General features: G+C 47.4%; 3 protein-coding genes across 5 annotated transcripts; all 3 read left to right on the top strand.

Moving 5' to 3' along the window:
- The first annotated feature begins 38284 nt into the window (after positions 1-38284).
- SLC3A2 (solute carrier family 3 member 2) lies at positions 38285-67359 on the top strand. 2 transcript variants are annotated; one of them, XM_068252180.1, is made up of 10 exons: positions 38285-38541; positions 43085-43523; positions 47734-47907; positions 49403-49506; positions 50751-50822; positions 50916-50980; positions 54094-54280; positions 56748-56885; positions 57646-57741; positions 64644-67359. In XM_068252180.1, exons 2-10 carry the CDS (start codon positions 43097-43099, stop codon positions 64989-64991), a joined length of 1611 nt encoding a protein of 536 aa, XP_068108281.1. In that variant the 5' UTR covers positions 38285-38541; positions 43085-43096; the 3' UTR covers positions 64992-67359. The 2 variants fall into 2 exon arrangements, with proteins under 2 accessions (XP_068108281.1, XP_068108280.1); XM_068252179.1 differs by lacking the exon at positions 38285-38541 and adding an exon at positions 42839-42947.
- A 12668-nt stretch (positions 67360-80027) lies between these two features.
- On the top strand, positions 80028-100170 carry PMF1 (polyamine modulated factor 1). The gene is made up of 5 exons (XM_068251432.1): positions 80028-80249; positions 83839-83944; positions 96770-96864; positions 97509-97704; positions 99922-100170. The coding sequence occupies exons 1-5, from the start codon at positions 80101-80103 to the stop codon at positions 99979-99981; spliced, it is 606 nt and encodes a 201-aa protein (XP_068107533.1). The 5' UTR covers positions 80028-80100; the 3' UTR covers positions 99982-100170.
- A 19808-nt stretch (positions 100171-119978) lies between these two features.
- Positions 119979-138814, top strand: BGLAP (bone gamma-carboxyglutamate protein). Of its 2 annotated transcripts, none has more exons than XM_068251431.1 (4): positions 119979-120062; positions 130442-130486; positions 134831-134897; positions 138418-138814. In XM_068251431.1, exons 1-4 carry the CDS (start codon positions 120038-120040, stop codon positions 138548-138550), a joined length of 270 nt encoding a protein of 89 aa, XP_068107532.1. In that variant the 5' UTR covers positions 119979-120037; the 3' UTR covers positions 138551-138814. The 2 variants fall into 2 exon arrangements, with proteins under 2 accessions (XP_068107532.1, XP_068107531.1); XM_068251430.1 differs by lacking the exon at positions 119979-120062 and adding an exon at positions 127420-127512.
- The last annotated feature ends 2584 nt before the right edge of the window (positions 138815-141398 follow it).

Genomic DNA, 141398 nt, shown 5'->3' with positions numbered 1-141398 from the left:
AGAGCGCGAGGAGCGTGGAGAGAGCGGTGGCACTGAGATGCTGCGCTTGCACGGCACTACTAGATCCAGTTCAAAGGTCACAGACTTGCTCTAGTTGTGGCCTGTACCTAACTAATTTTCAAGCAAATGGAGCCTTTTGGAAGAGATTAGAACTGACACCTTGATAAGTGTTTGCAAACACACTGAAACCTCTGTTTGGTCTGTTTCCCCATGTTTTTTTTATCTCGGTGTTCCTTTAAGGGGAGTGAATGGGGTGGGGAAGAGGAGGAAACAGAACGGTGATAGGAGGGAACATTGCTGTAACTCTGCCTCTTCCTGTCTGAGAATTTGACTTTAGTTTAGTCAAAAGTCAATGAAAGTACAGGGACAGGGAATGAACAGACAAGCAACAGAGGTGGATCCAGCATAAATATACCTCTGTGCTTACCTTAGGTAGCTTTGTCTCGGGTCAGGTGCCCTTTAACCACTTCCTGGAATGGGCTAAAGAATTCAGAAGCATGCATGCATGTGCTCTTTAGTGGAATAGCAGGACCTTTATAAACTTCCTGTTTGTCTGAAAGGTTCAAAAAGAGTCGTTTATTACAATAATAATAATTCCAGTAGTTGTATAGAGCTTTTCTCCAGTTGGACTCAAACCGCCAGAGCTGCAGCCACTAGAGCGCACTCAGTAGGCACTAGCAGTGTTAGGGAGACTTGCCCAAGGTCTCCTTACTGCATAGGTGCAGGCTTATTGAGCAGGAAGAGCTGAGATTTGAACCCAGGTCTCCTGTGTCAGAGGCAGAGCCCTTTATGCAGGAAATGGTTAAACTTAAAGCCGACCCGAACTCATAACGCCCTCTCTGCTCTAAAAGATAAGCAACAGCATAATAACCTTTACTCTCAAGCGTCCAGGAGCACCACCAAGGCTCAAAACAAAGAATGGCGTGCCAAGGTCCTCGCCCCAGTACCAAGGGGCCACAATCAGCAAACACACGAAAGGACCGGCACCACTCCGTAGAATTATAGCTCTTTTACAGCTTTATTGATGCCAACATGATAAGCAACAACAGACTGCTGTTTCGGCCTGCAATGGCCTTTGTCAAGTTGCTATATGATCATTTAGCAACTTGACAAAGGCCATTGCAGGCCGAAACAGCAGTCTGTTGTTGCTTATCATGTTGGCATCAATAAAGCTGTAAAAGAGCTATAATTCTACGGAGTGGTGCCGGTCCTTTCGTGTGTTTTCATAATAACCTTTAAACAAAAAAAATTTCTTTGTTACAGCTGATAGCAATTCTGCATAAATCCGCAGTGCGTCTACTTTCTGCTTTTATGGAAGCAGACAAAGGGTTAACATCCTGTGTTTACAAATCACCTCTCTGCCATGGCAGCCAGCTGACACAACTGAGAGATCAAATTACAATTGTTATTAGTCACAGAGGAGGGGGAATTACACAGGCTAAACTCTCTAAATACATACAGGGTTCATTTCTCTATGTTTTCTTTCTGCCCTGTGCAAGAGTTCAGGTCCACTTTAAGATGACACCAACATATTAGACTGGTTATTGTCAGTTCTAGCTTGTTTTACCCCTTTCCAATCCTATGTGGAATTATGTCCGACGTTGGCATTTTCCCCTATAGCGCTAATGTTGGACATACATAGGATAATGTGGCTGCCGCTAGATAACGTTGCCAATAAAATCCAGCGATCAGAAAAGCTCCAATCGGACCTGAACTCAGAACTTCCTCTCTGCTCTACAAGATTAGCAACAGCATAATAACCTTTACAGAAAAACATTTCTTTGTGACAGCTGATACAAATCCTGCAGTAAATCTGCAGTGTGTCTACTTCCTGCTTTCATGGAAGCAGACATAGTGTGAACATCCTGTGTTTACTAATTAGCTCTCTGCTATGGTAGTCAGCTGACACAGTTGACAGATCAAATTACAACTTGTGAGTAGTCACAGGTGAGGGGGAATTAGACATGCTATATTCTCTAAATACATACAGGGTGCATTTCTCTTGGTTTCCTTCTATCCTGTGCAAGAGTTCAGGTTTACTTTAAAAAGATTATTGATGTGAAACAGGCCTATTTCCATTTAGTCCCTTCTTTACAAAACTGAAAACTGAAAAATGAGTGGGGCTACAGGTGGACATACATTCATCGATTTTTCCCTATAATACCCGGCCAATTCGTTCGCTCTGCCTGAATCAACTAGAAATCGATGCAGGAATTGGGCAGCAACAAAAGACCCCTAATGCCGTGTTAGAGAAGGGAGGGCCTGTAAGGGGGGCCCCCGGATTAGCGTTGCCTGGGGGCCCCACTGTTCCTGCTCTGTAGAATACAAAGAGTGATGTTACAAAATCACAGAAAAGCAATTGCCCGCAGCTGCGTTTACACAAGCCTGACTCCGGTACAGACGTGCTCGCTAAACCCCTCCCCCGCCGAATGGGACATAAACACACTTGAGGACGCCGCCAGGGGCTACATATGAAGACACTTATGCAGCTGGAAGCATGACAGTAAATGCTTGTGTAGCGTTTTGCCATTTCCTGTTATTAAACTCAACAACAAATGTAAAACTTTAACTATCATGTACAAGTATTTATTCACTTGAGCAGCATTCAACTCGCCTTAAAGGGGCCCTAAAGGGAGCTGAAAAATGGAATACTGACCTTACCCGGGGCTTCTTCCAGCTCCCCCAACCCCCCACACACACCCCTGTACCCCAAGAAGTCCCTTGGCATCAGCTGTGTCCCCTCCGTTCTCCTGCTGGTGGCTTCTCTGCTGCGCATCCCAGCTGGGAGTCGTGCGTAACCACGCATGCGCAGCCAGCCTGCGTGCCCGTTGTGACCACCTGCCCGCCGCTGTGAGCGTTCTGCGCGCGCATGGTTCATTCTTTCCTTGCTGTGAACGTTCTGCGCATGCACGGTTCATTCTTTCCTTGCTGTGAGAGTTCTGCGCATTTGCATTCATACTTTGAAGAACCGAGCATGCGCAGAATGCTTACGGCGACAGGTGCGTGATTGCGACGGGCGTATGGACGGGCCATACATGCGCAGTTGCGAACGACTGCCGGCCGGGTAGCGCAGCTTACGGAGCCGCCAGCGGGAGAATGGAGGGAACACAGGGGACGCTGAGGGACCTCATGGACTACAGGGGGTTGGAGGAAGCCCCAGGTAAGCTCAATATTCCATTTTTGAGTCCTGTTCACGGTCCCTTTAACCACTTCAGCCTACAGTGTTGTTTCACCTTATGCATCCGAGCAACTTTCACCTCCCATTTATTCGCCAATAACTTTAACACTACTTATCACACGGAATTGATCTATATCTTGTTTTTTCCACCACCATTTAGGCTTTCTTTGGGTGGTACATCTTGCTAAGAATTATTTTATTCTAAATCCATTTTAACAAGAAGATTAAGAAAGAAATGGGAAAAATTTATTATTTCTCAGTTTTTGGCCATAATAGTTTGAGGCAGGGAACACACTTGACTGTTTTCGTGCGCGTTTTCTGCACAGAAAAATTGAGAACTCATTTTAATCAATATGCTAGTACACACTTACTGTGGTGTTCGTGTGCAGAAAAAAAAACTGACATTCTGCATGATGATTCTGCACATTTTGGCAGTTTTCTGTATCAATTACATCAGCTGCTGTGAAAAAACGTGCGCGTTTTCCTGCATGGAAACACACTTAGTGTGCAGAAAAAGTATGCAGAAAAACGTGCGCGGAAAACTGAAAGTCAAGTGTGTTCCCTGCCTGAAATGAATACATGCTATTGTAATTAAAACCCATGTATTGTATTTGCCCATTTGTCCCGGTTATGACACCATTTAAATTATGTCCCTATCACAATGTATGGCGCCGATAATTTATTTGGAAATAAAGGTGCATTTTTTTCAGTTTTGCATCCATCACTTATCACAAGCCCATAATTTAAAAAATAACAGTAATATACCTTACTACATACGTATTAGAAAAGTTTAGTCCCTAAGGTAGCTATTTATGTTTTTTGTTGTTGGTTTTTTTTGAGGTAAGGGACTATTTTTAACAGTAAAAAAATGTTATCTGGAAATTTTTATTTCCAGATGTAATTTTACTATTTGGTCACAAGATGCCCTGGGAGCTTACTCCTGCATGCATAGCAAGAGGAAGTAAAGCTTGGATGGGGCAGAAGGGGATCTATGAAAGACAGAGCCATCTTGCTGACGATGTCGGTCTTTAATACGGGGACTTAGATCAATGAATGTGAACTTTCGAGTTCAACTAGAAAATAAGGTACAACCCTGGCCTGCACTCCCACATATGCCTGCTGATCCAAGAACACATTTATCAGATGTTGTATCACGCACACGAAACACAAGCGCAATGTATTCAAAGACTTTAATTAAATATGTGGTGAATATGTTTTGCGCAAGCGCCCTGCCTAAGGCTAGGTTCACACCAGGCCTAATAGCGGTCGTGGACCATCTCTGCAATGGACGGCAACAGACAAACAGGCATGTCAACAAATCCTATGTTACCCATATAATCCACTCACAAGTGCGTTTTTTTAACTACTTAAAGACTCCGGGACCGCCTAATGCCAATTGGCGTCAAGTCCTGGGGCCAGCTATTGCAGGAGATCGCACATCTCTGCTTGGTAGGCGGAGCTCCGCCTTCAGTCTCCCAGCTGCGAACGCCGCTCAGAGACTGTTAGACAGCGAAACTGCCGTCTTTTGACTTAGTACAGAGCTGCGATCTGCAGCAGCGCTGTACTGGCGACAGCCGTGTGACACGGATGTCCCCCTGGGGCACAAGAGAGCGATCGGCTCTCATAGGCTGAAGCCTATGACAGCTGATCTCTATAATTGGCTGGCGGGGGGGGAGGGAGAGAGAGAGAGGAAAAAAATACATCATTTTATTAAAAAAAATACAATAAATATTTGTAAAGAAAAACAACTGGGGGGCGATCAGACCCCACCAACAGAAAGCTCTGTTGATGGGGAGAAAAGGAGGGGGTCACTTGTGTGCTGAGTTGTGCGGCCCTGCAGCTAGGCCTTAAAGCTGCAGTGGCCAATTAAGCAAAAAATGGCCTGGTCTTTAGGGGGGTTTAGCACTGTGGTCCTCAAGTGGTTAAACGTGTCCATTATGTCCATAGTGATAGAGGAATGCAAAGTCCTGCCTGGCACTACTTATCTGGATGCCACATGTAACACAACATCAGTGTTGCGTGCAAATTTTTGCCAAAGTTGTTTTTGCATTGATAATTATCTTCGCTTTCAAGAATATATTTACACAATATGGTCAAAGAAAATAAATGTACCTTCCAATGCAAAAATGTAGGGGAAACTTGAAAAACACAAAAATTTGCACACAAAAAAACCCCCCAAAACACTAATTTTTAACATGAAAAAAAAATGACACAAACATATTGCAAAATAATTTTTTGAAGGCATTTTTGCTAGATTGTCGAATTTTACATTATTTTCATGAAAATGAATGCGAAAAGAATATCGCCATTTTTGCTCATCACTGCAGGACAAGACAGTAGTTAGTATACAATCTATGATTGCTGCAATCAGGGGGGGGGGGGGGGGGGGGCGGACAAAGACCACCTAATGCTGCAATGAGGAAGGGGACAAAGACCACCTACTGCTGCAATCGGGGGAAGGGGACAAAGACCACCTACTGCTGCAATCGGGGGAAGGGGACAAAGACCACCTACTGCTGCAATCGGGGGAAGGGGACAAAGACCACCTACTGCTGCAATCGGGGGAAGGGGACTAAGACCACCTACTGCTGCAATCGGTGGGGGGGGCAAAGAGCATCTACTGCATTAATCAGGGGGGAGTGGAAACACCACCTAATGCTGCAATTTAGGGGGGGCAAAGACCACCTACTGATGCAATCTGGGGGGAGGGGGGCAAAGACCACCTGCTGCTGCAATCTGGGGGGGGGGGGGACAAAGACCACCTGCTGCTGCAATCGGGGGGGGCGGGGGGCAAAGACCACCTACTACTGCAATCTGGGGGGGAAAGACCACCCACTGCTGCAATCTGGGGAGGGACAAAGACCACCTAATGCTGCAATCTGGGGGGGGGGGGGGGACAAAGACCACCTACTACTGCAATCTGGGGGGGAAAGACCACCCACTGCTGCAATTGATAGGAGGACAAAGACCACCTAATGCTGCAATCTGGGGGGGGGGGGGGCAAGACCACCTACTGCTACAATCTGGGGAGGGTCAAAGACCACCTACTGCTGCAATCTGGGGGAGGGGGGACAAAGACCACCTAGTGCTGCTATCTGGGGAGGGGTTGTACCTAACCCCACATTATTGGGATGAGTCGGAGGGGCCCCATATTAACTTTTGCCTAGTGCCCCACTCTTTCTAGAACCAGCCTCAACCTCACCCAGTGGGAATTATGGGAAATCAGAGCTGACCCAGCTGTTACAGAGGCTACAGACGGCTGATATCTGAAAAACCCAATGGCAAATATTGCTAGACCTTCCTATGATAGAACAAAGGGAAGCGTTTATTGGAATGATTACGTTGTAAAGCTGTATGGAAGTTACCTCTCCAGCCCGAGCAAGAAGAAACTCGCTTGTGAGACGCCAACAGCTTTATTATAAGCCGGATGCTCTTTTCTCTTGACTTAATGTTTTTCGGTACCAAGAAGACATTCTTTATGGTTACACTGTGTTGCCGAATGCATTGGGACGCACATACGCACATTCACTTTAATGACATTCCATTCTTAATCCATAGGCTTTAATATGAAATTGGCTCACCCATGGCAGCTATGGAACTTCAGCTCTTCTGAGAAAGCTTTCTGGAAGATTTAGCAGAGTAACCAAGCAGCTCAGGGTGACCCAAACCTCTCGGAATGAATAGGGGGATAAAAGGAACCAAAAAGCCCTCCTACTAAAAAAAGCAAAGCTTGGTGTAATTGCCTTCTTAAAACAGAAGGAAATCTGCAATAATTCAGCTATAAGTGAACATTTGTGGTTACCCACAATGCACTGCTACTAAATATGCAAATAATTCCTTTTCACCCTTGGTAAGCCAGACAAGCATCCAGAACCGCTGGTGTATAGCAAGCCTATAGCTTTAAATTTTACACAGCCACATGTAGACAGCCTGTTTCGGACTTTTGGTCCTCATCAGTACATGGCAGGGATTTAGGAGTGTGTTTTAGGGAATTGCTGCTGACCATTCCTCCAGAAGAGCCTATGTGAGGTCAGATACTGATGTTGGATGAGAAGGCCTGGCTCGTGGTCTCTGCTCTAATTCATCTCTACGTAGGGTTGCAACGGTATGAATATCCACGGTATGACACCCGTCTAAAAAAATACCCCCGTATGACAGTATCACGGTATATGATATTATACAATTCTTTGGACCCGGGCCTCCCCCAGGGCCAGATTTACCATAAGGCACTGTAAGCACGCGCCTACAGGCGCCTGATGATGGAGGGGCGGCTCGCTCCCTTCCCCTAGCACCTCCCTCCTTCTCTATGCAGAGTCCTGAGCAGAGCGTAAATGAGAGTTTAGTTACCTGGCTCTCGACATTCCACTGACAAGATCTCCCTTCAGTCGGTGCACCACTAGCTGACTTTAGGGTGCACTAGGGTACACTATCCAGCTGTGGCTGGATAGTGTACTGGTTAAGGGCTCTGCCTCTGACACAGGAGACCTGGGTTCGAATCTCAGCTCTGCCTGTTCAGTAAGCCAGCACCTATTCAGTAGGAGACCTTGGGCAAGTCTCCCTAACACTGCTACTGCCTATAGAGCGCGTCCCAGTGGCTGCAGCTCTGGCACTTTGAGTCCGCCAGGAGAAAAGCGCAATATAAATGTTCTGTGTTTGTCTGTGTTTAGGGTGCCTGGATATCTGTGCCTATAGGCTCCTGTGATGTAAATCCTGGCCTGGCCTCCCCCTTACATTAAATAATGTGCCCCCACACCAGTATACTAGCCAGATGTGCCCCACTCACTGAGCATACATATGATTAGGCCGCCGGGAGATTTGGGCACAGGGTAAAGCTGTAAAACGGCTCTCCCTGCTCCTGCAAAAGTCCCTGAGGCCATGCATAGTGGTGATAGATGTAATTTGGTTTCCAGCTATTGCTGGTGGCCAAATTACAGTGTTTTTATAGTATTTAGTTCTCTGTCTTTTGCCGGCGCCCAAATTACACACTGAGCGCCACTAGAGCCGCAATTCCTATTATGCCCTATGGTGGCGCTGGCTGCGCCCAAAGCTCCAGCGCTGTTTTTACAGAGCTCTACTTCCCCCCCCCCCCCCCCCCCTCATCGTAGCCAGATATAGGTGCCTCCAGTATAGCTAGTTAGGTATAGGTGCCCCCAGTATAAGTAGCCAGGAATAGGTGCAGCCAGTAATAGGTGGCCGCAGTATAGGTAGCCAGGGATGAGTGCAGCCAGTAATAGGTGGCCGCAGTATAGGTAGCCAGGGATGGGTGTAGCCAGTAACTGGTGGCTGCAGTATAGGTAGCCAGGGATGGGTGTAGCCAGTAATAGGTGGCCGCAGTATAGGTAGCCAGGGATGGGTGTAGCCAGTAATAGGTGGCCGCAGTATAGGTAGCCAGTAATAGGTGCAGCCAGTAATAGGTGGCCGCAGCATAGGTAGCCAGGGATAGGTGTAGCCAGTAGTAGGTGGCCGCAGTATAGGTAGCCAGGGATGGGTGTAGCCAGTAATAGGTGGCCGCAGTATAGGTAGCCAGGGATAGGTGCAGCCAGTAATAGGTGGCCGCAGTATAGGTAGCCAGGGATGGGTGCAGCCAGTAATAGGTGGCCGCAGCATAGGTAACCAGGGATAGGTGTAGCCAGTAATAGGTGGCCGCAGTATAGGTAGCCAGGGATATGTGTAGCCAGTAATAGGTGGCCGCAGTATATGTAGCCAGTAATAGGTGGCCGCAGTATAGGTAGCCAGGGATGGGTGCAGCCAGTAATAGGTGGCCGCAGTATAGGTAGCCAGGGATGGGTGTAGCCAGTAATAGGTGGCCGCAGTATAGGTAGCCAGGGATGGGTGCAGCCAGTAATAGGTGGCCGCAGTATAGGTAGCCAGGGATGGGTGTAGCCAGTAATAGGTGGCCGCAGTATAGGTAGCCAGGAATAGGTGCAGCCAGTAATAGGTGGCCGCAGTATAGGTAGCCAGGGATAGGTGCAGCCAGTAATAGGTGGCCGCAGTATAGGTAGCCAGGGATGGGTGCAGCCAGTAATAGGTGGCCGCAGCATAGGTAGCCAGGGATAGGTGTAGCCAGTAATAGGTGTCCTCAGTATAGGTAGCCAGGGATAGGTGTAGCCAGTAATAGGCGGCCACAGTATAGGTAGCCAGGGATAGGTGCAGCCAGTAATAGGCGGCCACAGTATAGGTAGCCAGGGATAGGTGCAGCCAGTAATAGGTGGCCGCAGTATAGGTAGCCAGGGATAGGTGCAGCCAGTAATAGGTGGCCGCAGTATAGGTAGCCAGGAATAGGTGCAGCCAGTAATAGGTGGCCGCAGTATAGGTAGCCAGGGATGGGTGCAGCCAGTAATAGGTGGCCGCAGTATAGGTAGCCAGGGATGGGTGTAGCCAGTAATAGGTGGCCGCAGTATAGGTAGCCAGGAATAGGTGCAGCCAGTAATAGGTGGCCGCAGTATAGGTAGCCAGGGATGGGTGTAGCCAGTAATAGGTGGCCGCAGTATAGGTAGCCAGGGATGGGTGTAGCCAGTAATAGGTGGCCGCAGTATAGGTAGCCAGGGATGGGTGCAGCCAGTAATAGGTGGCCGCAGTATAGGTAGCCAGGGATGGGTGCAGCCAGTAATAGGTGGCTGCAGTATAGGTAGCCAGGGATGGGTGCAGCCAGTAATAGGTGGCCGCAGTATAGGTAGCCAGGGATGGGTGCAGCCAGTAATAGGTGGCCGCAGTATAGGTAGCCAGGGATGGGTGTAGCCAGTAATAGGTGGCCGCAGTATAGGTAGCCAGGAATAGGTGCAGCCAGTAATAGGTGGCCGCAGTATAGGTAGCCAGGGATGGGTGCAGCCAGTAATAGGTGGCCGCAGCATAGGTAGCCAGGGATAGGTGTAGCCAGTAATAGGTGTCCTCAGTATAGGTAGCCAGGGATAGGTGTAGCCAGTAATAGGCGGCCACAGTATAGGTAGCCAGGGATAGGTGCAGCCAGTAATAGGCGGCCACAGTATAGGTAGCCAGGGATAGGTGCAGCCAGTAATAGGTGGCCGCAGTATAGGTAGCCAGGGATAGGTGCAGCCAGTAATAGGTGGCCGCAGTATAGGTAGCCAGGAATAGGTGCAGCCAGTAATAGGTGGCCGCAGTATAGGTAGCCAGGGATGGGTGCAGCCAGTAATAGGTGGCCGCAGTATAGGTAGCCAGGGATGGGTGTAGCCAGTAATAGGTGGCCGCAGTATAGGTAGCCAGGAATAGGTGCAGCCAGTAATAGGTGGCCGCAGTATAGGTAGCCAGGGATGGGTGTAGCCAGTAATAGGTGGCCGCAGTATAGGTAGCCAGGGATGGGTGTAGCCAGTAATAGGTGGCCGCAGTATAGGTAGCCAGGGATGGGTGCAGCCAGTAATAGGTGGCCGCAGTATAGGTAGCCAGTAATAGGTGCAGCCAGTAATAGGTGGCCGCAGTATAGGTAGCCAGGGATGGGTGCAGCCAGTAATAGGTGGCCGCAGTATAGGTAGCCAGTAATAGGTGCAGCCAGTAATAGGTGGCCGCAGTATAGGTAGCCAGGGATGGGTGCAGCCAGTAATAGGTGGCCGCAGTATAGGTAGCCAGGGATGGGTGCAGCCAGTAATAGGTGGCCGCAGTATAGGTAGCCAGGGATGGGTGCAGCCAGTAATAGGTGGCCGCAGTATAGGTAGCCAGGGATAGGTGTAGCCAGTAATAGGTGGCCGCAGTATAGGTAGCCAGGGATAGGTGTAGCCAGTAATAGGTGGCCGCAGTATAGCTAGCCAGGAATAGGTGCAGCCAGTAATAGGTGGCCGCAGTATAGGTAGCCAGGGATGGGTGTAGCCAGTAATAGGTGGCCGCAGTATAGGTAGCCAGGAATAGGTGCAGCCAGTAATAGGCGGCCACAGTATAGGTAGCCAGGGATGGGTGCAGCCAGTAATAGGTGGCCGCAGTATAGGTAGCCAGGGATGGGTGTAGCCAGTAATAGGTGGCCGCAGTATAGGTAGCCAGGGATGGGTGCAGCCAGTAATAGGTGGCCGCAGTATAGGTAGCCAGGAATAGGTGCAGCCAGTAATAGGTGGCCGCAGTTTAGGTAGCCAGGGATGGGTGTAGCCAGTAATAGGTGGCCGCAGTATAGGTAGCCAGGGATGGGTGTAGCCAGTAATAGGTGGCCGCAGTATAGGTAGCCAGGGATGGGTGCAGCCAGTAATAGGTGGCTGCAGTATAAGTAGCCAGGGATGGGTGCAGCCAGTAATAGGTGGCCGCAGCATAGGTAGCCAGGGATGGGTGCAGCCAGTAATAGGTGGCCGCTGTATAGGTAGCCAGGAATAGGTGCAGCCAGTAATAGGTGGCCGCAGTATAGGTAGCCAGGGATGGGTGCAGCCAGTAATAGGTGGCCGCAGTATAGGTAGCCAGGGATGGGTGCAGCCAGTAATAGGTGGCCGCTGTATAGGTAGCCAGGGATGGGTGCAGCCAGTAATAGGTGGCCGCAGTATAGGTAGCCAGGGATGGGTGCAGCCAGTAATAGGTGGCCGCAGTATAGGTAGCCAGGGATAGGTGCAGCCAGTAATAGGTGGCCGCAGTATAGGTAGCCAGAGATGGGTGTAGCCAGTAATAGGTGGTCGCAGTATAGGTAGCCAGGGATGGGTGCAGCCAGTAATAGGTGGCCGCTGTATAGGTAGCCAGGGATGGGTGTAGCCAGTAATAGGTGGCCGCAGTATAGCTAGCCAGGGATAGGTGCAGCCAGTAATAGGTGGCCGCAGTATAGCTAGCCAGGAATAGGTGCAGCCAGTAATAGGTGGCCGCAGTATAGGTAGCCAGGAATAGGTGCAGCCAGTAATAGGTGGCCGCAGTATAGGTAGCCAGGGATGGGTGCAGCCAGTAATAGGTGGCTGCAGTATAAGTAGTAGTATGTATATTTTATTGCTAATTCCCCATCTCAGGTTCCCTTTGCCACCAAAGGAACAATATGGTAATACTCACAATTTTATTTTATGTTATTATATTATTTTGCCACCAAAGGAACAATTAGGTAATCAGTAGGGGAATATATTTGTTATATAGTCCAGAGACTATCTAGAGCAGGGAGCGCCATCTTTCATCTTCTCCCTGTGTCCAAATTTGCACGCGTCATTCACCCATGCATGCACTTTAATCCGATTGTCAAAGTGCGTTTTGCCGATCGCAAGGGCATTATGATTAACACAATAATCGCAGTGCCCTATACAGAGTGGTACAATCTATTTGTAACCCAATTGCAAACATAGTGCCTGCTGCCATGGGCGTAGCAATCACTCCTGCGGCCCCTGCCATTGGCTTTGGGCCCTCTCCACCTCCCTCTCCCCAACCGAAAGTGCAGCCAATTAGCAAAAACCGTGTTCAGGGGTGTGTGTAATTTTGTTCCTGCTTCCAGAGGCTGCTTTACAGTAGAACACTCTCTGCTGCCATGTGCCGCTCCCAATCACATGACCCTCATGGGGTTCGGGGACCAAGGGGCCCAGGGGCAAACCCAGGATTTTCAAGGGGGGGATTCCTGAAAGGTCTCCCTCAGTGATGCACAATACAGTATAATAATATGGTAGGACATCATGCTGGGTACACACAATGCAATTTCCCATCCGACTGACAGGATCTGACAATTATTTCCCAAATGTCCGATCTGCTCCCGATCGACAACAGGATCGATCAGGAGCAGTTTGGATACAGATAATAATGAGGACAGCCAAACATTGGTAAGGAAGTATCCACTGGTCCCTAGACACTGCACCAGCCCTGGTCTGAGGGAGGATTCTGGGCAGCTGTAATCCCCCCCTGCGTTTGCTTATGGGGCCCCATGCTATCATTTTTGCAGGGGGGCCCTATTAAGTCTAGATGTCTTTGCAATTAGGTTAAATGAATGGGCACACATAGCAAACACAGTGCTATTCAATTTGCTTTGGGATCGCCCATTTAAAAAAACTTCCTGCGTTTTTTTTTTTCCATGCTAATCCCACCCGTAATCATAGCAATGAAAAATATTTTCAGTGTGAAAGAACTCCCATTTACCTGACGTTACCCATAGTGGCCAGCAGAGGGAGTCCAAGTGGCCGAAGTGATATATGTATGGCACTGAGTATTGATATAAGTGTAATGTAAAAAAACATTTTTTTTTCTGTGTTCTGTTTTCATTGAAGAGCTTTTTCAAGGTCTACAATTTGATGCCAGTAAGGGTGAAATTAAGCAGCTGGAACTGTCACAGCTGGAATTCTGCCGTCTGTTGCTCGTCTCTCAACGTACTCAGGATTGGCTTAACGGCAGATTGTGTTCGTAATGCAAAAGGGAAATGCAAAAGGGGGGTTGTCAGTTTGCCTAATATCTGAAGGAAGGGGTGGGCAGCACGGTGGTGTGGTGGATAGCACACTCACCTTGCAGCGCTGGGTCCCCAGATCAAATCCCAGCCAGGACAAGGAGTTTGCATGTCTGCGTAGGTTTCCTCCGGGCACTCCGGTTTCCTCCATCATCCCAAAACCATACACATACGTTAATTGGCTTCCCCCTAAAATTGGCTCCAGACTACAATGGACTTATGAGCCCCTCTGAGGGAATAGTTAGTGACATGACTATATAAACTCCATACAGCACTGCTGAAGCTATATAAATAATAATGTGCTGTTACTGGCATGAATCAACTTTATACTCATGAAATAGTTAAAGGGAACCTGTGATAAGAATATGGTGGCTGCCATATTTATTTCCTTTTAAACAATACCAGTTGCCTGGCAGCCATGCTGGTCTATTTGGCTTTAGTAGTGTCTGCATAACACCAGAAACAAGCATGCAGCTAATCTTGTCAGATCTGACAATAATGTCAGAAATACTTGATTTGCTGCATGCTTGTTTAGGGTCAATGTCTAAAAGTATTAGAGGCAGAGGACCAGCAGGGCTGCCAGGCAACTGGTATTGCGTAAAAGTAAATTAATAGCACATTCGTGGTATGTACAGGTGCTAGCGAGACAAACGTTTGTGATTGTTTTGAGCACAAATCTAACATCTGTTCAGCTCTCTCATGATATAATTTAGCAATCCATTATGACAGGTCCCTAACTGATGAACCATGAACAATAGCTTTTGTTCCCTACTGCTCGTCATGCCCGGGTGCCAATCGCACATCCATCACTAGAGATGGACATCAAACAAATGACAGCGCTCATAGGCTGCAACTGAATTGTAGACCAACAGAGTCATGCAGAGCCCCACAGGGCTAAATACATGCCTTGAATGCAAATCAGATGCAAATCATGTACTAGTCCTAATCTATAATTTGAATGCAAATTGATGCACATGGATGCAGCTAGCCATAAGTATACTTACATAAGTTTTGTACAGCAGGAGACATTGGCAGCGCTTCCAAACAGAGGCTGCACCCAAATTGACTACCTGCAATAGATGTGCAGAGCTCCACAATGTGGACTAAAATACACAACTTGCATTCAAAACAGGTACAGCAAAGGAGGACGTTAGCTTCAGTATAAATAATATGTGCACAAATTATTCCCTACTAGACTTCCCCACGGCGATGAAGGGTCCTCTCGGGGGAAGACCTACCGCTAGTCTTATGATAAAAACACAATTTTTCCTAGTGCTGCTAGTCATAAAATGGTTGAATGCAAGTTGTGTATTTTTGTCCACATTGTGGAGCTCTGCACATCTATTGCAGGTAGTCAATTCGGGTGCAGCCTCTGTTTGGAAGCGCTGCCAATGTCTCCTGCGGTACATCACTAGAGATGGCCCGAACCTCCGATTTTCAGTTCGCGAACCCCCGCAAAAGTTCGGTTTGCGCAAATTTTCGCGAACCGCAATAGACTTCAATGGGGAGGCGAACTTTGAAAACTAGAAACATTTATGCTGGCCACAAAAGTGATGGAAAAGATGTTTCAAGGGGTCTAACACCTGGAGGGGGGCATGGCGGAGTAGGATAGACGCCAAAAGTCCCGGGGAAAAATCTGGATTGGATGCAAAGCAGCGTTTTAAGGGCAGAAATCACATTGAATGCTAAATTGCAGGCCTAAAGTGCTTTAAAACATCTTGCATGTGTATACATCTATCAGGGAGTGTAATTAGAGTACTGCTTCACACAGACACACCAAACTCACTGTGTAACGCACCACAAACAGCTGTTTGTGTAGTGATGGCCGACCGTGCTGGACTGGTGCGCACCATGGCTAGAGTGCAGGCTGTGGCGGTTTTCCAGCTCATATAGTCGCCGGGCTGTGGTAGCTCAATGATAGAACAACAGTGACTGTCCAGCTGATCAAATTTGGTCTGTCCACAATGAAGCAATGACCTTATTATTTTCGATGTGCCCCCCCCGAGACACTCATATAGCCGGCGGTCATTGCCTCATTGTGATACGCAAGCCCCTTCACCGCGGCAAGGTAATGATCATGAAGGGGAATTGACACATGTACAGTACATGCCTTTTGTTTTGTTGTTGCAGCTGCAGTGCAGCCAGAAAAATTAGGAAGGCATGTACACGCACCAGAAAAATTAGTATAGTGGCCGCTGCTAGCAGCTGCCTTAAAAATTCAGGAATCCACCGGGAGTCCTGGACCCTGTTGGTGGTGGCGAGACGGCAGTCAAGCGGCCTGCGGGCAGAGGTGCTGTGTGGGGAGCGACTTAGTCTTCGGGCAGGCAGCCAGTCACATGTCGTGCAGGCAGAGATGCTGTGTGCGGGGACTGTAGCGCTCCGGGATCCATGCCTCATTCATTTTGATAAAGGTCAGGTACTGAACACTTTTGTGACTTAGGCGACTTCTCTTCTCGGTGACAATGCCTCCAGCTGTGCTGAAGGTCCTTTCTGACAGGACGCTTGAGGTAGGGCAAGACAGAAGTTGGATGGCAAATTGTGACAGCTCTGGCCACAGGTCAAGCCTGCGCACCCAGTAGTCCATCGCTGCTCATACTGTCGATGGTTCTTTCTCTACCATTGTTAAAGAAAGCGTATAGCCGGGGAGTCAGGGTTCGATTCCGATCCAGAGTTGGAGCCTGAGAAATGGCTACCACCACACATCCAAGGAAGGCAGCAGGCATGGCATGCACGTCCCGAGGTAGTGACAAAGAATAACAATATAGGAGGACTTTCGAGGCCCTGCTGTATATGACACTAATCGACTTTACTACCTGTAACGAGAATCTGTTATGGAGGGCAAGTCTGCCATCCATTCAAGTTATCCGAGCTCAGCATGTAGTCTTGGCCGAGGGATAGCCCAGCACTCACTTCCTCCAATCAGCTGGGCTTCCTCCTACTCCAGTTACAGTAGCATGAGATGTTTTATTTAGTACACTCCAGTGAAAAAACACTTGGCACACAGCTGGTTAAATGGGGGGTACAGCTAGCTCCAATAAGTCTGCGTTAAACTTCACCCATTCAACAGCACCCAATGGTCAGCTCACAGTCCAAACAGTGGGAAGTGCAGCAAGCTTGGGCAGTGCAGAGCACAAATTCAAATGTAAAGAACACAAAGAGAGCGCTGTGCACCTTCCCTTTGTATGTTTATTCTTTCCGTAATTCAGCCAACAACCAGCGTAAATGACATTTGGGAAAACAGTGCTGTCAAACCTGGATCGATGGGGGTGCCGAGGTGAGCAGGGAAGAGGTGACCAGGGGATGTATGGACGGCACTACAGCCGTTTCACGCCGTCTGGCGCTTGTTCACGTGCGTGTGTCCGACACCTCTTCCCGGCTCACCTCGGCACCCCCATCGATCCAGGTTTGACAGCACTGTTTTCCCAAATGTCATTTACGCTGGTTGTTGGCTGAATTACGGAAAGAATAAACATACAAAGGGAAGGTGCACAGCGCTCTCTTTGTGTTCTTTACATGAGATGTTTTATGTCACTGCCATGGCCACACCCTCACACGTCACTGCCCCGCCCTCCCCCTCACGCGTCATGAAAAGAGAGGCCGCCCTTCCTCTGTTAAGGTGTCCCCACGGTTTATCTGGATGCAAGATCTATACAAGCCACAGAGGGTTCCTGAAAGGATTCTAATTGGTCTGCGGTGTATGGGCATGCAACAGATCTCTCTCCAATCAGAGAAAGATCTGTCTTTAGTCAATCTGCCCATACATCGCCTGATAAATGGGCAGTTGGGCACCATTACAGCGACAAATCTGCCAGATTTTGATGATGCAAATCGAGTAAAGTTAGGGTCACCTTGAAGGTCTCTCTGAATAGAAATGTATCATTCAGCGACTGAAACTGAGATCCGCCACTGAGGAGTACATCACTGGGGCCCACAAACTACCAACTGCACAGATATTGATGTTTGACGGCATGTGAACCAACCTGAGTGTGCAGTAGCTCACCGGTTGCTGGTAGGCGGTAACCACACTGTTCAACCTTCTGTCTAAACTAGTGGCAAACTGGCAGTTTACTTTAAAGTGGATCCGAGATGAACTTTTACTCATTGCATAATTGTGTTCCTTTCATATAGTTTATAGGGCATTCCTCAAGCCAAATACTTTTTGTTTTGTTTTGTTTTAATACTCTAATTCCCTATAAACTAAACAAGCCTCGCCCACAGCTCCTTTTGTTCCTTGGCAGTGTAGCAAGGGCTTATGGGGGCTCAGTCTGGGCAGGAGGAGGAGGTTACTAGCCATTGATTTCAGAGGCAGAGGAGAGGGGACTGAATTCACACACAGGCAAGCTGATAGCATCTCCAGCCCTCAGCCTGTGACAATGTGACAAACAGAACATGGCTGCCCTCATTGTATCACAGGAATTAATAATCATATACTGTTGAAGCTGTTTGCAGCTAGATTTGATGTGTAAACTATCTAAACTTTAGATAAGATATATAGAAACGTTACTTGTTATAGTTAGTGTTTCATCTCAGACGCTCACGCTTTAAAGGGAACCTGAACTCAGTAAAATTATTTAAAATAAACACATGATGTACTTACAAATTAATATTACATACTTACCTTGCTGTCAGTTTCTCTCAGAAGCTCAACATTTTCTTCTTACAACAATTCCTTGCAGTTACTTCCAGAAATATATCAGTTGCTGTCAGTTGCATATCAGTTGCTGTCAAAAAGACTGAAAAGACTACTGATATGCAAGGTAATGTCCATGTTTCCCTATGGCTCATGTGGGTGATATTACAGTTTAACAGTGTGCTGACCATAAAGCTGTTATGGGGTAATGGCCATTTTCGCAATGGAGGACGGAGAACTACATTGATCACAGTGGACAAACAGTACACAGGAAAGGAGAAAGATTGATGAGTATACTACACAGGAGGAGGTAAGTATGACCTGTGTATGTTTATTTTGACTTTTAATTTTCAGTTCAGGTTGGCTTTAAGCCAGAACTCTGTTTGACAGTAAAAATTGGAAGTTTTTGTTGTTGTTTGTGTCCCTGCTGTAACATTTGCACTGACTACCCCTCTCTATGGCAGTGGGATTGATAGTGGGACATGTATATAGCATTTAATATTGTACTGCAGACAGGTGGCACAGGTGGCCAGATAGCCCCATGAAATGATGATCTAATTAGAAGCTACCAGCAGGGGGCTGTTTCAAGATAATACTATTGTGTACAGGTACAATTAAACTTCTCATATAGAAGAGGTCACATAACCCAGAGGTCTCAGGAATACAAAGAGTCACAAGATTTGATTTAACTGAATACAGTACTGTATACACATCAACAAAATCCTTTCATTCAGCTAAATACCAAAGAGCAGGCAACCTGAGACAATGGCGCCAACTTGTTTGATCTTAGCTGATGGAAATGAAATGCAGAGCCGCTGGAGATATGCTAAAGCTCATTTGGAAAAGCCAGCTTCATTTTGGAATCAGGTGCTGGGGACTGATGAGTTATTTGGGCATAACAAGGGGTGTTATGCATGGAGGAAAAACAACACAGCATTCCAAGAAAAACACCTGCTACCTACAGTAAAATATAGTGTTGGTTCCATCATGCTGTGGGGCTGTGTGGCCAGTGCAGGGACTGGGAATCTTGTCAAAGTTGAGGGATGCGTGGATTCCACTCAGTATCAGCAGATTCTGGAGACCAATATCCAGGAATCAGTGACAAAGCTGAAGCTGCGCCGGGGCTGGATCTTTCAACAAGACAACGACCCTAAACACTGCTCAAAATCCACTAAGGCATTCATGCAGAGGAACAAGTACAATGTTCTGGAATGGCCATCTCAGTCCTCAGACCTGAATGTAATTGAAAATCTGTGGTGTGAGTTAGAGAGCTGTCCATGCTTGGAAGCCATCAAACCTGAATGTACTTCACTTTTTTATTACATTATTTTCACTGGAGTTCCTCTTTAAAGTCCATTAACCTCCCTGGCGGTAAGCCCGAGCTGAGCTCGGGCTATGCCGCGCAGGGGGAGATCTCAGCCCCTGGTGGGGCGATTTGTGTCCTGTAAATTGCTGTGCGCGCAGCCAGCACTTTGCTAGCCGCGCGCACAGCTTGATCGCCGCCGCTCTGCGGCGATCGGCCGCACGCAGCGGCTGAAGAGGGCCCCTCCCCCCGCCAGAGCCCTGCGCTGCCCGGATCAATGAGTTCCAGGCAGCGCTATGGGCTGGATCGGGTGTGCCTGACGTCAGCTGACGTCCATGACGTCATCCCGATCGTCGCCATGGCGACAGGAGAAGCCAAACAGGGGAACGCGTTATATACGCGTTCCCCTGTTTGCTATAGATGCCGGCGACGATCGGACTAGAGGGCCACATGCGCCCTCTAGTGGTGTTTCATGTAGCTACCACTCTGGTAGCTTTACATGAAACAAAAAAAAAAATTTAAAAAAAAAAGGATTTTTTTAATTAGGAAAAAAAAAATTAACCGCCAAGGAGGTTAAAAAAGGTGCATCTATCTTTTAGAAGTTGTTGGGGTCTGAGTTTTAGTTAATGGATTTTGCAATTTCTGTGCAAATGCCTCCCATTCCTGCTCCAGTTTCATAAAACTATCTCCCCGGACAACACCACCGGTCTGTAAACAACATGCACAGCAGGACCTTACTGTTCCGAGTACTACGTCTTATTATAGATTGTCTTGCAACCTGACCTGAGTTCATCCCGGTATCGTGTTTACAGCCTTCGCTGCTCTGACCAAAAACATGTTTATGTGTCTGTACACCATTATGCAATGATGTGTAATATCGGTCTGCCTAACGATCTCACATCACTGGAATGGGATTTCTTGGAAGTGCTGTGCAGATGCATACGCTGTGACACAACTAATCTGTATTGTTAAAATCGCTCAAAAGTAAACATACCAGTGCGTTAGGGGACATCTCCTATTACCCTCTGTCACAATTTCGCCGCTCCCCGCCGCATTAAAAGTGGTTAAAAAAAGTTTTAAAAATGGCCACCAAAACAGGAAGTAGGTTGATGTACAGCATGTCTACACATAGAAAATACATCCATACACAAGCAGGCTGAATACAGCATTCCTTTTGTATCTCAAGAGATCATTTGTGTGTTTCTTTCCCCATGCACTGAAGTTTCAGGCTGCTCTTTTCTTCCTGCAAACAGCTTTGCCCTTGTTTGTAATTCCTCAGTATGTGAAAGCCCAGCCAGCTCAGAGGAGGATTTATCCAGCTTGTAAAAGATAAGAGAGAAGAGAGAAGCTGCTCTAATCCTAAATAACACATAGGCAGTGTGCAGAGAGGGGCCTGGAAGGGTGAGTTCATAGCAGAACCACAACACTGAAGAACTTGGCAGCCTTCCAGACACAGGCCGACAAGTCTGACAGGGGAAAGATACATTGATTTATTACAGAGACTGTGATAGCAGAAAGTGCTGCAGTAAGCCAGAACTAGAGTTGGGCCGAACCTCCGATTTTAGGTTCGCGAACCTGGTTCGCGAACTTCCGCGGAAGGTTCGGTTCGCGTTAAAGTTCTCGAACCGCAATAGACTTCAATGGGGATGCGAACTTTGAAAAAAAAAATAATTATGCTGGCCACAAAAGTGATGGAAAAGATGTTTCAAGGGGTCTAACACCTGGAGGGGGGCATGGCGGAGTGGGATACATGCCAAAAGTCCCGGGGAAAAATCTGGATTTGACGCAAAGCAGCGTTTTAAGGGCAGAAATCACATTGAATGCTAAATGACAGGCCTAAAGTGCTTTCAAACATCTTGCATGTGTATACATCAATCAGGTAGTGTAATTAAGGTACTGCTTCACACTGACACACCAAACTCACCGTGTAACGCACCGCAAACAGCTGTTTGTGTAGTGATGGCCGTGCTGGACTGGTGCGCACCATGGCGAGAGTGCAGGTTTTGGTGGCTTTACAGCCCATATGGTCGCCTGGCTGATGTAGCTGAATGACAGAACAGTGACTGTCCAGCTGATCAAATTTGGTCTGACCACAATGAGGCAACGACCTTATTATCGTGGGTGTGCCCCCCGAGACACTCATCTAGGCGCCGGTCATTGCTTCATTGTGATACGCAAGCCCCTTCACCACGGCAAGGTAATGATCACGAAGGGGAATGGGCGCATGTACATGCCTTTTCTTTTGTTGTTGCAGCTGCCCGCAGTGCAGCCAGAAAAATTAGGCAGTCATGTACACGCACCAGAAAAATTATTACAGCGGCCGCTGCTAGCAGCGGCCTAAAAAATTCAGCAATCCGCCTGGAGTCCCGGACCCTGTTGGTGGTGGCGGAGAAGGTAGTCAAGCGGCCTGCAGGCAGACATGCTGTGTGGAGGGACTGGGAGCGACTTAGTCTTCTTGGGGCAGGCCAGGCAGCCAGTCACACGGCGTGCAGGCAGAGATGCTGTGTGTGCGGGGACTGACTTAGTCTTGGGGCGGGCAGCAGCCCTCCGGGATCCATGCCTCATTCATTTTGATAAAGGTGAGGTACTTAACACTTTTGTGACTTAGGCGACTTCTCTTCTCTGTGACAATGCCTCCAGCTGCGCTGAAGGTCCTTTCTGACAGGACGCTTGCGGCAGGGCAGGAGAGAAGTTGGATGGCAAATTGGGACAGCTCTGGCCACAGGTCAAGCCTGCGCACCCAGTAGTTCAAGGGTTCCTCATCGCTGTTCACAGCAGTGTCTACATCCACACTTAAGGCCAGGTAGTCGGCTACCTGCCGTTCCAGGCGTTGGTGGAGGGTGGATCCGGAAGGGCTACGGCGAGGCGTTGGACTAAAGAACGTCCGCATGTCCGACATCACCATGAGATCGCTGGAGCGTCCTGTCTTTGACTGCGTGGACACGGGAGGAGGATTAGTGGCAGTGGTACCTTGCTGGCGTTGTGCCGTCACATCACCCTTAAAGGCATTGTAAAGCATAGTTGACAGCTGGTTCTGCATGTGCTGCATCCTTTCCACCTTCCGGTGAGTTGGTAACAGGTCCGCCACTTTGTGCCTGTACCGAGGGTCTAGTAGTGTGGCCACCCAGTACAGCTCATTCCCCTTGAGGTTTTTTATACGGGGGTCCCTCAACAGGCAGGACAGCATAAAAGACGACATCTGCACAAAGTCGGATCCAGTACCCTCCATCTCCTCTTGCTCTTCCTCAGTGACGTCAGGTAAGTCAACCTCCTCCCCCCAGCCGCGAACAATACCACGGGAAGGTTGAGCAGCACAAGCCCCTTGCGATGCCTGCTGAGGTTGTTCTCCTGCCGCTGTCCCCTCCTCCTCCTCCTCCTCCCCCAAAGAAACACCTTGCTCATCATCCTCTGAGTCTGACTCGTCTTCTGCACACGACTTCTCTTCTTCCTCCTCCTCCCCCCTCTGTGCTGCCGCAGGTGTTGAGGAAACAGCTGGGTCTGATGAAAATTGGTCCCATGCCTGTTCCTGCCGTAACGGTTCCTGGTCACGCTCATTCACAGCTTCATCCGCCACTCTACGCACAGCACGCTCCAAGAAGTAAGCGTAGGGAATTAAGTCGCTGATGGTGCCCTCACTGCGGCTCACCAGGTTGGTCACCTCCTCAAACGGCCGCATGAGCCTGCATGCATTTTCCATCAGTGTCCAGTTGTCGGGCCAGAACATCCCCATCTTCCCAGACTGTTTCATTCTACTGTAGTTGTAGAGGTAGTGGGTCACGGCTTTCTTCTGTTCTAGCAGGCGGGAGAACATGAGCAGGGTCGAGTTCCAGCGAGTCGGGCTATCGCAAATGAGGCGTCTCACCGGCATGTTGTTTTTGCGCTGAATTTCCGCAAAGCGTGCCATGGCTGTGTAAGACCGCCTCAAATGCCCACAGAACTTCCTGGCCTGCTTCAGGACATTCGCTAAGCCAGAGTACTTTGCCACAAATCTTTGAACCACTAGATTCATGACATGTGCCATGCAGGGTATGTGTGTCAGCTTCCCCATATGCAAAGCGGCAAGCAGATTGCTGCCGTTGTCGCACACCACGTTGCCTATCTCCAGGTGGTGCGGGGTCAGCCACTCATCCACCTGTTTCTTAAGAGCAGCCAGGAGAGCTGCTCCAGTGTGACTCTCCGCTTTGAGACAAGACATGTCTAAGATGGCGTGACACCGTCTTACCTGGCATGCAGCATAGGCCCTGCGGAGCTGGGGCTGTGTAGCTGGAGAGGAGAACTGCCACTCAGCCAAGGAGGAGGAGGACAGCGAAGAGCATGTAGCAGGAGGAGAGGAGGTGGCAGGAGGCCTGCCTGCAAGCCGTGGAGGTGTCACAATTTGGTCCGCTGCGCCCTGCTTGCCATCGTTCACCACCAGGTTCACCCAATGGGCTGTGTAGGTAATGTAGCGGCCCTGCCCGTGCTTGGCAGACCAGGCATCCGTGGTCAGGTGTACCCTTGACCCAACGCTCTTCGCAAGAGATGACACCACTTGCCTCTCAACTTCACGGTGCAGTTGGGGTATGGCCTTTCTCGAAACATAAGTGCGGCCTGGCATCTTCCACTGCGGTGTTCCGATGGCCACAAATTTACGGAAGGCCTCAGAGTCCACCAGCCGGTATGGTAACAGCTGCCGAGCTAACAGTTCCGCCACGCCAGCTGTCAGACGCCGGGCAAGGGGGTGACTGGCCGAAATTGGCTTCTTCCGCTCAAACATTTCCTTCACGGACACCTGACTGCTGCTGTGGGCAGAGGAGCAGGAACCGCTCAAGGGCAGAGGCGGAGTGGAGGAGGGTGCCTGTGAAGGTGGAAGGGAGAAAGCGGCAGAAGCAGATAATGCACCTGATGGAGGAGGAAGAGGAGAAGGAGGGTGGCTTTGCTTTTGTGTGCTGCTGCTGCTTTTGCTCAGGTGGCCATCCCATTGCCGTTTGTGCCTTTTCTCCAGGTGCCTTCGTAAGGCACTTTTCCCTACGTGAGTGTTGGCCTTTCCACGGCTCAATTTTTGTTGGCAGAGCGAACAGATGGCTTTGGTCCGATCTGAGGCACACACATTAAACAATTTCTACACCGCTGAGCCACCCTGGGATGTGGGCACTATGGGGACCTCAGCAGCTGATGCTGAAGGGCAAGTTGGCTGGCTGTACATAGGTGGCGATACATGGTGCCGGACTCTGCCACCAGCTGTTTCTGACGAAGAGCTGCCCCAGCTTCTTTCAGCAACTTCTCTCCTCCTACTACTCTCTGACTCCCCCTCTGAACTGTCCCCCTCTTCATCTCCTCTATTGGGAACATACAGAGGATCCCTATCATCGTCATCATCGTAATCATCCTGCCCAGCTTCGCTTGCCTCAGACAAATCCAAACATGCACCATCAGTAGGTCCTTCATCCTCCTTACACGTTACATCCATAGTGTTGCCGGGTAACTCAAATATATGAGCTGGTGAAAATTCATCTGGCTGTAACAACAATGGCTGTGCATCAGTGATTTCAACACTAAATAATTCTTGCGAAGTGTCAAATGCAGCGGAAGTGGTGCTAGTAGTAGCGCTGGTGGCTGAGCAAGATGAGGTGTTCTGTGTCGCTAAATACTCAACCACGTCCTGACAATCTTGGGAGGTGATGGGACGTGCCTTCTTCCGAGCACTGTACTGTGGGCCAGGTCCACACGAAATTACATTTACACGACCTCGCGCAGATCTGCCGGGTGGCCTTCCTCTGGCTCTGGCACTACCTCTTCCTCTACCTGTTTTGTCCATATCGGGTATGCACGGAGTGGTATATCACACTGCGTGCACTCACGTAGGTAGGTGGGTTCACTTAACTGCACAGGTATGCGCACTGATGCGGTGGGTTCACTGAACAGAACAGGTATACAGTGGCGGGTTCACAGAACAGGTATGCAGTGGCAGGTTCACTGAACACAACAGGTATGCAGTGGCGGGTTCACTGAACAGGTATACAGTGGCGGGTTCACTGAACAGAACAGGTATGCAGTGGCGGGTTCACTAAACAGAACAGGTATACAGTGGCGGGTTCACTAAACAGAACAGGTATACAGTGGCGGGTTCACAGAACAGGTATCCAGTGGCAGGTTCACTGAACACAACGGGTATGCAGTGGCTGGTTCACTGAACAGGTATACAGTGGCAAAAACAGGGAACACCAAGAGCCCCAATAGTGTAATTCGTACTGGACAAGGTGGCAATAAGTTTGTATTGCTAAATACTCACAAGTCAGGGTCACCAGCAGGCAACCACTGTAAAGGCAGGTGGGGAGATTGTCCTGACCCCACTCAGGATTAAGAAGTCGCTCTCTGTAGACAGGAAGAAAGGGTAGCAACCCTCCACCAAGGGTGGACTCAAAATTGTATACAATGAACAGAGGCGCCAAAAGTATAAGATTAGATTAAATGAGCTTAAAAACCAACTTAAATGGCAAAATTGAAGGAGGAAGTGGTGGTCTTACCTCCCTCAAGCAGACACGACAACGACTGCGATTCAGACAGTCAAACACATTTATTAGGAACTCCAAAAAGAAATGCAACGCGTTTCGCAGGTTCAACCCCGCTTCATCAGGCAATATAGGGAGGAGTATCAAACAATCTGCACAAGGATTCAAAAGAGGCGCTTAATTTGAATCCTTGTGCAGATTGTTTGATACTCCTCCCCTCCCTATATTGCCTGATGAAGCGGGGTTGAACCTGCGAAACGCGTTGCATTTCTTTTTGGAGTTCCTAATAAATGTGTTTGACTGTCTGAATCGCAGTCGTTGTCGTGTCTGCTTGAGGGAGGTAAGACCACCACTTCCTCCTTCAATTTTGCCATTTAAGTTGGTTTTTAAGCTCATTTAATCTAATCTTATACTTTTGGCGCCTCTGTTCATTGTATACAGGTATACAGTGGCGGGTCCACTGAACAGAACAGGTATGCAGTGGCGGGTTCACTGAACAGGTATACAGTGGCGGGTCCACTGAACAGAACAGGTATGCAGTGGCGGGTTCACTAAACAGAACAGGTATACAGTGGCGGGTTCACTAAACAGAACAGGTATACAGTGGCGGGTTCACTAAACAGAACAGGTATACAGTGGCGGGTTCACAGAACAGGTATGCAGTGGTGGGTTCACAGCACAGGTATGCAGTGGTGGGTTCAATGAACAGGTATACAGTGGCGGGTCCACTGAACAGAACAGGTATGCAGTGGCAGGTTCACTGAACAGGTATACAGTGGCGGGTCCACTGAACAGAACAGGTATGCAGTGGCGGGTTCACTGAACAGGTATGCAGTGGTGGGTTCACAGAACAGGTATGCAGTGGTGGGTTCACAGCACAGGTATGCAGTGGTGGGTTCAATGAACAGGTATACAGTGGCGGGTCCACTGAACAGAACAGGTATGCAGTGGCAGGTTCACTGAACAGGTATGCAGTGGTGGGTTCACAGCACAGGTATGCAGTGGTGGGTTCACAGAACAGGTATGCAGTGGTGGGTTCACAGCACAGGTATGCAGTGGTGGGTTCAATGAACAGGTATACAGTGGCGGGTCCACTGAACAGAACAGGTATGCAGTGGCGGGTTCACTAAACAGAACAGGTATGCAGTGGCGGGTTCACTAAACAGAACAGGTATACAGTGGCGGGTTCACTAAACAGAACAGGTATACAGTGGCGGGTTCACTAAACAGAACAGGTATACAGTAGCGGGTTCACAGAACAGGTATGCAGTGGTGGGTTCACAGCACAGGTATGCAGTGGTGGGTTCAATGAACAGGTATATAGTGGCGGGTCCACTGAACAGAACAGGTATGCAGTGGCAGGTTCACTGAACAGGTATGCAGTGGTGGGTTCACAGCACAGGTATGCAGTGATGGGTTCACAGAACAGGTATGCAGTGGTGGGTTCACAGCACAGGTATGCAGTCGTGGGTTCAATGAACAGGTATACAGTGGCGGGTCCACTGAACAGAACAGGTATGCAGTGGCAGGTTCACTGAACAGGTATGCAGTGGTGGATTCACAGCACAGGTATGCAGTGGTGGGTTCACAGAACAGGTATGCAGTGGTGGGTTCACAGCACAGGTATGCAGTGGTGGGTTCAATGAACAGATATACAGTGGCGGGTCCACTGAACAGAACAGGTATGCAGTGGCGGGTTCACTGAACAGGTATGCAGTGGTGGGTTCACAGAACAGGTATGCAGTGGTGGGTTCACAGCACAGGTATGCAGTGGTGGGTTCAATGAACAGGTATACAGTGGCAGGTCCACTGAACAGAACAGGTATGCAGTGGCAGGTTCACTGAACAGGTATGCAGTGGTGGGTTCACAGCACAGGTATGCAGTGGTGGGTTCACAGCACAGGTATGCAGTGGTGGGTTCACAGAACAGGTATGCAGCCAGACAGGAACAAATTAAGCCTAACTAATCTTTCCCTGAGAGACAGTCTGCAGCAGCTCGCCCTACTCTCACTAACGCAGGCAGCACACGAGTGACCGTAATGGACGCCGCTGCCTGCCTTATATAAGGGGGGGTGGGGCTCCAGGGGCTAGTGTAGCCTAATTGGCTACACTGGGCCTGCTGACTGTGATGTAGAGGGTCAAAGTTGACCCTCCATGTGCATTATGGGGCGAACCGAACTTCCGCAAAGGTTCGCCTGCGGGACGCGAACGCGAACCACTGAAGTTCGCATGGAACCGTTCGCAGGCGAACCGTTCGGCCCAACTCTAGCCAGAACACATTAGAATAGCTTTTGGAACTTGTAGGATGATAAAAAACAGGATGCAATTTTTGCTACGGAGTATCTTTAAAGCAGAGGGGGAGAGGGGGGGTATTAAAAAATTGTACATACCTGGGGCTTTCTCCAGTCCCCTCCAGGCAGATCGCTTCCTCGTCATCCTCTTGCATCCTCCGCTATTCAGCCCATAAAGTCCTTCAGTCTGGGGCGCACTGCGCATGCGCAGCTCGGCTGCATGTGCTTCTGTCGCTGGGAGCGTTCTGCGCCGGCGTGTTAGCGGGGGACATTACGGGACAAATTGATTTGGTCTAGAACAGTAATGCTGGGTACACACGATACCTTTTTCCCGCTCGATTTTCCATCCAATTTTTTTTTCCACTCGATTCTGCGCTCAATTCTCTTATCTTCCGCTCGTTTTTCGTATCTTTTTCCATTCACTTCTATGAGAAATCGATCCAAAAAACGATCGGAAGAAATATCGGACATGTCGGAAATTATCTATCGATCCCATCTATCCAGCGGAAAAACGTATGGTGTATTCCCAGCATAAGCCAGAACGAATTTAATTAACATTACTTTTTATTGTTGCATTAAAACAAAAAAACAAAAACAAAACAAAAAAACAGGCCCCGAAGTTGATCCTTTTGCTGAGTAGCTACCATTTTTTGGGGGAAACTATAAGATGCTCCTGACCATAAGACGTACCTAGATTTAGAGGCCAAAAACCAGGGGGAAAAATATACTAAACCTGTGGCATCCATGGAGAAGGGGCCTCTTGTGGATTATGCCCCCTTTGTACCTCATGCCCCCTTGTTCCTCTTATGTCCCCCATGTGTCCTCCTTGTGTCCGCCTCTATGCCCTTTGTGTCCTCCTCTATGCCCCTTTATGCCCCCTGTGTCCTCCATTTGTCCCCCTGTGTCTTCCTCTGCATGGGCACAGTACAGGAAGTCTATGACATTGCGGCGGGTTGGAGGTTAGTATTGGCAGGCGTTCACAAGTCAGGAACTCCCTGCATTTGGACTATAAGATGCAGTGACTTTTTTCCCCACTTTTGGGGGAGAAAAAGTTAGTCTTATAGTCCAAAAAATACAGTAGTTCACACAGATGGAACTTATTCACGGATGCTGGAAAAAGGAACAGTCGTTCTTCCTAGATCAGGAGATAGGGAAGCAGGATAATGCTGAAACTGCTGCTTCTTCCGACACGATTCATAATTGTATCGACCAAAAACAAGTAGTCAGCATAGTCTGCTGCTTTTTCTACAACCGAAGAGGAACTGCCAAGAGAGATTTGGGCCAGAGGTTCACAACTAACCTGGCAATGACTCAAACAAGGTCAAGCGAAAGACGCTATGTGCTGAAATGTTAGAGACCCTGTAACAAAAAAAAGTTCCCCTGGGGGGTACTCACCTCAGGAGGGGGAAGCCTCAGGGTCCCAATGAGGCTTCCCCCCTCCCCTGTAGCTGCAGGCAATCCAGCGCTGGCTCCCCTGGGGTGTCTGTCAATCCTCCCTCAACAAGCCTGATAAGCGCTGATTTATTTACCTTTCCTGGCTCCAGAGGGGGCACTGTTGCGGCTCTCCGCACGGATAGGCGAAAATAGCCGATCTCAGTCGGTCCGCTCTACTGCGCATGCATAGGAGACTTGCGCCTGCACAGTAGAGCGGCCCGACAGCGATCGAGTATTTCCGCCCATCTCCGAGCGGAGAGCCGATACTGTGCTGGAGCCGGGAAGGTAAATATTTACATCCCCGCTGTTCGGAGAGCTTTATCGCTGCCGCCGTGGGACCAAGGAGGACGGGGGAAGCGTCAATAGGATCCGGAGGCTTCCCCCACCCCAGGTGAGTACCCCCCAGGGGAGGTGTTTCTCAATACAGGTTTTCTTTAACCCTCCTGGCGGTTCATCAAAATCCGCCAGGGGGCAGAAAAGCCATTTTTTAAAAAAAAATTCTTGCCTCGCTACATGATAGCCGCTGCTCAGCGGAATCCCGGAGGCGATCGGAGATCCCGTTCAAAGAACGGGATCTCCTGGAGGGCTCTCCCCGTCGCCATGGCGACGGGCGGGATGACGTCACTGACGTCAAAGGGGACTCCGATCCACCCCACAGCGCTGCCTGGCACTGAATGGCCAGGCAGCGCACTGGGTCTGGGGGGGGGGGGGGGGGCGGCCGCGGCGCGACGAATAGTGGTGGATCGGCGGGTAGCATCGGCGATCGCATTGCACTTTGCTAGCTGCGTGTAGCAAAAAAAAATTATGCAAATCGGCCCAGCGGGGCCTGAGCGGTGCCTTCCGGCGGCATAGCCTGAGCTCAGCTCGGGCTTACCGCCAGGAAGTTAAAGAGGAACTTCAACCAAAGATTGAACTTCATCCCAATCAGTAGCTATTACACTTTTCCCACAGGAAATCTTTACCTTTTCTCAAATAGATCATCAGGGGGCTCTGTATGGCTGATGTTGTAGTTGAAACCCCTCCCACAGTTTGATGTCTGGACCATGGTCCTGACAGTTCACTGTCTGTTGCATCACCTTTTTGCAGTGTGGGAAATAATAGCTTTTTCAAAAGAGCCAAGCAAGCAGCATCTCTCTCTGTGCATAGAACTCTCAGTAATGAACATTCCGTAGAGATCACCTGGCAGGACTAAAGATGTCACCACCAGTGACAAATGTCAGAATGTAAATCAGGGAGAGGAAAGATCTTACAATAGGCAAACTAACTAATCTATAAATGAATATTGTAAACAATACTCAATTAAATAGCTCGGAAAGTCTATTCGGATTTTGAAAAATATCGGAATTGCTATTCAAAGTTCGGATAGTGGATAAAGTTTGGATTATCTGGGTAGTTCGGATATCCGGAATCTGGATGAGCAACACTGCTCACGAAGCCTCCGATCTCCCACCGCCAGCTAGTTTCGTTTTCACTGACGTGCTCGACAGGCCTGGCCACGCGTATTTTTATTTGCGTTCCCATCCACAATAGCGCCCAGCTGGCGGCGGTGGACAGGAGGCTCTGTGAGTGACTGCAAGGGCACAGGATGTCTGGAGGGGGCTGGTAGAAGCCCCAGGCAAGTAAAACTGATTTTTTATTCCTGGCTTAAAGAGACTCTGAAGCGAGAATAATTCTCGCTTCAGAGCCATAGTTAGCAGGGGCATGTGTGCCCCTGCTAAAACGCCGCTTTCCAGCAGCTAAACAGGGGTCCCTTCATCCCCAAACCCACCCCTGCAAATTCAACGATTAAATTGGTCGTAGATTTTGCTGCTCCTAGAGGCAGGGCTAACGGCTGCAGCCCTGCCTCTAGTCGCGTCTATTAGCGGCGCATCGCCGCCTCTCCCCGCCCCTCTCAGTGAAGGAAGACTGAGAGGGGCGGGGGAGAGGCGGAGATACGCGCTGGCAGACGCGCGTGGGGCAGGGCTGCGGCGGTTAGCCCTGCCTCAATCCGGAAGAGATCCCCCGCTGCTCGGAGGGGATTTCGGGGGGTCAGGGACCCTCGTTTAGCCGCGGGATAGCGGCGGTTTAGCAGGGGCACACATGCCCCTGCTAACTATGAGCTCTGAAGCAGTCTCTTTAAGTGTCCCTTAAAGAGAACCCGAGGTGGGTTTGAAGAACATTATCTGCATACAGAGGCTGGATCTGCCTTTACAGCCCAGCCTCTGTTGCTATCCCAAACCCCCCTAAGGTCCCCCTGCACTCTGCAATCCCTTATAAATCACAGCCACGCTGCTGACAAACAGCTTGTCAGAGCTGGCTGTGTTTATCTCTATAGTGTCAGTCTGCTGCTCTCCCCGCCTCCTGCAGAACTCCAGTCCCCGCCTGCATCCCTTCCCTCCCTGCTGATTGGAGGGAAGGGACGGGGGCAGGGACCGGAGCTATGCAGGAGGCGGGGGAGCAGCTGAGACTGACACTACAGATGTAAACACAGCCTCACAGCACGGCTGTGATTTATGAGGTATTGCAGAGTGCAGGGGGACCTTAGGGGGGTTTGGGATAGCAACAGAGGCTGGGCTGTATAGGCAGATCCAGCCTCTGTATGCAGATAACATTCTTTAAACACACCTCGGGTTCTCTTTAAGCCCAACTCACAGCAATGAAAAATCAATGGGCTGCTCACAGTGCCCACGTTGCGTAACACTGTGTAACACTGCACGTTCTATGAAAGTGCAGCAAGCTGTGCGTTATACGCGGTTTTAGCCACGTTAGACTGTTTGCACATGCTCAGTAATGTTGTTTTATTGGCTAATTAATAGTCACTGCACTGTGGTTCTCTTCCTGCTAGCAATGATTCATATGAATCATTCTCTGCCTGCTAGCAATGATTCATATAAATCATTCTCTGCCTGCTAGCAATGATTCATATGAATCATTCTCTGCCTGCTAGCAATGATTCATATGAATCATTCTCTGCCTGCTAGCAATGATTCATATAAATCATTCTCGGTTATCAGCCTGCTAGCAATGATTCATATGAATCATTCTCGGTTCTCTGCCTGCTAGCAATGATCCATATGAATCATTCTTGGTTTCTGGCTGCTAGCAATGATTCATATGAATCATTCTCGGTTCTCTGCCTGCTAGCAATGATTCATATAAATCATTCTCGGTTCACTGCCTGCTAGCAATGATTCATATGAATCATTGCCGGTTCTATCGAACGAAAACGGCGCACCAAGAGCCACATAACGCGGCTCTATGTAGCGTCCACCTTTAGCACCACCATAGGGGAACGTTATGCGACCTTAGCATCCCCTGCAACGCAACGTCCCACTGTGTAAGAGCCCTTAAAGGAATCCTAAAGTCATTAAAAAAAAAACACAAAATAGTTTAAGGCCTCTTGCACACTACATGTGATTCCGATTGTTTATACGATCCGATTTTCGATTCTGATTAAACAAATCTGCAGCTGGCCTGTCACTAAGTGATCCTCTGGTCCCCAATTTCGTTTTCGGCTGATGGTCACTGTGTCTGCGCTCCCCTGATCATGCTTCATTCGCCAGAAGATTTTCTTGTACTGTGCATGCTGTGCTGCAACGGGAGCGCGATCGAGGACATGTGCGGCCAGGGCCAGGCAGTGGCCATCAAGTGGCTGAGCCACCAAAACGAAACTGGGATGCTATGGGGGACGGGAGGATAGTTTTTTCCCCAGCAGGCACAGGGCGACTGCAGCTAGTTGGTAGAAGCCCCAGGTAAATGTTTTTTTTTAATGACTTTAGGTTTCCTTTAAAGGTACATACTCACCTAAAGATGGATCGGCGAACCTGCGGCGACGTGACTCAACGCACAAGCATTTCCCGATCCATCTTCCTACCACAGGAACATGCGATGGCACACGGTGGGCGCAAATGAAAGTTCAGACGTTCACGGCACTTTGTTTGGGAGTCATCAGGGATCTTAAAGATCCGATCCGCCTTGATGCCCGTAATCACCGCATGTTGCCAATCGATTGGTTAATCGCCCACACGTATACGCGTAGGGGCCGCACATGTGTACAACAGCCGACTGTTGCAACTAAGCCAGAATACTGGAACCGATACAAGGAGAACGGAGGCCCTGGAGAGGATGGCGAGGGACGAATCGCTGCTCATGGGGCTGGAGGAAGCCTCGGGTAAGTATCAAATCTTTTTCTTTGCCCATCTCTCTGCCCAGCCCTTAAAGGGGAACTTCAGCCTACACAAACCTACTGTCATTAAGTTACATTAGTTATGTTAATTAAATATATATATATAATCTCTTACCCACCCTGTTTTAAAAGAACAGGCAAATGTTTGTGATTTCATGGGGGCAGCCATCTTTTTCATGGCGGCAGCCATCTTTTTGGTTGAAAGGAGGTGACAGGGAGCATGAGACACAGTTCCAACTGTCCTGATCAGTGATCACCCCTCCTAGCTGCACACGCTAGGCTTCAAATCTCAAATTCAAAATTTAAAAAAACCAAATTTGCGCCAAAAAAGTAGAATGAGAACAACAACATCAGAAATCCCATCATGCTTTGCACAGCATCAGGGGAAAAATGCCCGGGCAGTTTTCTTCTCTGCAGCTAAAAATGAGGCTTGGGTAAGAAAAACAAAGTTCTGATGCTGTGAAACTGTTAAAGAAACACCAGGCCTTTTCAGTGCTGCTGAGTAGATTTTTAGTCTGGAGGTTCACTTTAAGCTGTAAAACAAAGCAGAAATAATGCCCCTTTGAACTTTCCTACAGTAAAACCTTATCTCAAGCTGTGTCTGTTTTTTGGCTGTTCAAGTGCTTTAGAAAACAGGACTGTATTCCACCCAGTGGGTCAAAGAGCTCAGAGAAGCTCTTTTGCATAACTGAAGTAGTTTTTAATTCTTTCTGTGCCTGAAAACAATATGAGACTATTTTCTTTGCTACTAATGTTCAATTTCTTAGCTGTACTACACATACAATTCATTATCTCATCGGTTTATTTTCGCTTTAGGTTTGTCACATGTTGCCTCGGTACACGAAGACATGTGACATGATGAGATAAACGTGTATGTACAGTACAAAATATATTAATAACCAGGCTGTTTTACTTGTTTTATTTTGCTGCCTGAAAGAGATAATCTCTAGGCATGGAAGTGACAGCTTCTGTCTTGTCGGGAAGATAGTAAGCATCACTGATAAGCAAATTGCAGCCATAAAAGCTTTCCTGGCAGATTACAACTTCTGAGGTCAGGGAGAGATAAAATATATGAACTATTGACCTCTTTCCAACTCTGGGACACTTAATAGGCTGCCACTGATTAGAGACCGCAAAACATTCAACCTATTTTGTAAATGTTTAAAGCAAACCTGAACTGAAAATTTAAAGTGTATTTTGTTATACAGGTAGTCCCCGATTAACGAACCAGGTAGGGAACGTAGGTTCGTTCTTAACCTGAATATGTTTTTAAGTCGGAACATTGTGCCATCTCTGTCCACTCCCCTGTACCTCCTCTGTGCCCGCCTTTGCCTCTAGTGTCCCCTATATACAGCACAGGTAGAGCTGGGAGGAGCCAGCAATGTTCTCCCATACACTATATACAGCACAGGTAGAGCTGGGAGGAGCCAGCAATGTCCTACCATACACTATATACAGCACAGGGAGAGCCGGGAGGAGCCAGCAATGTCCTCCCATACACTATATACAGCACAGGAAGAGCTGGGAGGAGCCTGCAATGTCCTCCCATACACTATATACAGCACAGGGAGAGCTGGGAGGAGCCAGCAATGTCCTCCCATACACTATATACAGCACAGGAAGAGCTGGGAGGAGCCTGCAATGTCCTCCCATACACTATATACAGCACAGGGAGAGCTGGGAGGAGCCAGCAATGTCCTCCCATACACTATATACAGCACAGGGAGAGCTGGGAGGAGCCAGCAATGTCCACCCATACACTATATACAGCACAGGGAGAGCTGGGAGGAGCCAGCAACGTCCTCCCATACACTGTATACAGCACAGGTAGAGCTGGGAGGAGCCAACAATGTCCTCCCATACACTATATACAGCACAGGTAGAGCTGGGAGGAGCCTGCAATGTCCTCCCACACACTATATACAGCACAGGAAGAGCTGGGAGGAGCCTGCAATGTCCTCCCATACAGTATATACAGCACAGGGAGAGCTGGGAGGAGCCTGCAATGTCCTCCCATACACTATATACAGCACAGGAAGAGCTGGGAGGAGCCTGCAATGTCCTCCCATATACTATATACAGCACAGGTAGAGCTGGGAGGAGCCAGCAATGTCCTCCCATACACTATATACAGCACAGGAAGAGCTGGGAGGAGCCTGCAATGTCCTCCCATACACTATATACAGCACAGGAAGAGCTGGGAGGAGCCTGCAATGTCCTCCCATATACTATATACAGCACAGGTAGAGCTGGGAGGAGCCAGCAATGTCCTCCCATACTTTATATACAGCACAGGGAGAGCTAGGGTTGCCAGGTCGGCTGATGGAGAAAACCGGACAGGGGGTGGAGTTAGGGGTGGAGTTAGGGGCGGAGTCAGAAGCGCACTTTTATGTAGAGTGGGGCTAAGCAATGGGCTTTTTTTAAAAAATTTTTTATAGTATTTATATCGCACTGACATCTTCTACAGCACATTACAGAGTACATAGCCATGTCACTAACTGTCCTCACCAGTAGTACTGGTCCAGTGCACATAAGAGACAGTTTTTCACCAGTAACTGCACATAAGAGACAGCTTTTCACCAGTAAATGCACATTATAAGAGACACCTTTTCGCCAGTAAATGCACATAATAAGAGACAGCTTTTCCCCAGTAAATGCACAAGAGACAGCTTTTCACCAGTAAATGCACATAATAAGACACAGCTTTTCACCAGTAAATGCACATAATAAGAGACAGCTTTTCACCAGTAAATGCACAAAAGAGACAGCTTTTCACCACTAAATGCACATAATGACAAACAGCCAGTGTTCCCAGTATATGTAGCCAGGGATATATGTGCCCAGTATATGTAGCCAGGGGGTATATATGTCCCAGTATATGTAGGCAGGGGTGTAAATGTCCCAGTATACGTAGGCAGGGGTATATATGTCCCAGTATATGTAGCCAGGGGGTATATGTGCCCAGAATAGGTAGCCAGGGGGTATATGTGCCCAGAATAGGTAGCCAGGGGCTATATGTGCCCAGAATAGGTAGCCAGGGGCTATATGTGCCCGGAATAGGTAGCCAGGGGCTATATGTGCCCGGAATAGGTAGCCAGGGGGTATATGTGCCCGGAATAGGTAGCCAGGGGGTATATGTGCCCGGAATAGGTAGCCAGGGGGTATATGTGCCCGGAATAGGTAGCCAGGGGCTATATGTGCCCAGAATAGGTAGCCAGGGGCTATATGTGCCCAGAATAGGTAGCCAGGGGCTATATGTGCCCAGAATAGGTAGCCAGGGGGTATATGTGCCCGGAATAGGTAGCCAGGGGCTATATGTGCCCAGAATAGGTAGCCAGGGGCGGGGGGAAGGGGGGCAATCTCCCCCCCCCCCTTCTTCCCTCACCTTAGGGTGCTGTCTCTCTCCCCCGCTGTCTCCTCCAATATTGATGTGCAGGCTGGCGGGTGGCTGCGGGCGGAACTTACCTCTGTGTCGCAGGCGCCGGAAGTTCGGGTCCCGCAGCCGCTGAGTTTCGACTCAAAAAAGATCCGGATCAAAGATCCGAATCATTCATGAGCCGGACAACACTATTCAGACTGATAGTGTTGTCCGGCTCATGAATGAGATTCTCAGCGGCTGCGGGACCCGAACTTCCGGCGCTGGAGCGACACAGAGGTAAGTTCCGCCTGCAGCCACTCGCCAGCCCTGCACATCATATTGGAGGAGACAGCGGGGGAGAGAGAGCTCCCTAAGGTGAGGGAAGGGGGGGGAGATTGCCCCCCTTCTCCACCGCTGCTCCCAGCTCTCTCTCTGCTGCGCTGTTCTCCTCCTGCGCTGCGGGGGGGCTCTAAAACCGGACAACTTAATTGTCCGGTTTAGCATGTTTTTTTACACTGGACACAGCGCACAAAAACCGGACTGTCCGGTGTAAAACCGGACACCTAGCAACCCTAGGGAGAGCTGGGAGGAGCCTGCAATTTCTTTCCATACAGTATATACAGCACAGGAAGAGCTGGGAGGAGCCAGCAATGTCCTCCCACACACTATATACAGCACAGGTAGAGCTGGGAGGAGCCAGCAATGTCCTCCCACACACTATATACAGCACAGGTAGAGCTGGGAGGAGCCAGCAATGTCCTCCCATACACTATATACAGCACAGGTAGAGCTGGGAGGAGCCTGCAATGTCCTCCCATACACTATATACAACACAGGGAGAGCTGGGAGGAGCCAGCAACGTCCTTCTATACAGTATATACAGCACAAGGGGATGATGCTGAGCTCAATAAGCAGCGCCATGTGACATAAGGAATACGACAGCAGCCTGACAAAATGGCTTCCCTTCTCCTCACAACAACAGCGCCCCTCCCCCCGCTGTCAGTACAGAGCCCCCCTCGTACCCTCAGCAGACACTTCCGCATGTGACGTCACCGGCCGGCCGGCCGGCCGGCTGTAGGGAGATTCCATTCCACTTAGAGCGGGGGAGGGGGGATATTACTGCAATAGATGAGTTCACCCGTGTGAGCCCCGCACCCTCCTCCACTGTGTGTTCCTCAATTCTATGTAACTCCAGTATATACGGCAGCTGCAGGGAGGTAAGGGATAATAAGGTAAATATTTCACAAGTCTGTAGTCACCCCCAGTGGTGCCCATGGTACAGTCCTCCCACTGCAGTGCAGCGCTGAATGATAACAGGCTCCTAAAGGTGGACGTAGTCAATAAACTTGGCTAAAGTGATACCAATAACATAAGTAAGTATCCTATATGATAAGTCTTTAATGATGGAAAAATACATTGTCAACAGTCACACCAACTGCACATTATTATTTATTTATTCATATAGCAGTGACATCTTCTGCAGCACTTTACAGAGCACATAGTTATGTCACTCACTAGTGTCCTCACAGGAGCTCACACTCTAATCCTATCATAGTCTAATGTCCTACCGTATTATTATTATGTGTTCATATAGCACTGACATCTTCTGCAGCACATTCCAGAGTACATAGTCATGTCACTGACTGTCAACAGAGGAGCTCACAATCTAATCCTCCATAGTTATAGTGTAATGCCCTACCATATTATTATTATGTATCTATATAGCACTGACATCTTCTGCAGCACTTTACAGAGTACATAGTCATGTTACTGACTGTCCTCAGAGGAGCTCACAATCTAATCCTACTATAGTCATAGTCTAATCTCGTATAGGGTTGCCAGGTCGGCTGATGGAGAAAACCGGACAGGGGGTGGAGTTAGGGGCGGAGTCAGAAGCGCACTTTTATGTAGAGTGGGGCTAAGCAATGGGCTTTTTAAAAATGTTTTAATCCTCTAATCCTCCATAGTTATAGTGTAATGCCATACCATATTATTATTATGTATCTATATAGCACTGACATCTTCTGCAGCACATTACAGAGTACATAGCCATGTCACTAACTGTCCTCACCAGTACATGCACATAAGAGACCACTTTTCACCAGTAAATGCACATAATAAGAGACCGCTTTTCACCAGTAAATGCACAAGCATTACACGTAGCAACGTCGGGAAGCGCGGGCTCGGGGGCGGTACTTAAGCTGGCATAACTTACGCCGCGTAAGCTGGCTGGCTGTGCCTTTGACCGACAGCCAGGCAGCGAATCAGCGGTCGCGCAGCGCTGGCGGACGGGTGGCGGGCCTGTTACCCAAAACGGGCTACACTGACTTCATAATCAAACTGTATTTCAATTGCTGTAATCGTGTTGAGAGACAGCAGTAACATAAGGTTTGACAAGCATGATGTGTGACAGCGTGCTGCTTCTATACAACACCCCCCGAGCTTTGTGTCCCCATCTCTCACTATCTTCCTACCTGGGTTAGTTCTGGCCCCTGTAGCAGATCCGAAGTTGAACGCCATACTGCTGGTGACGAGTCCTGCACAGTTTTGCAGAATTACAAACTGCAGGAAAACCCCGCTCCCACCATCAGGAGACAGCCTCACTACAGACACTGCGCATGCGCACACAAGTTAGCGCGGCATGTCGTACATCACCATGTCGCAACTTCGGAGCCGTACAGGCCGCCATGTTGGAGGCGGATCTCAGTATTGTGATGTGATGACAAACAGGGGCGGTGCCATATCCACAGTAGTGCTTCCCGAATCCCTATTGCTAATCGGGCAGAATGATCTCTGTGACTCCGAAACGGCTGATGAACGGATGTTTCGGAGTTACTGGCGGCAAGTGGCAAAAGGCATAAAACCGGACATCTTAATTGTCCGGTTTAACATGCCTTTTTGGACAGGACACAGCGGCCAAAAACCGGACTGTCCGGTCTAAAACCGGACACCTGGCAACCCTAATCTCGTACCATATTATTATTATGTATTTATATAGCACTGACATCTTCTGCAGCACGTTACAGAGTACATAGTCATGTCACTGACTGTCCTCAGAGGAGCTCACAATCTAATCCCCCATAGTTATAGTCTAATGTCTTCCCATATTATTATTATGCATTTATATAGCACTGCCATCTTCTGCAGCACTTTACAGAGTACATAGTCATGTCACTGACTGTCCTCAGAGGAGCTCACAATCTAATCCCAATATAGTCATAGTCTAATGTCCTACCATATTATTATTATTATGTATTTATATAGCTCTGACATCTTCTGCAGCACATTACAGAGTACAAAGTCATGTCACTGACTGTCCTCAGAGGAGCTCACAATCTAATCCCTATCATAGTCATAGTCTAATGTCCTCCCATATAATTATTATGCATTTAAATAGCACTGACATCTTCTGCAGCACTTTACAAAGGACATAGTCCTGTCACTGACTGTCCAGTTTTTGGCCAATCACGATTCAGAATTCTGAAAAGTTTGCTGCAGCACGGGTTCGTCAGTCCATCTGCACAGCAGGCTCCCTGCCATTGTGCTGTTGTGTAATCTGACCATGCTCCGACATCATTGATTTATCGTAACCTGTTGAGGATCGCTCTCTCTCTTTTTTTTTTTTTTTTTTACAAAGTTGATGAAGTGTATGTACAGAGTATGGGACTATTTTAAAATGTTACGACCAGTTCGCAGGTGCATTAAACACAGCATTTGCGGCCGCTCAAATTCTGTCAATGGCACTGGCTTTTCTAGTTATTCGCGTAAACACTGGGTTCGATTCTGTTGTTTTCTCTCGTTCTGGACGTTTCAGGTAGCGTCTAGGATTGGCTATGTTCAGCACTCCTGTGTCCGCTTGGGGGCTTAAAACATAACACGACAACCAAATGACGGGAATCGATGGTGGGAAATGTTTAGCATGGTTAAACACGATGCTGCCAAAAGTCTGAAGCTGCCCGAGGTGGGCTAAAAAAAATGAAAAAAAAGTAGGCTACCTGATCCGAGGGAGCTGAGCGGATCAGGTAGCTGCAAAAATCGCCTCTCCTGTGGGTCGCACTGGCCCACTTTAAGATGAATTCTCTCATCCAGCATGCAGGGAGGTGGGGGAGCAGCAGGGGGCATGGCCAAGGAAAGAGAGCTGCCCAATGGCAGCTCTGGAGATCCTGTAAGAACACCCCTGGCGGGTGTTTTGAACAGGGAACCCCTCTCCCCTGTGTTTACCTCTGAGATGGCGACAAAATCTGGGGGGGCTATAGCGCGGCGATGGTGGGGGCACACAAACATGTCATGAGGCAGAGAACATGCCTCTGTGTCTCATCTGCCTGCCTCGGGTTCTCTTTAAAGGAGAACTGTAGTGAGAGGGATATGGAGGCTGCCATATTTATTTCATTTTAAGCAATACCAGTTGCCTGGCAGCCCTGATGGTCTATTTGCCTAAAGAAGTGTCTGAATCACACCAGAAACCAGCATGCAGCTAATCTTGTCATATCTGTCTACATTGGTCAGAAACACCTGATCTGCTGCATGCTTGTTCAGGGCCTATGGCTGAAAGTATTAGAGGCAGAGGATTAGCTGAATAGCCAGGCAACTGGTATTGCTTAAAAGGAAATAAATATGGCAGCCTCCATATATCTCTCACTACAGTTCTCCTTTAAGGTGGCCATAAATCTGTCGACTTGGCTGATCGACCATCAGATTCGATAATTATTATTGAATCGAATAAAACCAGGTATAAATTGGTTGCATGTCTCGATTGGACATGCTGAAAAATCTCGGGTCGACATGCTAACCAGGTGCGCGGCGGTAACTGCGTGCAATAATCCCCAACAACGAACGTGACTGAAACCCCCGTCTGCGTCCCCCTAAATAAAGTCGGGGGCGAATGAGGAAAAAGCGTGCGGAGACAGCGTTTGAAGCCAGGCAATTAACGTATTAATGCACGGGCACCAGCGGGTGAATCTACATTTGAGGGGAGACCCCTGGGAGCGGCAAGGCGGCGTCACTATGGTGATTCCTTAAAGATTTCATGCCGAAATCGATCGGGCATGGGCCTGCGGTTTATGGCGGCCAACAGATCCCTTTCTGATCAGATTCGATCAGAGAGAGATTTGGTCCATTGGCCACCAAAATCGCTCAATGTAATCGCTCAAACCTTTAAAGGGGTTCTTTCGCGAAAAAAGTAGGCAGTTAAAAAATGTGACAGATGACAGGTTGTGGGCCAGTCCATCTTTTTTTTCTCAGGGCTTTCTTTGTTTTCAACAGCATTTCCTGAACAGCAGTTTAACTGCCAAAATAGCAAGATACCAGCCGGCCTCCCTAATCACTTGATCACTATTATGTCAGTTAGATTTTGCAACTGTTGTTCAGGAAATGCTGTTGAAAACAAAGAAAGCCCTGAGAATCCCCCTTAAAAAGATGGACTGGCCCAAAACCTGTCATCTGTCACATTTTTTAACTGCCTACTCCCCCCCCCCCCCCCCCCCCCAAAGAACCCCTTTAAACTGTTGTTTTTTTCTACTGTATCTCTTTTGTCTTTTTTTTCCCCTTTTTTTTTCTCCATGTGTGCCCATGACAACACTCACATCTGTTCCCCCTTAAAAGAGAAGCAGGGGGCGGTTCCTGCAGTAAAAGGGGAGGGGCAGGGATCTGTGTAATAGGAGATTCTCAGGAATATACTGCAAGGCATTGTTGTACGGCTGCCCAGAACACAGCAGAGCTTCCACCAAGACAAACACTGACGCCTGGACTCAGCAACTGACAAAACACTCCAATACACTAAGTATGAACCGCCTCCGTTTTTTTCCATAAATGTTGTGATTTTTGGACTTATTTTTTCAAAAATAATTTTTGGTCTTTTGTTTATCATTTTGATTGATTGGTTGATTTCTGTTTATTACCTTTCTTGATCGTTTTTAGGCACCCTTCAGCATGACACAAGACACAGCCCTAGACATGAAGGATGTGGAGTTAAATGAGATCGACCCGGAGAAGCAGCCGATGGCGGCGGATATCGGGGACCCCCCTGTTGGAGGAGGCGAGAAGAACGGTGTTGTGAAGGTGAAGCTGGAGGACGAAGACAATGACACCCGGGCCCAGAAGTTCACTGGCCTGTCCAAAGAAGAGCTGCTGAAGGTGGCCGGCACCCCGGGGTGGGTGAGGGTCCGCTGGGCGCTGCTCGTCCTGTTCTGGCTCGGCTGGGCAGGCATGCTGGCCGGGGCCGTGGTCATCATCGTCCAAGCCCCCCGCTGCCGTCCTCTCCCTGCAACTGAATGGTGGAACAAGGGACCCCTTTACCAGCTGGGAGACCCCGAGACCTTCAAAGACTCCAACAACGACGGGGTCGGAGATATTCCTGGTAAGTGAAATAATGTGTTTTTAGGGTAATTGGCGGTCAATTCTAGACAGATAGGTGGTCAACAGGACAAAATGGGACAATTGGTGGACATTGAGCCTTTTTGTGGCATATTTATTACATTCAGCCCTTATCCTGCTATGTCTGTAGCCTCGTACAACTGTCCTATGCTGAAGCTACATACACACGGAAAGATAGAATCCTGAGAAACAACCGGTGAACGATCATTTTACGATCTGTCTTTTAAAATATAGATGATAAACTAAACGATCGAATCGTTAAACGATTGAAGTGCCATAGACTTCACGGACCCATTGTTTAATAATCGTTTATTGTTTTGTACACACTGATGACTATAAACGATTATCTGCCGTAGTGACCCATCGTGATGGTCGCTTGAAATGCTCATCGTCGTGGGTCGTTGGTTTATTTCTAAACGAAATCTGAATGAGGAATCGTCTATCGATCATTTCAGACAATTTCTGCTCCCTGTGTGTACAAGCCTTAAGGGGGGGCCATTAGGGGTTAAAGGTAGTACGATATTCCAGTATGGGGGCCCCAGTAGAGAAGGTCCGTAATTTTACCAAACAGGAGCCTTGAAGAGCTCCTAAAATGGACCTTTTATGGAGTCCTCTGAATAGTCACAGGATCTGCCTCGTGCTGATGTAAAAATGACACAGCGCCGCAAGATTGCATCAGAAAACCCGGCATATTTCAAGAAGCAGCTGAATGCCGGTTGCAACTGGTTAGGGAAACTGTCGCGTCAGCTTCCTTGCACTGTACTACTAATCCCTTGGATCAAGCATAATTCTATCTGAAATAGGGTACTATCACTATATATTTTTTAATATGTACTGTGTAGATACCAAATTTGTATAAAGCAACACACCAATGTGGTGGGTGTAATGCTGGGAACACATGATGCAATTTCCTGTCCAATCGATGGGTGATCGGATGGGAAGGACGTCCAAACTGCTCCCAATCGATAAAAGGATCAATTTTTTCAATGATAACTTCGCAAAATCAATCCCTTCCTGGATCAGAAACAGATCGGACATGAACTAATCGTCCCAATTCCCATTGATTGGACGGGTTGTTGCCTTGTGTATTCCCAGCATGATACTAAAGGTGGCCACAAACGGTCCAGTTTTCAGGGAAGAATTTCTCGATAAATGCGATCGGATCGAATAAACCTTGTGGTTATCCCAAATCGAGTATGAACGATTTTTATGGTGATCGTTTGGCAACAATTTAGCCGATTGGAAGAAACGCTTTTATATTCGGTTGTGTTGGATAGGAAGTACAGATTGGTTCACTGATGGTGAAATAATCGTTGTATTTCGACATTTTATTTCCAATTGCATTTATCTGATCAAGGTAAAGATTGCGTGAGGAAAAATTGTGACCTTTCACCCGAGTCACCTGACTGTTAATTTACTTTTCTGTAAGCCGTGTGAACTATTTCAGACATGCTGACCTCTAACCCCCAAACCCACCCCCCCAGATCGCCTGTACTGCTTGTGTGTGTAAATGTGACTTATGCTGGGGATACACGGTATGAGATTGTGGCGCGTCCCTGTGCGCGGCCGGTATCGAGCGCGGAATGGATCCGGCGGGGTATTGGACACGTCGGAAATGATCAATCGAGCAATCAGCGGCTCGATTGATTAAAAAAAAAAAAATGTATGCCCCGCATTAGGCTATTTAGGGATTGCAAACACAAGTGGAACATGCAGCCACAATGCTACAAACAAAGGATCTTATGCCTGGTACACTCCATGAGATTGTCTAACAGATTTACTGCCAGATCGATTATTTCCAACATGTCCGATCTAAATTCTTATAAATTTTTTTGATTGATTTTCTGTTCACTTCAATGGAAAATCGATCGGAAAATCGATCAGAAAATCAGATTGGACATGTAGTAAATAATCGATCTGGCAGTAAATCTGCCGGACAATCTCATCATGTGTACCAGGCATTAAAGAGACACTGAAGCGAGAATAAATCTCACTTCAGTGCTTATATTCAGCAGGGGCATGTGTGCTATCCCGCGGCTAAACGGGGGTCCCTTACCTCCCCAATCCCCCCCCCTGCAAAATCTACGACCAACTTAGTCGTAGATTTTGCTGCTCTTGAGGCATGGCTAAAGGCTGCAGCCCTGCCTATCAGCACCGTCTATCAGCAGCGCATCGCCGCCTCTCCCCCGCCCCTCTCAGTGAAGGAAGACTGAGAGGGGCGGGGGAGAGGCGGAGATACGCGCTGACAGACGCGCGTGGGGCAGGGCTGTGGCCATTAGCCCTGCCTGAATGCGGAAGCGCTGGCCGGGACTCCACGAGGGGATTGGGGAGGTAAGGGACCCCCGTTTAGCCGCGGGATAGCACACATGCCCCTGCTGAATATAAGCACTGAAGCGAGACTTATTCTCACTTCAGTGTCTCTTTAAGGCGCCCATATATCTACCGATTTGGCGGCTGATTGACCAGCCAAAGTAATAATTATTATCACATCGGATAATAGGCGCCGCCAAAAGCATGCCCAATCAACGATTCGACCAATTTCAGGCCGAAAATGGTTGAATATATCGATTAGACATACTGCAAGATGCCAGTCCTACATGCTCAATCGGGTGTGCAGCGGTAACAGTAAATGTACCCCTCGTGCTCCGTCATTTATACATTACCTCTCGGCCTCCCGCCGGACTCAACTTCCAGGTTCTCACCCCCTCGTGGTTGCCTCCGGAATGTAGTTGCTGCCGGCAACTACGTGGGGCACAAACCCAGAAGAGGAATCCGGCAAGCAGTGGAGAGTAATCCATGAATGCAGGAGGGGGTACATTTTACACTAGGGGCGACTTAGCAACTGGCGGTGACAAGGCAGCGTCACAAGGCCGATTGCCGAAAGAGTCAATGCTGAAATCAGATGTGACAGTAACTATCGATTGGTCCTGTGCCTAGCAGGATGTGTGTTTGTTAGAATGGCAGATTGATCTAGGCAAAACCCCACTGAATTTTCTGGGAACAATAGATTGTACGGTAGACCCCGTCGCACACCTGTTGTCATGAAATGGCGCTCCCATAAAGTTGTTTATTGGGAAATGGCAGTTGGCTGCCTGCAGATCCGCTCCTTTGTAGACAGCTTGAGGAAGAGGATGGGGGGATGTGTGTCTGGTGCCGAACTGTCTAATGGAAAACAATAGGAACTCTCTGAGATAACAGAACCAGGACTGCAGGTTTTCCCCAGGCAGGGGGCCTGGTAAAGGGATGTCGGCAAAGCAAAGATATAATTTGCCAGAGGACTGACGTCTTAAGCCCAATCTACACGATACGATTCTTTGAACGATTCGGTTACGATTCTATTTCCGATTCGATTAAATCCGACATGTCCGATCGGGATTCGATTCAGTTCGATTTGCCATTGCAAAACAATGGCAAATCTAATTGAATCGAATCCTGATCGGACATGTCGGATTTAATCGAATTGTAAATAGAATCTTAATCGAATCGTACAAAGAATCGTATCGTGTAGATTGGGCTTAAAGGTGCCCATACACTGAGCCGATTAGCGGCCGATCGATTGCGGAAATCAATTGATTTGCGGCTGATTTCAATCGATCTGGCAGGCTGGAAAATCTAGGTCGATCTGTTGAGATTGCTTATCATTTTGCATTGGACCTAAAGGAAATCTGATGGCAAAAAATGCCATCAGATCGATTTTCAATAGATTTCATACTGAAATCTATTGGAAATCTTTTCCTAGTAAAAAATGTTCCTAAACACATCAGATAGATCAGAAATCTGATGATCTATCTGCTGCTAATCTAACGAGTGTATGGCCACCTTAAAGCTGTGTACACACAATGCAATTTCCGGTCGGATTGATGGTCGAATCGATAATTTCTAACGGGTCCGATCTGATTTACAGTCCGTTTTTCTGATAGTTTTTGTAGAGAATTGTACCATCAATCTGATGGGAAATTGCATGGTGTGTACTAGACATAAAGCTGTGTACACACGCTAGTTGAAACTTGGGCCAAGGTGGCCAATAACAACGCCCTCTGCCGAGAATCTAGCGTGCATACAGCCTGTAAAAAATGCGCATAAACCAGCATGGAAAATGTAATATTATAAAACACCGCTTTAGAATTTTTGAAATATATTTCATGACAGGGTCCCTTTAAACACATTTTTCCTTCTTCCATTCGTTTTTCTAGGCGTTGCAGAGCGACTGGATTATCTCAGTGCCCTGAAAGTGAAAGGCCTGGTGATTGGGCCGCTGCACGTTAACGCTGCCGACAAGCTGTCTGAAACCAGCCTCATCGAAATCGATAAGAAATATGGAACTCTGGAAGACTTCAAAAACCTCCTGGAGGCGGCGCGCAAGAAGAGTGAGTATAGTGGGCCTGTCAGTGTTTAATTAGGCCGCAAAAAAACAAGTAGTGATAGCCTTATACGGCTATCGCACTGAACGCGGTGCTGCATGTTGCGGTGGGTCCCGTCGTGGCACTCTTGGGCTACTTTCCCACCAAGACGTTGCGTTTTAGGGGACGTTAAGGTCGCATAACGTGCCCCTAACGCAACGCGTGGTGGTGTTGAAGTTGGACGTCAGATTGAGCTGCGTTATGCAGCTCTCAAAGCAGCCGCTCCAGGTTAGTGATAGGAAGTCCGGATCTTTTTAAGGATTGGGATCATTTGAATCGGATCATTGAAAAGATCTGGATCTTTGAACCAAATTATTTGAATCATTTTACTAGGGAAGCAGACTGGGGGTGAAATGACTAGCAGGACAGGACTTTCCCTGCACTGTACATTCTGTATGTTCCTGTTTCTTCCAGACAGACATCCACTGTGAACCGAATCTTTCATTGTGATGATCCGGATTATTCAACTCACAAAAAAGATCCGGATCAAATGAACGATTCATTCATGATCCGGACAACACTACAGTCCCACCAGGAGTCACCACAGTGCAGTGAATATAAATGAGCCATGTGGCTGGCCGCGGAGGAGGAGACCTCCTCCTCCAACATTACTGAGCATGTGCAAACAGTCTAACGTGGCAGTATAACGTACAGCATGCAGCACTTTGTTTAAACGTGCTGCGTTACTATGTAACGCAACGTGGGCACTGTGAACAGCACATTGATTTTACAGTGCTGTGAGGCTGCATTACTGGCTGCTGTAACGTGGGACTTTAACGTCCCACTGTGAAACCAGCCTTAGAGTTACATTTGCATCATGCGCGGTAACCCCACAAGTTAGGCATACTTTCAATGGAAAAGACGCCCCACTGTTTTTTGACTATTTGATTGGATAGCAAAGCTACACCAGAGCAGCGTTACTGTCTCCGCCCACTGCTTATTGTCCTCAGGCCCCACTATGATTCCCCTCAATATTGTGGCTTGTCTCTGCACTTGCTCTAAAACTGCCATGTCCCTCCTGTAATGCGGTGCTCAGAACCGAATTCCACATTCCAGATGCGGCCTTACTGGAGAGCTAAACGAGCAGCATTATGCTAACATACAGGTATTTCCCTTTTAATGCATCCCAAAAATTAAATTGCTTTAGCTGCAGCTGCTTGGCATTGAATATTGACTTAGGATTCTTAGCATCTTACGTACTATCCCTTATACCGGGGATGGCTAACCTTGGCACTCCAGCTTTGGTGGAACTACAAGTCCCATGAGGCATTGCAATACTCTGACAGCTCTAAGCATAATTCTGGGAAGCAGAAGCATGATGGGATTTGTAGTTTTGTCACAGCTGGAGTGCCAAGGTTAGCCTTCACTGCCTTATACTGTATATGTCTATACAGTTTACCAATGTTTTGTATAGAAAGAAACCTTCCCCTTTAACAGGTCTAATCTAATTTCTTCCTTGCAGGCATTCAGATAATTTTGGATCTCACGCCGAATTACCGTGGCAGCGATGTTTGGTTTAACGAGAGCAGGGCGGAGTCAGAAAGCTTTTTGATGAACGAGATTAGGGTAAGGGGTTACTGTATGACAACTTTTTTAGTTCTGGACAGTCGTTTTTTTTTATAGCAATGTATTTATAGCCTTGTTCCAGACACAGATATATTCCTAGTCCTGTGTAGGTACCCTTTTTGAAGAGCTAGGTAGAAGCTCCCAAGTGCAATGGCCAATGAAATCTGATGCAGATTTATGCAGCATAAAATTTGTATCAACTTTTCACATTTTTGTTTCTAACTGACCATTCCAAATGATTAGTTGATAACCAATAAATTGCTTGTTTTAAATAGCGGGTCAGAAGTACGTACTTGCCACTTTACAGACTGTCTGTGCTACACACTGCAATCCTTTTCAGTCTGTGCTCAGAGTCTGAACAGCAAGATGATGCAATCCAGGCAGCAGCCCCTCCCACTCAGCATGAAACTGACTCTCTCAATTTAGTTGCTTCTGGTTATGTGATCAGAATTTTAAAACAGGATTTTTGTTTCACACAAAGAAAGTATCATTGAGGCCGGTTTCACACTGAAAATTGTCGGGAGCCGCACTGCCAAAAACAGCCTTTGGGGATTACCGCGTTAGTGTGCGGTAATCCCTTCCTGGCAGCCGGCCAAGCAAGAAGTTATGCTCACTTCCTGTTGGCGCATCAATGACGTGCGCTGAAGCGCATTGCTACAATACACTTCCGCGCACGAGTGACGCGAAAAAGTGCGACGGTTAGTTTAAAAATGCATGTCGCCATAGACTTACATGACTTCCGGTCCGGGAGCCGTACGGTGACATAGGCATGCGCTCATGTTAGATAGGGTACTTCCGGCGCACCACAGGCTATGTGAACTTTTTCGGTCAAGGGCCGGGTCAACATACTTCAGACTGCTGGGGGGCCCCAACATACATAAAATTATGTTGAAAAACATTACATTGAATCTTGGTACCTCTTCTGTAGCTTCCTGTGACCGATGATGTCACATCCTGCAGGGGAGTATCGCTGCGTTATGTAATTTAGAGTGTTCAGGTGAAATGTTGCAATAAATCTGTACAACTTTAAAACCACACACACACACTAAATTGCCATTGCCCTTAACAATCGTTTATCGATCCAAAGGGCAACAGTTTGGCAAACAAGCACTGTACAAACATGCTGTTCAGTCATAGCTGAGGGGGAGGAGCCTCTATAGCCGCTCCTCCTGCCCCCTCTATAGCTGCGCTCTGACTGTTACTAGGCTTCTAATCTAAACACATTGCTGTTTTGTGGTTTTCAGGCAGCCATGAGCTTCTGGCTTGAATTTGGCCTCGGAGGAATTTATTTGAATGGGATTGAGAACATGAGGAACGTGAGTGATATTTTAGGACTTTGGATTGGTGTTTAACCTACAAGCTTTCTCTTTCTATCAGCTTCATGCGTTTCTCCATCTCTCTTATTACAGCCAGGAGAAATTCTAGCAGAACTGAGGAACCTGACTGCCAACTTCACCTCAGATGGGAAAGCCAGGTAAGCACCCTACCCACTCTATTGTTTTATACTGTGCAGACTACGCTGTTCTGTTTGTATTTGTTTTATTATCACTGGCAATAAAAATACCCATACCCTTAAAGAGACACTGAAGTCTCTTTAAAATCCATTTTTTATAACAAATTCTGTTTAACATATTAGCCATAACTAAACCGCCCCATCCCCGCGGCTGTAATCTATCTAAATCCCCCCCTAACTCCCTCCCTCCCTCTCCCCTGCAAAATCCACGACTTTCTTGGTCGTGGATTTTGCTGCCCTAAGCGCTTCCGTGTGAGGCAGAGCTACGAGCTGCAGCTCTGCCTCTCAGGGCGTCTGTCAGTGGTGGATCTCCGCCTCTCCCCCGCCCCTCTCAGTGAAGGAAGACTGAAAGGGGCATTGAGAGGCGGCGATCCACCACTGACAGACGCCCTGAGAGGCAGAGCTGCAGCTCATAGCTCTGCCTCTCATGGAAGCTCTGCCCGGATTGCCCCCCATGGAGTTCGGGGGGATTTAGATAGATTGCAGTGGCGGGAATGCAGCGGTTTAGGTAGGGCTAATATGTTAAAGGGAATTTTGTAATAAAAAAATTGCATTTTTAGAGACTTAAGAGTCTCTTTAAAGCGAAGTTCTGTACTTACCTGGAGCTTCCTTAAAGGCACACTTAAAGAGAACCCGTAACCAAGAATTGAACTTCATCCCAATCAGTAGCTGATACCCCCTTTCCCATGAGAAATCTATTCCTGTTCACAAACGGATTATCAGGGGGTTCTGTATCAGAATTCTTTATTCGCCAAGTGCGACAGGCGCCGCACCCGGAATTATTTGTGGACACAGGCAGTTGGCATGGTGCAATAACACAGCAACATAAGAATTTGTGCAAGAAATTACGATACGAATAACACAACAACATAGTGCAAGTTACAGTTACAATACATAGTATTCATCTACATTCTATACAGTCACATTTTGAAACAGTCCTAGGGCTGCGATCGCGCACCGGTGTGCCAAGGAGCCGGGAGGGGGCTGGAGGATGGCTATTTAGAGATGGTCTGAATTGAGGAGGGCGATCGTCTGAGGGAAGAATGTGTTTCTGCGCCTGGTGGTTTTGGTGGGAATGGACCTATATCGACGACCTGAGCGGAGGAGATTGAAGAATTGATTGCCAGGGTGGGAGGGGTCATGTATGATCTTGTTTGCCCTTGACCTCATTCTGTTTGAATGGAGAAGGTCCAGTGGAGGCAGGGGAGACCCGATGATCTTCTCTGCGGTGTTGATAACTCTCTGGAGTTTGAGCCTGTCCCTTGCGCTAGCACCTGAATACCACACGATGATGGAGGAGCAAAGGACAGATTCAATGGTCGCTGTGTAAAAGCTGGTCAGAAGTTCCCTTGGCATTCCAAACTTCCTCAGCTGTCTCAGAAAGAACATTCTCTGCTGGGCTTTCTTTTGTGTCGTGGAGATATTTGTATGGCTGATATTGTGGTGGAATCCCTCCCACAGTGTGATGTCAGCACCTCACAGCACTGAGGCACTGACCTCACACTGTGGGAACCTTGTTGCATTGTGGGAAATAACTGTTTGCAACTGCCAAAAAAGCAAGCAGCATCTCCTTCCAGGGACATCACCTGCCAGTAGTAAAAATGTCACCATATGTCTGACTGTAAATGAAGGAGAGGAAAGATTTTACAATATGCAAACACTGACTAAATCATTTATACATAATTATTGTAAAAATTAAGCACTTTTTTTATTACATTATTTTCACTGGAGATTCTTTTTAAGTGTGCTAAAAAAAAAAAGAAAATTTTACTCACCTGGGGCTTCTACCAGCCCCCTGCAGCTGTCCTGTGCCCTCGCAGTCTCGATCGGCAGCTACTTTCACTTTCAGCGACAGGCCTGGCCACCCGTCTGCTTCTTTGCTTTCCTGTCTGCAGTAACGCCCTCTATCCTGCTATTGCAGTCACAATCGCAAAGGAGCAGACGCGTGGCCTGGCCTATCGGCCTGTTGCCGAAAACGGAAGTAGCTGCCGGCGGAGGACAGGAGGTGCCGATCAAGAATGCGAGGACACACTTAAGTGTCCCTTTAAAGGGAACCAGAGATGAACAATTCACACAAAATAAACATATCAGTTGATAGCTTGTAAAGAATAAATGCTCTACCTGATAATTTAGCCACTCTGGGGTGCCTTTTTGAGTGTTTTTTATCCATTATTGCTCCAGGAAATATCCAATATGGCCGCCGGCTCATACCTGTTCTGCTTCCGGGTTATGAGTTGTTCTGGATGTGCTGTCTAGCCTCTTTGAGACTATAGACAAGCAGGGCTGCTGCAGCCTTTCATCTGTCTGCTTTCAACTATTATTCTGGTATGCTGTGTGGCTGCCTGTAGGAAGTGTCTCTCGTAGGAATGAAACTGCATACAGTAGATAATGACTGGATGCACACTGCACACAGATACACTTGTCTGTTTCAGAGCTTCTTTCTCGGCAGCAGCAGCCCCTCCCATGTCAACAGCTCTGAGTAAGGAAATCTGAGCCAGGAGGGGGCAGGCTTGGGCTTGAAAAGACTCCACAGAAGAGTGACTCAGCTATAATGATTCCAGGTCAAACCTCGACTGAATCAGTCGGAGGATTCTTATCACAGTTGATAACAGATAGATTAGACTGAGAAGAATAAAACTAAAAGCAGGGTAGGTGTTTACTGTCATGTTCCCACTGATAAATGTAATAAAATACATGAGGGTGCTTCGTCTCTGGTTCTCTTTAAGCCCCCTGGAAGATGCGCAGTCCCTCACCGTCTCCCCAGGTGGCTCCTTTCCCCCACAATACGGCCTGAAAGCCTGGCCAAGTTGCGCTTCGTTGCGCATGCACGGGCCGGTTAGGTGCGTTTTCCCCATCACGCTCATGTCACCGGGAGTGTTTTGCACCTGCGCAGTAGTACTGTCTAAGCGCAGAATGCTCCCAAGGACGGGACCATGACGGGGGTAGCGAGTGCGGCCTCAAGGGGACTGGAGGAAGCCCCAGGTAAGTATAAAACTAAAACCTCATGTATTAAGTTAAATTCTGTAAAGTTCCTCTTTAGGCTGCATGGTAACGATGGTCTTTCCTCTCGGCAGGGTGCTGCTGGCGTCTGCCAGTGACCCGCACGGTGACAGTGTCCTGGCGCTCTTCAATGACACCGAAGCTGGCATGTTAACCACGCGCTACCTGATCAGCAAGGATAACTCAAGCGAGAGCTCGCTGGGAAGACGCATCCAGCAATACCGCGATCCCATCAGTGAGCAGGACAGGCTATTGTGGGCGGTAAGGATAATTTATACGTACTTATCTGTATTCTGCTGCATGCCTCCACAGTCAGATCACCATAGCATGCCGCTGCGTGCCTCCATAGACTACCAGATCACCATAGCATACCAATAGCTGGTTGCAGTACCCAAGGCGAACAAAAGGTTACAAAACAGATACTTACCTAATGTCCTCATGGCCCCCTGGTCGCACCTGCACTCCTCTCCATGCACATGCACGGCCATACTGCCCCTGCGCGAGTACAGCTGCAGCTCATGCGCAAGCGGCTCTGCGCTACTGCACAGGCAGGGCCGTACTCGAGCGGGTGCAGCACGACTGCACTCCTGCATGAAAGGGGGGGGGGGGGGGGTGTGGCTGCGATCTTCAGGAGGGACCCGAGCAGCAGTGGAGTATCCAGAGGATGCCTTCTTAGGTAAGTATCTGGTTTTTGACCATCGCATTGGGTTCACGTTAAGGCTCAGTTCCCATCTGTAGCCGGATCACGTGTGGCCAGTGGGAGCAGACTGTCTGGTGTATCCTCCGATGGACCGCTGTAGCCCGGGGCAGATGCTTTACCCCCATAAGCTATACGGGGGAACGCATTCGCCTGGCCAGGATTATCGTGGACTGCACAGGAGTGCGGCCTGCTTACCGCAATGGATCTCAAGTGTGAACGGCTCCAATGAGCGGGAAACAGACGTAAAAATGTCCATTTTCAGCTCAAGTGGGAACAGCTCCTAAGGGCTCTTACACACCCCTGACTAATTACGGCTGAGGAGGGCGATAACGACCGCCTCAGCAAATAATCAGGCGTGTTTGCACGGATCTTAAACGGGCGACATCCGTTAACGGTGTGTACGCATCTTCAGGTGGATCTGAGATAAACTTTTACTCATTGCATAATTGCGTTCCTTTCATATAGTTTATAGGGCATTCCTCAAGCCAAATACTTGTTTTGTTTTAATACTCTTATTCCCTATAAACTAAACAAGCCTCACCCACAGTTTTTTAGAGTGCCTTGGCACTGTAGCAAGGGCTTATGGGAGCTCAGTCTGGGCAGGAGGAGGAGGAGGTTACTAGCGAGAGATTTCAGAGGGAGAGGGGACTGAATTTGTCACATTACACACAGGCAAGCTGATAGCATCTCCAGCCCTCATCCTGTGACAATGTGACAAACAGAACATGGCTGCCCTCATTGTATCACAGAAATAAATAATCATAAACTATTGAAGCTGTTTGCAGCTACATATACTGTGTAAACTATCTAACATCTATAGATAAGATATATAGACAAGTTACTCTCGCATCTGCTTTAAAAAGAGTCTAAGCCTATATTAAAATAAAAATCAGATACCTAAGGAGAGGGAAGGCTCTGGGTCCTAATGAGGCTTCCCGTTCTCCTGCCAGTCTCCGCATTCCTCCATGGGCTCCCCCGTTAGCAGTCCACGGCCAGTTTAGTTGTGGCTGCTCTTTCGGGTTGGGGAGACTTCGGAAGCACTCGGGCTTCCAAGGATGGGCCGCTCCATGCTGTACACGCGTGAGCGCCCTCTCTGATACAGAGCCACCGGTCTTCAGAAGCCTGAGTGCTTCCAAAGACTGCTGAAGTCTCCCCCGGTGGGAGATTCAAACCGTGGAGCCTGCAGGAGACCGAAGACACCGGGAAAAGAACAGGAAGGCTCTATAGGACTCCGAGTCCTCCCTCTCCTTAGGTAAGTATCTGTTTTTTATTTTAATTGACGCTTCAGATTCACTTTAAAGCGGATCCGAGATGAAAAACTAACTATAACAAGTAACTCGTCTATATATCTTATCTAAAGTTTAGATAGTTTACACAGCAAATCTAGCTGCAAACAGTTTCAACAGTATATGATTATTTATTCCTGTGATACAATGAGGGCAGCCATGTTTCGTTTGTCACATTGTCACAGGCTGAGACCTGGAGATGCTATCAGCTTGCCTGTGTGTAAATTCAGTCCCCTCTCCTCCTCCCCTCTGCCTCTGAAATCAATGGCTAGTAACCTCCTCCTGCCCAGACTGAGCTCCCATAAGCCCTTGCTACAGTGCCAAGGCACTGTGAAAAGCTGTGGGCGAGGCTTGTTTAGTTTATAGGGAATTAGAGTATTAAAACAAAACAAAAAAAGTATTTGGCTTGAGGAATGCCCTATAAACAATAGGACAGGAACACAATTATGCAATGTGTAAAAGTTTATCTCGGATCCACTTTAAGGCAGTAAGCTATTATAATCAAAAATGAATGATTGCATAATGGATTAGGGGCTGTAGGAAAACTGGACCAATGTGTTTTGAACAGTAGCTTTGCTTGATAATGGGATCCTCCATTGGTTTGACTATTTCAAACAGGAATGATCAGTAGCCCCTTGTTCCCTGTAATGTGAATACAATGACTGCTGTTGTAAGCTTTCCCCAGCATATATTCATGTTTGCCATACTGAAGCCTGTATTTGTGTACTCTGCTTCTCTATAGGTGGGACCCCGGTTGGGCCACATGGCCTCTCTGGTGCATGAAAGGCTGCTGCGTGTTTATCAGCTGCTGCTCTTCACACTCCAAGGCACACCCCTCACTTTATATGGAGATGAGATCGGGCTGAAGGACATTCCTGGGGTAAGTATTGTGTTACCAAAATGGTTTCTGAGTTTTATTGGGGTCCCATTCAGAGTTGAGGGTGGGGAAGCTTCATGCAGAGTGGGGGTGGGGCTTAATGTAGAGTTGGGGGGGTCCTAATGCAGATTGTGGGGGATGGGCATCATACAGGATGGGTGAGTGGGGGAGCCTCATGCAGTGTGGCTGTTGGAGCCTCATGCTGAGTGGGAGGGCTTCATGCAGAGTAGTAGGTTGGTCCTCATGCAAAGTGGGCAGGGTTAGGTCTCATGCAGAGTAGGGGGGGCATACAGAGTGTGTGTGTGGGGGGCTCATGCAGCATGGAGAGGTGGGGCCTCATGCATAGTGGGGAGGGTTGTGCCTCGTGCACAGTGGGAGGTGGAGCCTCATGCAGAATGGGGGTGGGGCCTCATGCATAGTGGGGAGGGTTGAGCCTCATGCAGAATTTGGGGTGGGGCCTCATGCATAGTGGAGAGGGGGGGGGCTCATGCATAGTGGAGAGGGGGGGCCTCATGCAGACTGGAGAGGTGGAGCCTCATGCAGAGTGGAGAGGTGGAGCCTCATGCAGAATGGGGTGGGGCCTCATGCATAGTGGGAAGGGTTCGGCCTCATACAGATTGGGAGGTGGGGCCTCATGCAGAGTGGGAGGTGGGGCCTCATACGGAATTCTTTTTTGATAGATCAGCTTGCAGTGAAGTCAGACTATACACTGTGAATAGATCACACAGAGAGCACATTGTCACTGCCACCTTGTGCCCCTCAGGCTCCTTTCACTGCTCCTTACATGCCGTGGGATGACAGCAAGAACCATGAAGGTGCACCAGATAGAAATCACGACCTCAACAACACTACAGTGAAGGTAAGCTTGATAAAGAACATTATCACTTTCCAAAACTGACTGACTGAGCTCAAGTCACCTGTTTCTGATCAATAAAGGAATCGATCTCAAAAACTATAAAAGATAGGACAATGATTTTTGCAGCATGACTGTTCACTGACACAGCACTACCAAACCATAAGGGTTTCATGTACATACACCGCTTTAGGGGGGCTGGGTGACATTATCGTCTGGGAAATGAATAATTGCTATTATCTTCAAAACAAAAACAGTACAAATGCAGTACTAACCAAGCACATGGGAATTTGTATTTGTGCTGATTGAAGGGGGGGGATGAGGAGGTAGCTTCACTCAGACTGCAACAAGAAAAGTAATCTTGAGATCTGCGCTAACATTGCATGAAAGTGATAAAACCCCTGCAATACATCTGCAGTTTGTCTACTTCCTGCTTTCATGGAAGCAGACATAGGGTTAAAGCTATCCTGTGCCGAAGCTCGGGTTCAAAAGCAGTCCTTACCCTGAAGAGAGGGAAGCCTCAAGAACCTATTGAGACTTCCCTCGCTTGTTTTCACTCCCCCCCCCTCTACATTGGGGCCACGCAGCTCGTCTATCTGTATCATGGCCGCACAGTAGCCACGTCAGCCCACCCGCGCATGGGCAGTAGCACAGAGCTCGCAGCTCCGGCTTACTGTGCATGGACGGGCAGGCTAACAGGGCTACTGAGCAGCCATGATACAGGAAACCGTGTTGCGCGGCCCCGATATGATTAGCGAAAATGCGTTGTCACTGATCTTCAGGGGTGCCGCGCTCAGCGACGAGGTACATCAGACCAGCGAGGGAAGCCTTACTAGGATCCTGAGGCCTCCCTCTCTTTAGGAAGTATCTAATACACTTTTACATCCTGTGGTTATAAATTAGCTGCTCTGCCGAGGTGGCCAGCTGACACAGCTTAGACAGCCACAAAGATGGTGGCGGTACATCGATGACATTTTTTGTTTGTGGGCGGGGCCACGTTCGACCCTTACAGCGTTCGTTGAAAATCTACATAGCAAGTGCAGATACATTCGTTTGGTGGTCAACGCGGACCGGGAGAAGGTGTCCTTTTTGGACACGTGTGTCTTTAAGAAGGATGGGAAGCTTAGCACGGACCTGTTCGTCAAGAGTACGGACAGGAATTCGGTGCTTCATTTTGATAGCTTCCATCCACGTCATCAGGTGGTCAGCATTCCCAATAGCCAGTATGATCGGGTAACGAAAATTGTGGGTGACACCCAATTGAGGGAGAGAAGACTAGTTGAGATGGGCAGAAAATTTCAGTCCAGAGGCTATCCCCCTGATACATTAATGAGATACCAAAAGAGAAAGAACAAGTTGAGAAATAGGGCTAGGGATGAGGGACGAATAGCATTCGTCTCTACCTTTAATACTATTAGTGATGAGGTACAACGTATTGTTACGAAACATTGGCGCACCCTTAAAGATTCCCTCCCACATGTTCCTGAATTCCAGCAGCCTCCCTTATTTTCCTACAGAAGGGCCCCCTCTTTAAGATCCAGGCTGGTTCACTCTGACCCTAACCGTGGATCTAATATACAGGTGCCCCGCGTGTGTGGTACCTTCCCTTGTCTCAGCTGCCACATGTGCCATAGCATTATTAGAGGTGATGTTTTTTCTCACCCTTCCTCTGGTAAGAGATATGCGATTAGAGGTCGCTTTTCTTGTTGTTCACGCTTTGTTGTTTATATGCTTAAATGTCCATGTGGCAGCTGTTACGTGGGAAAAACCACACAGGAGCTCAAAGATCGTGTTTCCAAACACAAATCCAATATTAGAGGTAGAAGCTTAGATCATGCAGTCTCAGAGCATTTTGTCCAATTTAGACATGATGTTAGTCAGCTCAGAGTCCAAGTTATTGATGGGGTGCCCCGTGGGTTTAGGGGTGATAGGGGTAGAGAATTGTTAAAAAGAGAGGCGCGCTGGATTAGGGAATTGGGGACTATTGGTCGTGGGGGACTAAATAAGGAATACGACTTAAATTTTGTGTGGTAGATGTTCTATGGCTCTGGGTCTGTTGTTTGGGGGTGGGGGGTGTCCTTTGGGTCCCCTTCTTATTTGTCACTTATGTATCATAGGTTCTTTTGCACATTTTTACCATGCATTATTGAACTAGGGGTGTTATTTTATGGGTGGAGTCCAGGTCATCTATTGATAGCACTGGGCATGCGTATTTTTGTTTGTGTCTGTTTCGTATTTTTATACGCATACTATGCGTCTGTTTTTCCGCATCGCGGTGGCAATAGGACGCCAGTATAGGCGTCATTGCGTACGTCCTTCCGCATTGGTTGTCATGTGACGGTGGTTGCCATGGTGACGGCGGGCAGCGCTCGGTGTTTGTTCGTTTACAGTTTTATACTGTATTTGACACATCCAAACCCATGCCCTCTGCATCAGGATGCCCTGGATTCCTCCCAGGATCTTTTTAGATATTCAACAGGTGCCATAGATCAGAGTTAGAAATGTTTCTATTTATGTGTTTATGTTCCTGCTGTGACATCATACATTTCAAAATGTTTGACCAATGGAGTGGGAGGGCGGTACCCTTTGTGGACAAGCCCTGTAGTTCCCCATCAGGTCCAGTCATTTGCATAGGTTCCTCTGATTGGTTGCCCTGTTGGAGCTTTGACTATATAAAGAGCATGTCTGCAGTTGTTCATTTGGCTGTGTGGCTTGAACAAGGACTGTGATGGTCCGAAACGGTGGACCGTAGCCACTATGCATCTTTAATATTTGTATTTTTATGATCCAATAAAATAATCTTCTGATTAAAAGAGCTGTGCTGGATCGTTTTGGAGGAATTGGACACAGCTTAGAGACCAAATGACACTTGTGATTAATCACAGATGAGGAGGAATTAGACAATCTAAACTCTCTAAATACATACAGGGTGCATTTCTCTGTTTTCCTGTTCTGTGCAAGAGTTCAGCTCCACCTTGAAGATAATTTCTGATGATAAAGGAAGCAATAATCCAGTGTCTGGACTTTATCCCCTGCAGTTATATATAAATATTTAGCTCCAGCACAATCTGTGTCCTCTGTCCATATAACAAAGTCTGTTGGCGGAACACTTTTATCTATACTGCCTCTTGGTATTCCAGCAGCGTAGAGCTATTTCCTCCTCCTCCTCCTGACTCAGCTGATCTCATTGTTCTGGGATAATCTCAGCTCAGCCAGTTCCTGGGAACAACCTTTGCTCTGTTTAGCAACCGGCTTCTGCCAAATAACCATTCAGCTTTGAACTGAACGAGATCTGAAGCCTTCCTGACCGTAAAAACAACCTTCCTGATATACGAGAGGCAAAGCAAAGTTATTTTACATATATTGGGTATTAAAGGGAGTCTGAGGCGAAAATTAAAAAAAAAAAAGATACTTACCTAGAAGTAACCTTAGGAGGGAAGGTTCTGGGTCCTATAGAGCAGAGTTCCCCAACCCTGTCCTCAAGGCCCACCAACAGTGCAGGTTTTGTGGAAATCCACAGAGGTAGATAAAGGGAACCTTAACCCTGCGAAATAAAGAAAAGTTTCACTTACCCGGGGCTTTCCCAAGCCCCCTACAGCCCTCCTATGCCCTAGCAGCTCCTCCACTGTCCTCCAGTCCCTGCTGCACGTTAGTTGTGTTTTCGGCCGACTAGGAGTTGGCCCCCGGCCACGCGTATTCTTGTCCGCCTTGCCGCCATCAAGCATGTCCAGGGCAGGTGCAGCATGCCCAGTCGGCCGAAAACGAAACTAACCCGCAGACCGGAGGACACTGGAGGAGCTGTGAGGGCAGAGGAGGGGCTGTAGGGGGCTTGGGAAAGCGCCGGGTAAGTGAAACTTTTTTTTTTTTATTTCACAGGGTTAAGGTTTCCTTTAATGAGTTCTGCTGAGACACTAATTACCCCACCTGTGCACGTTTGTGGATTCCTGCAAAACATGTTCTGTTAGTGGGCCTTGAGGACAGGGTTGGGGAACTCTGCTTATAGAGCCTTCCAGTTCCTTTCTTCATCCGGTCGTTCCAGTGCTGGCTCCCCGCTAGCAGTCTCTGACCAATGGGTCGGAGACTACTCTCTTCTGCTTTGGGTGGGTTTCGGAAGTCTTTGCGAGCAGTTGGGCTCCCAAAGACGGGCCAACCCATACACTTTAACGGTGAATGTTACACCCTCTCTGGCTGTCCTCCAGCTCCTGCACAGTCAGAGTGTGTGTCACATTCCACACTTGTTACATTGTGTTTACTTAAATGTATCTATCTAAACTTCGGATGCACTGCATTTCTCTCCACGGAACTTTAAAGCTCTGTGTGTAACCCTTCCAATGCTGGTCTAGTAAAAAAAAATGCTGGTTGGATATAATTTGCTGTAAATAATGTTTTAGAGCAAAGTTGAAATGCTGGGTTATATTCCGCTTTAAGCTTAATATGGCATAATTGGCTTCTTTGGCTGGACTTTATCCCCTGCAGTTAACTTGTGCGATTAAATGTGGTATGTATTGCTGCAGCACAATCAGTGCCCTCTGCCCTCATACCAAAGTCCCCAGGCCCCGGCCAACAAGCTTACATTAATCCAGCATGAGGGGCCTCTCGCCCTCCTCCTGACTCAGCTGTTCTCTTTGTTCCAAGATAATCTGAGCTCAGCCAGTTCCTGGAAACAACCTCCGCTTAGCAACCGACTTCTGCCAAATAAAAAACACTCTGCTCAGAACTGAGCGAGAGCATCTGAAGCTCTCCTGACCTGAAAAACAACCTGCTTGACATGCTAAACGTTTCTCATTTCAAGAGTGACTTCAAAGTAAAACTTCTGGAATGAAAGCGAGATCTATCCTCTGTGGTGACATAAACAATCCCTTCAGCATAGCTCCCAACTGTCCCTCTTTGGGAACCAAGACCCTCTGTCCCTCTTCCTTCCTCATGTATCCTTCCTTCAGGACTGATGTACAGATTAATGTAAATATGTGTATTTTTCTACTGAAAAATGATTATAGTGACTCTAAACTTTATTCCTAAAGCAGGGGTCAGAAACCTTTTTGGCTGAGAGAGCCATAAACCACACATATTTTAAAATGTATTTCCATGAGAGCCATACAATATGTTTCAAACTGGGACAGCGCGCATGCACAGCAGAGAGCTCACATCCCTGTTGCTTCTCTTGGGTTTCTTCAGCTTCTCTTGGGTTTCATCAACATGAGCAATTTCCCTGAGAGTCAGACAGGAGAAATACCAACTAACAGCTTGTACAATTAGCTAACTTGGGGGTTGATTCTCCTTTTAGGATGAGATCCCCGCACTTTGGCCCAATAGGCTGCCTTTTAAGTGACAGACCGCCTATTGGGCCAATCAAAGTGTGGGGATCTCGTCCTACAAAGTCACTGGACCTGACAGGGTCCAGAGTGGGACAATTGGAGCAGCCATTAGTTTTGGGGGTAGCGTGAGTAAGTTAGTAGCACATGCTACAGCAATAGCGTGCACTACTTTGAAAATGTTACTTGCACTGCCACACTAAGCTGTGCTGCTTGAGCAGTGTAGCTTAGTGAATCATCCCTACTGATTTCTCTGTGAGCCAGCTGTAGCCATCAAAAGAGCCACATCTGGCTCCCAAGCCATGGGTTCCCTACCCCCGTCTTAAAGCAGAACTGTAAAGCGTTTTTAAGCACACTGTTTCACTTATCTGGGGCTTCCCCAAGCCCCCAGCAGCCATCCTGTCCCGCGCCGGTCCTGTCCAAGCCGCCGTTCTCCCGCCACCAGCTACTTTCGGTTTCGCTGCTGGGCCACTGCACCTGCGCGGCTCTGGCCATGCGTATTCTTTCTTCACGTCCCCTGCTATTGCAGAAGGGAACGAGATGAAAAGATACACTTGGCAGGGCTGCCCTGGCATGGTAGAAGTCTACGGCACGGCGGCGGGAGAACGGAGGCTCGGGCAGGACCGGCGCGGGACAGGGCGGCTGCTGGGGGCTTGCAGAAGCCCAGGTAAGTGAAACTATGTGTGTAAAAACTCTTTACAGTTCCGCTTTAAAGTCTACCTAAGATGGGGATAAAACAACAAAATATACATACCTTGGGCTTCCTCCAGCCTCCTCCTTTTCTTATTATGCCTGTTAAAGTGGACCTGAACCCTTGCACAAGACAGAAGAAAAACATAGAGAAATGCACCCTGTATGTATTTAGAGAGTTTAGCCTGTCTGATACCCCCTCATCTGTGACTAGTCACAATTTGGAATTTGATCTCTCCCGTGTATCACATGACTGCCATGGCAGAGATGACCTATAAGCCCATTTGAAAGCACAGGCTTGTTTGCAATATGTCTGCTTCCATGAATCAGGAAGTAGAAGCAGCGCAGATTTTATTTTAGGATTGCCGTTGCCGTGTCCTCGATCCCGCTGATGTCATCAAGAGCGCACAGCGCAGGCCCAGTATGGTCTGTGTCTGCGCAGTACACTCCTGGTGACATCAGCGGGAGCGAGGATGCGGGCGAGCAGGCGCAGTGGTTTTCTGACTTTAAAGTCAGAAATTCCAGAAGTGAACCGGAGGCGGGGCCGGAGCATCGGTGAGTGGCTGCACGGGCACAGGATGTCTGCGGGGGACCATTAGAAGCCCCGGGTGAGTTCAGCTTATTTTCCCCTGACCCCCCCTACAGTATCCCTTTAAGGTTCACTTTAAGCAAAGAATTCTTGCTCTGTGCACCTCATTGGTCACAGAAAGGGGAACATGGACACTGGCGGCAGTAATGCTTGGAATTAGGCCAATCAAAACCATCACGAAGTGTATTTGATAGGCCGTTTCCAAACCGCATACAATTTGCATTCAGGCCGGAAATTATTTGTAACTCATTGACCGCCTCTCGTCCTCACCTTGAACCTGGAAGCTCACATATCTCTGCATCTTGATTTTCTTTTAGGCTCAAGAAGAAGACAAGAACTCCCTTCTCAACCTCTACAAGCGATTGAGCGAGCTGCGGGGCAAAGAGCGATCGCTTCTCCACGGAGACTTCTCACTGCTTCATTATTCCGACAGGTCGCTCGCCTACGGGCGCAGTTGGGACCAGAACGAGCGATTTGTGTCTGTGTTGAACTTTGATCCTGATAACGCGGTAGAGGTGTCTATAAGACACGATCACGTGCCGGAGCATTGTACGGTGGTGCTAAGCTCAAATCCCGACAGAAAGGAGGGGAGCAGCTTATCCCTTATAAACCTCAAACTAGTGCCAGGGGAGGCGCTGCTGCTCAAATACCCTTACAGCCCTTAGGCGGCCCTCCTGTGAGCAAAACTTTCACATTCCATATTCTGGCCCCATCGTCTACATCAAGAGGCACAAGGGCGTGGCTATAGGTGCAATGTCTGAGTTATGCTTCTTCTGTGTGACTTAACCTCCTGAGCGGTATGGACGAGCTCAGCTCGTCCATCACCGCCGGAGGCTGCCGCTCAGGCCCTGCTGGGCCGATTTTCCTCAAATAAAAAGCAGCACACGCAGCCGGCACTTTGCCAGCCGCGTGTGCTGCCTGATCGCCGCCGCTCTGCGGCGATCCGCCGCGAGCAGCGGCGAAAGAGGGTCCCCCCAGCTGCCCGAGCCCTGCGCAGCCGGACCAATCAGTTCCGGCCAGCGCTAAGGGCTGGATCGGAGGCGGCTGACGTCAGGACGTCGGCTGACGTCCATGACGTCACTCCGCTCGTCGCCATGGCGACGAGGAAAGCCAAACAAGGAAGGCTGCTCATTGCGGCCTTCCTTGTTTATTCTGGGCGCTGGAGGCGATCGGAAGGAGGCCTCCGGAGCGCCCTCTAGTGGGCTTTCATGCAGCCAACTTTCAGTTGGCTGCATGAAAGTTTTTTTTTAATTAAAAAAAAACCCTCCCGCAGCCTCCCTGGCGATCTCAATAGAACGCCGGGGAGGTTAATATTCTCAGTAGTGGTGATCTTGTCTTGGAGAACTCATGGAGAAGCATGTGATCAGTTTGGTCAGGTGATAGATATGCAAGTCTCTCATTAGCTAGCAGGGGCATTGCTAGGATCCTAAGGCCAGGGTCCCATTTATTAGAATCGCATGCGTTTTCCACTATGTGCTATAGAGAAAACGCATGCGATTCTGCTTGACCCTGGCCTAAAAGATTAAGGGCACTAGGCAGAAATGGGCTAGGCCATAATGTGGGTTGAGGGAAAATGGGTGTCGCCATAGCCAACTGTAATGTAACAATTTTACCCAAAAGGGCCCTGAGTTTTTTTTCCCAAAACACAGTTAAGGCAAAGTTACACCAAAGGTGATTAGACGTTTACCCCAAAAAACATATAATAAGGCAGCATTTCTCCTACAAAAAAAAAAAACACACAACAATGCAGTATTTCCCCCATGATGTGGTGGTCTCACATCACGGATGTGCAGACGATAAATCTGCAGAAACTGCGTGATGCTATCATGCGTGATGCTATCTGAGGAATACCATGAAGAAAGTTCTGAAAAAAAGGGGTCCAATTCATTACTAGGAAGACATGACTAATAAAACAAACGCTACACCACATATAAACTGCAGAAACCATTACCTCAGATGTCAAATGTAGAAACCGTTACTCATTTCAAATGCAGAAACGATTACCCCAAATGTCAAATGCAAAAAATCATTAGCACACATGTGAAATGCAGAAATGTTTACCCCAAAATGTAAAATGCAGAAACCGTTACTACACATCTGAAATGTAGAAACTGTCGCGCCACATACTGCAAATGCAGAAACCGTTACCACGGATATGAAATGCAGAACACATAATGCTACGTATATGAAATGCAGACACCGTTACCACAGATGTGAAGTGCAGAAAAGGTTACCACCAACACATGTGAAATGCATATATAGGACATTCAGCAAATGTTACCTGCTGTTCGGGTGGTAGAAACGCTGGTGGGGGTGGGTGGGAAACGCTGGTGCCTCAGCCAAGTTTTTACCTGTGTGTGTGTACACAGATTTACTGTTAACCATCCTTATTAGCACTCTAGTAACAATACTTCCACCAAACTGACATGTTGCACCATATGTCTCCATGCGCTCGCACCAAAAGGACCTGATTTGTAAGAGTAAACGGTAAAAGCATTGTACCAGAAATTGTAGCCATTTACTAATCATTTTCATTCACACAAAAAGCGCATTAAAAATTCAAATGGATCACCAAAACAAGCATATCCCAGAATGAATCCATGAGACAGAATTGTGTGGTAGCACCGTCGGACGTCACACATATAGCCACGCCCTTCAGTACTCGTCAGATCTTTTTCACTCCTCCCCCTTTTGTATTCTCCATAGCAGCAATGGGTTTTATCTGCTATAGCAGCATGTTATCGATATTTCAGTAGGTTTAAACGGCGAGAGATTTATTAAACGCGTTAACAGCAATAAGTAAAGATGTGTGGTTTTCATTTTTAATTTGTTTTATTAGTATTTTGAACGGTAAATGTGCACAGTGTTGTGCATGTGTGATTGTTATCCTACCAATAGCTGAAAAAGGAAAAATTGCTGCAGAAGTGTTTGCTTTCTCTGCTGGTCTGTGGGTGTGAGGGGAGGGAATGGAAAAAAAAGGGAGCAAAGAAAAGGGTCAGAATATTTGTTCTTGAATAAAACGAGCATATCTAACCTTGTTTCTTTGTGTCGTTATTATGCATTTTATCTACAGTGAGGAGAGCTCATACCTTGATTGTAGACTGTAGTTATGTCCCTGCATGGATGTTACACATGGAAAAGGGGGCTGCACACAGAATGGTAAGGGGGCTGCGCTGCTGTACATGGATGTGACACATGGAAGAGGGGGCTGCATATGGAATGGGGGCAGCTGCTGTACATGGATACTGCACATGGAAGAGGGGGCTGCACATGGAATGGGCAGGTGCTGCTGCACAGGGATGTTACAAATGGAAGAGGGGGCTACACACAGAATGGGAGGGGGCTGGGCTGCTGTACATGGATGTTACAAATGGAAGAGGGGGCTGCACACAGAATGGGAGAGGGCTGGGCTGCTGTACATGGATGTGACACATGGAAGAGGGGGCTGCATATGGAATGGGTGGCAGCTGCTGTACATGGATACTGCACATGGAAGAGGGGGCTGCACATGGAATGGGAGGGGGCTGGGCTGCTGTACATGGATGTGACACATGGAAGAGGGGGCTGCATATGGAATGGGTGGCAGCTGCTGTACATGGATGATACACATGGAAGAGGGGGCTGCACATGGAATGGGAGGGGGTGCTGCTGCACAGGGATGTTACAAATGGAAGAGGGAGCTACACACAGAATGGGAGGGGGCTGGGCTGCTGTACATGGATGTGACACATGGAAGAGGGGGCTGCACACAGAATGGGAGGGGGCTGGGCTGCTGTACATGGATGTGACACATGGAAGAGAGGGCTGCATATGGAATGGGTGGCGGCTGCTGTACATGGATGTTACACATGGAAGAGGGGGCTGCACACAGAATGGGAGGGGGCTGGGCTGCTGTACATGGATGTGACACATGGAAGAGCGGGCTGCATATGGAATGGGTGGCGGCTGCTGTACATGGATGTTACAAATGGAAAATGGGGCTGCTTGTACATGGATGTTGCATATGGAAGAGGGGGGTGGTACGTGGAATGGGAAGGGGGCTGCTGTACACGGATCCACACTTACCACGAGAAAACCTTCATTGAATATGCAATCCAAAAACGTAGCTACTACTACCTGCTGACGGTTTGGACCTCCTCCTTAACCCTATCAGGCAGGGCCGGATTTACCATAAGGCACTGTAGACACGTGCCTACAGGCGCCTGATGATGGAAAGGTGTCTCACTCGCCTCCCTCCCTATGCAGAGTTCTGATGAGAGGGTAACTCCGATTACTCATCCTGCTCTCTGCATTCCACTGATGAGCTCTCCCTTCAGTCAGGGGCACCTCTAGCTACTTAATACTGAGGGTACCTCTGGCTACCTAATACTTGAGGGCACCTCCAGCTACTTATTATTGAGAGTACTTCTGGCTGAGCTCTGTAATAACAGCGCAGGAGATTTGGGCGCAGACGGCCGCCACCATAGACCGTAATAGGAATTACAGCTATAGCGGCGCTTACTGAGTAACGTCGGCGCCGTCAGAAGACAGAGATGAAGTTACTTTGAAAACACTGTAATTCGGCCGCCAGCAATAGCTGGAAGCCGAATTACATAATTCCCCACCATCCACATAGACCTGGAGGGGAAATAGTAATTAACGGGACCGGGACTTGTGCAGCAGCAGGATAAGCCATATACCAGCTGTATCCTGCGCCCAAATCTCCCTGCGGCCAATTCATATGTATGCACTTCTGGCTACCTAATACTGAGGGGCACCTGTAGCTACCTATGACGGGCAAGGGAAGTAAGGGAGATGTAACAACTGGGACAGGCAGCACACTTGTGGGGCAGTTCAGGGGGGGTTTGCAGGTTCATGGAGGGCAAAGTCTAGGGTGCCAGGACATCTGTGCCTATAGGCTGCTGTGATGTAAATCCGGGCCTGCTTCCAGGACTGGCATGTTATCCCTCATTAAGGACCAAAGAATCCCATTTCCCTTGATAACCTAATCAACCGGGGCCCAACACTAGGGGCAGTGTGATGCTGGATGCCGTTCAAGCGGAGGGGGAGCAACGATCGCCAAGGGAACTTAGGAGAGGTGAGATCACTTCTCCCACAGCTACCTTGGTGATCGTAGTGATCAGAAGCCAATCGCCATGGCTCCTGATCAGTGAGGGGAGATGTCAGCTGTCAAATGACAGCTGAATTTACCTGTTCGGTTCGGTCGTGTCGGGACTAAGGTCAGTTACATCCTGTCAGCAGCAGGCAGCCACACACAGGATGCAACTGTAATGTCCTTGGTCCCAAAGGGGACATTTGACATTTTGAGTTTCCCGGAGATCAGAATATTTCGAAGTCTGCATGTTTAGGACCACGACACACTAGCCATCGATTTTTCCCAGCATTCCTTTAGTCGCTCCAAAAATGCTACTTGCAGCCCATTTGCAATTTCCTACATATCGCAACCACTATAGTGGAATCACCCTCATAGGTTTTCACTCTGCTAGCGCTTTGCCAATCGCTGGTGATAGCAAAAGCAAGGGAAACGCAGCTACTAAGGATGTTAGCAGGCCAAAGGTACAAAAGGTCAGATTTCAGCAATACAGAATTACCTCCTCCAGGCCAAACAATTTCCCTTTTATCACCTATCTGGAAATGGGTAGAAAAGATACTCGGATTAGAGGCAGATGACTATACTGATATATTTGCTTCCTATATCTTGGTATGCCCTTCATTATAGCACAGACTAGTAGTCGCTCAATCGGGCTGATAACACGAGGAGCTCAAGAGGCTGAGCAGAAACACAGAGCATAATTTTAAAGAACTCAGATCTTCCTCTCTGCTCTAAAAAATAAGCAACAGCATAATAACCTTTAAAGGAAAAAAAACATTTGTTACAGCTGATACAAATCCTGCAATAAATCTGCAATGCCTCTACTTCCTGCTTTCATGGAAGCAGACATAGGGTTAACATCCTGTGTATTTACCAATTAGCTGCTCTGCCAAGGCAGGCAGCTGTCATAGCTGACATATCAAATTACACTTGTCATTAGTCACAGAGGAGGGGGGATTAGACAGGCTGAACTCTCTAAATACATGCAGGGTGCATTTTTCTATGTTTTCCTTCTGTCCAGTGCAAGAGTTCAGGTCCACTTTAAAGAGACCTCAGCTCAAACTCGCAGATAGTCAGCAGATAGCACAAACAATCCCAAATATTGAGGTTGTTGGTTCCACATAGCGCACAGGCATGTGGGTTAAGCCCCTCTGCCGGCATCAGGGCCAATCTCATAGAGGGGTCCCTACACAAACATTTTGAGCAGCCATTGGTCATGTCTGATCCAGGATAAAAAGCAAGAACAGACTTACCTGAGGTTGCCCACAGGGCCAAGGGCCCAAAGCTTGTGGGGTGCAAAATCTGAGCAGAATCCACTTCTGATTCTGAACACAACTAATAATAAACAGCAAACTTAAAGAGGAACTGTAACGACAAAACGTCCCCTGGGGGGTACTCACCTCGGGTGGGGGAAGCCTCCGGATCCTAATGAGGCTTCCCACGCCGTCCTCCGTCCCTCAGGGGTCTCGCTGCAGCCCTCCGTACAGCGGTGACGCAATATTTACCTTCCTGGCTCCTGCGCAGGCGCTCTGACGGCTGTCGGCTCCGAAGTAGGCGGAAATACCCGATCGCCGTCGGGTCTGCTCTACTGCGCAGGCGCAAGTTTCCGGCGCCTGCGCAGTAGAGCGGACCCGACGGAGATCGGGTATTTCCGTCTATTTCCGTGCAGAAAGTCGCCACAGCGCCCCCGCTGGAGCCAGCAAAGGTAAATATTGAACTGACAGTCGGCACAGTCGCCGGCTGTTCGGAGGGCTGCAGCGAGACCCCCGTGGGACAGAGGTCGGCGTGGGAAGCCTCATTAGGATCCGGAGGCTTCCCCCACCCGAGGTGAGTACCCCCCAGGGGATCTTTTTAATGTTACAGAGTCTCTTTAAAGGACAACTGAATTCAGAGGAATATGGAGGCTGCCATATTTATTTCCTTATAAGCAATACCAGTTGCCTGGCAGCCCTGCTGATCCTCTGCCTCTAATACTTTCAGCCATAGACCCCGAACAAGCATGCAGCAGATCAGGTGTTTCTGACATTATTGTCAGATCTGAGAAGATCAGTTACATACTTGCTTCTGGTGTTATTTTGATGCTACTGCAGCCACAAAGATCAGCAGGAATGACAGGCAACTGGAGTTTAAAAAGAAACAAAAATGGCAGCCTCCATCTTCTTCTCACTTCAGTTGTCCTTCATAGGACCCCTACAGCGAAAAAGTAAGCAGTTAAAATCTGACAGAACTGACAGGTTTTGGACTAGTCCGTCTGCTCACGGGGGATTCTCTGGGTTTTCCCCTTGTGCCTCTGCATACAAACAATAATAAACCGTACATTTAAAATGATGCTCTGTATCTCCTTCACCACGAGTAAATAATGACATGAAGCAGCTATTTTTTATCCACCACATCTAGGCCAGAGCATGAGAAGAGCAGGCAAACATCACCGTGTCCCAGATGCCCAACAGACCATGCTGGCACTTGCGGTGGGAATGGCCTCTTCTGCATAGTTTCTGATTATTTTCATGTAGGGCCGGTTATCACTGGGATGTGACACCCATGCTTCCGCGAAGCTGACTCGCTAATGGAATTCAGATGTTTACTTCGGAAAACTGCATCACACATGGCTCGGATTTCTGGGAAGGCCACAAAGGCCTGTGCCTAGGGCGAACACATGCCAGGGGCGGTAGCCAATGTGGGGAGCCGTCTTCACTATCTATCATCCCCAAATTGCTGCAGCAGTCCAGGCCGGTGGCCGACTGATCCACTCCATCCACAGTTACCTGCTTTGCTCTGCACACTGCAGCATGTCCTTGTGTGCAGCCAGCTGCTAATCAGTGGCTATTACTGCTGCTGGCACAGTGGCAACTGCTAATCAGTGGCTGTTACTGCTGCTGGCACAGTGGCGGCTGCTAATCAGTGGCTATCACTGCTGCTGGCACAGTGGTGGCTGCTAATCAGTGGCTGTTACTGCTGTTGGCACAGTGGCAGCTGCTAATCCATGGATGTTACTGCTGCTGGCACAGTGGCAGCTGCTAATCAGTGGCTGTTACTGCTGCTGGCACAGTGGCGGCTGCTAATCAGTGGCTATTACTGCTGCTGGCACAGTGGCGGCTGCTAATCAGTGGCTATCACTGCTGCTGGCACAGTGGCGGCTGCTAATCAGTGGCTATTACTGCTGCTGGCACAGTGGTGGCTGCTAATCCATGGATGTTACTGCTGTTGGCACAGTGGCAGCTGCTAATCCATGGATGTTACTGCTGCTGGCACAGTGGCAGCTGCTAATCAGTGGCTGTTACTGCTGCTGGCACAGTGGCGGCTGCTAATCAGTGGCTGTTACTGCTGCTGGCACAGTGGCTGTTACTGCTCCTGACACAGCGGCAGCTGCTAATAAGTGGCTGACTGTTACTGCTGCTGGCACAGTGGCAGCTGCTAATCCGTGGCTGTTACAGCTGCTTGCACAGTGGCAGATACTAATCAGGGACTTTTACTGCTGCTGGCATAGTGGTGGCTGCTAATCAGTGGCTGCTACTGCTGCAGTGGTGGCTGATAACCTATAGGAGAGAAAAGGGAGAGGTGGAGCAGCAACACAAGGTGGCCCCTGCATGCAGCACCCCAGCTACGGCCTGCATGCCGCATGGAATGAACAACTGTAGAGAGCTTTGGGGTCACCAGAAGAGACTTGGTGGATTGCATTTGGCCCCCAGGCCAGACTTTGGACATGCCAGACCTAGGAGAACACTTAGTAGAAAAAGTTCTTTGCATATGGGTCAGGGTTTCTGGAAAAAGCATGCAGAATTTTTGTTTTCCAGGATGCGATAAATACATTTAAAACCATTTTTTCTATGGGCTTGCTCACTTTCACTCGAGTTTAAACTGGTTGAAAGTAGATTACAGTGGAAACTATAGCAGCAGATTTAGAAGCCTATAAGGGATTAGAATTCCTTTGTCCGGCTGTCTGCCAAAATGAGTTCTTATTTCAATAGATTTTTATTGAATTTGTTATTGCATAGTACATGTGGAACTAAATGTTTACACAAAAGGACATCTTGTAGAAGGCCTAGATTGGCCAGTTGGATACATTTTCCACAAATAAGAGATACAACCTGTTGACAAATACAACACAAATCATAAACATAACCAATTCTGTGAACCTGATGAACAATAAACTAGAAATGTCAATCCGCTGGGTCATGGAGGTAGATATACTGTACGCTCAGCTCAGTATGACTTGCAGCAGAACACTGGAGAATACCAAGCAGATTAACGGGGAGGGGGGTTGGGAAAAAAATAAGGAGGGGGGATTGGAGGTGCTCAGTATTGAGGGTAGATTTAGGCTAATTTCACACCAGGACGTTGCGTTAGAGGGGGCGTTAAGGTCGCATAACGTCCCCCTAACGGAACGCCTGGTGGTGCTGGATCTGGACGTCAGAGTGAGCCGCGTTGTGCAGCTCACTCTGGCGTCAGTGATGCCGTGATGCGTACTCTTGTGCGCATGCGGCATCACGTGGTCCCGCCGGCCAATCGCCGCACGGAGCGGCTGCTCCAGGAAGTAAACACTGCACGTCATAACGTGCAGTGCATATTAATTAGCCATGTGCCTGGCCGCTCTCCGCTCCTCCCCAACATTTCTGAGCATGTGCAAGCAGTCTAACGCGGCTCAGCCGCGTCCAAAGTACTGCATGCAGTACGTTGTCTTGTGACGCAGCGTTACAATGTAACGCAACGTCCGCACTGTGAACAGCCCCATTGATTTTTCATTACTGTGCGGTGGGCTGCGTTACAGGCTGCTGTAACGTGCGCCTGTAACGTCCCACTGTGAAACCAGCCTTAAAGCCAATTTTGGACTTTTTCTTTTAGCAAAGGTAACTGTGTTTTGCCAGCTCTGAAGGCTTATAATTTTTTAGCATGCAGATGCAGAATGAGTTGTTAACTTTCAAATCCAAAGTAGTGAAAGTCCTCCACAACCCAAAATTGAATAAGAAAAACTACATCTTGTACAGATGGTAGATAGAGCATCTTCAGATGAGGCTGTTTCGGCTGAGGAACTTGCTTGAGTAAATCTGTCCAACTAAGTCGTTTGGTGGCCTGAATGCATTATCTTCCTGAACTGCTTGTTCGTGCGCCTCCCCTCCTTTGAACAGTAGCCAAACAGAGCATCTTTACAGCGATCATTCCCCAAAACGTCATCCTTATAATCATTACAGTGTACCTGAGATGAATAGAGAAAAGGTTTTTCACTTACATGGGGCTTCTTCCAGCCCGATGCAGTCCATCTGCTCCCTTGATGTCCTGCCGGTGCCCTGTGTTGTGCCGCTGTCAGCCCCTCGGCTAAGTCGTGGACTACTGCACAAGCACCACCCAATAGTGCTTCCCTCTGTCCACCTGTGACTCCTTAGGTCCCCTTGTGCAACTATCTGTCCCTGTTCCCCTTGTGCACTCCCTCAGCCCAGTGTGTAAATGCAGAGTATAGTGCAGCAGAAGATGTGCTCTCACCTCCATGCCACAGTACAGCGCTGTGCTTGTACGACCATCGTGCTCCCTCTAGTGCTTGCACCTCACTCTCCTGATGTCATGAGTAATCACGCCACATGCAGTAGGAGATGCTGGGCACTAGGGTGAGTGGTGAGCGGACAGGCAGAAGCACAGCCCTGGATTCCAGTGGAGAAGTGAGAGCACAGCTTCTGCTGCGCTATACTCTGCATTTACATACTAAGCTGGGGTAGTGCAGGAAGTGGGTGTGCAACAAAATGCAACAGAATCGTCAGGTTGTTTGTATCACATGGGACTCCCTGGATCAAGCATCCACCTTATATTTCACATGGTTCGTGTGTGTTTGATTGCCAGTCAGTGCAGGGGTCTTGCCCCTGTAGGGATAGGTGTACAGCTGTAAGCAAGCCTGGCAGCAAAAGAGATTACTAAATTTGAAAATGCAGTGCCAAACAATACTAATAAATTACACAAAAACAACAGGTGTGCTGCCAGACAGTGGTGCTCAGCAAGATTTCGGATATCCAAACTACCCAGATAATCCGAACTTTTTCCACTATCCGAGCTTTGAATAGCAAGTCGGATATTTTTTAAAATCCGAATAGACTATCCGAGAAAACTCGGATTTCCCATCTGAAATCCAAAATCCGGGCGGATAGTTTCTTCAAATATCCGAGCAGAAGCCAAAATCACTTTGAATGAAAAAAATCCCTTAGAAAGAGAGAGGGGGAGAGAGAGAGAGAGAGAGACCTCCGAAAGGGTTTTTTGCCATTTGAAGAGACTTTTGAAAGCATTTTAAGCAATTTTCAGGTCACTTCCGTTTTTTTATCCGGATATTCGAATCCGGCCGGATATTGGGTTCGGATATCCGAGTTTACTCGGATACCAAAAAGTTCAGATTCGGATATCTGGGTATCCCCATCCGAATCAATTCGGATTTTAAAAAGGGGTATCCGAGCACCCCTGCTGCCAGAATATCAGGTTTAGTTTGCCATTCCGTGCCCACATTATCATAAAACTGCAATTTCAAAAACCGCCACTAAGTGTTGCTCTTACCCTTTAATCCATACCTTCTAGGGGCAAAGAACACTTCATTTCAGTTATTCATATGTCATTGTCATAACAATCACCAGTTAATTTTACAGAGTACCCAGCAAGCTCACGGACCGGTGAACCAGATATTGATGCAAGACTTCTGCGCCCACTAATTTGTTAAGATCAGCAGCTCAAGTGTTTGAGAGTAACCACTCCCTCAACTAGGGATACTAAAGCTAAAACAGTACCTGAACTGCGCTAGTGGGAGTGTTGGCCACTGTAAAATAACTGACACAATTGATAAACAATACGTAATGTGTGAGTAGTGAAATAATCACTGCTTATACCTGCCAAATAGCGCAGCTCAGGTATTGTTTTATCTGCATAGTGAACCAGAACTCCTAGGAAGTGTATAAGGGGCTAAAAAGGACCAAAAAACTCTTAGGCCTAGTGCACACCAGAGCGGTTCGGCTGCGTTTTGCGATCCGCTTGCGGCTGCGGATACGCTTGGGTAATGTATTTCAATGGGCTGGTGCACACCAGAGCGGGAGGCGTTTTGCAGAATCGCATACTCCCGGGGTGAGGCCTTTTTTGGATTGTGGATGCGTTTCTGCCTCAATGTTAAGTATAGGAAAAACGCAAACCGCTCTGAAAACCGCCTGTTCAGAGCGGTTTTGCCGGCGTTTTTGTTACAGAAGCTGTTCAGTAACAGCTTTACTGTAACAATATATTAAATCTACTACACCAAAACCGCTACACAAAACCGTAAAACGCTAGCTGAAACGCTACAGAAAAAGAAGAAAAAGCGTTTCAAAATCTGCTAGCATTTTGCGGATCTGCTAGCGGTTTTTGGTGTGCAGCAGGCCTAAAAGGACTTACGATGCGAGAATGGTAAAAAAAAGTTAAATACCTGGCTGCAAGTTTTATCCACAGAGGACGCCATCCACGCCCTCTGTTTCTTTCCGCCGTTGTGTCTTTCTTATTTTCACCCTGGGACCAGACTCGATCCCTCGGGTCATCTGCATTAGCTCCGCCCCTAAAGATGGCCGCTATGACAACTGCGCAGGACATGGCAGGACCTGGCGGCCATATTTAATGGGGCACATGCAGAAGACCCGAGGGATCGAGTCGGGTCCCAGGGTGAAAATAAGCAAGCGACCACGGCGGAATGAAACAGTGGGCGTGGATGGCGTCCTCTGTGAATAAAACTTGCAGCCAGGTATTTAACTTTTTCGTAAGTCCTTTAAGAATGAACATTAAATACTATTTAAAACCACCCTGGCGTTCTATTAAGATCGCCAGGGTGGCTGCGCAGCAACATATTTTGATTTTTTTAAAATCATGTAGCTAGTCTAGCGCTAGCTACATGATTCCCCCCTCCCTGCCGAATCCCTCCCACCCTTCTGATCGCCGCCAGCGATCAAACTCATCAGGAAATCCCGTTCTGAACGGGATTTCCTTTAGGGCTTCCCCCGTCGCCATGGCAACAAACGGAATGACGTCATGACGTCAGAGGGAGTCCCGATCCACCCTATAGCGCAGCCTGGCGGTGATTGGCCAGGCTGCGCAAGGGGTCTGCGGGGGGGGGGACCCTCTTTCGCGGCGGGTAGCGGCGTATCGACGGCGATCGCGTAAGACACGCAGCTAGCAAAGTGCTAGCTGCGTGTATAAAAAAAATTGTGAAAATCGGCCCACCAGGGCCTGAGCAGTCCACCGCGGCGGTCATGGACGAGCTGAGCTCGTCATTACCGCCAAGGTGGTTAAATACTGTTATGTTAAAGGATACCAGAGCTGAACTATTTATTAAAAACGGGGGGAGCAGGCATGCATAAGATGCCGTCCTCATGCCCACCGCTCCCCCTGTTCTGTCCTCCTCCTTTGTACCCTAAATCCTCCATCGCAGCTCAGTTCAGGCCGCCGGAGTTGGGCGGTAGTGCAGAGGCCCCCGCGGCCAGAAGCACACGACTGCACAATGATGTCATGATGCCGTCATGCTCCTGGCCTCGCACTACCACCCGACTCCGGCGACCTGAACTGAGCTGTGGCTGAAGATTTAGGGTACAAAGAGGGAGGCGAATAGGGAATGGTGGGCATGGGGACGGCATCTAATACATGTCTGCTCCCATTTTTATATAATAGTTCAGCTCTAGTAATGTTTAACCACTTAAGGACCGGGCTGTTTCTGCAGTATCTGTGCTGCGTGGGCTCTCCAGCCCGCAGCACAGATCGTGATTACAGCAGGGCGATCAGACTTCCCTTTTTTCCCCACTAGGGGGATGACCTGCTGGAGGGGGTCTGTTCGCCGCCGCTCCGTGTGGCCGAGCGGGCTCCTCAAAGCTCCCCTCCGCAGCGTTTTCCGCCCTCTCTGCCGATCCTTCCCTCTCCCTCTTACCCAGGGCTGCGCAGGACGGATATCCGTCCTGCGCCGGATAGGATAGGCTTCAGCCTATCAAATGCCGGCTTTCCCCAGCCAATCAGATCTCCTTAATGGCGCTGTTGCGCAGCAGTGCCGTATTGATGTAAACAGCGGGGATTTCTTCCCTGCATGTTTACATTACGGCTCGCACACTGTTCACGGAGACACCCTCCGTGAAGTGGCATGGAAAGTTCATGCAAAACCACAAACGACCAGCTGCCGCCTATCGGCATTAGCTGGTCGTTAAGTGGTTAAAGGATACAATAGAGAAAAAAAATGCTGATCTACTTACCTGGGGTGTCCTCCAGCCCCTTGAACTCTGTTTCCCTCGTCGCAGCTCTGCAGGCTGCCACTCTTTTTGTGCACACGCTGAGCTAACGTGGCCGAGAGCACTCTGCATAGGCATCGGCGCGGCCCCGAGCGGCGTGTGCGCTCAGGAGCCACTGAACTACCCGGGCGGCCACCACGAAGGGGACCGTAAAAGAGTGGCTGACAGTGGCTCCAACGTGCGTGTCACTGGTGCGTGCTGACGTCATTGGACGTCCTCCGGGCTGTACTGGGCAGGCACAGTAGTTCTGCGCCTGCGCAGTACAGCCCAGAGGACGTCCGATGACGTCAGCACGCCCCCATGAGGCGCATTTTGGAGCGCAGAAGAGCCCGACCTGGCTAGGTCGGGTGCGCCACCGGAGAAGACCGGGAGCCTGTGGAGCCGCAGCGAGGGCACGTCCTGCCTGCCACGGGCTGGAGGAAGCCCCAGGTAAGTGGATTTTTTTTGTTTGTTTTTTTGCTCCTGCGTAAACCTTCCCTTTAAACAGTGATTTTATCACCAAGAAAGCAGCGGGAGCAGCGAAAATGTCACAGAGGGGGCTAGGAGAAGAGAACAGGCTGGTAAGTATATTTATGTAAGATTTTCACAGTACAGATTCTCTTTAATGGTGTAATAACCAAGACGAACGGGCAAATAAACACACATAGGTTTTAATTATGGTAGCATGTATTATTTTAAAGCTATAATGGCCGAAAACTGAGAAATAATGAACTTTTTCCTTAATATTCCTGTTAGAATGCATTTATAAAAAAATAATTCTTAGCAAAATGTACCACCCAAAGAAAGCCTAATTAGTGGCAGAAAAAACAAGATTTAGATCAATAAATTGTGTTGAAGTAGTGATGATGTTATTAGCGAATGAATGGGAGGTGAAAATTGCTGATACGTAAGGTGAAAAATCCCCGCAGGCTGAAATGGTTAATATTGTACGCATGCTTACGGGAAGCTTACGAGCCTGCAACTTGCAAGTGGTCCGCAAAAATGCGTACAGTATAAAGAAAAGCTGAAAAAAAAGATACCACTTTTGGTACAAAAATTTCCCAGAAACTAAATGCCGCGGAGGTTAAAGGGAACCTAAATGGAAGCAGACATAAAGATATGAGCCTGTGTTTACCAATTAGATGCTCTGCCAAAGCAGTCATCTGAGGGATAAAATAACACTAGTGATTAGTTACAGATGAGGGGGAATTACACAGGCTAAACTCTCTAAATACATACAGGGTGCATTCTCAGTGTTTTCCTTCTGTCCTCTGCACGAGTTCAGGTCTGTTTTAATTCCCATAGAATAGCTCTATAGCCTGACAAGCGCTGCAACCAAACCACGTGACTGGGCGGGAAGACGCCCCTCCCACAGCCCGCCCAGCCAATCAGCGGTCAGCTTCCTCAGGCGGGAAATGCCTGACGGTCCCCTCCGAAGCGACCCGAAGGAAGATGGAAGCTGAAGCGGCCCCGGCGGGCCCCTCGCAGCCGCCCGGCTCAGAGCAGCCCGCAGACCTCGCCGCTGCCAAAGCCGAGGGGCGGATGTTCATCTTCAGCACGCTGCTGGACACGGTTCTGCAGGGCTTGGTGGAGGCGGGGAGGTGAGCCAGCCCGCCCGCTCATTGGACGCCTGTTCTCGCTGCGAGCGCCGTGATAGGCTGAGAGGTTTCCTCTAGTCATGTGATTGGTTAGACCTCGCCTCAGGCGTACCTGTGACTCACGTGATAGGCTTCGTGGCGTGTGATTGGCTGGTGGGAGAAACACGTCAGCTCTGATTGGCTAGGGGGGATTTTTGCAGTATACAGTTAAACCTCTCTTACTGAAAGAGCTAACACTCTAACTGCAGATAGAATGCTCTACACTGGAGCTTTGTTGAGATACAGAGTGTAGTGGGTTGTTCGAAGAACATACAACTGTCCCCACTTCAGCTGCACCAGTTACATCATCTTGCTTACTTTTGCATATTTAAAGGAACCCTGAACAGATGCAAAATGGAATACTGAACTTACCTTGGTCTTCCTCCAGTTACCCTCCTCCCCTGTAGCCCATGAGGTTCCTCAGCATCTTCTGGGTTCTGTCCGGTGTCCTGCTGGTAGCACTGTGTAAGCAGCGCGGCCAGGAGTTGTGTGTAATTGTGTAGGCACGGCCCATCCACGCCTGTTGCCATGAGCGTTTTACGCATGCATGGTTCTTAAAAGAATGAGCTGTGTATGTGCAGAACGCTCGACGGGCGCGAGATTGCAACGGACTGCATGTGCAGTTGCGCACTACTCCCGGCCGGGTCACACTGCTTACAAAGCCGAAAGGACAACAGAGGGGGTCCAGAAGTAGTGGTGGGCTCATGAGTCCCGAAGGACTCGAATTTGTGACTTAAATGAGGCTTAATTGCCTCAGCTGTGCGGCTGGGAGAGAGGAGGTTACTTACTCATAAGTCCGTCAGACTTCCTGCGTTTCAAATATCTTGCGCGCTTCCTATTGGACCCGTTGCAAGACTCACTACCGCGCACTTCCTCCTTCAAGCCGGAAGAAAAAAGTGCACGCGGTAGTGAGTCTTGCAAGGCGTCAGACAGATTTATGGGTAACTAACCCCCTCTCTCCCAGCCGCACAGCTCATTTAAATCACAAATTCGAGTCCTTAGGGACTCATGAGCCGATGCCTGCCCAGAAGACGTTGAGGGGCCTCCCAGGCTATGGGGGCTGGAGGAAGCCCCAGGAAAGTTCACTATTCCATTTTTCAGCTCTGCAGCCGTCCTGTACCTTCACAGTCAACTCGTGGCTCCTCCGATTTCCCCCTGCCGCTAGCTAGTTTTATTTTTGCCGACTCTGAGCCGGCGGGCTGCCACGCATACCTTTGCACGCATTCCCGCTAGTGCAGGAAGCTATCGCGGACATTAGCACATACATTTTTATGCATTGTAGTTGCAGGTCTGCGATAGCTTCCTACACCAGTGGGAATGCGTGCAAAGGTATGCATGGCGGTCCGCCGACTCAGAGTCGGCAAAAACAAAACTAGCGGGGAACCGGAAAAGCGATGAGTGACTGCGAGGGCACAGGATGGCTGCAGGGGGCTGGTAGACACCCCAGGTAAGTGAAACTCATTTTTTTTAAGAGTTAAAGCGGAACTGTAGATTCAAATTAAACACATTGTTTCACTTACCTGGGGCTTCCCCCAAGCCCCCAGCAGCCATCCTGTCCCACGCTGCTCCTCGACGAGCCTCCGTTCTCCCGCCGCCAGCTACTTTAGGTTTCGCCGCCGGGCCACTACGCCCGCCCAGCTCTGGCCACGCGTATCCTTTCTTCGCGTTCCCCGCTATTGCAGAGTTTGGCTGATGTCGCCTGTGTGCGCCCCCTCCACGCACGCTACTCATCATCACTCCAGAAGACCTAAGAGTCTTGCGCATGTGTGACTCAGTCTCAGCTTCGATGAAAGCAGGAAGTAGACAACTGCATATTTATTGCAGGATTTGTATCAGCTGTAACAAAGAAATGTTTTTCTTTGAGTCTGGGTGCACACTTGTCAGTGCGTGAAAGGTTGCGTTTTCTATCATGTGCGTTTTATGTACTTCTGCGGTTTGCGTTTTTTCTTGCACATGCGTTTTTTGTGCATTTTTATGCATTTCCAGTTTATATTGCGTTTTATGCAAATCACTAAGAAATCAACAGGAAGCGGAAATACATTGTTTTTAAACAAAAAAAAAGCATGGAAAACGCATACCATTGCATTACCATTGACTTTCATTATGTGTGTTTTTGAAAAATATGCAACAAAACCAGCGCTTTTAAACGCATATTATGAAATGCATACAAAAAGCATTGGCCTTTTTATATGCGGCCCTTCGACTAACATTATACGCATAAATGCTGCATTTCTGCTAAGTGTGTTCCCAGCCTCAGGCCTGGAACCCACTACAAAACTCTATCACTAATCGCAATCGCTAGCGTTTTGTATGAGCAGTTTGTAAGCGATTTCATGAGCGTTTTAGGCAGGGCTGTGGAGTCGGTACAAAAATCTTCGGACTCCTCAGTTTATGAAACCACGACTCCAACTCCGACTCCAGGTACCCGAAATGGCTCCGACTCCTTAGTCCTAATACTTAACAGGGCTGTGGATTTTGTACAAAAATCATCCGACTCCTCAGTTTATGAAACCACGACTCCGAGTCCGGGTGCCCAAAATTTCCCGACTCCAACTCCGACTCCACAGCCCTGTTTTTAGGGAGCGCTTTTAAAAAGTGTATCAATTTGCCAGCGGTTGTGTAGCGATTAGAGTTTTAAAGTCTGATTGGTCCTTTCAATTAATTTTGTTACAGTGTGCAGTAACTTCAAAACGCTAGCAAAATCGCTCTGTGCAGGTTTTGATGAGCGATTACGCCAGCGATTACATGCTTAACATTGAAGCGATAACGCTCCCAAAATGCTGCATGTCCTGCGTTTGTTAATTACAACAGAGAGAAAATGTGTGCATCAACCAAGTAACACCTGACAAATCTGGCTTTGCAAATTTGGCCTATTGGCTAATCACGAGACATTGCTCATGCAAATATGCATTTGCTTTCGCATGCCTAAATATGCAGGGTCAAAAACCGCAAAACAATCACCCTGCGGGAATTAGTTCATGCTACATAGCACTATCCAGGGGCGCCACGAGGAGGCTTCCCATTGCCCCCATACAACCGGGAGGGCCGCGGGGTCCCAGGCTCTCTCACCGCGTCTGTGCGTTTGTGATTTTTCTAATTGCAATCGCTCCGGTGGACGTTGCCCCATCCATTTACATTAGCTGAGCGTTTTTACAAAACGCTAGCGTTTTCAAACGCTCCCTAAACGCTCAAAAATCGCCCTTGTGGGTTCCAGCCCTCTTATCTTTTAGAGCAGAGAGGAAGTTCTGAGTTCAGGTCCGCTATAATAGCCCCAATTAAAAAAAAAAAGCAGTCTCCTGTTGACCAGAGCACAGGCTATGAGCAGGTCCCACACTACACAACACATTCAGTTATGCAAGCCACTGGCTTCTATAACAAGCTTCTATGCAAGCTACTGACTTCTATAACAATAACAAGTTGACAACAATGGCGATATCTGCATTGAGAATGTGAATAATATGCTGGCTAGGTGGTACATTTTTGTGCTGATAATTTATCCACTGCCCTGTTTAGGAACCATCTGATATATTTTTCTGTCTTTTGGTTTCCTCAGCTACCAGCGCTTTGCTCGCTGCTACAAGAAGTTCTACAAGCTGCAGCCAGAAGTCACCCGAGGCATCTATAATCAGTTTGTGGACCAGCTGCAGGCCTCCATTAAGGTAATTGAGAAAAAAGGAGGATCCGCAAACCACAGAGGGATAGATAAAAGCCGGTATTCTTTATTTAGGACAATCCACACATGAAGACATAGACAACCACAGGATCAAACGGATGCATGTCGGGCATACGGGCAGCACGGTGGCGTAGTGGTTAGCTCTCTCGCCTTGCAGCGCTGGGTCCCTGGTTTGAATCCCAGCCAGGGCACTATCTGCAAAGAGTTTGTATGTTCTCTCCGTGTCTGCGTGGGTTTCCTCCGGGCACTCCGGTTTCCTCCCACATTCCAAAAAAACATACGGATAAGTTAATTGGCTCCCCCTAAAAAAAATTGTCCCTAGACTACAGTACTTACACTACATAATACAGACATATGGCAATGGTAGGGATTAGATTGTGAGCTCCTTTGAGGGACAGTTAGTGACAAGATATATATATACACTGTACAGCACTGCGTAATATGTCGGCGCTATATAAATACTAAATAATAATACAAATAATAATAATAATGTCGGGCTCAAAATACGCCCTTAGGCCTTGTTCATATCATAAATTGCCATCGCTGATGCCAGCGTTTTGCGATTTTTGTGCGCGATTATTTTTTTCTAAATTATTTTTTCAGCGCCTCCTGGCGATTACCTGCCCGTTGCGATTTTGTTTTGTAAAGCGCTTTTCATTTTTTCACTTCCTGAAGTTTCCTGAATTTATTCATGAAAGCGCTGGGGAAATCGCTATACAAAGTGTTTTTCAAGCGCTTTGCGATTTCCCTATACCTTCCACTGAGGCAAATCGCACTGAAAATGGCACAGGCAGCACTTTGGTGAGCGGGTCGGAATCGAACCGCTCAGATGTGAACACTCTCATAAAGAAACATTGCACAATTGCTTTTAGGGTGATTTTAAAAATCGCTGGTGCTTAAAAAAACCTGAAAGCGCCCTCAAATTGAACAAGTCCTTAGTCATAGTTATAATAATCCTGTAGAAAGATGGGATCTTTATAGATCGGCGGAGGGAAAACTCCACTCCGCTAAAGAAAAAAAGAAGCCACCTCTCTTTAACCTGCCTGGCGTTCTGATTCAACGTTTTTTTTACACATTTTTTTTTCTTTTCATGTAGCTAGCCTAGCGCTAGCTACATGATTCCCCCCTCCCTGCGGCGTCCCTCCCTACCCTCCGATCGCCGCCGGCGTAATGGCCCGTCCGGAAATCCCGTTCTGAATGGGATTTCCTTGAGGGCTTCCCCTGTCGCCATGGCGACACACGTCGTGCCGTCATCGGCAACGTCGTGACGTCCCAGGGAGACCCGATCCACCCCTCAGCGCTGCCTGGCACTAATTGGCCAGGCAGCGCACGGGGTCTCGGCTAGGGGGACCCTGTATCACGGTGGATCGGCGGTGAGCGGCGGCAATCGGGTAAGGCACGCAGCAAGCAAAGTGCTTGCTGCATGTTTAAAAAAAAAATTGTTCAAATCGGCCCAGCGGGGCCTGAGCGGTGACCTCCGGTGTCTCTGGACGAGCCTAGCTCATCCACAACGCCAGGGAGGTTAAGAGACAGATTCATATTGCACATATAGCTTGGAGTACATACAGTGGGATGCAAAAGTTTGGGCAACCTTGTTAATGTCATGATTTTCCAGTATAAATCGCTGGTTGTTACAATAAAAAATGTCAGTTTAAATAGATCATATAGGAGACACACACAGTGATATTTGAGACATGAAATGAAGTTTATTGGATTTGCAGAAAGTGCGCAATAATTGTTTTAACCACTTGCCGACCGCCCACAGCCCATGGGCGGCGGCAAAGTGGACGCCTAAAGGACCGCAATACGCCTTCAGGCGGCACGTCCTTTAGGCATGCCGGGGGAGCGATCGCGTCATTGATGACGCGCGCTTCCCCCGGCAACTGGCTCCGCCCACCCGCCGTAACATCCCGCCGGCCATACGGAAGCGCCGGCGGGATGTTAACCCCGCGATCGCCGCTACAAAGTGTATAATACACTTTGTAATGTATACAAAGTGTATTATACAGGCTGCCTCCTGCCCTGGTGATCCCAGTGTCCGAGGGACCACCAGGGCAGGCTGCAGCCACCCTAGTCTGCACCCAAACACACTGATCTGCCCCCCCCGCCCACTGATCGCCCACAGCACCCCTCAGACCCCCCCCTGCCCACCCCCCAGACCCCTGTTTGCACCCAATCACCCCCCTAATAACCCATCAATCACTCCCTGTCACTATCTGTCAACGCTATTTTTTTTTTATCCCCCCCCCTGCCCCCTGCCCCCTCCTGATCACCCCCCCACCCCTCAGATTCTCCCCAGACCCCCCCCCCCTGTGTACTGTATGCATCTATCTTCCCTGATAACCCGTCAATCACCTGTCAATCACCCATCAATCACCCATCAATCACCCATCAATCACCCCCTGTCACTGCCACCCAACAATCAGCCCCTAACCTGCCCCTTGCGGGCAATCTGATCACCCACCCACACCAATAGATCGCCCGCAGATCCGACATCAGATCACCTCCCAAATCCATTGTTTACATCTATTCTCTCCTCTAAACACCCACTAATTACCCATCAATCACCCATCAATCACCCCCTATCACCACCTGTCACTTTTACCTATCAGATCAGACCCTAATCTGCCCCTTGCGGGCACCCAATCACCCGCCAACACGCTCAGATTGCCCTCTGACCCCCCCTTATCAATTCGCCAGTGCATTAATTACATCTGTTCTTCCCTGTAATAACCCACTGATCACCTGTCAATCACCTGCCAATCACCTATCACCCATCAATCACCCCCTGTCACCCCCTGTCACTGCCACCCATCAATCAGCCCCTAACCTGCCCCTTGCGGGCAATCTGATCACCCACCCACACCATTAGATCGCCCGCAAACCCGCCGTCAGATTACCTCCCAAATGTATTGTTTACATCTGTTATCTTCTCTAAACACCCACTAATTACCCATCAATCACCCATCAATCACCCCCTATCACCACCTGTCACTGTTACCTATCAGATCAGACCCTAAGCTGCCCCTTGCGGGCACCCAATCACCCGCCCACACGCTCAGATTGCCCTCAGACCCCCCCCCCTTATCAATTTACCAGTGCATTAATTACATCTGTCCTTCCCTGTAATAACCCACTGATCACCTGTCAATCACCTGCCAATCACCTATCACCCATCAATCACCCCCTGTCACTGCCACCCAACAATCAGCCCCTAACCCGCCCTTGCGGGCAAACTGATCACCCACCCACACTAATAGATCGCCCGCAGATCCGACATCAGATCACCACCCAAGCGCAGTGTTTCCATCTATTCTCTCCTCTAAACACCCACTAATTACCCATCAATCACCCCCTATCACCACCTGTCACTGTTACCCATCAGATCAGACCCTAATCTGCCCCTTGCGGGCACCCAATCACCCGCCTACACGCTCAGATTGCCCTCAGACCCCCCCTTATCAATTCGCCAGGGCATTATTTACATCTGTCCTTCCCTGTAATAACCCACTGATCACCTGTCAATCACCTGTCAATCACCCATCAATCACCCCCTGTCACTGCCACCCATCAATCACCCCTGTCACTGCCACCCATCAATCAGCCCCTAACCTGCCCCTTACGGGCAAACTGATCACCCACCCACACCAATAGATCGCCCGCAGATCCGACATCAGATCACCACCCAAGCGCAGTGTTTCCATCTATTCTCTCCTCTAAACACCCACTAATTACCCATCAATCACCCCCTATCACCACCTGTCACTGTTACCCATCAGATCAGACCCTAATCTGCCCCTTGCGGGCACCCAATCACCCGCCTACACGCTCAGATTGCCCTCAGACCCCCCTTATCAATTCGCCAGGGCATTATTTACATCTGTCCTTCCCTGTAATAACCCACTGATCACCTGTCAATCACCTATCAATCACCCATCAATCACCCCCTGTCACTGCCACCCATCAATCACCCGCTGTCACTGCCACCCATCAATCAGCCCCTAACCTGCCCCTTGCGGGCAATCTGATCACCCACCCACACCAATAGATCGCCCGCAGATCCGACGTCCGATCACCTCCCAAGTGCAGTGTTCACATCTGTTCTCTACCCTAAACACCCACTAATTACCCATCAATCACCCCCTGTCACTGCTACCTATCAGATTAGACCCCTATCTGCCCCTAGGGCACTCAATCACCCGCCCACACCCTCAGAATGCCCTCAGACCCCAGCCCTGATCACCTCGCCAGTGCATTGCTTGCATCTATTCCCCCCTCTAATCACACCTTGAGACACCCATCAATCACCTCCTGTCACCCCCTAGCACACCTACCCATCAGATCAGGCCCTAATTTGCCCCGTGTGGGCTCCTGATCACTCGGCCAAACCCTCAGATCCCCCTCAGACCCCCTTCCGATCACCTCCCCAGTGCATTGATTGCATCTATTTTCCCCTCTAACCACCCCCTGAGACACCCATCAATCACCTCCTGTCACCCCCCTAGCACTTCTATCCATCAGATCAGGCCCAATACAACCTGTCATCTAAAAGGCCACCCTGCTTATGACCGGTTCCACAAAATTCGCCCCCTCATAGACCACCTGTCATCAAAATTTGCAGATGCTTATACCCCTGAACAGTCATTTTGAGACATTTGGTTTCCAGACTACTCACGGTTTTGGGCCCGTAAAATGCCAGGGCGGTATAGGAACCCCACAAGTGACCCCATTTTAGAAAAAAAGACACCCCAAGGTATTCTGTTAGGTGTATGACGAGTTCATAGAAGATTTTATTTTTTGTCAAGTTAGCGGAAATTGATTTTTATTGGTTTTTTTTCACAAAGTGTCATTTTTCACTAACTTGTGACAAAAAATAAAATCTTCTATGAACTCGCCATACACCTAACGGAATACCTTGGGGTGTCTTCTTTCTAAAATGGGGTCACTTGTGGGGTTCCTATACTGCCCTGGCATTTTAGGGGCCCTAAACCGCGAGGAGTAGTCTAGAAAACAAATGCCTCAAAATGACCCGTGAATAGGACGTTGGGCCCCTTAGCGCACCTAGGCTGCAAAAAAGTGTCACACATGTGGTACCGCCGTACTCAGGAAAAGTAGTATAATGTGTTTTGGGGTGTATTTTTACACATACCCATGCTGGGTGGGAGAAATTTCTATGTAAATGGTCAATTGTGTGTAAAACAAATCAAACAATTGTCATTTACAGAGATATTTCTCCCACTTAGCATGGGTATGTGTAAAAATACACCCCAAAACACATTATACTACTTCTCCTGAGTACGGCGGTACCACATGTGTGGCACTTTTTTACACCCTAAGTACGCTAAGGGGCCCAAAGTCCAATGAGTACCTTTAGGATTTCACAGGTCATTTTGCGACATTTGGTTTCAAGACTACTCCTCACGGTTTAGGGCCCCTAAAATGCCAGGGCAGTATAGTAACCCCACAAATGACCCCATTCTAGAAAGAAGACACCCAAAGGTATTCCGTTAGGAGTATGGTGAGTTCATAGAAGATTTTATTTTTTGTCAAAAGTTAGCGGAAAATTGATTTTTATTGTTTTTTTCACAAAGTGTCATTTTCCACTAACTTTTGACAAAAAATTAAATCTTCTATGAACTCACCATACTCCTAACGGAATACCTTGGGGTGTCTTCTTTCTAAAATGGGGTCATTTGTGGGGTTCCTATACTGAACTGGCATTTTAGGGGCCCTAAACCGTGAGGAGTAGTCTGGAAATCAAATTTCGCAAAATGACCTGTGAAATCCTAAAGGTACTCATTGGACTTTGGGCCCTTTAGCGCAGTTAGGGTGCAAAAAAGTGCCACACATGTGGTATTGCCATACTCGGGAGAAGTAGTACAATGTGTTTTGGGGTGTATTTTTACACATACCCATGCTGGGTGGGAGAAATACCTCTGTAAATGACAATCTTTTGATTTTTTTACACACAATTGTCCATTTACAGAGTTATTTCTCCCACCCAGCATGGGTATGTGTAAAAATACACCACAAAACACATTGTACTACTTCTCCCGAGTACGGCGATACCACATGTGTGACACTTTTTTACACCCTAAGTACGCTAAGGGGCCCAAAGTCCAATGAGTACCTTTAGGATTTCACAGGTCATTTTGCGACATTTGGTTTCAAGACTACTCCTCACGGTTTAGGGCCCCTAAAATGCCAGGGCAGTATAGGAACCCCACAAGTGACCCCATTTTAGAAAGAAGACACCCCAAGGTATTCCGTACGGAGTATGGTGAGTTCATAGAAGATTTTATTTTTTGTCACAAGTTAGTGGAAAATGACACTTTGTGAAAAAAACAATAAAAATCAATTTTCCGCTAACTTTTGACAAAAAATAAAATCTTCTATGAACTCACCATACTCCTAACGGAATACCTTGGGGTGTCTTCTTTCTAAAATGGGGTCATTTGTGGGGTTCCTATACTGCCCTGGCATTTTAGGGGCCCTAAACCGTGAGGAGTAGTCTGGAAATCAAATTCCGCAAAATGACTTGTGAAATCCTAAAGGTACTCATTGGACTTTGGGCCCTTTAGCGCAGTTAGGGTGCAAAAAAGTGCCACACATGTGGTATTGCCGTACTCAAGAGAAGTAGTAGAATGTGTTTTGGGGTGTATTTTTACACATACCCATGCTGGGTGGGAGAAATAACTCTGTAAATGGACAATTGTGTGTAAAAAAAAATGAAAAAATTGTCATTTACAGAGATATTTCTCCCACCCAGCATGGGTATGTGTAAAAATACACCCCAAAACACATTCTACTACTTCTCTTGAGTACGGCAATACCACATGTGTGGCACTTTTTTGCAGCCTAACTGCGCTAAGGGGCCCAAAGTCCAATGAGCACCTTTAGGCTCTACAGGGGTGCTTACAAATTAGCACCCCCCAAAATGCGAGGACAGTAAACACACCCCACAAATGACCCCATTTTGGAAAGTAGACACTTCAAGGTATTCAGAGAGGGGCATGGTGAGTCCGTGGCAGATTTCATTTTTTTTTGTCGCAAGTTAGAAGAAATGGATTCTTTTTTTTTTTCTTTTTTTTTGTCACAAAGTGTCATTTTCCCCTTACTTGTGACAAAAAATAATATCTTCTATGAACTCACTATGCCTCTCAGTGAATACTTTGGGATGTCTTCTTTCCAAAATGGGGTCATTTGGGGGGTATTTATACTATCCTGGAATTCTAGCCCCTCATGAAACATGACAGGGGGTCAGAAAAGTCATAGATGCTTGAAAATGGCAAAATTCACTTTTTGCACCATAGTTTGTAAACGCTATAACTTTTACCCAAACCAATAAATATACACTGAATGGTTTTTTTTTTATTAAAAACATGTTTGTCCACATTTTTCGCGCTGCATGTATACAGAAATTTTACTTTATTTGAAAATTGTCAGCACAGAAAGTTAAAAAAATCATTTTTTTTGCCAAAATTCATGTCTTTTTTGATGAATATAATAAAAAGTAAAAATCGCAGGAGCAATCAAATAGCACCAAAAGAAAGCTTTATTAGTGACAAGAAAAGGAGCCAAAATTCATTTAGGTGGTAGGTTGTATGAGCGAGCAATAAACCGTGAAAGCTGCAGTGGTCTGAATGGAAAAAAAGTGGCCGGTCCTTAAGGGGTAGAAAGACTGTGGTCCTCAAGTGGTTAAATTAGGCAGGTGCATAATTTGTGATTTTATTTATTCCAAAACCTTTAGAACTAATTACTGGAACTCAAATTGCCTTGGTAAGCTCAGTGACCCCTGACCTACATACACAGGTGAATCCAATAATAAGAGTATTTAAGGGGGTCAGTTGTAAGTTTCCCTCCTCTTTTAATTTTTCTCTGAAAAGTAGCAACATGGGGGTCTCAAAACAACTCTCAAATGAACTGAAGACAAATATTGTTCACCATCATGGTTTAGGGGAAGGATACAGAAAGCTGTCTCAGAGATTTCAGCTGTCTGTTTCCACAGTTAGGAACATATTGAGGAAATGGAAGACCACAGGCTTAGTTCAACTTAAGGCTCGAAGTGGCAGACCAAGAAAAATCACGGATAAACAGAAGCGACAAATGGTGAGAACAGTCAGTCAACCCACAGACCAGAACCAAACACCTACAACATCATCGTGCTGCAGATGTAAGTCACTGTGCATCGTTCAACCATTCGGTGCCCACAGCACAAACAGAGCCGCTTGAGATATGCTAAAGCACATTTGGACAAGCCAGCTTCATTTTGGAATAAGGTGCTGTGGACTGATGAAACCAAAATTGAGTTATTTGGGCATAACAAGGGGCGTTATGCAGGCAGATAAAAACGCAGCATTCTAAGAAAAACACCTGCTGCCTACAGTAAAATGTGGTGGTTTCATCATGCTGTGTGGCTGTGTGGCCAGTGCAGGGACTGGGAATCTTGTCAAAGTTGAGGGACGCATGGATTCCACTCTGTATCAGCAGATTCTAGAGACCAATGTCCAGGAATCAGTGACAAAGCCGAAGCTGCGCCGGGGCTGGATCTTCCATCAAGAGAACTACCCTAAACACTGCTCAAAATCCACTAAGGCATTCATGCAGAGGAACAAGTACAATGTTCTGGAATGGCTATCTCAGTCCCCAGACCTAAATATAATTAAAAATCTGTGGTGTGAGTTAAAGAGAGCTGTCCATGCTCAGAAGCCATCAAACCTGAATGAACCAGAGATGTTTTGTAAAGAGGAATGGTCCAAAATACCTTTAACCAGAATCCAGACTCTCATTGGAACCTGCAGGAAGCGTTTAGAGGCTGTAATTTCTGCAAAAGGAGGATCTACTAAATATTGATTTCATTTTTTTTGTGTTGCCCAAATTTATGCACCTGCCTAATTTTGTTTAAAGAGAAACTCCAATCTAGAATTGAACTTTATCCCAATCAGTAGCTGATACCCCCTTTTACATGAGAAATATAATGGATTTTCACAAACAGACCATCAGGGGGCGCTGTATGACTGATTTTGTGCTGAAACCCCTCCCACAAGAAGCTCTGAGTACCGAGGTACTCTGGGCAAACTGCCACAATGTAACAATGTTCACAGACAGGAATTCGCTGTTTACAGCTGTCTCTAACAGCCAAAACAGCTAGGAGCAGCTACATAACCTGCCCACAGTAAAAATGTCACCATGTAATAAATGTCAGAATGTAAATCGGGGAGAGGAAAGATTTTACAATGAGCAAACACTGACTAAATCATTTATACATAATTATGTTAAATGAAGCACTTTTTTACTACATTATTTTCACTGGAGTTCCTCTTTAAACAATTATTGTGCACTTTCTGTGAATCCAATAAATCCAATAAACTTCATTTCACTTCTCAAATATCACTGTGTGTGTCTCCTATCCTCTATAACAAAACCCCTTTGTCTCTGCGTCCCATCCCTGCAGTTCCTGTGTGTGTGTGTCCCGTGTTTTGCGCTACTGCACATGTGCAGGGAGGGACGCAGAGACTAAGGAGAGCTGAGGGAGGACGGGGCCAGAAGGGGCGTGCGATGGGCGGGTGCGCAGCAGGCGCACGTATGCGCGGTGACTGATGGGAGGAGAGGGAGGCGGGGTTTCAGTCGTACATGAGACTCCCATCCCATCTGGTATTAAGGCCTCCTTAATGCCTGATCGATGTGGAGTTTCGATGGGGGCCATATTTTCACCTCCCAGGCCAACCTTTATATGGAGTGGTGGGTGGAGCTCCTCATCTTTACCTCCACACTCCAAAAAAACCCAAATAAAATTTTTAATTAAAAAAAATTACAATAAAAAATAACCTAAATAGTTACCTAAGGGTCTGAACTTTTTTTTAATATGCATGTCAAGAGAGTATATTACTATAATTGTTTTTAAATTATAAGCTTGTAAATAGTGATGGACGCAAATTGAAAAAATACACTTCTTTCCAAATAAAATATTGATGCTATACATTGTTATAGGAACATAATTTAAATGGTGTAATAACCGGGACAAATGGGCAAATAAGATACGTGGGTTTTAATTATGGTAGCATGTATTTAAAGCTATAATGGCTGAAAACTGAGGAAAAACTAAACTTGTAAACTTTATATGGGGATCTTCTAAACCTAGGGTAGCCAAATCCACTCTATACATACATAAAAGCCAAGGGGGATTAGGTTATCACAAAATATTACCAGGCAGCTCAAATAGCACCCTTGGTAGGCCTTTATAGAGGAACTGAGATGCCATTATGGTCCCTCTTTAAAATTGTGGCAGCCGCCCCCCAATCGGTCCAATGTCCTATCTGGCTGCTTCCTAAACTGAGGCCCCCCCTATTGGGGAAAATTTATAAACATTGTCTTGCCGTGTGGGATTCTTTCAAATACTCTCAGGGTCTACTATCTACCACTCTACCCTTACTGCCTATCTTAGAGAATCCACTGTTTGCCCCGGCATATGAAAACCCCACTGCATTTCGCTGGTGGCCCTCTAAAAAGATATACCTGGTCCAAGACCTGGTCAGGAACTCCAAAGTGATCCCCTGGTCTGATCTCCAAGAAAAATATCAGATCCCGAACTCAGAACTTTTTAGGTATCACCAATTGAAACATTGGATAGGATCCCTTTTAGCGCCCCACCAGGATAAAAGCATTTTCTTATCCTGCTTTGAACGGGCCTGTGTTCAAAACCCGGGGGGTCGTGGCCTCATCAGCTCCTTGTATTCTGTTCTAAATAGCCCACCGGCCATCTTTTCTCACACTTATGTGAGCAGATGGGAACATGACCTAAGGGGGTCTAAGGAAATAGAAGAGTGGAGATCAGTCTGGGACACTATAAACCATATCTCTATTAATGTAAACCTTACAGAATCCTGCATAAAGATCCTGATGAGATGGTATTGGGTGCCAGCAAGGCTAGTACATTTAGGTGGGCCTGGCTCCTGTTTTAGAGGCTGTTCGGCAAAAGGTGACCTATTACATACCTTTTGGAAATGTCCCATGCTGTCCCGCTTCTGGACTAAAGTTTACAAACGGATACAAGCAGTCTTCCATACCCCTCTTCAGAAAGACCCATGGTCAGCTTTATTGCACTTCAAAGTAGATTCCCTTTCAAAGCACCAGAGGGCACTGTGTCACTTCATTTTTGTTGCGGCCAAACAAACAATAGCCAGAGCCTGGAGACAGCAATTAGTCCTCTTTGAAGAAGTAAAAAATAGGATTAATAACTTTATGATACAGGAAAAGCTAGCAGGGATTCTTCTGGATAGGTCGTCTAAGACCGATAAGATCTGGCAGCCATGGAAGGATTATTTGACCATGACGGGTAGAAGATAAGTCCAGTGATGCTAGGGAGTCCATAGGTGCCTGAGAATGCATGGTTGCGGTTCTAGTGCCTGAGTCTTTCCTTCCCTTTCCCTTTTCTTTCCCACCTCTTTTCTTCTCCTTTCATCCCTCTCTCTTCTTTTTCTCTTCTCCCCTTTGTCCTTACTCTTCTTCTTGGGGTTGGGGGGTGGGTAAAGGGTGGGTGGGCTTTTGGGGAGGGGTATGGGCCAGATTTGGGACTAAGTTCACAGGTTCTAGGGGAACTCGGCCGCTCTGGGCCGGAATCCTCGGTTGGTTGAATAAAGGGCCGGCAATTAGCCCCCCTATCTCGTTATCTGACACTGTGCGGCATGCCACCTTCCGCTTTTGTGAAAATGTTATGCTAACATGGTTACTGTTATGCTGCCCAGTTCTGGGTGAATATTGATCCCATACTGGTGTTGTATCCTTATCTTGAAAACTTTCAATAAAAATTTTGAATATAAAAAAAAATAATGAATTTTTTCAATTTTCTTTCCAAATATTCCCATTAAAATGAATTTAGAAAAAAATAATTCTTAGCAAAATGTACCACCCAAAGAAAGCCTAATTTGTGGCAGAAAAAAACAAGATGTAGATCAATTCAATGGGCTTGATCCACAAAACGGTGGTAACTGTTAGCACGCTGTGAAAAGTGCTTTGCGCAAAATTTCGTGTGATAACGGTTATCGTGCGAAAAAATTTGTGTTTTAGTGAATTTTTCATGCATTAATGCACAAACGTTAAAGCGTGAAAAATTCGCATTAACACGCGAACATGAATTTTTTCGCACAATAACTGTTTTTTCGGGCGAAAACATGCGAAAAGCCGTGCCAACGGCCGTACTAACAGCACCGTTTTGTGAATCAAGCCCATTGTGATAAGTAGTGATAAAGTTATTAGCGAATGAATGGAAGGTGAATGTTGCTCGGATGTAAAAGTGAAACACTGGGGCTTCCTTCTTTTTTTCTTTCCCTTATGCTGGGCATACACGGCTCGATTTTGCCACTCTATTCTCCTGCCCGATCGATTCCCCGATTGTTTCCCCAGGCAATTCTCTTATCTTCCCCTTGTTTTTATTATCTTTTTTCCATTGTCCTCAATGCGGAATTGAGCGTGGAAACGATCGGGTGGGACATCGGACATGTCGGAAATTATCTATCGAGCCATCTAAATGGCTCAGAATCGAGCCGTGCATTCCCAGCATTAGTCTCAGGTTTCCTTTAAGTCTGTTTTTTTTTGTTTTTTTGTCAAAAGCACTCCCCCCAACCCCCCCTCCCCCTCCTCTTCCCACTGATGCAAAACAGTCACCAGAACATTGTTACGAGGAAGCGTCTCCGTTCCTTAGCAATGATCCGTACAGGATCCTGTGTACCGACTGACACACTTTCCTGAGAAATTCCAGAGTATCCCAACACTGCCAGCCTTCACTTTCATCATGCTTTTGTTTTTCTTTTAGGCCGAGATCCAGGAAATAAAGGAAGAGGGTAACCTGGAAGCTCTGCTGGACTCTTTGGACAAGATGGAGGCTGAGGCGTCACCTGACATCCGCTGGTGAGTTCTGGGTGTGATCAAAGTCAAAGCTCTATTGCCTTGCAGCACTAGAATGCCAGATTCAACTCTGGGCCAGGCCACTACCTGCATCAAATCTTTCTTTGCTCTTTGTTTGCATGGGTTACCTCTGGGCAGTCACGTTTCCCCCCAGATAAACATAATAAAAATTCAACTTCATCCTTTCAGAATTATACTGCAGTAGGCACATTGGACTATGGTAGCAATTAGACTGTGAGCTCCTCTGAGGACAGTCAGTGACATGACTATGTACTCTGTAAAGTGCTGCAGAAGATGTGAGTGCTATATAAATACATAATAATAATATGGTAGGACATTAGACTATGACTATGGTAGGATTAGACTGTGAGCTCCTCTGAGGACAGTCAGAGACATGACTTTGCCAGGGCTGGTGCTTCTGTAGGGGTAGCTGGGCAATTGCCTAGAGTACTGAGCTCCTCATAGTCCCCAAGTCAGAGACTGGCGGTCACAATAACTTTACTGTCAGTGTAGTACTAACATGTACAGGATCTCATGTTTATTTTAGCCCCGTTTTTCCTACAATTGTACCAGTTCCGAGCCGCTGGCCGGGCTCCCCAGTCATTGTGTAACATCCATTGCATCACTCATGTGCTTTACTTCTACAGGCGTCCCAGCGGCGTTCCCGAAGAGGATCTGCGAGCCCACCTGGTGCCGTACCTCCTGCAGCAACGGGAATACCTGCGCAAGCTGGTGAAGGAGAAGAAAGAGGAGAACGAGAAGCTGGCGCAGGCGGTGCTGGCCGGCAGGAGGAGGATAGAGGAGATGCAGCAGGAGATTCAGAGACAGCAGCAGGCTTGGCAGGTGAGTTATCTGCAACACAATTATAGCATGGGGCCTCTTGGTCCCCAAATCCCATGAGGGTCACATGATCGGGAGCCGACAAATAACAGAGAGCTGTGTGTTTTGCTGTGAAGAAGCTTCTGGATGCAGGAAAAAAAATTGCAGACGCTCCCGCTACTCACTACTCTGCAAGGCTGGAGGAGGTGGCGGGGATGGTTTTTGTGAGCGAACTGAGAGTTTTTTTTTTGCTAATTGGTTGACCTTGCCACTAGGGAGAGGGAGGAGGAGGGGCCCCCAAAGCCTCTGGGCCCCCCTACGATGGCGGGGGTCGCAGGGGTGATTGTTACGCCCATGACTGCAACTCCCAAAGATGTACATCAGTAATAGGAATCTTCTTCCTTCCATTCCTCCTCTCCCATGTGGACACTGCGCTCCAGGCAGGGTCGGATTTACCATAAGGCACTGTAGGCACGTGCCTACAGGCGCCTGAAGATAGAAAGGCAGCTCAGTACCCTCCCCTAGCTCCTCCCTCCTTACTTTCTTCCTTCCCTATGCATAATCCTGATGAGAGTGTAAGTGAGAGGTTACTCACTCAGATCTCGTCATTCTACTGACCAGATCTCCCTTCAGGCAGGGGCACCTCTAGCTACTTAATATTGAGGGTACTTCTGGCTACCTAATACTAAGTGGCACCTGTAGCTACCTATGACGGGCAAGGGAAATAAGGGAGAAGTGACAGCTGGGACAGCCAGCACACTTGCGGTGAAGTTAGGCGGGGGTTTGTAGGTTTATGGTGGGCGGAGTCTAAGTTGCCAGGACATCTGTGCCTATAGGCTCCTGTGCGGTAGATCTGGGCCTGGCTCCAGGTGCTTTGGCCACGTTATCCTTCCACATTGATGATGTTCACCAACATAATGACATCATGTGGGGAACAGGACTGCGGGAGGAGGTGGCCTGGACACTCCAAACCAGGGCTGTGGAGTCGGAGCAATCTTCGGTACCTGGAGTGGGAGTTGGAGGTTTCATAAACTGAGGAGTCGGCGTTGGAACTCTCATGATTTTTGTACTAAGTCCACAGTCCTGGTAATTATTAGACTAAGGAGTCGGAGCCATTTTGAGTATCTGGAGTTGGAGTCGGTGGTTTCATAAATGAAGGAGTCAGAGGATTTTTGTACCGACTCTGCAGCCCTGCTCCATCCAATGACTGCAGTGCTCAGATGGGGGAAACCGGGACGAGGGATGGGTGATGTATACTCCTCCAGCACCCATTGCATGCTGATCACTGCAAGGGAGAAATCATGTTTTATTTTGTTTTTTGTGTTTTTTTGCTATCGTAGATTGTGTTGTACTAGATTTTTGCTCTTGAAAGTATTTAACGTGTACCTGAAAACAGGCTATCATGAGGATTTATACTTGCCTGATGCTTCCTCCAGCCCCCTGTCTCCCTTTACCTCCCTCCGTGTTTGTCCGGTCCCCTCTGTTGCGCTTCAATGGAGTGCCCCATTACATTTCAATTCATCTCAGTATTGTGGTAATTGGCAAGCCTCTGGACCCTCCAGAGGCCCCACCTCCTTCACCTTACTAGTCCAGTGATGCGACCCTCGAAGCTCATGGCCACGCTCCCATACAAGCTCGAGCATGGTTGCCTAGTGCACGATTGCTCCGTCTGCACCCATGCACTGGAACGGCAAGGAGGAGAAAGACTAGGGATGCCTCTGGATTCTCCATAGGCTTCCCTCTACCTAAGTACCCACCCGTTTAGGCAGGGCCGGTTCTAGAGTTTTTGTCGCCTGAAGTAGGGCCAGTTCTAAACTTTTTGTCGCCTGAAGCAATAACCCCCCCCCCCCCCCCCCCCCCGACTGATTTCTCCTGCACGCGTTTCTGGGAGCTTACTGCACAGGATCGTACTCTCCCGGAGACAGGAGCAGGACGTGCGCAGCAGCAGCCGCAGTTTTATTTGTCTAGTTAGACGAATAATTGACCGGTGACGACGGGGAACGGCGGACTGTAGATGGCGGTGCGGGCACATGACAGTTGCAGGGGGCCGGTAGAAGCCCCAGGTACTGTAAGTGTTTGTTTTTTCTTTTCAAAACCCCCCACAGAACCCCTTTAAGGCTAAATTATTAATAGGCAGGGATGTGACGTAGACATGTGTTTATAGTTTTCTATGACTAAGATTCTGCTTTTGAATAAAATAAGATTTATTACACTGGCTCCACTGATACTTTTATTTTGCAGAAATTGAGTAAATCTCAGAGGGAGCTGATCCTATCCATTCAGAAGGCTGACGATGTGTGACGATCCGGTGTGTGACGTCTCGCCGAGTGCTGTCATCTAGCGGTGTTTGACAGACCAAACCGATAGACTAACCCTTGTTATGAGCGGGATCTACTTGTCTGAACCCCTCCATGAGAAAGTCTAGTGTGTCTGATGTTACTTTTTTCTTTTATGAATATTCTGGTGTAAATAAATTGTTTTTTATACATATTTGCTGTAGATTTTGTTCTATGTGTTGAAGGGGAACTTCAGCCTAAACAAACATGCTGTCATTAAGTTACATTAGTTATGTTAATTAAAATAGATAGGTAATATAATCTCTTATGCACGTTTGTGATGTCATGGGGGCAGCCATCTTTTTGGTTGAAAGGAGGTGACAGGGAGCATGAGGCCTGTGTCCTGATCAGCCCCTCCCAGCTGTGCGCACTAGGCTTCAAATCTCAAATTCAAGATAAAAAAATAAAAAATTTGCACCAAAACAGTAGAAGGAGAACATCAGAAATCCCATCATCCTTTGCACAGCATCAGGGTAAAAATGCCCGGGCAGTTTTCTTCTGTGCAGCTAAAAATGAGGCTTGGGTAAGAAAAACAAAGTTCTGATGCTGTGAAACTGTTAAAGAAACACCAAGCCTTTTTAGTGCTGCTGAGTAGATTTTTAGTCTGGAGGTTCACTTTAATGTTGGCCTGTGTGCAGGGCTGTTTTTAGGCATACAAAAAAACAGGCAGATGTCTGGGGTGACACCTGGCTTGAGGGGGCACCACAGAGCTATTCAGACTGTGCATTATGGTATTCTTATACACAGCTGCTAGTTCCACGAAGACAAGTATCAATGGAAATTTTAGCACCTAAATGGGCACTATTGATTAACATAGCAATGAATGGCAGATACTTCTCAAGAGAAGGGATGTAGCGAACATCAAATTTTCTGTTCCTGAATGTGAATTTTTGATAACTGTTTGCGTCGGGCTAGTGGTTCATAGCAAAGCCCTCTTACGTGCTACAAACACCAAATTTGAGAAAATCGATGTTAGAGGGAAAAAAAGTCCTTATTTAAATGCAGTAAAATGACAGATAATGTATATACGTATGTATATATGTATATGTGTGTATATATGTACACACACACACACACAGACACACTACACACAGACACAGACACACACTCCCCCCCCCCCCCACACACACACACAGACACACACAGACACAGACACACACACTACACAGACACACACACTACACACACACAGACACATACACACACACACACACACACACTCTTGTCCCCCATGCAGGCTGGGATAGCCAGAATGTGGAGCCCGGCTGCGTGAGGCTTTGCATTCGGAGTTCTACCAGCCAGCATGGTCCATGGTATAGGGGGGCTCTGGAGGAGAGGGGTGGCTAAGCCTTCCCCCTCTCCCCCAGAGCCCTTGTCCAATCCATGGACAAGGGGCTTTTCCCCACCTCCAATGCCCCAGGAGGAGGCGGGGGTCAATCACACCCTGGGGGAGGGTTCATGTTGGTATCTGGGAGTCCCCTTTTAAGAAGACCCCCAGATACCCGCCCGATGAACCTCTTACCCATTTCTATACAGGGTTAAAAGAAATAAAAACACAACAACACAACAAAGAATACATTTCTTTAAAGAGAACCCGAGGTGGGATTTTATTATGTTAGTGTGGCACAGAGGCTGGTTGTGCACAGTAACACCAGCCTCTGTTGCCCCATGGTGTGCCTCAAAGACCCCCCTGCGCGCCGCTATACCCCCGCAGTGCTGGCGACAATGTTTATCTAAGCGCTGTCTGTCAGCGCCGCTCCCCCGCCTCCTCCGAATCGGCGCCACCCACCGGGTCACTTCCCTCCAATCAGCGGGAGGTAAGGGACACAGGCGGGTAGCGCCGATAAGGAGGAGGCGGGGTAGCGGCGCTGACAGACAGTGCTTAGGTAAACATTGTCGCCAGCACTGCGGGGGGTATAGCGGTGCGCAGGGGGGTCTTTGAGGCACACCATGGGGCAACAGAGGCTGGTGATAGTGTGCACAACCAGCCTCTGTGCCCCACTAGCATAGTAAAATCCCACCTCGGGTTCTCTTTAATAGTCCTAATTAACTATGAATACTTACCTTTAAAAATGTTTAGACGTCAATATCCTCGGAAATGATCCCACGCTGATATCCTATCTTGCGACCTTGATTAAAGATCTCCACCAGCCGCCGCCACACACGACGCCCCCTGATGCAGCTCTCTGCTATACGAAGTATAGCTGAGATCGCTGTCTTTCACCACCAGCTCCCGCTGTCCTCTCCATGCCCCACAGCTGTCACCCCCACCCATGCTGGCATCTAGTGCACTCATGGGTGCACTAGGTGCCAGTATGGGTGGGTGCGATAGGTTTGGGGAGGACAGCGGGAGCTGGCGGAGAAGCTTCAGCATAGGACGGCTCTCTCCGCTATAGTATAGTTGAGAGCAAAGCATCTTTAAATTTCCCTCCAGGGCTCCCATTGGTTCCTAAACAAACCAATGGGGATCAGGAGGATCAAAAAGAAAAAATTGCATTAAACGTAAACGGTGAACAGCCTATGGTCGCTGGGAACTGTCCACCAGCGGACTGTTAATTCGCTAATTATTATCGGATGAAAATCTGTGGTGCCAAGTGCATGTCCAATCAACGATGCAACCAATTTCGAGACGAGCATGTTGATCGGACATGCTGCAAGATGTCGGGCCGTCGTGGGCAATCGGGTGTGCATCGGCAATGGCGAGTAATATCAGGATGAGCAAGAAACGCAACGAAACTCCCAGCGATGTTCCCCCAGTGTATAAATGTGCCTGTATGTGTGTATTTATACATTACCTGTCCTGTGTCATGGTGCCCGTCTGTCTTCCGAATCTGTCGCTCTTCCATTAGCAGTATACATGCCGCTACTGACCCGTGGCACGTGTGTGATGTCACGGACAGGGATCGCGACACAGGACAGGTCATGTATAAATGCACAGATACAGGCACATTTATACACTGGGGAACAGCGGTGAGGTGACGGACTTGGCCGATTCCCAAGAGATTTCATACTAAAACTGATTGGAGAATCGGTCTGTGGTGTATAGACAGCCGACAGATCTCTCTCCAATCATATCGGATCAGAGAGATTTGTCTCTTGGTCAAGTCTGCCCATCATTGCTAGATGTATGCCCACCTTTAGAGGCAGAGGATCAGCAGGACAGCCAGGAAACTGGTATTGTTTAAAAGGAAGTAACTATGGCAGCCTCCATATCCCTCTCACTACAGATGTCCTTTAAGACCTACTAAGACAAGTTTGGGTGTTTTTTCAAGTGATCAGGACCCCAACAAGAGATAATTACAGGTAGTCCCCAACTTACGAACGCCCAACTTAACTTAACCTCCCTGGCGTTCTGATTCCTGCGGCGCTACGGCCGCAGGAAGGGTTTTTTGCATTTTTTTTTTATTATCATGTAGCTAGCCTAGCGCTAGCTACATGATGCCCCCCTCCCTGCGGCGTCCCTCCCACCCCACCGATCGCCGCCTACGCCCGTCAGGAAATCCCGTTCTGAACAGGATTTCCTTCAGGGCTTCCCCCGTCACCACGGCGACTAACGGAGTGTGACGTCACAGGGAGTCCCGATTTGCCCCTCAGCGCTGCCTGGCACTGGCCCACCAGGGCCTGAGCGGTGACCTCCGGCATCTCCGGACGAGCTGAGCTCGTCCAGAACGCTAGGGAGGTTAAGAACGACCCGCTGATACGAACAGCATGGATTGTGTGTTTCCATGGGAACAAGTAAAAAAAAATTCAAATTGGACTTGTAGTTTTTGAGAAAATTCATTAAAAAATAAAACAAAACAAAAAATGGCTTTTAAACTTGTATAAGCAGGTACAAAGGGCAGAGGTGACACAGAGGGGGATACTGGAGGCACAGAGGAAGTACAGGGGACAGAGATGGAACATTGTTCCGACTTAAGAACAGATTCAGGTTAAGAACGAACCTACAGTCCCTATCTCGTTCCTTATCTGGGGACTTACCTGTATAGGACTGTTCTGTATTCCCGTATTAGAAATGCATATTTTTACCTTAGAACACGGAGTTGCTGCTCGCGCTGGTCCTCTTTGTTTGCCTGTTGTTTTGGCAGCAGGTAGGCGGTTGGGTTTTGGGAGGACGGAGTTCATAGCGGTGTGCAACAATCCTGAAATATAAACATGACTTTCCGAGGATTACACAAACAGCCGGCCTGCTGGTCGGCTTCTGGGTTTTGTGGTCTTGTATGAACTCCATCCCCTTAAAATGACACGTTGGACGACTTCTGGCTTCCGTGGTTTATTGAGCCTCGTGGCCAGAAAGCAAATCCAGGCCGCAGTCTCCAAGAAGATGTTTTGATTTCAGTAAACATGGTTAACCCTTCACTGCTGGGGTAAACATTCTGCTTTCTCCATTAAAGAGAGTCTGAAGTGAGAATAAATCTCGCTTCAGACCTCATAGATAGCAGGGGCATGTGTGCCCCTGCTAAACCGCCACTATCGCGCCGCTAAACGGGGGTCCCTTCACCCCCAAATCCCCTCGGTGCAGCGGGGGAGCGCTTCCTGGTTGGGGCAGGGCTAACCGCCGCAGCCCTGCCTCCCGCGCGTCTGTCAGCGCGTATCTCCGCCTCTCCCCCGCCCCTCTCAGTCTTCCTTCACTGAGAGGGGCGGGGGAGAGGCGGCGATGCGCCGCTGATAGACGCGACTGGAGGCAGGGCTGCAGCCGTTAGCCCTGCCTCCAGGAGCGACCAAATATACGACCAACGCTTGCAGGGTGGGTTTGGGGGTGAAGGGACCCCTTATTTGGAATAATCACACAGCACCCGACTATTTACTCTGCTTCATTTATTGTTCTTACATGACATGCTGCAGCTCAACACAATAACACACTGGCTGGCTGGGAGTCTGTGGCAAACAACCTGCTCGCCCTCAGCCACTCCATTCCTCCTCAGTCAGGACAGCAGTGCCACCTCCTCCCTTCTGCTGAGCAAGTCAAATGAAACACTGCTGCTCTCCTGCCTCCCCTTCCTCACTCACTGTCAGACTCCTCACACAGCACAACAAGCTGCTTTTCCCCAATGATGACCTCTTCAGCTCGCTCTCCTCTCACTTCTCCTCCTACACAGGGGCGTAGCAATAGGGGTTGCAGGGGTAGCGACCGCATCGGGGCCCTTGGGCCAGAGGGGCTGTTTATTGGTCCTATGGTAGTAATAATCACTTCTATAGATGCTTTGAATGGTAGTAATCGTTAACACACTGTTCCCCATCGCCTTCTTGCACCTCTAATACTGTAGATGACCTTGGCAGGTATTTTTGCAATGTATCAAGTGTTACGTACAGAGTGCTTGGGGGGGGGGGGCCCAATGTAAAACTCGCACCGGGGCCCCGAGCTCCATAGCTACGCCACTGCTCCTACACTGACTGCATGCTGTTAGTGTAAACACAGTACAAACATGCTGCCACTGTAATCTCTGTGCCTGATGCAAATGTTTCACCTTGCTTCATGAGAGTACCGGCCCTGTGCGCACATTATAATGGAATGTGGTGATTTGTAAATCATAGAACCCTATATTTCATTGAAAGCATTACATAGCCAATGCAGCAAATGTTGAGACTGAGAAACTGTATTTTGGAGAAATAAAAACAATTATTTTGAATTTGATGTCAGCAACAGCTATTACAAAGGATGGACCTAATAGAAACATTGAATTGTTGTGCTCACGTTATATGAATGCAGGAGCTAGTCTGATCCAGCAGGAAAAGTTCTCCAATCAATACACCCTCTACAGCACGAAGCGTTGTGATTGGCTGAATAGTGTGGGTGTTGATATTATCACAGCCTATTAGACACCTAAAAGTTCTAGAGTGAGTTGTCGCAGGGCCGAGGCATAGGCTGGAGAGGCTCCAGCCTCAGAGCGCAGTGTAGGAGGGGGCGCACAACTAACCTAGCTATCATTCACCTATTGTGTTTGAAGCAGAGAGAAATAAAAAAAATGGGATACATGGCAGTGACTCCAAGCCAGATAACTGGAGAGTAAGGTGTTTGGGGGGTTGGGGGCCCTGAGGATGGCTGGGGTGGGAGGGATGGAGGGGCGCACTTTGGTGTCTCAGCCTTGGGTGCTGGAGGACCTTCTCCCGGCTCTGAGTTGTCGATGGAACTGATGAAACAGCAACCAATCACATTGCCGGAATTTCCTTATGAGTTTTCCCACTGCGTCACCTCAAGTAGACTAGCGCCTAAATGTATAATTGTACCAACAAAGAAAAACCAATAAGAATTCTGATACCAACAAAGTAATAAACATGTCCAATTTTTACATTATGTTTTATGACTCTGTAAATATTTAATTGAGGAGTCTGATTGCTGTAGTACTGCAAGTAATACAATCCCACAGTTCCAAGGAACCTGAAGTGTGAGACTTCTGGAAGATGCCATATTTATTTCCTTTTAAAGAGAGTCTGAAGTAAAAAATAATTGCTAAATTTACCTTAGCATTCGCTACAGAACTCTCATCAGACGCAAACCACCGCATTCCCGGCCAAAAACGTGGGCTGCAGACCCCCAAATCCCCGGAGGGGTCTAAGGCCGGCGCTTCCTGGAAAGGACAGAGCTCTCTGCTGTAGCTCTGCCTTTCCTGCCATCAAATCGCCGCGCATCGTCGCCTCTCCCCGCTCTCACTCTTTCTTCACAGAGAGGGGCGGGGAGAGGCAGAGATCCACGCGGCGATCGACAGCAGGAGAGGCGGAGCTACAGTGAATAGCTCAGCCTCTCAGGGCAGCACAATCCACGACCAAGTTGGTCGTGGATGTTTGCCCGGGGGTTTGGGGGGTCTGCAGCCCTCGTTTTTCGGGGGGAATGCGGTTTAGCTAGAGTGACCAGACGTCCCGGATTGCCCGGGACACGTCCCGGATTCGGGGTCCGCTGTCCCAGGCTTAATGAGGTCCCGGGAAACGTCCCGCTTTCAGCAGCGGGACGTCCCGGCCTCGGGACTCTGGCCACTCTCTCCTCAATGAACTGGCAGCGGCGTCTATAGACGCCGTGCCAGTTCATTGCCTGCAGCCCCGCTCCAGCCTCCTCTTCCGGTGTCTGTTTCGGACACCGGCAGGCGAGCAGGGCTACGGCAAGATGGCTGCCGGAGCCCTGTACTGGAGACCTATTTGTGTCTCCAGTACAGGGCTTCGGGCGCCATTTTGCCGTAGCCCTGCTCTGCCAGGCTGTCAGCGCGGGAGACTTCAGGAGGAAGGTGGTCCCGGGAGCAGCGCGCCAGAGGCCGGAGACTTCTGCCAGGTGAGTAAATGCTTTCTTTTCCAGGTGAAATGTTTGCCCGCATTGTTTCTTTTCTAGCGAAATGTTTGCCCGCATTGTTTCTTTTCTGGTGAAATATTTGCCCGCATTGTTTCTTTTCTAGCGAAATGTTTGCCCGCATTGTTACTTTTCTAGCGAAATGTTTGCCCGCATTGTTTCTTTTCTAGCGAAATATTTGCCCGCATTGTTTCTTTTCTGGTGAAATGTTTGCCCGCATTGTTTCTTTTCTAGCGAAATGTTTGCCCGCAGTGCGTTTCTTTTCTGGTGAAATGTTTGCCCGCAGTGCGTTTCTTTTCTGGTGAAATGTTTGCCCGCATTGTTTCTTTTCTAGCGAAATGTTTGCCCGCATTGTTTCTTTTCTGGTGAAATGTTTGCCCGCATTGTTTCTTTTCTAGCGAAATGTTTGCCCGCAGTGCGTTTCTTTTCTGGTGAAATGTTTGCCCGCATTGTTTCTTTTCTAGCGAAATGTTTGCCCGCAGTGCGTTTCTTTTCTGGTGAAATGTTTGCCCGCATTGCGTTTATTTTGTACCGACATGTTGCCCGCATTGCGTTTATTTTGTACTGACATGTTTGCCCGCATTGCATTTATTTTATACTGACATGTTGCCCGCATTGCGGTTATTTTGTGCTGACATGTTACCTATTGCGTTTATTTTCTGGTGTCCGGGGTAACTGTTACTGCATTTATTATTTAATGGTCATAGATGGCTATGTTTGCTGCTTTGTGGTTACGGTATACTATTAGCATCACACAGTTTCTGCACACCCATGATGCAAAGTCTCGTTTGTCCACATCATGGCGTAAACACTGCTTTCTTATGCCTCGCTGTTACATCATTACGTTAGCTCCGCCCATACAATGTCATGACCACGCCCATTTTTCCGGCGCGGCGCCCCCCCCCCCTCCCCGTCCCAGGTTGGATCCACAAAAATCTGGTCACTCTAGTTTAGCGCAGATGAGACTTTTGAAGCGAATGCTAAGGTAAATATAGCAAAACAAATTCGCTTCAGAGTCTCTTTAAACAATACCAGTTTCCTGGCAGTCTTGCTGATCTTTCTAATCAGTAGGGTCTAAATCACACACCTGAAACAAGCATGCAGCTAATCTTGTCAGACTTCAGTCAGAAACATCTGATCTGCATGCTTGTTCAGGGTCTATGGCTTACAGTATTAGAGGACAGCCAGGCAATGTGCATTGTTTAAAAAGAAATAAACATGTCAGTCTCCATATTCCTCTCACCTCAGTGTCCCCTTTAAGTTCTACTTTGATCGTTCTAGTTTCAAAACGAGACTTGGGGTTGATATAATGAGGTTAATATCATTTAGATTTGAGTCTTTTTTTTACCTCAACCAAACGGCACTTTTTTGTGGGTTATATTGACCTGAGGGGACCTCGGCCCACGTAAAGCGTATCGTCTGACCCTATTTTCTGTGCAAAAAACCTCAAGTCACTTTGAGCTGTACTGGCTACTTTGTCTACAGGAGAGGTTATTTTGGGGCTTTTCCACCCATCCGTATTACAATTTAAATTCAGTTTTAATTTACATTTTATGCATTGTCCCCTGTTTTTTAGATTTGGGATTGTATAATAATGGTGAAAAGAACATCCCCTAGTTCCTATCTTTCTGAAGGAATTACTGTATTTTTTGCACTATAAGACTAGAGTTGGGCCGAACCTCCGATTTTAGGTTCGCGAACCGGGTTCGCGAACTTTCGCGGAAGGTTCGGTTCGCGTTAAAGTTCGCGAACCGCAATAGACTTCAATGGGGATGCGAACTTTGAAAAAAAAAAAAAATTATGCTGGCCACAAAAGTGATGGAAAAGATGTTTCAAGGGGTCTAACACCTGGAGGGGGGCATGGCGGAGTGGGATACACGCCAAAAGTCACCGGGAAAAATCTGGATTTGACGCAAAGCAGCGTTTTAAGGGCAGAAATCACATTGAATGCTAAATGACAGGCCTAAAGTGCTTTAAAACATCTTGCATGTGTATACATCAATCAGGGAGTGTAATTAAGGTACTGCTTCACACTGACACACCAAACTCCACTGAACAGAACAGGTATGCAGTGGCGGGTTCACTGAACAGAACAGGTATGCAGTGGCGGGTCCACTGAACAGGTATACAGTGGCGGGTCCACTGAACAGAACAGGTATGCAGTGGCGGGTTCACTAAACAGGTATACAGTGGCGGGTCCACTGAACAGAACAGGTATGCAGTGGTGGGTTCACAGAACAGGTATGCAGTGGCAGGATCAATGAACAGGTATGCAGTGGCAGGATCACTGAACAGGTATGCAGTGGCAGGATCAATGAACAGGTATGCAGTGGCAGGATCAATGAACAGGTATGCAGTGGCAGGATCAATGAACAGGTATGCAGTGGCAGGATCAATGAACAGGTATGCAGTGGCAGGATCAATGAACAGGTATGCAGTGGCAGGATCAATGAACAGGTATGCAGTGGCAGGATCACTGAACAGGTATGCAGTGGCAGGATCAATGAACAGGTATGCAGTGGCAGGATCAATGAACAGGTATGCAGTGGCAGGATCAATGAACAGGTATGCAGTGGCAGGATCAATGAACAGGTATGCAGCCAGGGACAAGCTAAGGCTAACTAATCTTTCCCTATGAGAGACTGCAGTAGCTCGCCCTACTCTAACTAATGCAGGCACACGAGTGGCCACGGCCGCCGCTGCCTGCCTATATAAGGGGGGGTGGGGCTCCAGGGGCTAGTGTAGCCTAATTGGCTACACTGGGCCTGCTGACTGTGATGTAGAGGGTCAAAGTTGACCCTCAGTGCATTATGGGGCGAACCGCAATGGGGCGAACTTTTCCGCAATAAAGTTCGCGTGCGGTACCCGCACGCGAACCACCTAGGTTCGCGCGAACCAGGTTCGCCGGCGAACCGTTCGGCCCAACTCTATATAAGACTCACTTTTTCTCCCCCAAAAGTGGTGAAAAAAGGTCACTGCCTCTTACAGTCCAAATGCAGGGAGTTCCTGACTTGTGAATGCCTGCCAATACCAACCTCCAACCCACCGCAATGTCGGGGACTCCCTGTACTGTGTCCATGCAGAAGAAGACACAGGGGGACACAAGGGGGCAAAGAGGAGAACACAGAGGGACACAAGGGGGACAGAGGACACGGGGAGACACAAGACATACAGGGGGGCATGAGGTACAAAGGGAGCATAATTCACAAGATGCCCCTTCACCATGGATGCACCAGGTTTAGCCACTTCACCACTGAGGGGTTTTACCCCTTGACCACCAGAGCAATTTTCACCTTTCAGCGCTCCTTCCATTCATTCGTCTATAACTTTATCATTACTTATCCCAATGAAATGAACTATATCTTGTTTTTTTTGCCACCAATTAGGCTTTCTTTAGGTGGGACATTATGCCAAGAATTATTTTATTCTAAATGTGTTTTAATGGGGAAATAGGAAAAAATGTGGGAAAAAATTATTATTTTTCAGTTTTCGGCCATTATAGTTTTTAAATAAAGCATGCTACTGTAATTAAAACCCATGAAATGTATTAACCCATTTGTCCCGGTTATAAAACCATTTAAATTATGTCCCTATCACAATGTTTGGCGACAATATTTTATTTGGAAATAAAGGTGCATTTTTTCAGTTTTGCGTCCATCCCTAATTACAAGCCCATAGTTTATAAAGTAACAGTGTTATACCCTCTTGACATAAATATTTAAAAAGTTCAGTCCCTAAGGTAACTATTTATGTTGTTTTTTTTATTGTATTTAATTAATTGTGTTAATTATTGTTAAATTTATTGTGTTAATTTATTGTGTAAATGTAATGTTTGTATATGTAAAATGCTTTTAGGGTGTAGTTTACTATTTGGCCACAAGATGGCCACAGAGTGTTTGTTTACATGCGACCTGTAAGCGTCCGGAAGGACGCTTACAGGAAGCAGTAGGAGGCTGGGAGACGCACAATGATCTCGCTGTTTCTGAAAGAAGCAGCAGATCATTGCAGGGGCTAGATCAACGAACGGGAATGGATTTTCCCGTTCATTGATCTCCGGGCGAGCGGGCGGCGGCGGGCACGAGCGGCGGGTGCGCGCGCATGAGCGGAGGGAGCGCGGACAGCGGCGGTAGCGCGGAAGATACGGATTTCTCCGTCCCTGGTTTTTTAGGAGGGAAAAAAAGGGGGGAGAAATTCGTACCGCTGGGGGTAAAGTGGTTAGTATATTTTTGTTTTTCCACTGGTTTATGTCCTCTGAACCTAAGTGCATCTTATGGTCAGGAGCGTCTTATAGTCCAAAAAATACGGGTAGACAGTTTTTGAAATTTTTATCATTTTAAAAATTAGAAAGTTATCATTTTTATCATTTTAAAAATTATGAAGTTATCTTTTTTCTTTAATGTTTTCTTTTGTATTTACAAATGATTTTTATTTGAAAGTTATCATTTTTAAATACTGTATTTTTGGGACTATAAGACTCACTTTTTCTCCTCCAAAAGTGGGGGGAAAAGTCACTGCGTCTTATAGTCCAGATGCAGGGAGTTCCTGACTTGTGAATGCCTGCCAATACCAACCTCCAACCCGCCGCAATGCCTGAGACTCCCTGCACTGTGCCTATGCAGAGGAGGACACAGGGGGACAAACACAGGACACAGGGGGGACACAAAGGGGAATAGAGGAGGACACAAGGGGGACAGAGGAGGACACAAGGGGGGCACAAAGGGGTATAGAGGGGGACACAAGGGGGACAGAGGAGGACACAGAGAGACACAAGTGGTACAAGGGGGCATGAGGTACAAAGAGGGCATAATCCACAAGATGCCCCTTCACCATGGATGGATGCACCAGGTTTACTGTATCTTTTCCTTAGGTTTTTGTCCTCTGAACCTGGGTGCGTGTTACGGTCAGGAGCGTCTTATAGTCCGAAAAATATGGTACAAACTTTGCTTCCTTTGCTTCATACTAATGCTGGCTGGACCTGAACAACATTTTTAACAATTCGATCACCATGATAAAAAGTTGAACTGTCTTTTTTTCTAAATCACATATCCACAAACCAAACTTTTGTGTTTCACATTAATGATGAATAACTGAAAATTTCCAACAAAATCAATCGCCAAATATACTGAAATCGGATCAGAGGTGCCAATAATAGGATAAAATGCCTAAAACTGTTTAAAAAAAGGAGGAAGAGGTGGACTTACCTCCCCAATCAGTAGACATGATGAATTCTGTCGATTTTTTTTTATTTGAAAAAATTCCACAAAGCTACGCGTTTCGCAGGTTAATTCCTGCTTCTTCTGGCAATAATGGGAGTACAAAAACCAGAATAGATCCAAAAAGTAGCCAAGCACCTCTGTGAATCGCCAGATGTCATTGAAGATTACAATCAAGTGTTAAAACTATCATGTGTGGCCAGAATGAGGCTAAAGGCTAATACACACGTTCAACAAAAGTCTTTTAAATGTACAATTATTAAACAACTTTTGTTGTTGTAACAATCCAAAAAAGTTGTTTACTATTGTTCAATCAACTGATAAGACGCAGCTCAAGTCAATCCAACAATTGCAGGCTTTAGCAATGCGATTGTATTGTCATGATACAACACACTGCAATATACCACTGCCAACTTAAGCCTCATACACACGCTCAACAAAAGTCTTTTAAAGCAGTAGGATCAGTCATACTATGCCAGGGAAAAAAAAACACATATATAAGTTGATAAATACGTGATCTACTTACATAACACATGTATTGTAGACAAGACAAGACAAATAACATTTATATCACGCTTTTCTCCTGACGGACTCAAAGCGCCAGAGCAGCAGCCACTAAGACGCGCTCTATAGGCAGTAGCAGTGTTAGGGAGACTTGCCAAAGGTCTCCTACTGAATAGGTGCTGGCTTACTGAACAGGCAGAGCTGAGATTCAAACCCTGGTCTCCTGTGTCAGAGGTAGAGCCCTTAACCATTACACCATCCAGCCACCACTGTACTGTTCATGTTATGATTTCAGTGAATGTTATATAGTAAATGATGAGAATTCTGTTCCTGGTTAGAGTTGGGCCGAACAGTTCGCCTGGTCCTGGTGGGGGCCATGTCTTTTGCCCACAGTTAAGGCTAACTCGTGATGTCATTTCTGCCCTTTACTTTTTTTCTTGTCTCCTCCAATCGCTGAGTCACCTCAGCCTTGCTTGTAAACACAAGTGAGTAGGGGATCAGGTTTCAGATAAACAGCTGGCAGGGAAATAAAGGGAAGAGGAGGAATATATTATAGATAAAAAGAACCCCCAGCATGCAACTGTTCGGCACTGACTACTAAAGGGCCAGTGCTCCTTAAAGAGACTCTGAAGCGAGAATAAATCTCGCTTCAGAGCTCATAAATAGCAGGGGCACGTGTGCCCCTGCTAAAACGCCGCTATCCCGCGGCTAAACGGGGGTCCCTTCACCCCCAACCCACCCCCCGCAAAAGTGTGTCGTAGAAAGGTCGCAGAATTTCCCTTCCTGGAGGCAGGGCTAACGGCTGCAGCCCTGCCTCCAGTCGCGCATCGCCGCCTCTCCCCCGCCCCTCTCAGTGAAGGAAGACTGAGAGGGGTGGGGGAGAGGCGGAGATACGCGCTGACAGACGCGCCTGGGGCAGGGCTGCGGCGGTTAGCCCTGCCCCAACCAGGAAGCGCTCCCCGGGTGTATCGAGGGGGATTTGGGGGTGAAGGGACCCCCGTTAAGCCGCGCTATAGCGGCGTTTTAGCAGGGGCACACGTGCCCCTGCTATTTATGAGGTCTGAAGCGAGATTTATTCTCGCTTCAGACTCTCTTTAAGTATGTGATAACTCCAAATCATAACAGCAGAAAATGTTTTGAATGCAGGATTAGCATCTTTATCACTTAATACACTCAGACCAGTTGCTGTTGAAATTTGATTTTTATGGTGACACTCGCTTTAAATGTACAATTATCAAACAAACCAAAAAAGTTGTTTGCTATTGTTCAAACAACTGATAAGACTCAGCTCAAGTCGATTCAACTGTTGGATTGACTTGAGCTGCGTCTTATCAGTTGTTTGAATAATAGCAAACAACTTTTTTGGTTTGTTACAACAACAAAAGGTGTTTGATAATTGTACATTTAAAAGACTTTTGTTGAGCGTGTGTATGAGGCTTAAAGAGGAACTCCAGTGAAAATAATGTAATAAAAAAGTGCTTCATTTTTACAATAATGACGTATAAATGATTTAGTCAGTGTTTGCCCATTGTAACATCTTTCCTCTCCCCAATTTACATTCTGACATTTATTACATGGTGACATTTTTACTGTGGGCAGGTTATGTAGCTGCTCCTAGCTGTTTTGGCTGTTAGAGACAGCTGTAAACAGCTAATTCCTGTCTGTGAACATTGTTACATTGTGGCAGTTTGCCCAGAGTACCGCGGTACTCAGAGCCTCTTGTGGGAGGGGTTTCAGCACAAAATCAGTCATACAGCGCCCCCTGATGGTCTGTTTGTGAAAATCATTATATTTCTCATGTAAAAGGGGGTATCAGCTACTGATTGGAATAAAGTTCAATTCTAGGTTGGAGTTTCTTTTTAAGTTGGCAGTAGTATATTGCAGTGCGTTGTATCACGACATTACAATTGTATTGCTAAAGCCTGCAATTACAGTATATTGTAATGGTACATTCACATCGGCGCATTAGCAATGCAAGGCAGTGGAATCTGTTGGCATAATGCGGTGCATGCAGTGCAGTACTGCATAACGCGCATGTTAAAGAGGAACTCTAACCCAGGATTGAGCTTCATCCAATCAGTAGCTGATACCCCCTTTCCCATGAGAAATCTATTCCTTTCCTCAAATAGATCATCAGGGAGGTCTGTATGTCTGATATTGGGGTGAAACACCTCCCACCGTGTGAAGTCATGACCATGACCCTGACAGTTTGCTGTTTGTGAACCTCATTGCATTGAGGGAAATAATGGCTGCCAAGCAAGCAGTATCTCCCTCTGCGCTTAGAACTCTCAGTAACAAACATTCCACAGAGATCACCTGCCAGGACTAAAGAGGTCACCACCAGTGATACATTTCAGAATGTAAAGGTAAGTACACACATCAGATCATTTTTAAACGAACGATCGCTCTAAACGAACAATCAAAGATAGACAACAATAAAGTAACGACTGTTCAAAGACCAAGCAGAATACACACATAAACGATGTAAAGAACGATATTTTATGGGAAGTGAGGTAATGTACATCGGAAATGATGTATGTATAACGACATAGACCGACCAATTAATGTACTGATAGGAACGATCGTCGGTTAAGTGGTTGTGTGGACAGTGTGAATGCATGAGAGCGTGTAGCTATGTGAGTGTGGGTAGTAATGACTGTGTCTTTACTTTAAAATAATAATAAAAAAAAAATTATTAAAAAAAAGAACGTTCGTTCATTCAACGCACGCATACGGATGAGAAGTCCGCGGCTGTATACGCGGCGCATGCGTTCTGTGTCGAATGATCATTCTTTATCGGTAAATTAGCTGTACACACTTTGGTTGTTCATCATTGGTCGTTACAAAAAATCCAATAGAATGGATCAAAAGCGACTAACGATATTGGTCGTGTACATGCGTCGTTGGAAATCGTCCGTTATGTTTGTATGAATGATCGTCGGTTGTGCATGCAAAAATCGATCATTCTCGTTCATGTACAAACGATTTTTTTCTGACGTGTGTACGAACCTTTAGTCAGGGAGAGGAAAGATTTTACAATGGGTAAACCCTGGCTAAATAATTTAATGATTATTGTAAAAAAAAAAAGTAATTTTATTCATATCCCTCTCACTTCCGCTGTCCTTTAAAGGGAATTATGCTTGTAAGAGCTTTGAGGCAGGGAACACACTAGGCAGAAAGGCTTGCATTGCGGAAAACGCTAGCGATTTTGCCTCTAATGCAAGTCTATGGAAACATTGCAAAAACAGATATATGTGTGTTTTAAATTGTGTGTTTTTGAAAACGCACAACTTGCTGCGTGGTTTATTTAAAAACGCATGTAAAGCGCACATTATGCATTTTTACATGTGTTTTTGATGTGCTTTTTTTGCACAAAAAAAAATATGCTACTGTATCATTGATTATTGCAGATAATAAACAACAAGAAACGCATCAAAAAAGCACACAAAAAAAACACATACAAAATGCAGCAAAAAAAATTACAAAACGCACAGTGCAGAAAACACATGGTTTTCTGCAGGTGTACAAGAGGAATCGGCGCGGGAGACTTGGGCGCAGGAGACAGCCAGTATATGGCTGATCCTGCTGCTGCACAAGTCCGGGCTGTGTTAAAAACTATGGTGAGGTGGTCAGCGTGAGATGTGTTGTGACAGGGTGGCCATCCCATGTATTTTTTATGTATAAAAAATCTTAAAAAAATTTTTTTTGATACGATTATGCATACTGATTTTGCAGTTTTGAATCTATTTATGGGGAGTGTATGCCCTACCATGTAGTATTGTCACTGCCAAAGTTTGAGTCTCAAGTTTGATTTTCAGTGTTAGGCCAGTGCACACTAGAGATGTGAAGTTCGGATCTTTTCAATGATCCGGATGATTCGAATCGGATCATTAAAAAGATCCGGATCTTTGATCCGAATCTCGGATCATTTTACTACCGAAGCATTCGGGGGTGAAATGAATAGCAGGACAGGTCTTTCCCTGCTGTGGACAGGAGAAGGGGAGGGGGGTGGACACACAGAGAAGGGGAGAAGATGGACAGAGGGCAGGGAGTGGACAGAGAAGGGAGGAGGGACAGCAGAGAGCAGAAATGTTTGTTTGCACACAATACCCACATGCTGCAATCATATGCTTTACATGTATTTCACCTATATGCTCATCTGTGTACTTTGAATGCAAACGCCGCACAGTGAAAGAAAGCATTCCCCAAAGCATTCCCAGAAGTAAAGTGCAGCTGTTTAGAGCAGAGTGCAGGAGGATCATATTGCGTTGCAATTACAGTGCCTGCAAAGTTACTGAGCTGTGCTGAGCTGAGCCAAAAGCTTCCAATGTGTTCACTGTGCACAAGTACGGAACAGACAGCCTGTAATGAGCAGCACGTTATAGCCAGTAGGTGTGCTCTACACATATCTGGCAGTGGCACCCATGTCCCCTCTCTCCCATCTACCTGTCCCTGCAAGGCTGGCTCCCCATCCAACAGAGCGATCCATCTCAGCTCTGCTTCCAGGACCCTGCTGCCTGCTGAGAGGGGGCGTGTCGCTCCTGGCCCCACCCCTTTTGTGATCCGAATAACTCATTTTGATGATTCGGATGATTCGACTCACAAAATAGATTCGGATCAAAGATCCGAATCGTTCATGATCCGGATAACACTAGTGCACACCAAAACCGCTAGCAGATCTGCAAAACGCTAGAGATTTTTGAAGCAGATTTCAGAGCGATTCTAGGCATGTTTAAGCCCCTTCTACACGATCCGATACTTTGTACAACTCGATTACGATTCTATTTACGATCCGATTAAATCCAACATGTCCGATCGGGTTTCAATTCGATTCAATTCGATTTGCCATTGTTTTGCAATGGCAAATCGAATTGAATCGAAACGAATTACAATCGGACATGTTGGATTTAATCGGCTCGTAAATAGAATCGTAATCGAATCGTATAAAGAATCGTATCGTGTAGATTGGGCTTTAGAGACAATTCTAAACATGCCTAGCAGTTTTTGGAGCGTTTTTGTGTAACAGATTACATATATTGTTACAGTTAAGCTGTTACTGAACAGCTTCTGTAACAAAAACGCCTGGAAAACAGCTCTGATCTAGTGTTTTACAGTGCTGTTTTCCACTTTCCTAAACTTTAACAAAAACAAAAGTTTGCTTTCTTAAAACAGAAAGAATTTGCGATAATTCAGGTTGGAGTGAGTTTGAGAAGTCTCCCAAGGCATCACTAAACTTTAACATTGAGGCAGAAACGCCTCAGAAACCTAAAAAATGCTGCAGCCCCCGAGTTTGCATTTGTGGGAAAAATGAGCCGCTCTGGTGTGCACCATCCCATTCACTTTCATTAGCCAAGCGGTTTCCCCCTGCAAGCGTTTTAAAAAATGCTTCAGAACCGCTCTGGTGTGCACCAGCCCTGTAATACTATTCCTCCTCCAGGCCGCCATGGATGGTGGGGAATGAAATAATTCCAACAATTGCTGGAAGCCGAAGTTACTTCCTGTGCGCCCAAGTCTCCTGCGCTGGATTACCTGTGTTCGTTCTGCAGTGCCTTATGTGCACCCAGCCCCTGGCTTCCAATGGATCAGTTAGGGGTATTCATCATTCAGATTAGTGATCTGCAGTTGGAACCAGAGGAAGTCGGTGACCTTATAACCGGATCTAGTCAACCATTCATACGCTGTAGCTTAGTGGCACCGCCCTCTCCGCGCTCCCTGCGTCATATTGCGATCACGAGAACACCAGGAACGCTGAAAGAGCAGTGGCGCTGATAGGGTGCATGCACGCGCAAATAGATCCGGTTCAAAGGCCGTGTCATGAGATCGCGGGAATGATCACTCATCGCTCAAACTGACTGGTTGTCAGAAAAATTGTCCAAAAAAATGCGTGGTGGGTACGAGCATTTAGAAGAAAACGATGACCTTCTGAGAGGAACTGCCGGCGAGGTAAGTACGTAATATTCATTTGCAGCTAGGTCATGTGTTTATTTTAAATAATTGTACTCAGTTCAGGTTCCCTTTAAGCCTCAGGCACAGCTGTATGTTTTTGTGCTCAGGGGTGGAGGTGGGGGGTCCCAGGGGTATTGGTAGAGAACTGTTTGTATAGCACAGGACACAAGCCCCCAGTCCAGCAAGCCCTCACTGACCCTTCCTGGGTTATTTTAGAATGAGGAGAGGAGCTGTAGAGAACCTGTCTCGAGCCAACGCTGCCAGCCAAACTGCTCACAAACATCACCCTGTTCCACTTGCCTCATTTCTCCCTTTCCTCTACCGCTGTCATAATTGGCAGACACAGGATACATTTCATTCAAGTCTCACTAGTGATTGTTACAGACTGTGAATGCAAATGTTTGTCTATTTACATGATCCAATGAACAAAAAAAAAAATGCGGTGTGAATGTGATTAAAGGTGCCCACTAATGGTACAATCTTTGATTGTACAATCTTACCACATGTTATATGAGGACCTACCTAAAGTATGTATTCAAAGTGTAGTCACTCAGCTTACTCATCTACTACATAGACTATTTGTACAAGCAAGATTTAATTATTGATCAGAACCTTAGGGTGCCCATTCATGACTTGATTTTCAGCATCGATATCCAGTCAATTTAATCATAATGATCCAATCTGGCAAAGCTTCAGCGACAGGAGAGCAGCGAGAGCGACGGGTCCGTGCAGCGTGACATTGGTAGGCCCAGATTTTTGTCCCAGCAGTCTCCGGTCCTTAAAGTGAACCTCAGGACTAAAAATCTACTCAGCAGCACTGAAAAGGCTTGGTGTTTCTTTAACAGTTTCACATCATCAGAACTTTGTTTTTCTTACCAAAGCCTCATTTTTAGCTGCATTTTTAGCTAAGCTCCACCCATCAAGAAAAAAAACAACCCAGGCTTTTCTTCCCTGATGCTGTGCAGAGCATGATGGGATTTCCTATGTTGTTATTCACGTTGCCTAGCAACTGGGAGAGGTGCTCAGGACACAGGACAGTTGGAACTGTGGCTCATGCTCCCTTTCACCTCCTTTCAATCAAAAAGATGGCTGCCATCATGAACAGTGTGGGTAAGAGATCATATTACCTATCTATTTTAATTAACATAACTAATGTAACTTAATGACCATATGTTTGTTTAGGCTGGAGTTCCTCTTTAAGGGGATATGCAGGCATGGGCAAACTTGGCCTTCCAGTTGTTACGGAACTACAAATCCCACAATGCATTTGCCTTTATGAGTCATGACTGTGGCTGACAGACTCCTGCAATGCATTGTGGGACTTGTAGTTCCGTAACAGCTGGAGGGCCAAGTTTGCCCTTGCCTGGGATAGAGGCTGCTGGTACTGAAGAGGTTAAAATAGTTTAGGCAGCCCCCCCCTATTGTAGTGTGGTCTGCTTACTATTATACTGTATGCCCAAAGATATATGCATCTGGCAGGGCGCTTACACTCGGTTATCAGCATGCTGTCAGCTGGGCAGGGCTCACCCTCTCTTCACACAATTAGATAAGGATTGCCTACAGAGAGCTCAGTTTAGGGACAGTCAAACACTTTTCAACCTGAAGGTGTCCATTCATCAGAAGATTATGAGCAGTTTCGACAAACAGACAAATTTATCTCTAATCGAATCTGAAGCTGCCCATATACTGCAGGCCGATTCCCGTCTGATTTCAGCATAAAATCTTCAGGGAATCGGCTGAACCCGTTGCGTTCGCCCTGCCATTGCCCCAATGTATAAATGTGCCCCACCAGTGTGTAGTGTGTACATTTATACATTACCTGTCTTGTAGCAGCCTCTGCGCGGCTCTCTGTACATGCCGCTGCCGCATAGCATCTGCCATTGGGATGCAGCGGCGGGGGTTTCGTCGCCCGTTCCGAAATCAGCTGCCGTACCGCTGCACACCCGATCAACTTCGGCCTGACATCTTGCACCAGGCGTGATCGACGATTTCGGCCAGAAATTGGTTGCATCATCAGTCGGGCCTGCAGTTGGCGCCACTGATTTTCAACCAATTCGATAATAATAATTTAATTGGTTGGATGATCGGCCGCCAAAGTCGTCTGATGTATGGGCTTCTTGAGTCTAATAACTTATCTGGCTGTACACATGCAGTCTCTTAGAACAATGGTGAGAGAGCAGAAAGAGTTTTGTTTTTTTCTACGGACCCTGCTTCTGCTCTGCATCATGCTGTGTGCATTGGCCAGATGCCGCCATCTAATAGCTCTGTAATTGCCGCCTGAAACCAGTGGTTCACGTTCCTGCATGCAAAGACCGGCTCTGCATGGTGGTTGCCATCCTCAAATGTGACAAGAGCCTTTTTTTTGCCACCACATGTCAGACATGACACGTGGCGTTACTGAGCGCTGCTATTCGGCTGCATGTAATAGCGCTCGTAGCCGTCAGCCAGCAGTTCAGCCTCCTGTGAAAATGAGGCCCTAAGTAAAGAGCAGTAAATATATTTTGCTCAGCTGATACCTGATGAACAATCATTTTCTGCTGCAACATTGATCCACCACTATAGCAGATTTTGTGTATCTGTTGTTAAAGGGGTTCTGTGGAGGGTTTAAAAAACAAAAAACTGACACTTACTTGGGGCTTCTATCAGCCCCCTGCAGCTGTCATGTCCTGCGCTGTCCTCCTACGATCACCCGTTCCCTGTCACCGGCACCGGACTAATTATTAGTCTAACAAGATGAATACTGCGCGCTCCCGTTCCCGTCTCTGGGAGCTTACTGCACAGGTGCAATATGAGAAAACCTTGTACTGTGCCTGCGCAGTAAGCTCCTGCAGATGTGAGCGGTAGCGAACACGCAGTTGTATTAGAAGAATAATTAGACCGGGACCGGCAGTGGGGAACAGAGCATTGGAAGAGGACGGCGTGGGACATGACCGCTGCAGGGGGCCGATAGAAGTCCCAGGTAAGTGTCAGTTTTTTTGTTTTTTTTAACCCTCCACAGAACCCCTTTAACACTGCACATCTATGGTAATGTCAGCCAATGCTGGATGCAATACGCAGATCAGATTGGCTCGTAGTTATAGTGACTGCAGACATTATCAAACATTTCTGTGCAGTGTTTTGGTGAATCTGCACATGGCGAGCCGCCGGCGCTGCAAGACGTGGCTCTGGGCTGTATACCCAGGTAACCTCAGGTCACGCAGTCCGCCCAGAGCCGCTTCCTTCTTGTGGTCTGACCGCTGGCGGAAGAACATCTCCTGTAACAGACGGAGGAAGGCGAGGAGTGAAGATAATAGCACAGAGGCTGCCCAACATGGCATGACGCCATCGCAACATCCCCGCTGCGCTCTGCCAGTCCACGTCTTTAACTCCTTGCCAGGCGTGTACAGAAGTGTTTATGTCCATCACGACATCCCCGTGCCCTGCCAGTCCACGTCTTTAAAGGATACCTGAAGTGACATGTGACATAATGAGATAGACATGTGTATGTACAGTGCCTAGCACACAAATAACTATGCTGTGTTCCTTTTTTTCTTTCTCTGCCTGAAAGAGTTAAACATCAGGTATGTAAGTGGCAGTTCCTGTCAGGACTGGGTCAGACTACAGTGTGACCCTCACTGATAAGAAATTACAACTTTAAAACACTTTCCTAGCAGAAAATGGTTTCTGAGAGCAGGAAAGAGATAAAAATAGTTCATAGATTTTAGCTCTGGTATACTTCAAGGAATGTGTCATTGAGCAAAAACAACAAAACAGTAAAAATTTAAAAAGTAGATTTAAATATAAAATAAAACTGTGGAATATCTTAAAAAAGTCATTTTTAGGGGAAAGAGGATAGATACCCAATTGTTTATTTCATTTGTTTATTTTCACCTCGGATGTCCTTTAACACTTTATGCCAGGCGTGCACAGCAGCGTTCATGTCCATCACAAAATCCCTGCGCTCTGCCAGTCCACCAGATTATGTAGCAGGGCCGGATTTACCATAAGGCAGTGTAGGCACGTGCCTACAGGCGCCTGATGATTGAAAGGCGCTCACTCCCCTCCCCGAGTGCCTCCCTCCCTCTGTTCCTATGCAGAGTCCTGATGAAAGAGTACATGAGAGGTTACTCACCCCGCTTTCATACTACATGGGAGTGGTGAAACTGTGTACGCTGTCTACAGTATATGTCATTTGCTCCATATACACTGTATCTTGATCTATGTGATTGGAAACAGCCATGTCCACCAGGAAGGGGTGAGGGGGGTGAACATGTTCAAGTGTGCCCCGATCTTACTATGGTGTACCCTGTCCCCACAATCCCCCCACAGAGGTAGCCTACATTGAACACTAGTGATCTGCACTAGTGCGCCTGCGCAGTAAGCTCCTGGAGGCGGGAGCGAGGACGCACGCGGCCGTGCAGACGCAATGACATTCGTCTAGTTAGATGAATAATTGGACGGTGACCAGCGGCAGGAAAGGAGGATTCTTCACAGTGACGGCGCGGGACAGAATATCTGCAGGGGGCCGTTAGAAGCCCCAGGTAAGTGACACTTTTTGTTTTTATAGACCACCACAGAACCCCTTTAAAGCAAACCTGTAACAGGGACCAGGAAAAGTTAGTTACCTCAGTAGTTGGAATCCTCTGGATGGTCCAGAAGCTTCTTGGATCCTTGTAAAACCACCAGCCCAGCATAGTGACCCTTTTCATCTTTTGGCTACACCCCCAGCCATGGACAAGTGTATCCAGCGTGTGTGAGTAAGGTCTGTAGAACGAAACCACTCGTGCAAGCCTTTTTTCCCTCCATTCACGAGGGCTTCATTATTTATGCCAAGTCTGGATATGTTTGTCTGTGGCCCCCGCTGGTATCCAGAAGAAACCTGTTTCACAAGCTTTTGACAAATATTTATAGAGCGACCCTGCGCCGGAACAGTGGGCTGCGGGAGAATTCGGGAAGCAGGGCTGGGCCGAGGCAGAGGTGAGAGAGGCTCCAGCCTCAGGGCACAGTGTAGGAGGGGGCGCCCAACTCACTAAGCTATCATTCTGTTATTGTGTTTGCAGCAGAGAGACATGAGAAAAGGTAATACATTGCAGTGACTGCAAGACAGATAACTAGAGGTTAAGGTGTTGGGGGCCCTGGGGCGCCTCTTAGTCTAATAGTAATCAGTGTGTGATGGCCGGGGGTGGGAGAGATGGAGGAGGGGCACTTTGGTGTCTCAGCCATGGGTGCTGGAGGACCTTGTCCCGGCTCTGTGCGCAGAAGGCCGATTCGGAGGATTTCGTCAAACTTCCGGTGGGTCTGCATATTTTCACCTGAACAGTATCGCGAATTAATCAAAGAATTGATACATTTGTGATTGGAAGGAAGCTATCGTAAAATAAATAGTGATGTTTATTTGTATTCCGCAAAAATAATGTACGCAATGCCGGTCGGAAATGGGCTTCCTGCAGCGGTAATCGGAAATCGGTCTCGAAAATCAGATTCCTGCATTACCGCAGCTCGGAAATTTTAGTCCAATCACAGAACTCGGAAGCATTGGACCAATCAGTGAATACAGAATTGTTCCGCGAAAATCTGATTACCGCAGTCATTTTAGACCGATCAATAGACTCAGATACTACTGAGTATTTCTGAGTTTTGTGATCGGCCTAAAATTTCTGTGGTATCCCGATTACTGCTATAAAATTCTGCCTTCTCCGATTGGTCCAATACCCAAAAATATTAAACAGTATAATCAACTAACTTTATTAACAAAATGACAAAAAAGACTTTCCTCAGAAATCGGATAACCTTGGAATCGGGAATTTCAGTGGAATCAGAAATCGGCACTTCCAACCACCCCTATTGATGAATCGATCATTTGTTGTCGATTGGCACCATCACTATCCGATCTCAAGCCATAGATAGTTCTAACCTATGTGAATCTATAACCGTTGTGCACAGCACACAATAAACCCTGTAAATGAATAAACAAAAGTCCTCGTTTCCAGCTATCTCTCCCTAAAGCATACACTTCCTGTCACACAGACAACGCAAGATGGAGTAAAAGCCCCGCCCTTTACATCCGCCTGTGGTGGGATCTCTTCTCATTGGCTGCCAGTCCTTGCTGTGCATCCTGGGAACAAAAGATTCACTCAGCAGACACCCCACTGGCGTAACAATAGGGGAAGCAGCCCCTGCCCCTCGGGGGGGCCCGGGGCCCTGCCGGGGCCCGCTCATGGTCGTTTTGGGGGGGCATAAGGGGTCGCAGCATGAGGGGAGAGCTTGGTAGCACATCGGTGGGAAGGGGGGACGGTCCCCCCCTCCCTCACCTCGGGCTCACCCCTCTGCGCTCCCCTCCTGCCTCTATGTAAGCGTCAGCAGCGGCAGCTATAATTACCTCCATTCACCACGGAGGTTGCCGATCTGCAAGGGCTTTACATTACTTCCTGTTAAAACAGGAAGTAATGTGAAAGTAATGTGAAGCCCTTGCAGATCGGCAACCTCCGTGGTGAATGGAGGTAATTACAGCTGCCGCCGCTGCTGCTAACACTTACATAGATACAGGAGGGGAATGCAGAGGGGAGAGCCCGAGGTGAGGGAGGGGGGGACCATCCCCCCTCCCCACCGACGTGCTACCAAGCTCTCCCCTCATGCTGAGACCCCTCCTGCCCCCCTAAAATGGCCATGAGCGGGCCCCAGGGTGGGGAGGACCCGCTCAAATTCTTGCAGGGGGGCCCGGGGACTTCTAGTTAAGCCCCTGAGACACCCTCCTGCAGTTCCCACAAAATGTTCGCATTGTACCATCCCTGTCTTTTGCCCATGCTTGCTCGTCGATAATCGACCACTTGGCTAATCACTGGGCTTTTCTTGTGGGAATCTTCAGTAATCGTTTTGCCACAAGATCGAACTTATGATTCTTGCTTGCTCACCACTTCCCGAGAAGCCGATGGATTATCCAGAGCAGGAGGAGGCGCAGCGGCGGAGGAGAGCGGGCATAGCACAGTAACAATGCACCTTCAGGATCTACTGCAGCCTCTTTCTTCTTCCTCTCCTAGGCATCCCTCACTTTGATAACAGCGCCCAATGTGATGACGTAACCGCATTTCATCACGGGGTGCAGATACCAACGTAACGGACGCCTGAGAGAGGAAGAAAGAGGCTGCGGGGATCCCGGAAGGTGAGTTGTTACTGTGCTATGCCCGCTCTCCCCCGTCGCTGCACCTATGCTGCCTGGCTACCTGTACTGAAGGCACCTGCCTGGCTAACTTATACTGGGGGCAACAATACAGGAGGCACCTACCTGGCTAGCCTATAGTGGGGGCAACTATACTGGCTACCTCTATTAGAGGCACCTACCTGGCTAACCTGTAGTGGGGGAAACTATACTGCCTACCTATACTGGAGGAACCTACCTGGCTAACCTATACTGGGGAAACTATACTGCCTACCTATAATGGATGAACCTACCTGGCTAACCTCTACTGGGGGAAACATACTGGCTACCTCTATTGGAGGCACCTACCTGGCTAACCTATACTGGGGGCAACTATACTGCCTACCTATACTGGAGGAACCTACCTGGCTAACCTATACTGGGGGCAACTATACTGCCTACCTATAATGGATGAACCTACCTGGCTAACCTCTACTGGGGGAAACATACTGGCTACCTCTATTGGAGGCACCTACCTGGCTAACCTATACTGGGGGCAACTATACTGCCTACCTATACTGGAGGAACCTACCTGGCTAACCTATACTGGGGGCAACTATACTGCCTACCTATACTGGAGGAACCTACCTGGCTAACCTATACTAGGGCAACTATACTGGCTACCTATACTGGAGACACCTACCTGGCTAACCTATACTGGGGGCAACTATACTGCCTACCTATACTGGAGGAACCTACCTGGCTAACCTCTACTGGGAGAAACATACTGGCTACCTCTATTGGAGGTACCTACCTGGCTAACCTATACTGGGGCAACTATACTGGCTACTTATACTGGACACACCTACTGGGCTAGCTTATACTGGGGGCAACTATACTGGGGAACCTATAGCTGGCTACCTATACTGGGGGCACCTAGACCTGGCTAACCTTTACTGCAGGCTGCCTATACCTGGCTCCAGATGTGTGCAATTTAGCCTAGAAACTGCCATGCTGGTAGGTTATCCATTCCTGTGTCCTCTGTTCTGTTTTGTTGACCCAATATGACAAGCATGCTGCTTTGCCAGCAGTTCCCCACAGACCACTCGTTCCTGGACACGGTACACCATCTATTTCTGGTGATGTACGGTTAGGAGAAAAAAACACACAAGTCATTTTTGCTTTCCGGTCTTCGGACGGTCCGTGGAATTGCTGGGTGCTCTGCAGATCAGGGTGGAGCCTGCTCCCTCCTTTATGAGGGGGGGCACTGATGCTGCCAGGGGACTCACTATATATGTGCAATGCTTCACCCTGAGGAGACATAGACCCGAGAGAGAGAAAGAGAGACAGCATCAGTGCCTTGCTACAACACGAGACCCAGAGCCATGAAGCTGGTGATTGTCGCCGCCCTGCTGGGGATGGTCGTCCTGTGCATGGGACGTAGAAGTGAGTACATCATCCTGTGCTTACCAGTGGTATCACTAGGGGGTGCGGTAGGTGCGGGCCGCACCAGGTGTCACCAGCAGAGGGGGTGACACCAAGCTCAAGTGTGTGATTTAGACTCTACTGCAACCATAGAGATCAGCAAGACAGCCAGGCAACTGGTATTGTATAAAAGGAGATAAATGTGGCAGCCTCCATATCGCTCTCACTTCAGCTTCCCTTTAAACATAAGCTACTTGATTTTTCAGGCATTTCTCTTTCCTGGGTACTTTTAAAGTGTCGCTTCATCTAAAATAGTGTTTGTTAAAGTTTTGTGACTTAAAAACCCTCTAATGATTTATTGTAAAAGTGCCCATTAATAATACAATCTTGATTGTACAATCTTACCACTTCTATGTTATATGAGGGACTAGCTGAAGTATATTCACTTGGTTTACACTTCTACTATATAGATTTAAAAAGATCATAAAATCGAGATTGTAGCACTGATGGGTACCTTAAACTTAACACCTGCAGTGAGAGGGATATGGAGGCTACTATATTAGTTTTCTTTTAAACAATATCAATTGCCTGGCTGTCCTGCTGATCCTCTGCCTTTTAGCCATAGCCCCTGAACAAGCATGCAGCAGATCAGGTGTTTCTGACAATATTGTCAGATCTGACAAGATTAGCTGCACGCTTGTTTCTGGTGTGTTATTCAGACACTACTGCAGCCAAATAGACCAGCAGGACAGCCAGGCAACTGGTATTGTTTAAAAGGAAGTAAATAGGGCAGCCTCCGTATACCTCTTACTTCAGGTGTCCTTTAGGACCTACTAAGACAAGTTTGGGTGTTTTTTCAAGTGATCTGGACACCAACAAGAGATAAATACAGGTAGTCCCCAACTTACGCACGCCCCACTTAAGAACGACTCGCTGATACGAACAGCATGGATTGTGTGTTTCCATGGGAACAAGTAAAAAAAAAATTCAAATTGGACTTGTAGTTTTTGAGAAAATCCATAAAAAAAACAAAAAAACAAAGAAAGAACGGCCTTTAAACTTGTATAAGCAGGTACAGAGGGCAGAGGCGACACAGAGGGGGACACTAGGGGCACAGGGGACAGAGATGGCACATTGTTCCGACTTAAGAACAGATTCAGGATAAGAACAAACCTACAGTCCCTATCTTGTTCCTTAACCGGGGACTACCTGTATATGTGTGTGTGTGTACGTCTGTCTCTAATATTCTTTTCACTTCAGGTGTTCTTTAACTCTGCTTGCTGGACAATGCTTGTGCAGTGTTTTACCCTCTTTTTTCTTTCACATGTACTTTAATAAATCTGATGTAATTAGCAAAGGAGCAGAGGCTGAGCAGGACAGCCAGGCAATCTGCTTTGTTTAAAAGGAAATAGATAGGTCAGCCTCTATATCCCTTTCACCTCAGGTGTGCTAACGCTTGGAAACTCCAGTGGTGAGATCTCTGCAACCCTAAGTTCCCAGACAGGGCAGTTTCTAGGCTAAATTGCACCCAGGGCAAGGGTGTAAAAATTGCTCAGTAACCCTTACTCTTTAGGAGCAGTCACACAGCCACAGGTCATAAGTAGATCTGCCTACTTACTAGTGACCAGCCGCTCATCCAGGAGGAAGCAGGGACCAGGAAAACACACAGGCATAGAGAGCCCGGAAAGCCGACTTCTCCATGGGTGCCGCCCACTGACAGCCTGCAGTACCGCTACAGGACATCAGGTGTCATCACATGGTGGTGACGTGATGATGACTTCATGTCTGACGCAGGCAGCCCGGGAGGAGTCAAGGAAGGTGATCGCGTTGGTAATCTTCTTTCTTCTTCCATTTCGCTGTACCACGTGTCACCAGCTCCCTAGCGGTTATGACCTTCTGCCTGCGCCCCCCTTCTTCTACTTGCCGGTCTGCACCCAGGGCAGTCGCCCTGCCCGCACTGCCCAAGAAACTGCCCTGTTCCCAGACCTGCAGCTAATCCAGTCACATTTCAGTCAGAAACCTCTGATCTGCTGCAGGCTTGTTCAGGGTCTCTTAAAGGGAACCAAAGCCAGAGAGGGATATGGAGGCTGACATATTTATTTCCTTTTAAGCAATACCAGTTACCTGGCAGCCCTGCTGACCCTCTGCATCTAATACTATTAGCCATAGCCCCTGAACAAGCATGCAGCAGCAGATCAGGTGTTTCTGACATTATTGTCAGATCTGACAAGATTAGCTGCATGCTTGTTTCTGGTGTGATTCAGACAATACTGCAGCCAAATAGACCAGCAGGGCTGGCAGGTAACTGGCATTGTTTAAAAGGAAATAAATATGACAGCCTCCATATGCTTCTTACTTCAGTTGTCCTTTAAGGATAAGGTAAGTGAGGACATTTTTATGAAGCGATTGTGAGGAGGCACCACTGCTGGTGTTCTGAGGAGTTAAGAAGCTGGCGATGAATTAAAGTCACTCCTTTCGGGCCAAAACGGTAATATTAGATTGTAGTGGTGCAAACCTTGAGGCTAAGTTCACAGTGGGACGTTAAAGTCGCGCGTTAAAACAGCATTTAACGCAGAATAACTCACTGCAATGAAAAATCAATGCCCTGTTCACAGTGCACACGTTGCGTTTGTGTCTAACGCTGCACGTTAAGTAAAAGTACTGCATGCTGTGCGTTATACACGTTATTAGCTGCGTTAGACTGTTTGCATGTGCTCAGTAATGACTTGGAAGCATACTTTCCATTGCCTGTATTTTTTACTGTATCTGCTGTATGCGACGGTAACGCTGCGTTGCCACTTTTTGGGCGCGTTGCGTTGTAAGCTTGCGGTGCGACTTTAACGTGGCATCAAAACGCAACGTCCCACTGTGAATCTAGCCTGAATCCCAGCCCCCTTTTTTTCAATCAGAACATTTGTATCCTCTTATGTGTTTTTCTTTTTGTTCCCAGACAATCACGATCGCAGCAATGCTGCAGACTCCCGCAGCTCTGAAGGTTGGTAAAAATCTCCTACAAATATTATTATTATTGATTAAGATAGCGTCATCATCTTCTGTGGCGTTGTACAGAGTAAACTCTAATGATTATTTCAGTTTTCAGCTTATTAATATATTTACATACAGAATCAGCCAGGGGCATAACCAGGGACATAGTTAGAAATCACTGGCACCCCCCCCCTACAAAAACATTGGATGCAAAACATTGGATGGGGCCCCTCCCCCTACACACTGAATAGGGACTTGTCTATAAATCTCTAAGTTGTCTACAAAACTTTGTATGATTCGTTATCAGGGGCTAAACAGATGCAGTCATTAGAACAGTTGTGCAGAGAGCAGAAAGTGTTTTTCTCTCCTTGCCCTTAGTTGTCAGTCTCTCAGGACTGGGGCCCCCTGTGGCTTCTGAGGCCCCCCTGCGGCTGCATCCCTGGCAGGGTCTATTGTTATGCCCCTGGTCATAACACAACTTTACCTGGCACCCCGCAGAATGTTCAGAAGGCGGCCCTTCCACTACCTAAAAATAGGTACTTTTTGTGTTTTCTCTAAAGTACTCCCTCTTCTTGTATTTCACATTGATAACTATGTGAAAGAGGCCCTGTAGTGACATATAGTAATATGCTGTAAATTATTCAGGATACCCACTTTTACGGTAACTATCCTGCATTCAGCATCAGAAACACTTCCTATAGCTACCGTGTTTCCCCTAAAGTAAGACATCCCCTGAGAATAAGCCCTAGCAGGAATTCCTAGCATGCTTAAATATAAGACATCCCCTGAATGTAAGCCCTATCTAGCTGCAGCCCACATGACACCAGCAAGTCACACTCAATACAAAGCCTGGATACAGGAGAGCAGCAGTATAATGTGAGTTCTACAGTCCTGTATATGCAGGGCAGTTTCTAGGCTAAATTTCACCCAGGGCGAGGGTGTAAAATTCGCCTGCCCCCCCCCTCCCCGCCATGGAGCCAAGTATAGGTGCCCACAGTTTAGGTTAGCTATGTAGGTGCCTGCAGTATAGGTTAGATAGGTAGGTGCCTGCAGTATAGGTTCGGTAGGTAGGTGCCTGCAGTATAGGTTCGGTAGGTAGGTGCCTGCAGTATAGATAGGTAGCTTAGATAGGTAGGTGACTGCAGTATAGCTTAGATAAGTAGGTGCCAGTATAGGATAGATAGGTAGGTGACTGCAGTATAGGTTAGATAGGTAAGTGCTTGCAGTATAGGTTAGGTAGGTAGGTCCCTGCAGTATAGCTTAGGTAGGTGACTGCAGTATTGCTTAGATAAGTAGGTGCCAGTATAGGATAGATAGGTAGGTGACTGCAGTATAGCTTAGGTAGGTGACTGCAGTATAGCTTCAATAAGTAGGTGCCAGTATAGGTTAGATAGGTAGGTGACTGCAGTATAGGATAGATAGGTAGGTGACTGCAGTATAGGATAGATAGGTAGGTGCTGCAGTATAGATTAGGTAGGTAGGTGCTGCAGTATAGATTAGGTAGTTAGGTGCTGCAGTATAGATTAGGTAGGTAGTTAGGTGCTGCAGACTGCAGTATAGGTTAGGTAGGTGCTGCAGTATAGATTAGGTAGGTGCTGCAGTATAGATTAGGTAGGTAGGTGCTGCAGTATAGCGTAGGTAGGTAGGTAGGTAGGTGCTGCAGTATAGATTAGGTAGGTGCTGCAGTATAGAGTAGGTAGGTAGGTAGGTAGATGCTGCAGTATACAGTAGGTAGGTAGGTAAGGTGCTGCAGTATAGATTAGGTAGGTAGGTGCTGCAGTATAGATTAGGTAGGCAGGTAGGTGCTGCAGTATAGGTTAGGTAGGTGCTGCAGTATAGATTAGGTAGGTGCTGCAGTATAGATGAGGTAGGTGCTGCAGTATAGATTAGGTAGGTAGGTAGGTGCTGCAGTATAGATTAGGTAGGTAGGTAGGTGCTGCAGTATAGGTTAGGTAGGTGCTGCAGTATAGATTAGGTAGCTAGGTGCTGCAGTATAGATTAGGTAGGTGCTGCAGTATAGAGTAGGTAGGTAGGTAGGTAGGTAGGTGCTGCAGTATAGAGTAGGTAGGTAGGTAAGGTGCTGCAGTATAGATTAGGTAGGTAGGTGCTGCAGTATAGATTAGGTAGGTAGGTATGTGCTGCAGTATAGATTAGGTAGGTAGGTAGGTGTTGCAGTATAGGTTAGGTAGGTGCTGCAGTATAGATTAGGTAGGTAGGTAGGTGCTGCAGTAAAGATTAGGTAGGTGCTGCAGTATAGGTTAGGTAGGTGCTGCAGTATAGATTAGGTAGGTAGGTAGGTGCTGCAGTAAAGATTAGGTAGGTGCTGCAGTATAGAGTAGGTAGGTAGGTAGGTGCTGCAGTATAGAGTAGGTAGGTAGATAAGGTGCTGCAGTATAGATTAGGTAGGTAGGTGCTGCAGTATAGATTAGGTAGGTAGGTGCTGCAGTATAGATTAGGTAGGTAGGTGCTGCAGTATAGATTAGGTAGGTGCTGCAGTATAGATTAGGTAGGTGCTGCAGTATAGAGTAAGTAGGTAGGTAGGTGCTGCAGTATAGAGTAGGTAGGTAGGTGCTGCAGTATAGATTAGGTAGGTAGGTAGGTAGGTGCTGCAGTATAGATTAGGTAGGTAGGTAGGTGCTGCAGTGGTGGTGGGAGGGGGCATAATAGTAATAACTCACCTTTCTTCATCTTCAGCCGAATAGCCGATCTCACTGCTTCAATGTACTTCCTGTCTCGGCATCTGTCTCAGTAACAGCGCCCCCTGTGTTGACATGCGGAACATCATCACAGGGGGCGCTGTTACTGAGACAGATGCCGAGACAGGAAGTACATTGAAGCAGCGTGAGATCGGCTATTCAGATGAAGAAAGGTGAGTTATTACTATTATGCCCGCTCCCACCACCACAGCGCCCCCCTCCGGCCACAACAATCCAGCGCCCCGGGCGATTGCACGCATCGCACGCCCATAGAAACGGGGCTGTGTATATGTGTGTCAGGCAATTTGTGTTTTTGTTGGAGCCAGCCCTCCTGATCTGTCGCGATAAGCATCAGCAGCACTTCATCTTATCCCAGGACACACACACAGCTTATCCTATCATAGCTCTGGGGAGCCTGACAGAGTTCTCTGTCTGCAAGAAATAGACTCTTAGGCCCAGTGCACACCAAAACCGCTAGCAGATCCGCAATACGCTAGCGGTTTTGGGAGCTGATTTCAGAGCGATTCTAGGTATGTTTAGAAAGGTTTTCTAAACATACCTAGCGGTTTTGCGTGCGTTTTTGTGTAGCAGATTACACATATTGTTACAGTAAAAGCTGTTACTGAACAGCTACTGTAACAAAAATGCCTGGCAAACCGCTCTGAACTAGCGTTTTTCAGAGCGGTTTGCGTTTTTCCTATACTTTACATTGAGGACGAAACGCTTCCGAAAACCGCAAACGCGCAGCAGGAGGCGCGTTTGCGGCTTGGCAAAAACCGCAAACCGCCGGTGTGCACCATCCCATTGCAATACATTAGACAAGCGTTTTTAGAGGCGGATGCGGCCGGCGGATCGCTCCAAAAACCGCTCGGTGTGCACTGGGCCTTACTCACATGAGCAGCAGAATCAATTTCTTGTAAGTGAGTGCCAATATCTGCAAACCACAAGCTCTGTGCATGCTGCTTGTGTTTCAGCGTAGCATGCAGTATATACATTTTGTATAGGAAAACTACCAGTGTTCCCCCCAAAAATAAGACATCCTCTGAAAATAAGCCCTAGCACAGCTTTTGGAGCAAAAAGACAGTGTCTTATTTTCATTGAAACACGGTATATATTGCTGTCCCAGTGATGTCACAGCCTAAGCTGATTAGCTCAACAAACATAGAGACACCAAGAGCCAAATATAGTGTACTATGTACTGGTAATATGGGATAAAGTTGGTACATTTAAACAATACCGGTTGCCTGGCTGTCCTGCTGGTTTTCCTGGTCTCAGTAGTGTCTAAGTCACACACCTGAAAAAACATGTAGCAAATTCAGTCAGAAACACCTGATTTGCTGCATGCTTGTTCAGGGTCTGTGGTATTCGAGGCAGAGGATCGGCAAAGCAGCCAGGCAATCTGCATTGTTTAAAGGAAATAAATATGGCAGCCTCCATATCCCTCTCATTTCAGGTTCCCTTTCAAAGGCATCCCTCTTTTTAATCCCAAAAAGTTAGGAGGTATGCTAATAAAGATTCAAAACAAAGCTAGCCAACCTCGGCCAGTTCTATTGCTGTAAAATAAAGAACTTTATTTGTATGCTAAGAGATGTATTTGAGCACTGGAAATGATTCCGGATAGTTCTCCCTAATGCGGTCTTCTTTTTTCATTCTGACAGCTTTCATCTCCAGACAAGACTCCGCCAACTTCGCCAATAGACACAGAGGTAGCAATGTCCGCCACCAGTAAGTGCCCAACTTCCTGTCTTACAATTATCATGCATCGCTCTCTACGGGGTTTATTCATGTAGCACCACTTCCGCCCACAGGCTATTTTACCCTTATCGTCAAGAGCCATTTTCCCTTTGGAAGGGTTCAATTTTACTAATTGTTAATGAAAAACATATCCTAACTGTGATTTTAATTTTTTGCCACTAGATGGCAGTGCAAACATTATCCTGGGTTACCATTTTTTTTTTATATATAGATTTTATTTTACTTTCTTTATTATAAATGGACATGGCCCCTGATCGGGGTCGTGTCCATTTTCTCCAGGCACTGTGATTGCCTCAGGAAGCTCTTGTTCCCCATTCACTAATCACCGCTATGTAAATGCCGCCAGGAATGAGTGGCGGGCACTCATGCGCATGTGTGCACACTTACCGCAGTAACACTGCATGTGGATACGCATCCAGTTAGACTTTAGGAGCTTCTATCGGGACGACTATTGTCGTACAGATAGACTTAAAGTGTACCAGAGACCTGGAAAAGTAAAGATTTGATACTTACCAGGGGCTTTCTCCTACACCATAAACACGTATGAGTCCCTCGCCGTCCTCCCGCGGTCTGCCGTTCAGCCTCGATCAGCCCCGGTAACACGCTGAGTCGGGTCCAGTCTGGGTCTTCTGCGCATGCATCCTCAAACTTCATAGAAACCATCTTATGGGGGTCACACTTATTCATTTACCCCGGATATAGAACCCTATGTAGTTGATCCACATGGTTTCTTTTTGTAATAGACCACTACCTCTATTCAGGGGCGTAACCAGAAATCACTGGGCCCCCCTTTCTCCTCCCCCCTTCAAAACAGAAAATGGAAAGGCAGGCCAGACAGGATATTAAAAAAAAAATATTTCTAGTATAGGTAGCCAGGTATAGGTTCCCTCAGTATAGGTAGCCAGGTATAGGTTCCCTCAGTATAGGTAGCCAAGTATAGGTGCGCCCAATATAGGTAGCCTGGTATAGGTGCCCCCAGTATAGTATCCAGGCATAGGTTCCCCCAATATAGGTAGCCTGGTATAGGTGCCCCAGTATAGGTAGCCTGGTATAGGTGCCCCCAGTATAGTATCCAGGCATAGGTTCCCCCAATATAGGTAGCCTGGTATAGGTGCCCCAGTATAGGTAGCCTGGTATAGGTGCCCCCAGTATAGTATCCAGGCATAGGTTCCCCCAATATAGGTAGCCTGGTATAGGTGTCCCCGGTACAGTTTATTTGTATTTAATCAGGTGGCAACATTCGTTACTTATCCTCTGATGACGCAACAGCTGTTACGGAACTGGTGAGGGACAGCGGCAGTCAGCGGACACCTCAGGGCGAATACCTATGAATATGCTGCCGGGAGATTTGGGAGCAGGATAAAGCCGATATACGGCTCACCCTGCTCCTGCACAAGTCCCAGCAGCGTTAATTACTATACCCCCTGCAGGCCGCCATGGATAGTGCAGGAAAGACGTTCATAGGAAGAGGTACTGGGGTTCAGTTTGGGTTTTCTGGGTTAGGGCTATTGATGGAGCTTTGAAATGTTCATATCCATCCCGCTGCCTATTGTCACTTTTACATTCCGGACACGTCGTGTTTTATTTATTTCTTCCTGCATCTACTTGCCTTTTGTCCACTAATATTTATGCATATTGCCAATTGCAATATATTGATACTCAAATTTGTATTTGCTGTTTTTGAATTTAATTGTTCCTAAGGGGGTATGTCCCAAAATTAATAAAAATTGTTTATTAATAAAGATTGTTCTATTTTCATTAGTGAGTAATTTATATTTTTTCTGCTATATGGAATTCTTTGTCTCTTTGGTGACACCCGGTATAGGTAGTCTGGTATAGGTGCCCCGGTATAGGTGAATAGTACACATGAATAAAGTGGGGGGACATCTAGTGGCCAAATAGTAAAAATGTACCTACATACATTAAATTAAATAAATCCCCCATTAATTAACCACTTACCCCCCTCCCCCTATAGTTACCTTAGGGACTCAAATTTTTTAATATGTAACGGGCAAATAAAATGTATGGGTTTTATCCATAGTAGCTTGTTTTATTTTAAACTATGATGGCTGAAAACTGAGAAATATAGTGAAATGTTTCCATTTTTTTTCTTATTATTCCCATTAAAATGCATATAGTATAAAATAATTCTTAAGAAAACATAGCACCCAAAGAAAGCCTATTTTGTGTCAAAAAAATTCCCTAAGATATAGATCATTTTAGTGTCATAAGTAGTGATAAAGTTATTGGCGAATGAATGGGAGAAGTGCTAAAAGATGAAAATTGCTCTGATCCATAAGGGGAACACCACTTGTACTGATCAAGTGGTTAAAAAGCTTATTTACACTCCAAACGACTTAACCTCCTTGGCGGTAACCCCGTGACACGGGGTAAGCCGCCGGAGGGTGCCGCTCAGGCCCTGCTGGGCCGATTTACATAATTTTTTTTTTGCTGGACGCAGCTAGCACTTTGCTAGCTGCGCCAGCACCCCGATCGCCGCCGCGCGCCCGATCGCCGCTATCCGGTGCGGCGCGCGGCCCCCCCCCAGACCCCTGCGCTGCCTGGCCAATCAGTGCCAGGCAGCGCCAAGGGGTGGATCGGGTCTCCCAATGACGTCCCGATGGTCATTCCGCCCCGTCGCCATGGCGACGGGGGAAGCCCTCCAGGAAATCCCGTTCTTTGAACGGGATTTCCTGATCGCCTATCGCCGGAGGCGATCGGCGGGGCTGGGGGGATGCCGCTGAGCAGCGGCTATCATGTAGCGAGCCCTGGGCTCGCTACATGATTTAAAAAAAAAATAATTAAAAAAAAAACTGCTGCGCTGCCCCCTGGCGGTATTTTTCATACCGCCAAGGGGGTTAAGATATCACACCATTGGGCTCCTGGTCTCTATATTCGTAATAACGATCTCCGGTGCTCCGCTTTATAATAACCAAGCCGAAGACCCCCCTCTACATATCGAGGAGCTGGGGCCAAAATGAACATTGCTACTAATGCTAGGTACACACCATACAATTTTCTGGCAGATTTACCTGCCAGATAGATTATTTACAACATGTCCGATCTGAATTTCGAGCAATTTTCCGATAGTTTTTTTTTAAAAAAATGTAATCGCTTTTTTGGTTGCTTTTCATACAGTTCTATGGAAATCGATCAAAAAAAGATTGAAAAAACGATTAAAAAAAGAATCGGTAAATCGATCGAAAATTCAGATCTGACGTGTTGGAAAAAATCGATCTGGCAGGTAAATCTGCCAGAAAATTGTATGGTGTGTACCTAGCATAAGGAGCCAGATTTAACTGGTTTGGAGCTAATCTATACGCTGATTAATAATAAACGAATAGCTAAAGTAATCAGGAAGGATCATACTGGGTGAAATTGAACTCTTGTGTGCATGTAGCTGCAGTTACCGGACAGTAGAAGTTAGACTAGGTGGCAGTAAAGAGCTTGGTGACCTGTTGAACTCATTTCCTGTTTCCTGTCTGGCCAGGGTGTTTGGAGCCCCCGTACGATCCCCTCTGGAAGCTAAGAGAGAAGTGTGTGAGCTGAACCCCAGCTGTGATGAACTGGCAGACCACATTGGATTCCAGGAGGCCTACAGACGCTTCTACGGCCCAGTCTAAAGTGCCGCCACGTCTGATCTAACTTTCTGTACGCCAGTTTACTTCTCCCCCATCCTTCCTTCTTCTCGCCTTACCGGGCTGGCGGGCCATGGCAGATCTTCCAGGATGAGCCATTCTCCGAACACGCATAAAGCTTTGTCTATGTTGTAGCTAGTCATTACCTCATGTAGTCAGGGCTGCTTCAGCGGGAGCCAGGGGTGGTTAACGTTCATGGATGAATTTGATAAGAACAGGTGCACTTTAAAGAATACCCGAACTGACATGTGACATTATGAGATAGACATGGGTATGTACAGTGCCTAGCACACAAATACCTATGCTGTGTTCCTTTTTCTCTTTCTCTGCCTGAAAGAGTTAAATATCAGGTATGCAATTGGCTGACTCAGTTCTGACTCAGACAGGAAGGACTACAGTGTGACCCTCACTGATAAGAAATTCCAACTATAAAACACTTTCCTAGCAGAAAATGGTGAAATGGTGTCTGAGAGCAAGAAAGAGGTAAAAAAAAAAGGGGGAATTTTTTTTATTAGTGAGGGTCACACTGTAGTCACTTCCTGTCTGAGTCAGGACTGAGTCAGCCACTTGCATTCCTCATATTTAACTCTTTCAGGCAGAGAAATAAAAAAAGGAACACAGCCTAGTTATTTGTGTGCTAGGCACTGTACATACACATGTCTATCTCATAATGTCACATGTCAGTTTGGCTAACCTTTAAAGCCTCTGCATGGATACACTATGTTCTAATGGGGGTAAACTTTAGCATGAGGTTTTTTTTTTGTGAACTAGAGATGGTCAATGAGATGAGAATAATTTCAAGTTAATGCAAATTTTATGTTCATTTTATACAAAAATTGGAATTAGACTCGTCAAATGCAGTAGATGATGATTTTGATGGTTCCAACTCCAAGCTGTGTAAACATGCATGAAATTTACATATAATTTGCATTAACTGAACATTGCTAGCATATTAATGACCATCTTTAATGGGCGTCAGATGACGAGGGTAGTTTTGGCGTAGTTGGCAGCACCTAGCTGGGGCCATAAGTAATTTAGCAGGAACTAGTATGGAGATGCTTATCTAGTCTTTTTAGGCCAGCTATTGCTGAACTACAAGTCCCAGCAGCCTAGTGGTTTGAGAACAACAGACTATGAAATCCTCACGTCTTGCTTATATCTGATTTTTCCTGTTTGTACATTAAGCAGACCTCATGCCACTCCTTGTATGTTCTTTGCACTTTACCTATCTCTGTGCTGGGGACTGGCCCACTCTATCCAAAATGCCAGCGAGGGCGACACGAGAGCTACATGATGAGCTGAAGCAAAAAAAGAAAATGTCAAAAATGTACTGTAATAATTCCCAGCAAGGATGTGGCTAACAGGCTTGCCAAGTTATTGTCTGCAAAAATGGTGCTATATACAGTTATGTTAATGATTGTAGACTGAAATAAATATCTGTTCCTTTTAATACTCATGTGCTTCTCTGTCTTTTGTTTGTTTATAGTCATGTATAAAGCACGGGGCAGCACGGTGGCGTAGTGGTTAGCTCTCTCACCTTGCAGTGCTGGGTCCCTGGTTCGAATCCCAGCCAGGGCACTATCTGCAAAGAGTTTGTATGTTCTCTCCATGTCTGCGTGGGTTTCCTCCGGGCACTCCAGGTTTCCTCCCACATTCCAAAAACATACAGATAAGTCAATTGGCTCCCCCTAAAAAAATTGTCCCTAGACTACAGTACTTACACTACATAATATAGACATATGGCAATGGTAGGGATTAGATTGTGAGCTCCTTTGAGGGACAGTTAGTGACAAGATATATATATATATACACTGTACAGCGCTGCGTAATATGTCGGTGCTATATAAATACTAAATAATAATAATAATAATGTATCAGCAAAATATTGCTCTGTCCATCTCCCTCCTGACAGATACATATTGTATATATCCATCTACCACCTGACAGATACATATTGTATATATTGGGCAGATTATCCCATTACTGGCCTCTCTAGAGATCTGCAGAACATTGCTCTGCCCCTCCCCCTCCTGACAGATACATATTGTATATATTCTGCAGATTATCCCATTACTGGCCTCTCTAGAGATCTGCAGAACATTGCTCTGTCCCTCCCCACCCCCCTCCTGACAGATACATATTGTATATATTCTGCAGATGATCCCATTACTGGCCTCTCTAGAGATCTGCAGAACATTGCTGTCCATCTACCTCCTGACAGATACATATTGTATATATTCTGCAGATTATCCCATTACTGGCCTCTCTAGAGATCTGCAGAACATTGCTCTGCCCATCTACCTCCTGACAGATACATATTGTATATATTCTGCAGATTATCCCATTACTGGCCTCTCTAGAGACCTGCAGAACATTGCTCTGCCCATCTACCTCCTGACAGATACATATTGTATATATTCTGCAGATTATCCCATTACTGGCCTCTCTAGAGATCTGCAGAACATTGCTCTGCCCCACCCCCCTCCTGACAGATGCATATTGTATATATTCTGCAGATTATCCCATTACTGGCCTCTCTAGAGATCTGCAGAACATTGCTCTGCCCCTCCCCTCCTGACAGATGCATATTGTATATATTCTGCAGATTATCCCATTACTGGCCTCTCTAGACATCTGCAGAACATTGCTCTGCCCCTCCCCCTCCTGACAGATACATATTGTATATATTCTGCAGATTATCCCATTACTGGCCTCTCTAGAGATCTGCAGAACATTGCTCTGCCCATCTACCTCCTGACAGATACATATTGTATATATTCTGCAGATTATCCCATTACTGGCCTCTCTAGAGATCTGCAGAACATTGCTCTGC

This window comes from Hyperolius riggenbachi, chromosome 9, assembly GCF_040937935.1.
Source record: "Hyperolius riggenbachi isolate aHypRig1 chromosome 9, aHypRig1.pri, whole genome shotgun sequence".
NCBI classification, from domain to species: domain Eukaryota; kingdom Metazoa; phylum Chordata; class Amphibia; order Anura; family Hyperoliidae; genus Hyperolius; species Hyperolius riggenbachi.
This window is presented reverse-complemented; position numbering and strand designations above follow the sequence as displayed.

Bases quoted from the DNA above. Each gene is read 5' to 3' on its own strand.
- SLC3A2 (XM_068252180.1), top strand. From the start codon at position 43,097: ATGACACAAGACACAGCCCTAGACATGAAGGATGTGGAGTTAAATGAG. The intron at 49,507-50,750 runs GTAAGGGGTTAC...TGTGGTTTTCAG, and splicing joins TTTTGATGAACGAGATTAGG to GCAGCCATGAGCTTCTGGCT. The intron at 54,281-56,747 runs GTAAGGATAATT...GCTTCTCTATAG, and splicing joins AGGACAGGCTATTGTGGGCG to GTGGGACCCCGGTTGGGCCA.
- PMF1 (XM_068251432.1), top strand. From the start codon at position 80,101: ATGGAAGCTGAAGCGGCCCCGGCGGGCCCCTCGCAGCCGCCCGGCTCA. The intron at 80,250-83,838 runs GTGAGCCAGCCC...TGGTTTCCTCAG, and splicing joins GGCTTGGTGGAGGCGGGGAG to CTACCAGCGCTTTGCTCGCT. The intron at 96,865-97,508 runs GTGAGTTCTGGG...TTACTTCTACAG, and splicing joins GCGTCACCTGACATCCGCTG to GCGTCCCAGCGGCGTTCCCG.
- BGLAP (XM_068251430.1), top strand. From the start codon at position 127,452: ATGAAGCTGGTGATTGTCGCCGCCCTGCTGGGGATGGTCGTCCTGTGC. The intron at 127,513-130,441 runs GTGAGTACATCA...TTTTGTTCCCAG, and splicing joins CCTGTGCATGGGACGTAGAA to ACAATCACGATCGCAGCAAT. The intron at 130,487-134,830 runs GTTGGTAAAAAT...TCATTCTGACAG, and splicing joins AGACTCCCGCAGCTCTGAAG to CTTTCATCTCCAGACAAGAC.